The 119,002-nt window shown below is 42.6% G+C and overlaps 7 protein-coding genes and 1 long non-coding RNA gene across 11 annotated transcripts; 2 read left to right on the forward strand and 6 right to left on the reverse strand.

Moving 5' to 3' along the window:
- The first annotated feature begins 769 nt into the window (after positions 1-769).
- On the forward strand, positions 770-31,304 carry grid2ipa (glutamate receptor, ionotropic, delta 2 (Grid2) interacting protein, a). The gene is made up of 23 exons (XM_085405349.1): positions 770-851; positions 2,243-2,496; positions 2,587-2,919; positions 3,000-3,154; positions 11,912-12,187; positions 13,180-13,265; positions 13,345-13,414; positions 13,798-14,094; positions 20,481-20,632; positions 22,018-22,179; positions 22,632-22,738; positions 22,867-23,014; positions 23,888-24,219; positions 25,137-27,527; positions 27,661-27,748; positions 28,144-28,233; positions 28,370-28,566; positions 28,654-28,809; positions 29,102-29,188; positions 29,275-29,404; positions 29,575-29,693; positions 29,792-29,956; positions 31,172-31,304. The coding sequence occupies exons 1-23, from the start codon at positions 770-772 to the stop codon at positions 31,250-31,252; spliced, it is 5,958 nt and encodes a 1,985-aa protein (XP_085261475.1). The 3' UTR covers positions 31,253-31,304.
- Positions 18,204-19,055, reverse strand: LOC146671554 (uncharacterized). The gene is made up of 3 exons (XR_014911471.1): positions 18,672-19,055; positions 18,468-18,585; positions 18,204-18,336 (listed from the first exon to the last, which is right to left on the reverse strand). It is a non-coding gene; the product is annotated as an uncharacterized LOC146671554 (long non-coding RNA).
- Positions 31,305-34,556: 3,252 nt separating the features above from the next.
- Positions 34,557-40,971, forward strand: slc5a11 (solute carrier family 5 member 11). Its single transcript, XM_085403804.1, has 15 exons — positions 34,557-34,773; positions 35,536-35,607; positions 35,696-35,800; positions 35,889-35,948; positions 36,061-36,165; positions 36,265-36,370; positions 36,454-36,534; positions 36,623-36,828; positions 37,421-37,556; positions 37,730-37,837; positions 37,926-38,076; positions 38,753-38,921; positions 39,347-39,562; positions 39,891-40,065; positions 40,175-40,971. The coding sequence occupies exons 1-15, from the start codon at positions 34,627-34,629 to the stop codon at positions 40,402-40,404; spliced, it is 2,067 nt and encodes a 688-aa protein (XP_085259930.1). The 5' UTR covers positions 34,557-34,626; the 3' UTR covers positions 40,405-40,971.
- Positions 40,972-41,208: 237 nt separating this feature from the next.
- On the reverse strand, positions 41,209-66,117 carry arhgap17b (Rho GTPase activating protein 17b). 4 transcript variants are annotated; one of them, XM_085403803.1, is made up of 20 exons: positions 65,735-66,117; positions 61,194-61,233; positions 52,925-53,029; positions 52,009-52,085; positions 51,668-51,779; positions 51,303-51,379; positions 51,075-51,177; positions 50,776-50,844; positions 50,546-50,627; positions 49,673-49,800; positions 48,982-49,093; positions 48,815-48,896; positions 48,616-48,696; positions 47,077-47,190; positions 46,861-46,952; positions 45,747-45,882; positions 44,614-44,901; positions 43,871-43,995; positions 43,411-43,794; positions 41,209-41,830 (listed from the first exon to the last, which is right to left on the reverse strand). In XM_085403803.1, exons 1-20 carry the CDS (start codon positions 65,785-65,787, stop codon positions 41,658-41,660), a joined length of 2,433 nt encoding a protein of 810 aa, XP_085259929.1. In that variant the 5' UTR covers positions 65,788-66,117; the 3' UTR covers positions 41,209-41,657. The 4 variants fall into 4 exon arrangements, with proteins under 4 accessions (XP_085259929.1, XP_085259926.1, XP_085259927.1 ...); XM_085403801.1 differs by lacking the exon at positions 44,614-44,901 and adding an exon at positions 42,362-42,413 and having other exon boundaries at positions 41,691-41,830; positions 65,735-66,116; XM_085403802.1 differs by lacking the exon at positions 44,614-44,901 and adding an exon at positions 42,368-42,413 and having other exon boundaries at positions 41,695-41,830; positions 65,735-66,116.
- A 3,926-nt stretch (positions 66,118-70,043) lies between these two features.
- LOC146671557 (meteorin-like protein) lies at positions 70,044-74,148 on the reverse strand. The gene is made up of 4 exons (XM_085403805.1): positions 73,986-74,148; positions 73,142-73,548; positions 71,954-72,013; positions 70,044-71,186 (listed from the first exon to the last, which is right to left on the reverse strand). The coding sequence occupies exons 1-4, from the start codon at positions 74,060-74,062 to the stop codon at positions 70,858-70,860; spliced, it is 873 nt and encodes a 290-aa protein (XP_085259931.1). The 5' UTR covers positions 74,063-74,148; the 3' UTR covers positions 70,044-70,857.
- A 2,376-nt stretch (positions 74,149-76,524) lies between these two features.
- Positions 76,525-79,691, reverse strand: LOC146671558 (chromobox protein homolog 8-like). The gene is made up of 5 exons (XM_085403808.1): positions 79,326-79,691; positions 79,155-79,198; positions 78,649-78,714; positions 78,169-78,235; positions 76,525-77,741 (listed from the first exon to the last, which is right to left on the reverse strand). Exons 1-5 carry the CDS (start codon positions 79,392-79,394, stop codon positions 76,959-76,961), a joined length of 1,029 nt encoding a protein of 342 aa, XP_085259934.1. The 5' UTR covers positions 79,395-79,691; the 3' UTR covers positions 76,525-76,958.
- Positions 79,692-80,385: 694 nt separating this feature from the next.
- On the reverse strand, positions 80,386-84,852 carry LOC146671559 (uncharacterized). Its single transcript, XM_085405350.1, has 3 exons — positions 84,843-84,852; positions 84,606-84,725; positions 80,386-82,241 (listed from the first exon to the last, which is right to left on the reverse strand). Exons 1-3 carry the CDS (start codon positions 84,850-84,852, stop codon positions 81,547-81,549), a joined length of 825 nt encoding a protein of 274 aa, XP_085261476.1. The 3' UTR covers positions 80,386-81,546.
- Positions 84,853-87,323: 2,471 nt separating this feature from the next.
- cbx4 (chromobox homolog 4 (Pc class homolog, Drosophila)) lies at positions 87,324-94,879 on the reverse strand. The gene is made up of 5 exons (XM_085403806.1): positions 94,599-94,879; positions 94,447-94,490; positions 93,685-93,750; positions 91,708-91,774; positions 87,324-90,382 (listed from the first exon to the last, which is right to left on the reverse strand). The coding sequence occupies exons 1-5, from the start codon at positions 94,869-94,871 to the stop codon at positions 88,982-88,984; spliced, it is 1,851 nt and encodes a 616-aa protein (XP_085259932.1). The 5' UTR covers positions 94,872-94,879; the 3' UTR covers positions 87,324-88,981.
- Between the last annotated feature and the right edge of the window lie 24,123 nt (positions 94,880-119,002).

A 119,002-nucleotide genomic window follows, 5' to 3' on the forward strand; every position in this document is an offset into this window, starting at 1 on the left:
AACATGAAAGCACCGCTGTTCTGTCATAATTCCTACAGAGACAAACTGGATCTATTGATCCATTAGCCCTGTGGTCTTGTGGCAAATTCACTGTGGATGATTGGCTTAGCCAAAAAAAAAAACCCTCCAAAAAACCACTGTTGTATTTGATGTGTGTATAACCTTGAGCCTATCTGTAGGCTCCATCTCTGTAACCAGTGCTCCAGTAGCAAGGTTAGCACAGATGCTATAATCAGAGACGTGTCCCTGGCTCATACTCTACAGTTTCTGGGTCATCCCTCAGCCCTCTGAGAGGGCCTCATGCACATGAGCTACAGAGGGAGACAGAGAGAGGCTGGGAGTGAGAGAGAGAAAGGTATTTATAGAAAAATGGGGCTTTGCTGTACCTTTTCTCGCAAAGAACCATTTCAGGACCAAGTGTGCATGTCCCAGTTTCCTGATCGTCAGCCACAGGGTTTGGACTGAGGCTGCTTCACCCAGGATGGAGAACCTGACTTTCAGACACTCTCCCTTCTCCTCCAGCCTCCACCACCACTGCCTCAGATTGCTACTTCTCTGAGAACAGGGGGAGGCACTGGCCTACGTAATCTCCAAATGTGACCTCTCAGGTACACTTGATTTACTTACGTGGGTAGAAGCCTTTGGAGGTAGTGAGCTCAGGTGAGGAGCAGCGTGAGGGTGTCCTGGGACACTCTTTGGCTGCATCGGCCCCCAAGCTGGGGGTGAAGATAGGCTGGCTGGAACGTGCCCTGCCGCAAGCCGGGCAAGGATGAGGCGTTTCCTGAGCAGAAAGGGCCGCTTCTCCCTGCGCCAGAGCAAGTCGGGAACTCGGAGTGCCTCCAAAGATTTCTGTAAGTCTATTTCTCAGAATGATAATTATTTTTATGCTATTCCCGAGGTGTTTCATCTAGTGGAAGTCAGATAAAGAGGGAAGCTTTAAAAGGACCTGGAGCTCAGATGTGTATCTGTGTCACAAGCCGGAGAGAAGAGGACAAGAAAGTCTCGATAGTGCCGCTTATGTTCTTGCAGGGAGAGAAGATTACGATTCACATCTCAGTAGTAGCGATTTTCCAGTCTGTTTTAAAGCCTTAATCAGCTACTGTTTGTTTCTGAGATCAAACTCTGTGGGTTTTTGAGTCTGTATATATGTATTGTATTCACCGCCCTGAATATTCATCCCTGTGCTCTGGTAAGATCTGTTTTTTTATGTCTTGTTTTGAAGTAAAGTCTGACATTTTCAGATTACTTTACAAAGGCTTGCAGAGAATTTGAGCTTTTTAATTAGTCTTTTTTCTTTCTTTCTTTCTTTCTTTCTTTTCTTTTCTGTGTCTTTACAAGACGAATCATTTGCAAGAAGAAAAACAATTCTTTGGTGCTGGTTGTTGCGATTGGTAAATATTTTTTAATGTGTTTTCCTTTCCGGTTTTCTGCCTTGGGATCATGATGTCATAATTTATATTTTTCATGGAGTAGCGGCACTGGCTTGACTTGTTTGATCAAATAACTTGCATCTAAGTTTTCAATCTTGGCCACATACATGACAACTATGTACAAATTAGCTGGTTCTAATAAGCAACACTGTAATACAAATACAAATATGGATGCTGCAAAAGACAAGAACATAGACAGAGATTTTGGAACAAAATAAAAGCATCTACACGTAAAGTCAAAGTGCACTAAACAGTCCCAATAATGTCCTACATATATCTTCGATGCATTCGGATGGCTGTGGAAGACGAGTGATTCTACTGGGAGACCTACAGCAGCTTAATGAGGCCAGTGACCAGGGGAAGGTCGCTGGTTTGACATGTGGGCTAGATAGCAGCAGGCATAAATAACCTCCTTTGGTTTATTAAAAGTCAATCTTTCTAAAACAGAGAGAGTGCCTTGAAATTTTGCAGTTTCATTAAATAGACCAGTGCACCTGCTGCTACAGCTACAAGCAGCTCCATATCTCAGTTGGCCCATTTAAACAGTCGGTTTGACCTCTATTCTACAGCTCGCAACCACCTCCACTGTATTAGGAGCTTTGGACCAGATTAGCAATGCTCTTTTTATGCTTTCAGAACATGCGATAAGCAGCAAAGCAGAGATGGTTTCACCCCTTCGTAAAGTGCCTATTGATATAACCATCTTTGAGTCTGAGGCTTTGCTCTGTTAATACCTAATTCCGCCCAAGAAATGTATAAATGAGCTATTTCTTTGCGTCTCTCCAAGTTTTATTTCTCTCTCTGTTATCCAGACCTCGGCCTCCCAGCCACCAATCAGAACTGGCCAGAGGCATTTGGCTTCCGACTTGGAGGCACTGGGCCCAGCTATATCCTGTCTGTTGTAGAAGGCAGTAGTGCCTACCTGGCTGGCCTACAGCCCGGTGACCAGGTGGTGGACATAGAGGGCCAGGATGTGACCAACCTCAGCACACCGGCGCTGATCGCTTTGGCTCAGACCCTCAAGACGGTCCCACCGAGCATCGGGGTGGTGTCACGGATTGAACAGGTCAGCTGAAAGTCAATAACCCACATTCAGCTCTACAATGGTGAAGACGGTGCAAAGGTGGCAAACTTTATTCATTTTTTGCCCTCTCAGATCGACATCAACCCTGGCCCAGATGGCCGTTTTGGCTTCACCATTGTGGGAGACAGCCCCCTAATGGTTGAGGACTGCATGCCTAATGGTCCAGCTGGCCGCAGTGGCCTCAAGGCAGGGGACTATGTCATGGAGGTCAACGGCATTCCAGTGAAGCACCACGAAACAGCAGCCGCCATGATAAAAGCAGCTCAGGGACGACCTCTGCGTTTGGGTGTGCTCAGCATGGCTCGTCGACCCAAGCGGCTGAGCAGCAGCATGAGGGTGCTGTCACAGAGCGGTGATAGCGTCAGGGAGAGCCGGGCCCACAAGGCCATGGAGTTCAATAAAAAAGTAATTTTCTATCATTTTTCTGCATGTTTTGAATTGAAACTTAACATATTTAATGATGCCTTTTTTTCTTTCTCTGTCAGGTGGAGGAAGTGTTAGGAGAGGAGCCAGATGTGAAGGAACAGCTGTTTGAGGTGCTAAAGCAGTACGCTGCTGAGAGGGATGTGGAGAGCCTGGCTGAGGCCCTGCCTGATATTCTGATCACCGAGGAGCATCAGCAACTGATTGACAGTGTCAGGTAGCTATTCATTCACCCAGATATGCAATCAGAGAGAGACTTGGGGGTAAAACAAGCCTGACTAAATGCCATGTGCATCTTTCAAGAAGATTGGCTTCAATGATTTACTTCTTCTTATGCAGTGATTAACGACACTTTCTCAGAAAAACGGGAGTTTCTTAAAACTGTTCCTCCCGTACTTAGATGTCCCTGGAATACCAATGAGGGGGAGACTCACAGTGCAACACAGTTCTGATCATTTTTACATCTGGTTTCAGACCAAAGCCAAACCTGATATGATATTTAGTATTTAGACTTGGATTATAATCATCTCTTTCACTACTCCAAGCTGTATAAAATGCAAGCTCACGTACTCACATTTTATAGTCTTTACATTGGTTCCAATATGTTTCAGGAAATTCTTGTATTTACATACAGAGCACTAAACAGCCAGTTTTTTTTTCTTATCTCAGCTTCTTACAAAATACACTGCTGCTCGCTGTCTTTACAGGCTCAGAATTTGTTAGTTGTTCCCCAGTTTACGGGGAATTTTATTGAATCATTATTATTCAGTTATTTTTAAAAGACCTGTTTATTTCATCGTGTCTTACGGTGCCTTTTTATTGGCTATTATGGCACTTCATTTTCTTATTTATTTTATTGTTATTGTGAACAGTGCTGTGTGACTGCTGTACCCTGCCTCTTGCTTGCTCATTCAGCATTTTACTGTGTCAGGGGCACGTCAAAACCACACATAAATAAGTTTCTTTTATGTCTAACACTGCTCTTGGGTGCTTGAATGTCACTCTTCTGTTTCCCCCCCACCTCAGGTATAGTATGCAAAAAGCGTATGATTAGAAGTGTGACCGCCGAATATTGCATTTCTTCCTTCTCAGCAATCATTGGAAAATCAAAACCCAAACCACAACACAGCTGCACACGCTTGCATTTCCGCTCTCTCTGTCTTTTCTGCTCACTTCACTCTCACTCTGGTTTTTTCTCGCTTGGTCTCTTTCTTTCCCACATCTCCCTGTCAGCTGTGATGCACTCTTTGATACACGCACCAGTTTTTTGTGTGGATCACATTACTGGATGCTCTTTATTCCCTCCTCTGCATACAGCTCTTAGCTGCTACAGCCAGTTTGCTGCCGGTGGATGAGATTTTGCACACATAGTAACACACAGTGAAACATGCAGATGCTCAATCTCCATCCACACAGTCGTGGCTTTGAAGTTCCATACTGGGAGACATTATGAGTTGCTGTCTCAGGTGAGTACCGAACAATTTGTCACGATTAATTTTCAGAGCGTTTTCAGCATGTAACTGGTCATTGAGTTTGCCTTCTTTGGCATCTGTCGTGTGTGGTCATTTCTGATTGGTCATCAAGTAAACTGCACTGCTGTTAAAGCACTCTGTAACAAGTCGGCTGTCATAATCAATTAGTGATGAGTTTTCCCTGTGCCTCTTTTTTTTTTTTTTTGGTGACGAATCTGTTCTACCTGCAGCTAAAAAAACAAAGCTGCTGTCCAGCCGTCTCAGTTTCATTTGAACACAGATGTCTGTCTCACAGCACTGATGGCTCATTTCCATCCTTAGAAAGCTGCCTGGGAAAAACAAATGGTTTGCAATGTTTGTTGTCCACAGGAGAGCCATCAATTATGCATTAGCTGCACCCATAGAGGACTGAGGACTGTTGAGCTGTTTTTCTCACTTTCAGCAATAACTCTAACAATAATTGTTTGAGTCTGTCTTTAAAAAAATCAACTCTACCTTCTTTTACCCACAATTCCATACTGTGGTGCTGAATCAGGAATGCTATAACCTTGAAAGGATTTGATGTACATGTGCTACGTTCCACGCTTTTGTCTTTGTGTCTGCCTGTTATGTTGCCTACAGCTAAAAAAAAGATTTGGAAGGGTTTTTTTGAGTTTGTAGTCTCAAGAAAGGCTAAAAATAAACTTTATATTCCACATTTAGAAGAAATGTCTTTATGTTTCAGCTGAATCTTTAGTTTGTCTGTGGTGGGAGCCGTATGGAGTTGTGCTTCCAGGAGCTGTGCCTCAGGCGTTGTGTTGGTCGATGTAAACAGTTTCTGTGGACAATGAAATTTGTAATATGAATGCAATGTCTTCTTAGCTAATTTTGCTCAGACTTTCATGGTTCCCCATGAAAAAGCCCTCTGACTGCAGTTTATAGGCTTGACTTTCCAGTGAGCATCTTTTATTAAAACCATGAGGTTTACATTGCTCGTTTTGAGTGAAAAATCTCCAGATTAGAACAAGGTCCACAAAATTGAGTGCATGATCCCCTCACAATGAATTGTCATAATTTCAGCTATTTGCTTGTGACCTTTCTTAAAACTTCAGATGCATTTTGGTGCTAACTAGTAAACTGTGTTCCCCATTTATTGCATTTAACTTATCAGCATGACGGAGCTATTCAGAGCTGTTACCCTAGCCTGAATTTGCTGATACTGAATGCCTTTTTTGTCTCATTAAGTATACTGATTGTGCTATACCTCCTAATCGCAGTGATCTGAAAAGCTGTACTGGGAATCCAAGCCGCTGACTAAGGAATTAAGATGCCCGACAGCAAGATATACGATTATTAGTGTGCTCCGTCATGAGCCTGGTGCCTGTGTCGTCGTTCTGAGCGCGGAGAATCAAGTGTTTGCTCTCCTTCTGCCACCCAATCTGCCGGTCTGTGTCCCTCAATCACTGTTACTTACTACGACAGCCCTCACACACTCATGCACATGCATTTACACACGAATGTGAGAACACTCCACCCACCCTCTGATAATGAGGGGTCTGTGTAAGAGGATCTGAGGTGTGCTTAACAGCTCATGAAACTATTTCTTTTGTCCGCCTTGTGAAAACTTGACCAGCTGGGCCACACGCTGCTCAGTCTGCCTCTGTCCCCATCGCTGATTCGCCTCCCCTCCTCCCAAAGGATGTGTTCTATTTTTAAGCAGCCTACTTCTTTTAATAAAGTCTCTCTTAGGTTTCTGGCGCACTTGCTGGTGTCAATTCTTAAATGCTGTAAAGCCCAGGGGTCAGCAAGTGCTTAACAATTGAAATTAGCGACAAGCTGGGAGTACCTATTAGCTCTTTTGTTCATGTGGCTGTGCAATGTTTTGATAACTTGTGAGTATAGTGAAGTGTCAGCCTTTGTCTGACACTGCATCCATATATAGACTTCAAAGGTGTGAATTAATTAGACTTTCACATCCTTTTGTGTTTGAGTGCCAAAATGTTTTCAGCTTCTGCTTTATGAATCAGTCTTTTCTGGTAGTTTTTGCACCAGTTTGGATACATTTCCTACCTAGCATACATGTAATGAATAGGGATGAATCACACAGTCACAACTGCCAAACTTCCTGCATGTTCACTTATGCACATTACAGTTTCATTGTGCTGACCTGCCTATGAAATTCCACTGGGGCTCCACACTCTTCTCCACTTCTCTCCTCTCTCCCTCCTCACTTACTCCTCTGTTCTTGTCATTCTTTCTTTCCTCCACTGAGGGAAGAGAAGATTTGTCACTCACTACCTCTCACTGCTGAATGATGGACAAGTCAATACTGAGGATTATCCTTTAACCGAGACCAAGAAGACAACCTTGTGTTGACCTCGAGCCTTTGCTTCTGTCTTTTGGTGCCTGTGGAGGACGAGGATAAAGGATGGGAAGGCACAAAGAGTGCTCCCCCAAACATGAAGTTGGAGAAGAGCTAATGATGCTGCCTGAGGATGTTTTGGAGGTGTGGAAGGATTTAAACCACAGCCACTCTTATAGATTGCTCCCTCCCTCTCTCTCATTTGGTCTCGTTCTTCATCTGGCTGCTTTCCGAGCCTGCAGCAGGCACCTTTGAGATCCAGGGCACCTTTGCGTTTCTCATCTTTCTCTCCTTTCTCCTTTGTCCGGGAGAGTTGTTTGTTCAAAACTAGATGGGGACTAACTGAGACAGAGGGAAGGCATTTGCATTGCTTAACTGAGCTCAGACACTTCCTCAAAGCCCTGAAGAGCCATGGGAAGGGATAGGAGCCTTTCCAGACACTTTCGGTATGGCACTTTTTGTTTGATCTCAGAACAGTGTTCACTGTGCTTTGTGTTGTTGTGCTGAGCTGTATGTGAAGTTGCTGGAGCGCTGCTGCGCAACTATATCTGGTGGGCTTGTTATCAAGGTGTGTAATGATGATCAATTTTACACTTTGTGTTAGCATGTGAAAATGTCAAAACTAGAAATATCAGATTCCAGCTGGGATGAGAAAACCTCTAGATTTTAGCAAAACTCAGTTTGACATCTCCCAACAACCACTTTTGCATTTTCTTTTGGAGGCTTTTTAATTTCACTCTTTATTTTAACTTCACCGTGTCACATAGTGTGATTCCTATTTGCAGATTCATACTTGGCCCAGCTGTTAAATTAGCTGATCAGAAGTGGGTCTGATGATGATGATAATAATGGTTTTCTTGCACTGAGTTTCCCAGCTGATTGCAATTGTCACTCATCCCTCTGTGCATCATGTCCTTGATCCACCCCTCCCTCAGACCTAATTATAGATTTATCTCGCCCTCCTTATAATTGAGGGCATCCCAAGGCCTACATCCAGCTTCACTGGAGAGAAGCTTTGAAGTTTCTGCTCACTTGTTTTGGCTAAGCTAAACTTTTTTTCTTTTTTTTTTTACAAGTAGAAGTTTCTTTGACGTAGGTCGGATTGTTTCAGCGGAGTTACAGTACAGGGATGTAGAGAGGGAGTACAGGCGATGACAGCAAAAGAAACCAATAACTGACAGAATGAAATGTGATAAACGTGTAAAAACTGGCCCCATTCTGTTTTGTATTTCCCCCCAACTCCGTTTGTCCGGGGAACCATGGTGATGTATGACTGTTTTTCAGGAAAGTTGAATGGCCTACATAGGGTGTAAGCGCAGAACATACAACTTCATTCCCAATAGTTATATGACCCTGGCCTAGAAAGAGCTCTAGTTTTCTGCCTTCTTTCTTTCCTAGTCTCATGACACTATCAGATTTTACAGCTCATGTCTTCATATCAGTCTCTTTTCCGTTTTTTGCCGTTACTTCATCAGCTCCTGCTTGTCTGTCTTTCCTTTTCTTCCTACTTTTTCTTTCTTTGTCACTCACTCTGGCTTTCTGCTGGCTTGGATGGATACTGTTTTCTCTTATGTATTGCTGTTTATAACTGGAGCATGGTCCTTGGAATAGCAGTACCAAGCAATCTGGTGTTACAGAATAACACATTGCTGCCCTCCAGGGAAGAGTTGACTTTTTGCTGCATGAATACACAGTGCACTTAATCATTGTCACCCTCATACACACCTTTTTGGGTTCATAATTAACATGAATTTAGGTGGATGAAGCATTACCTATGGAAGAATTTTTGTCACTGATAACACTGAGGAGGTTGTCCCAACATGCTACAGAAAGCAGTAAAAGGGAAAGGGAAGGTTTAGAAGATGGTAGTGAGACCTGCTATGATGTATGGTTTGGAGGTGGTGGCACTAAAAGAAAACAGGTAGGGAGAGTTGAAGATGCTAGGAAATTTTATTGGGTCTGTCCAGGAGAGAACAGGAATAGAAATGAGTACATCAGAGGGACAGCTCAGGTAGTGTGACTTGGAGACAACGTTAAAGAAGCAAGGGTGAGATGGTTTGGACAAATACACAGGAGGGATAGTGAATATATTGGACAAATGATGTTGAATAGAGACCTGCCAGGCAGGAGGAAACAGGAAGACCTTATGGTTGTGGTGAAAGTGGACATGTATTTACTACAGTCTTTGAATCTTTTGTAAAGACTCTGTATTTCAGCTACATTTTCCAGATGAGCCTCAACACAAGTCTTCAACAATGTTCTGTGCATTAATAAACACTGTATCTGTGAAGTATGTGAAGAGAGCTTCTTTTGATAAAGTTAATGTGGGCCCGTGATTGCACCATGGGGAACGCCACTTGGCATACTACACTGTTTGGTTACATGAAAAACCAATTATCTGATAGTCACTGAAGCAACTTTACCACCTCAACTCACTCACTCACTCATGTTTCCATTTTTCCCTGATGATGGGTGTAACTGACAGTTATAAATCAGTTTTTGACATCAGTGAATAGAAAAAAAATGTACAGCATTGCTTTATCTAGTGTGTCTTTCTTCAGTGAAACAAAGGTGGTTTGCATAAGAGTGACTATAATTAAGTGCATTGTGTATTCATGGGTTTGGTCTTATGTCAGTGAGACTGCAAGCATCCAGACTGCTTTTCCATTATTCAAGTTAAGGGAAAATACCTGATGATGCTGCGAGTCTGTCCATGGCTGGGTTAGACCACGAGAGTCATTAAGTGTTAATGAGGTTGAAAAACATACAGCGAATCAGCAGTTAGTTCCCATATGTATTTGTGAGTGTGTTTGAGTCAAGGTGGAATAATTTCTGTACCAGGAGACACTGTGGAAAAGCAAACTGTAATTTTGCAGTGCTTCTGGCTTTGTGCTCTTTGAGTTATGCTTGTAATATACATACAAGTGTACTGCAGGTTTGTTCTTGTATAAATGTAATAAACCGTATGAAAGCTGCAGGTGCAACCAGTAAGCAAAATAAATGTCACAAGTCTTACCAACAGTACAAAAGTAGAGACTGTATTAAACTGAGTGTTTTGTTCTTGTGGATGATGAGCACTGGATGTTGGTAGTGGTTTAACATACAGCTTGGGAGTGCATGACCTCATTTATAGAAGTTTTAAAAGTCTCAGTCTGTATTTTTGGAACACCTGTGCATAGCTGGGTTTTGGATACCGATCAATGTGCAGTGTTCCAGGTTGGTTTTAATTAAAGCTATGGTCTGGTGTATATCAGTGTGCACTTGTAAAAACCTTTAAGTTTAAGTGAGTCATAACTTTGTGTTAATAATTCTCTAGAGAGTGAATATCTATATTCCCTCAGCTTTGCATCTTAAGATATTGATATGAAGGCAACACACTACATAAGCAAGGATTTTTAAGAAACTACAAAACTGAGAATAATCTAATCTTTGCCTCCTAACGATATTCCCAAATGTACCTCTAAAATCACTGTGACAGCTTTGAAATCCAAAGTGCGCCGCTGAGCCTTATTGCGATTTAAATCAGAATTTATGCTGTGTACATGGAGCCACACTGGAACTGGTGCACTCTGAAAAAAACAAAGCACTCTTTCCTGCTCTGCAACAGTGGAAGCACCCAGGAGATTCACGGTGAAGTTAGAGAGATAGAGAGAGTTGTGTTGAGAATCGAGGGAGCATCATTTTGTAGGCAGGATGGGGAGGAAGATATGCAAAAGAGAAAAGGTGGCGGGGAGGTGCACGCGTATGTGTAACAGAGGAGCGCCCTATATTTAAAGAAGGAGCACACGATAGAACACTTTCCAAAACAGTTATTGGCAATATTTCTTCCATTTCTAGGTCACTTCTGTTGCTTTGTTATGCATTTTTCTTGTTCTTGCAGATAATTGGCCAAATATAAACCAGCAGACAGCACTAAGACTGCAAGAGAGTTTAATGGGACCAGACATTTCAAGCAATCTAAAAAGATCAGTGGCAAATGTCAGGTTTGGGTGTGAGTAGAAACCGTAAGAAAATGGTTCTTTATCAGTGTTTAAAGCTGATGCTAAAGATCTTAACCCTTCAAAGCCTGAACCATGAAATAATTGTGAGAAAATTCAAATCTTTGGAAAATAGGGTGTTCTTCTGACAAATTAAGAAAATAATTTCCATATATCATAAATATATTTGCTATATTTGGCTAATTTTTTTAGCAGTGTATTGCTTAAAAATGTATTGTGCAGTTTGGAAAAAATCAGGTTCATGATGTAGGCATTAAAGGGAGAAATTTGTATCAAATAAATAGCAGCAAGTTTTTTGATGCACGCAAAGCTTCTGAGAGGTTGTGCATCTGAAATACGAGCTCTCTTTGGCTTGATTCATTATTTGAAAAAGAAATTACAACTCTGTTTTGTTATTTTTAATCTCTGTGCATGAAACATACAAAAGATCGGGGGGAACTGGGTGCACTACCCTCATAACACACCCTTTAACACACTAAATTTAATGGCAACTTGATGTGAGGGTTTGCTTTTCCTTTAAGAAGAAAAAAACCCACATTTGGAGTAGATGATGGGAGGGCAAAATACCAGTAGTAGGGGGGGAATGAAGTGCTTTCTCCCAGAGGTGGCTCTGGCACTGAGCTTCCTCACATTTCGTATATTAGCAGTGAGCTGTCACTGATACTGAACACTTTTACCTGCAGCCGCTAATGTGACAGGATCACACAACAAAGCTCGTCTCTCTCTTTCATTCTCTCACTCACATGCAAACTCTCACGAAAATCACACACACACACACTCAGATGTTGGACCAGTTCTTTCTGCTTGCCTCGACACTCCCATGAGATGATACGGATTGAACTATTTTTAAGCCAATTAAGTGGATCCTGCTGTTGGAGCAATACGTAATCAGAACAAGAATCCCTCTGCAGTTTTGATACCTCGGACAACAGATGTTTTGAGACATTAGTATAAAGAATATGATTTTTGTTTGGAAGGTATAGGGTGAAATACTGCTTGTTTTTATTATATATGATACTGATCTCTTGTACAAATGTAAAAAAAAAAAGATTGCTGGGTACTGACTGAACACAAGAGAAGCTGAACTGGAAACTGCTCCTCCTTTGCTGTAAAAGCTTATCCAGTCTCTCTGGGGTTTGTTCTGATCCCACAATGTTTGTCAGGATCTTCATTCCCAAGAAGCACCGGGAGCGTTTTGACGAAGTGGTTTCCCAAAGCCTGATGAGCCGGCTGAAGGGGCGCAGCTTTAGTGACCCCAGCCGCAGCCACCTTCGCCGTAGCCGAAGCGAAGATCACCCCGAACGCCTTCTTGTCTCCACCCGCGCCAGCTCAGTGCCACGCACCCACGCAGAGGAAGGTGTGGTACCCCCTGCCCGAGGCATGCGCAAGACCACGTCACTCATAGCTGGCCACTCCAGTGGCACCACCACAAACTGCAGGTCTGTGTTAAGTAACAATGATTTTGGTTTTCCTTAAAGTTTATTTAGAGCAAAAAGATAGAGGTGCACAAGTCCCACCTCTGCAAAAATAATGAGCAGTATAAGAAATTTGGATTTTTTTCTGCTAACATTTAATCAGTTCCAGAGTGTGCTGGCTTCAGCTACACAGTATATGTCATTTTTAGTCTTCAAGATGCCAGTTTCTTTAAATAACTGTCTATCCTCCTATGTTTGATCACTGCACCTTTCCAAAAAAATCCCCAAAACTGCCTGAACCGCCGTCTCTGTGTAAGCAGGGAATTTATTTAAACTGGAACATGTAGGATTTCAGTGAAAAATAGACCCTTAAGTGGTAAAACCAGTGGCGACATAAACCTATTAGGACAGTCACGCCTGCTCTCTTTTCCTGCAGTGATGCCGTTTTTCATCATGAATTGACGTCATTCGCTTTTCCACTCATATAAACTCATTTAAAGATTTAATGCTGAGAGGTTTTTGAAAAACACCTTTAAACATGATTTAAGCACCCTTTCACCTTCTGCTAAAGTTATGGGAGTAAACCGCCACAAGACACTCCCGATCTCCTCGTTATACAGCTCCCTGGGGACAGATTGTCCATATTTAAGTAGGCTTGTTCATGCAGGATGTGAATTTAAAGTAGTGTGCTGAATATGGAAGTCTGCTCAGCTTCTTTCAGAAAAGGCAGACGAACTATGTTTAACTATGTTATGTGACTCAAGGCTACATTCACTGAGCTTGACAATTAATGAACTTTACCCCATTTATTGTAACAGTTTCTGTCCACTGGATGTTATTTTAATGATGTTTAAAAGTTTAAGAGGGCTTTCTTGTAACCGGTTTTCTAATATTTACTACAGTCGTGCTGATTTAGCCCCTGAATGTGATAGATTATTTCAGGTGACCTGCTTTTCTTTTACAACAAAGGAGCTCTGAGTATGGTTGTTAACTGAAGCTTAAATTTGCTTCTTTAGGACAGTGAGAGTTTGCAAGGGCAACATGAGTTTTGGCTTCACTCTCAGAGGCCATGCTCCAGTGTGGATTGACTCCGTGATCCCTGGTAAGAATGAAGCAGATAATGGACTTCAATAAGAACTCCATATAGGTAAACTGTCTGTCATTCCTTCTCTGTTCTTCAGGAAGTCCTGCAGACAAAGCCGGTCTAAAACCAGGAGACCGCATCCTGTTTCTCAATGGACTGGACATGAGGTTGAACTGCATAAACTGCACATATTCTTTGCATGTTTTTGCATAAAACAGTGCAAATCCTAAAGCAATTTGCTTGTAAAGAAATAAAAAAGAAGAAAAGTGATAGGAAGTTAGCATAAACATGTTGTTATGGTCCCACTGTTAAAGATATTTTTTTCATTTGTAAAATTTGGAGCCTTTGAATATATTACAAGACTGAAGTAAGACAAAATATGACAAGAAAGTACCCCCCAAAGCAACTTTTCATTCATTGGTTACTGGTTATTTGGATGACATAAGTAGTAGTGACATCACTAAATATTAAGTTTTAGCTTTTCTACTAAATAACTGGTAGACTGGTAGAAATGCCTTTGACATCCTGGATACCATCTGTCCGCCTGCAGGACCTCCTCCCATGAAAAGGTAGTGTCCATGCTGCAGGGAAGCGGTGCCATGCCCACACTGGTAGTGGAGGATGGGCCGCCTACATTTACCCTTGCAGAGCAGGACCTTGCAGGAGGCGGCGTTCCTACAGAACAGGCCCGCTCTCCTGTGCTCAGCTCCCTCCAGTGGGTGGCAGAGATTCTGCCTCCCAGTATCAGGGTTCAGGGTCGCACCTTTGGGCAGCAGTTGGAGCACCTGCTGACCATTCAGGAGAGATACACAATCTGCAAAGCATTGGAGAACTTCTTCCAGCATAGGTAAGCAAAGCACAGGGAGAAAAGGAGAGTATGGATAGAGACTAGGGGTGCAACGATACACAAAATTCACGGTTCGGTTCGGTTCGATACTTTGGTGTCACGGTTCGATATTTTTTCGATACAAAAAAAATGTTCATGCCTTTTTAATTTGTCATTTATTAAAATTATAAATATATATTTTAACTCAAAAGTACAGTTTTTAAATTTAATGTTGCTGAAACAAAAGTAATTAAAAAAATAAATATATCTCAGGGCTCTCAAAATTTCAAAATCCCTGGTAGCCCAAAGTAAATTTAAGTAGCCTGAATAAAAAAGAGAGCAATTTTTTGATTGATGTTTTGTTTCCTGTTTTGTTTCCTTTACAATATTATACATTAAAGTATAATATTGTAAAGGAAACAAAACATTAATCAAAAAATTGTTGAAAAACAAATTACAACATTGTATAAAAATTACAATCATCAACTCAAATACTTGGTTCTAATTGAACAGAAATTTCTATGAACTTGTAAGAACTGTGTAGGACTTGAATCAGTCTGTGTCAGATCCTGAATTTGAAATTTCCGCTGAAGTCACGGGTAAGAGGCAAGTGGAACCAAGATCTAGGACATTTGCTTTTTGAAGTTTGCAAAGACTGCTAAATTTTGCCAGTGGTAGTTCACTCTTTGCAACATAGTACGCTGTTCTAAACAGATTTTTCAGGTTTATTTTTAGTATGTTATTTGCAATTGGTGTTTGTTCTGGGAAAGATATTGCAGACTGAGCAATAATGCATTTCTTGCATTTCTCATGGGTTCTAATGGGGGCCTTTCTTAAAATGACTGGTCCCAGTAACAAAGGCGCTTGTCGACTCAGAAATCGAGAGAAAACCAACAACACACCCGGCAGAACATTATGTTATTTACACGGGTGCACATAAGTGGTCCGCATGTGCGCATTCGCTGTCAAAATAAAAGACGCGCACCAGATAAGAAGTTGCAACGCAAGTTTGCATCCATATAAAAAGCACTGTTTTTGTCCGCTAGAGTGAGATTTTCACGGCACATTCCGCACCACATCTCTGTGCGTTCATCATTTGTTTGAAGCCAGCTCACCACCTGCAACCACTTTTCCGAGAATACGCGCTTCTTTTGTGACATTTCTTTGGAGGTGGAGGAACACCAAAGTAATTGCTTAAAGGAGCTTCTTCGACATCTTTAAGAGTTCTAAACAAATGTCTGTCCTCCTCCAGAAAATCTTATGTATGCAAACACGCGTTGCAACTTCTTATCTTGTGCGCGTTTTTTTATTTTATTTTGACAGCGAATGCGCACCTGCGGACCACTTATGTGCAGCCCTGGTTATTTAGCTCGTCATATTGCAGCCACAGAAATTATTTTGTCCATGAAACCATAAAGCTGCACTTTCTTTTTGCCTTATAGTCTGATTTGTCATAACTTTTCCGTTTTGTGGTAAGCTTTTCTTTGGCTGTCACTTCTTCACCCTGACCTGTCTTATTTGGCTCAGCAGAACTAAAATGTATATCCTGCTGCTTTTACACACACACACACACACACACACACACACACACACACACACACACACACACACACACACACACACACACACACACACACACACACACACACACACACACACACAGGTCAGCGATTCTCTGTGCGATCAACCTCTCATATGTTTAAGCTTGCTGCGGGAGATTTCACTTGTCATGTTTGCATAGTAAGCTAACGATTGATAAGACGATGTCAGAGGAATTGGTGCGCAAATTATCATCACTCACCAATCAGTGCTGTCGCTCTCTATACACAGTTCGCGCGATTGCAAAGTGAAAGCAAAAGACGAGCGCAAATTCAAACGCGATTTCAATATGTCACATATTGACAGTGGCTCATCGATGCCAATGACAATTACCCAGCTACATTTCCGAAAGAATGCAAAAGCATTGACATATATTTTTCCTTCCTACAATAGCCCAACGGGCAGGGCAGAGATAGATTTTGGTAGCCCGACGTCCCGGGGCTAGCGATTTTGCAAGCCCTGTATCTGATTGAGGAATCACTCATCTTTGGAAAAGAGAGTTTATTACAGAGAAATGGCTCTTTCCAAAATAAAAGCTATACTATCCGCTTCTTCTGGGCTATATTCTCAGCAGCATATTGTAGCGGGTCAGGGCTGTTCAGGGTTCTGTTTGTACAGTTATGTTTTGTTTATGTTGCCATAGTGACGGGTGACGCCCTCTCGCTGCGACGGTGTGTCCTTCCGGGGTCAGAGGGCGCCCTGTGTGTTGTTGTTGTTGTTGTTGCTGTGCGGTTGCCGCGCTGAGCAGTTAGCTAGCGGCAGTGTTCTTCTGCAGATGTCAATAAACGGCTGTGCTCCCTGGCTAGCTCACGGGAAGCAAGACCAAACGACAACTCCGTCTCCTCGTTGTCTGAGCTCGCCACATTGGTGTCAGAAGTGGGATGATGGTGGCACCCCATGTTCTGACCCGAGTGACTTTTCCCCCTCCGGTCGTGACCTGGACATTTGCAAAGTGAAAGCAAAAAACAAGCGCAAATTCAAACGCGATTTCAATATGTCACATATTGACAGTGGCTCACTGATGCCAATGACATAATTACCCAGCTACATTTCCTAAAGAATGCAAAAGCATTGACATATATTTTCTTCCTACAATAGCCCGACGGGCAGGGCAGAGATAGATTTTGGTAGCCCGACTGGAAAAATCGCTAGCCCCGGGACGTCGGGCTAGCGATTTTGCAAGCCCTGTGTTACAGGCATGGCCCTTTAAGGATGAAGCCTGATGGGAAATGTATTCGGGATGTGTGTAGCGGGACTGCCTGGTGTGTGTGTGTGTGAAGAGAGAGAGAGCGGAGAAGGGGAAAAGGTAACGGTTAGCTACAGAAGAGACGAAAAGAAAACAAATAAAAGGAATATAATAACTCCCTCAACAGCCAGAGTTGTGTCGGCGATGCTCGCGGTGAGTAAACTGTTTCAGCCCACTGTACGTGGTGTTCGTGCCTTAGAGAAGAAATAAAGTTCGGTGAAGCAGTTTCCTACGCCTCCTTCGATCTTTTTGCTAGCGGAGTTGACCTGTATAGTAAGCTGTTGCCGGTGTTGTGCCAAAAAGTGATTGGCACAACACCGGCTACGAGTCAGTTACGGAACCTTCAAGTAACTGCCAGAGGTTTCCTTACTATGGTTCGGGGCCGCGGATCTGGCGCGGTAACACCTGCATCTGATTGAGGAATCATTCATCTTTGGAAAAGAGAGTTTATTACAGAGAAATGGCTCTTTCCAAAATAAAAGCTATACTATACGCTTCTTCTGGGCTATATTCTCAGCAGCATATTGTAGCGGGTCAGGGCTGTTGGGGGTTCTGTTTGTACAGTTATGTTTTGTTTATGTTGCCATAGTGACGGGTGACGCCCTCTCGCTGCGACGGTGTGTCCTTCCGGGGTCAGAGGGCGCCCTGTGTGTTGTTGTTGTTGTTGCTGTGCGGTTGCCGCGCTGAGCAGTTAGCTAGCGGCAGTGTTCTTCTGCAGATGTCAATAAACGGCTGTGCTCCCTGGCTAGCTCACGGGAAGCAAGACCAAACGACACCTCCGTCTCCTCGTTGTCTGAGCTCGCCACATTGGTGTCAGAAGTGGGATGATGGTGGCACCTAGTGATGGGCAGATGAAGCCCCATGAAGCACTGAAGCTTTTCATCCAATTGGTTCACCCCAACGCGAAGCTTCATGAAGCTTCATTTGCTCTAGCAGGACACCTACTGGACGTAAAAATAATAGCTGGCATGAATTTGAAGAGTGTGGCATTTTGCACACAGCCTGTAAATGTCAACAACAAAAGGAGTGTGTAAAACATGTATATTGTAGTGATGGCAGTATACTGTGTATATTTATAGTGGCAGTATGGGAAATGATTATTTGGAAATGCTTGAAATGGAAATGATCATTTACTGTGAGGTGAGGTGTGGTTGGGGTGTGGACAGTGGTTGTGCTTTTGTAACGTTGAGGTATGGACAGCTACACACTGAGGCTTTGAGCCTCAGTCCTGCCTGTTCACATTTTATTCTGTAAAAACTAAATTTTCACTGCTTTTATGACCTTTTTAGTGGGGAGAACATAGCTAGGATTTAATGATTTAACAAATCTTTTGAATCCTTTGTCCTCCACAATGCTAAATGGCTGGGAGTCCTCAATCACCATGCTGACCAGGTCTTCATCTATTTGAGATTGTTCTCCTGAGGAAAGACAATAAAGACAAAGCACAAATATAAATATCACATACGTAACTTATAACAGTTGTATAATATTGTTATATCATTTAGTAACATTACTGCATGCTATATTATCATGGCATTTGATGGCTCACCTGGTCTTGCTCCACAATCGGTGTCCCCCTTATTCTCATGCAAAGCTCTGTAGTGCCTAAGCATGGATGAGGTGTTGTTGTTATATCCCAGCTCCCTGGCACATAGCAAACACTTCACCTTGTACAAAAGTCAAGACAGCTCAACATAAATTGTATTGCACCATCAGTATCATGAAAATACATCTTCTGTAGAAATTTACATACCTTGTTGGGAGGAATAAGATCAAAATGTTCCCACACAGGGGAGGACATCCTCCTCTTCTTAGCTGGCTCCATTCTCTCCTGACTTTCTCTCCTCACTCTCATAAACCTCCAAACGGTCTCCAAACTCTCACTAACCGCAACTCTCCATCAAACACCCACATTGTGAATGAAGTCTGAGGGGTTTATATCGCTGTCATATCTCGCGGCAAAGTTCGAACCACTTCATGAACCAGTCACGTGGTACAGCCGGGCAGCGAGGCTTCGGACGTCATCATTTTCAGCTCCTCCCATAAATGAAGCAAGCCTCGATACGCGCTTCGCGGAAACGCCCCCTCCATTACTCGACACACGCTCCGAAGCCTCGATACAGAACGTCCCATCACTAGTGGCACCCCATGTTCTGACCCGAGTGACTTTTCCCCCGCCGGTGGTGACCAGCCGGTGCGCCAAAAGAAGGCACCTGGACATTTGCAGGACTTTGTGTGGGGTAATGGGGTCGTCGGGGACGACTGACCCCTTAGGTGGGGGCTATGTAGCGGGTCAGGGCTGTTCGGGGTTCTGTTTGTACAGTTATGTTTTGTTTATGTTGCCATAGTGACGGGTGACGCCTTCTCGCTGCCACGGTGTGTCCTTCCGGGGTCAGAGGGCGCTCTGTGTGTTGTTGTTGCTGTGCGGTTGCGCTGAGCAGTTAGCTAGCGGCAGTGTTCTTCTGCAGATGTCAATAAACGGCTGTGCTCCCTGGCTAGCTCACGGGAAGCAAGACCAAACGACACCTCTGTCTCCTCCTTGTCTGAGCTCGCCACAATATTAAACATATCAGGTCCCCATAAGGAGAATCATGTGCTAACGGCTGTCTAAATGACTCGGGTAAAGTTTGTAGCATGCATGCTTGTTGTTTTTGTCTGCTTCCACTTGTCTTTGCACTAGGATGATGTCGGTGTAAATGTGCAGTCATATTCGTTGTGTTCCCACTAGTGCTGTCAGCGTTAATCTCGTTGAAATGACGTTAACGCCACAACATGGCAAATCTCCGTTAACGAGCTACCCCTGCATGGGGCTAGACAGCCAACACGTTAAGCTAACTGCGCTAACGCACTAGTTCCCACCCATGTAATTGAGCATTGCGTGGCACATCCAACATACTGTTTTACTTTAGTCCATGATGCGCTTACCTTCAGGGTCATACGTCACATGAAAACCAAAATAATTCCAAACGCCAGATCTGAATGAGGGTGGGGGAGGTTCAATTTGCCATGTTGCAAGGAGAGCTTAACTTCTGTCTCGCTAGCTTGCCCTGCACTCTTCCTTCTAACGATCCTGTCTGTGTTGAACGCTTAGTGGATCTGCGCTCGACAGTGCAGCCTAGGCAGTAGTCGAACGCAGATTCACTGAGCGCTCAACACAGACAGCATCGTCAGAAGGAAAGTTGATAAAATAAATTACAAATGTTGTATTGTTCGATACATATGCGTACCGAACCGAAAGCACTGTATCAAACGGTTCAATATCGATACGAGTATCGTCGCACCCCTAATAGAGACCATAGATTGTGTACTGTATAAGGGGGAGACAGAGAAAGCTAGTGACTCAATAATATTGCTAGTAATATATTAATATGGTTGTATTTTGCTCAGCTAGAAGCAAATTAAGTTGTGGGTTTGGATTTCAGTTCAGTTCAATAACTTGGGCCAACTACATAGATGATGGCCATACACCTGAGTTCAAATTTTCCTGTTACCCTCTAATTCCTTTGACCTCTAACTGGACAGCCAGGTGATCTCTGTCCCGTTGCCTGTGCTTCAATGACAGGAATGTTGACACTCTGATCGTGGATGTGTTCCCAGTGCTGGACACTCCAGCAAAACAGGTGATCTGGCAGTTTGTTTACCAGCTGCTTACGTATGAAGAGCAAGAGCACTGCCAGAGCAAGATTTCACGTTTTCTTGGATACAAATCCCCAGGTAAGTGCACAAATTTGTTGTAGTTTACATTTTTATGACACTTGGTATTACATATGGATTATGAAAATGTGTTTGTGTGTGAGATGGAGACTCTTCTAATGAAACGGCAGTGTCCTTTGATGTGGTCTCACTTTTCACATAACTTCAAATGAAGCAGTGGAGACTGCCAGCAAGACCCATTGCAGCCAACCTTTGCATGGAGGAAGTGGAAAGTAAAGCTCTTGGCTCTTTCACAGAGACAGCACCTAGCCACTGGTACAGATACATCAGTGACACCTGGGTCAAAATCAAAACTCAAGAACACAAAGCCTTCACAAGTCCCCCAGGGAAGATGCAAAGTTAATACAAAGATAATAATTTAATGTTTCTGGCTGTGCTGTTGTATTACGGAGGATGGAAGCCTCAACATTGAAGTTTACTGGAAGCCCACACAGACCAGTACCTACTCTTTGACTCCCACCACCCTCTGGAACACAAACTTGGGGTGATCGGGACGAATCGGGCAGAAAAAGTTCCCTTGAAGCACAACATCCCAGTGCACTTTAGACCCAACCACACACTCAGACAAAAACTGGTTCATCCCAAGGACAAAACTCCCAAACACAAGCTAAACAATGTAGTGTATGCTGTGCAGTGCAGCGAGGAGTGCTCAGACCTCTACATTGGAGAACCCAAGCAGCCGCTCCATAAACACATCGCACAGCATAGAAGAGCCACCTCGACAGGACAAGATTCATCTGTACATCTGCACCTAAAGGACAAAGGTCACTCTTTTGAGGATGCCAGTGCTCACATTTTGGACCGAGAAGAGGAGTAAAAGAGGTCATCTATGTCCGCTGTGAATCACCATCTTTGAACAGAGGTGATGCTTACGACACCAACTGTCAGCCACCTACAATGCATTTTTGAGATTCCATCTAAGGCAGCTCAACCCCCATTCACATCTTGTGTCAGGTGATCTCAACAGGTCATATGATAGGAAGGCTGAGAATCGATACGCCACTCACTGTGGTTTCATTCGAAGCCTCTGGTAGCAATGACTCATGGCTTGGCTTGGCTCATGTTACGATGCATAATGACCACCTCCTCAGAGACAGTTTCCCAATTTTTCCAATTTGTGGGACTCACCATCTTTTGGTTTAAGAACCGAAGAAGCTTCTTGAACATCTCCAAACAACTTAAAGAAGTCAGTCGACTTCGTTTCAAGCTCTTAGGACTACTATGACCAGGATGACTGAGAATCTGCAGAGACGTATGTCCTGACGATAATCACGGGTCATTTTTGGGGATCTTAAATAGAATCGCTAGTTCGGTGAAATGCAATCAACCCAGGTGCTGCAGCCCCTTACACTCCTGCATTGCAAATACATGTGTGTGTGTTCCAGTTCCACCTCCACCACCACCACCTCCCCCTCCTCCGGAGCCCGAGGTTGTCCCTGAGCCCCACCGCCGTAGCAGTTCCATGAGGGTGACAGGGACCACGTACAGGAGCAGTGTGAGGGGACGTAGCTCTGATGACCTGGTCATTGGTACACACTTGGGCATGGGTACTGAACTTTACTGTCTCTGTCATCATCAGCAGCAACATTAACACCCCGACCACCTCGGCACGCTTGACTCCTATCATGATCATGACGCCATTAGCACTGATATTGTTATCATTGTGCCTGTCCACACGGTCCTGTTTAAATTCACTTATTGATCAGAATTAAATTTTCTTCAAGCTTCTTTTATATGAACAGTTTTGTTGAAATCACTACATGCTTTTACATTTGCATATTTAATGTATTATTTAATGTATTTAACATGATCCCATGCAGTCATGTAGTAACATCAGTCTAAATCCAGTATATTTCTTTGCTGATCTCACTCACTCTGCTCACTAACTCACAAGCCACCCAAAGCCCAAATACTAACAACACATGCAAAGCTGGAATCTATATTTGGGTCTATCTCACTCATAAGAGTCTAAGTTCTTCCAATGGTTGTGTTATCATAGGCCACCGTGCAGAGCCATTACTGGAGACGGGGATGAGGCTAGCTCCAGGAGAGAGACAGTCAGGGGATGGTACCTCTCTCCCTGAAACTCCCAACAACCTCACTAATGTACGTAGCCATGCCCATTTTAATGAGACAAGATGCATATAATAATGGCAATTAAAGAGTTAGGATAAGAATTCTCAAACCAGTATATATATATTTATATATTCGTTTGCACATTTTCACCATGTAAGCTGTCAGCAGTGTACGCTGAACTGGAGAACATGTATTCAGCCAAGAGGTCCAAGTCTCTGAAGAGCCGCCCGCCTCCTGCCCCTGAGAGTTTGCTGGATCTGGACCCTCCGTCACGCACGGCATCCCCTACGATACACCTTAACACAGGTAGCTGATTGTAGACGTTTGCATTTGGAGCTGGAGTGGAATCTTACTCTAATACACAAAATCTCCATCTGTCTGTACATCATGAAAACCTCCTATATGATCAGGAGCTGAGCACCCAAACCTGACACACAGGTACATCTTAGAGCCCTGAAATTTCTTATCGGTGTCACATATTATTGGGGCGTTGTCACGTTACCTAGCAACCACCTAGGTAACGTTTGTGTGTGTGTGTGTGTGTGTGTGTGTGTGTGTGTGTGTGTGTGTGTGTGTGTGTGTGAGGGAGAGAGATTTTAGGGAAAACATAGAAGTGAAGGGGAATGACAAAAAAGGGCTGCAGAAAAAGAAATATATACAAAAATCCTGGGTTAAACGAACAGATTTGTTTTCCTGCTGTACATAAATACACAGCAGAGCAGAGGTTTGAGACAAATACAAAATTTAATCTCCTCAAAAAATTCTTTTCCCAAGGGCTAATTTATTTTTTTTTATGACCCACGTGGGAAGGATCAGAGCAGTCCTCACAAATTAAATCTGGATCACACTGGGTTAGGCTCTGACGATTTAAAAATTTTACATCAGTAACAAAGTGCTGTCATTGAACACTGAGCTGCATACATATTTGGTGATGGTGGATGTGGAACTAGAAAACACACCATTAAGTACACCTGTCAGTCAAAAATTAGATTTCTCTGATAGTAATGTAACTACTGTATGTAATATGAACACGAGAATCATTACTTGTATTTGTTCTCATAATTCACTGACTGCAAGGTATCATTAAAGAGACATTTCTTTTAACTGCTACATTTCAACATAATTAAGAAAGCCAAGATTCTGTTGTCATCATTACAATATATCATTTCCTTGTCCTAGGTAGCCGCAAAGGCCCTTCATCCCATACATCCTGGCCGGAGCCTCTCCCCAGCCCCCCACAATCCCAGTTCTACCCATCAGGGTTAACAAGCCAGACCAGTGGGGAGTCCAACCCTTACATCAGCCTTGACAGTCCCCCTCCCTCACCTCCAGAACCCCCTGACTACCCGTCTAGCCCCCCTGCTCACCGCAGCAGCAAGCGCCGTTACACCTTCTCCAAACCGCCTCGCTCTGAAGACACGGACCGCTTTCTGGATGCACTGAGCGAGCAGCTGGGACAGAGGGTGGCAATTGTCGATGACTTCTTGACTCCTGAAAACGACTATGAAGAGGTAGAATCACATTAACACTGCACCAATTTTGCAAAGCACTGAAATGAAATTATCATCGAGTAACTGTTTAGCTACTGGGAAAACTAATGTTTAACTTTTCACAGTAATCAAAACTCCTTTAATTTCTACAAGGTGCTTTATGCAGTAAAAAATAAAATGCCTGTTAAATCCTTTGTGGCCACAAAGCACAGGACACACAAAGACATTGTTCTGTGTTTGTAATAAAAGATGCTGGGACATGTTTCCCCAGTTTGTTTAATATAAGATTTCAACAGTTTACCAGTTTAGTCTCTCTTGTTGTATAGGTCAATCTGTCTCATGCCTCTGGCTCCTATTTTGGAGTAGGTTATCTGCTTATATTTTTATTTTTGCAGTACAACATGTCATATTTGCTCAATCCAGCATGAAAGATGAATAAAAATTGTCTTTTCTTTATTTTTGTGACTAAGAATTGCATGTTTTAAAGGGTTCTATGTGCTTTATTTTAAAGTATTATGAAATTATCTTTGACCAGAATAGTCTGTTACCCTCAGTGAATTTCTGTTGTTTCTGTGACTTCAAACAACATCATAAAGCATCATTAAAATTTACTGCCAATCTTAAGGTTTTCTCATAGGTGGACTGCCTTGACCTTGGTGTTTTTAAAATCAAAGACAATTTATAGAATAATATGTGTCATAGAGAGAGGTTCACAAGCTGTTGTTGACCTGACAAATAAATCTTCAAATGAAAGAGCATGTAAAGGATTTAAAAACTTAACTGCAGCATTTGCATTGAAATACATTGAGGAGGTTGTAGAGAACCTGCTTACACATTTATGTATTTTATTTCTGGTTAACTCTTGTAGTTTGACAAATGTACCAAAAAAATCCACTTTGGCATTAGGTCTAATGAAGTGTAATTGGTGTTAATGCCAGGATGTTGTGCAGATGGGCTTCCCAGATGAAGAGGATGATGATAATGAAGACGATTTGGTGGTGGATGAAGAAGAAAGTGGAGGATTTGTCGCTCCAGAGCTCAGCAGCCCGAGTGATGTCCAGAGCAGCAGTGGAGAAGAAAATGCCTCATCTCTGACCTACTCATCTTCCTCTGATCACATTCCCCCACCCCCCATGACCCCTCCTCCACCCCCACCAGTCCAGTTCAATGATCCACCTCCGCCTCCTCCGCCCCCAGCACCTGCACAGAGTCAACCGCAGCACCAACAGCAGCAACAGCAGCAGCAACTAAGCTACACTCCCGAACACTCCCCAAGAACATACGTGCCCATCCGCCGGAAATCCGGCCCTCCTCCCCCACCTCCTCCCCGCAGTAATCCACCACCTAAACGCCACTCCTTGCATAAAGTCCTCCCTACAAGGGAAGACCTACAGGTGCATGCTACCATACAAGAGCTAAAAGCCTACCAAGAGCAACAAGCCTACCAGGAAAGGCAAGCCTATGAGGAGCAACAGGCGTATAAGGAGAGGCAGGCATATGAAGAGCAAAAAGCCTTTGAAGAACAACAACTCCTGCAAGAGCAGCAGGCCTTGCAGGAACAACAAGCTTATCAAGAGAAACTTTTCAAAGAGAGACAGGCTTATGAAGAGCAGAAGGCATTCGAGGAGCAAAAAGCTTTTGAAGAGCAACAGTTGTACCAAGAGCAACAGGCCTACCAAGAAAGACAAGCGTACGAGCAGCGTCAAGCCTACCAGGAGCAAAAAGCATATGAACAGCGTCAAGCCTACAAGGAACAAAAAGCATTCGAGGAGCTTCAAGCCTACAAGGAGCAAAAAGCATTCGAGGAGCTTCAAGCCTACCAGGAACAAAAGGCCTATGAGGAGCGACAAGCCTATAAGGAGCAGCAAGCGTATCAAGAGCAACAGCTGCAGCAGATCTACCAGAGCCACCACTCGATGCCTGCCCAGCCAACGCAGCAGAAAGCCCATTCACCTCTTCCTCTTCAGTCCTTACCTCCTCTTCCCTCTCCAGACTCCGTCCATCACCACGCAAACCACCCTCTTTACATGATGCGCCAAGCACAGCAGCAGCAGGCCCACCAGACTCATCATCACCGACGTCTGTCCCGTTCTGCGCCTCCCCCACACCAGCCGTCACCCCAACCAACAGGCCATCCCAGCCAACAAGGTCAGTACGTAGAGGGCATCTACCAAAGTCATCAGAGTGTAAGACCCCAACCCCACCATTCCTCAACTGAGATGCTCCACCAGATGCACCAAGCCCCGGCTCATCATTCCTCAGCTGAGGTGCTGCACCAGTTGCAGCAATCCCAGGCCCACCACTCATCTGCTGAGATGCTTCAACAGATGCAGCAAGTCCATGCCCACTACTCATCATCAGAAGTGCTCCACCAAATGCACAAATCCAAGGCCCATCATTCGTCAACAGAGCTCCTGCACCAGGCTCAACAGATGCAGCAAATACAGCCTCTCCACTCCTCCACCGAACTTCTCCACCAAGCCCACCAGATGCATCGAGGACAGCCCCACCATTCCTCAACTGAGCTGCTCCATCAAATTCATAAACCCCAGGCGCACCACTCCTCTACAGAGCTTCTTCATCAGGCTCATCAAATGCACCAACCCAAGCCCCATCACTCCTCCACAGAGCTTCTGCATCAAACCCAGCAAGAGCCTGCATCCCTCCCAGTTCAGCTAAATCGGGATGGCCACTCCCATCAGAGCAGGAGAAGTCTAAAGGGCCATCATCAAACTGAAGTGTCGGTGCAGGGGAGGCACCAAGAGCAGCAGATCCACCAAACCCACCACCCCCAGCCCACAAAACCCTCCCCCCAGAGACCCCACTCTATCCAGCAGACGCACCACCATTCCAGCACTCCTCAGATCCACCACATCCATCACATGACCCCACAGCCACCTCCTCAGGACTACCAGCACCAGATTCAGGTCATCCACCCTCCCCAGCAGCCTCACAGGCCCCAGCCCCTTCTCTCCACGTTTCAACCCCTGCAGCCACACCAACCCACCCTCTCCACTTTTCAGCCACTGCCTCAACACCCCCAGTCCTCCACCCAAACTGCCCGCCCACAGTCACAGCCCTCGCATCATTTGCTGCAATCTCAACACCAGTCACAATCCCACAGCCAGAGCCAGCCCCAGTCCCTCCCCCACTCTCTTTCTGACCCCACGGAGCACCTAGAGCCCCCACCACCTCCTCCTCTTCCCCCACCCTGCTCCCCTCCACCTCTACCAAGACCTAGTCTGTCCAGAATGGACTCCAACCATATGAGTGTAAAGAGGCTGCGCTGGGAGCAGGTGGAAAACTCAGAAGGGACAATATGGGGACAGGTGAGTTCTGATTGGAAGCCAAAGCTTCTCAAAGTGCCACCGAGTTTAGATTTAGAATTCTAAATGTAAAATATTTTGCAAAACTATAACATTTAGACCTTTTTTAAACTAAAAAAAATTGTGTTTCTAACAGTTGGGAGCAAATTCTGACTATGAAAAACTGCATGACATGGTGAAGTATCTGGATCTGGAGCTGCACTTTGGAACACAGAAGAGCGCCAGTGAGTATAAGGGGCTGTGTGCCTAACTGGAGTGCTTTTATCTGTGTGCACAGCTAAATATTCATAAGAGATAGGGAAGCCCAGTATAAAGAGTGAAAAATACTTTGATTAGTGATTCATTTGATGGGAAGACAACATTATACGTCAACATATCAGGTTTTCAGATGTCTTTAATCACAGTCCAAGGATACAGAGATTTTTAAACAAAGAACGAGGCAGCTTCCTCTTTGGGTTGAAGGACCTTGGCTTGATCTGTCATTGTACTCTATATAATTTGCCTCTAAGAAATCAATGTAAGCTATGTAAAAGGAAAATTTAGACTAAATCTGTTTGTCCAGTCTCTCTCACCTACCTTTCTAAATTTTGACATTTAACTTCCCCGGTCTAATTTTCAGTGCCTGCCCCAGAACCATCCCCTCAGCTAGAAACCTTCAAGAAGAAAGATGTTATAGAAATTCTGTCCCATAAGAAAGCTTACAATGCCTGTGAGTATGACTGCCTTTAATACAATTTTTCAAATGTCATTTGTAATTAAGATGTCAAGATGAAAGTTAGAAACCATAGTTGTAGCTCTGTGAATCAGAGTTAAGTACTTTGATGATGATTATCTTCTGCCTCTAGCCATCCTGATAGCCCACCTGAAGCTGTCTCCAGGGGAACTGCGTCAGATTTTGATGAACATGGCCACAGACAGGCTGGAGCCAGCCCACATTAAACAGCTGCTACTGTATGCCCCCGATGCAGAGGAGGTCAAAAAATATGAAGAGTATAGACAGGACCCCAGCAAACTGAGCGAGCCAGATCAGTTTGTGCTGCAGGTACAGTTCTGGTTTACCGTTACCGGGCTACTTTTGAGTTTCATTGATCTTGCATTTATCTTGATCTGCCTGTTGTGCATATATCAGATGTTATCAGTACCGGAGTACCAGACCCGCCTCCAGTGCCTCCTCTTCAAGTGTTCTCTTCAGGAGAAGACAGAGGAGCTGAAAGGAGCATATGACTGTATTTACAACGCCTCCATGGAGCTGAAGACCAGCAAGAAGCTAGCTAAAATACTAGAGGTAGCCCTTATGTTCAGAAAGGTTATGTCACTGTAGATTAGAAACACATGAAAATACCACATACTTTTTTGACTAGTCTGTGAGATACTGATAAGAGACAGAGTCACTGTAGAAGCAAAGAAGGACATTCGCTAAATTATGTCTTTTTTGTGTGAAAGAAGAAGAAAAGAAGAAAAATTAAATTACTGGAGCAAAAAAATTACACTCATAAACTAGGGGTGAAAATTAACGATCAAGATAAATTACTGTTGATACAATAACAGATCTGCTTACTAATTTGTGCCCTGTTTAGTTTGTGTTGGCGATGGGGAACTACTTGAATAACAGCCAGCCTAAAACCAACAAAACTACAGGCTTTAAGATCAACTTCCTTACAGAGGTACACCGAATGATATTTAACATATTATGGAGTATTTATGTATGGGCTTGCATGTGTATTTTATGACTCCACAATATCGCGTGCAGCTGAGCACAACTAAAACAGTGGACGGGAAGTCAACATTTCTGCATATCCTGGTTAAATCGCTATGTCAACATTTCCCGGATGTGTTGGATTTTTCCAAAGATCTTACGATGGTTCCACTTGCAGCAAAAGGTAGATACATACATTTGCCTTTTAACATTCGTTGAGAGTGCCAAAAATGTACTGGCACGATTGTCAAATTTAAGTGGTTGTTTTCATTTTGGCTAGATCTGCTTTTTGTCTCTGAGCATCTTTTTCCTCTTGCCTCTGGTTTCCTATGTTGCACGCACACCTGCTTTTAGTAAACCAGAGGAACATCACCTCCGATCTGAATGACCTTCATACCACAATCCAGGACATTCGCTCAGCTTGTCAGAAGATGCCTGCGACCTCTGACGACCGCTTTGCTGTTGTCATGAGTGTATCCTTAAAACCCCCTCACTGGGGTCAGGGGACAAAGAAAACACTATGTAGTAAATAAGATTAAACATTTTTGTGCCTTAACTCTGTGGTGTTAAGAATTTCCTGGAAAACAGTCATCCTGCAATCCAGTCTCTGGAGTCTCTCCAACAGAGAGCCATGGAAGAATTCAGCAAGACTGCCTCCTACTTTGGAGAAGACGGCAAAGCCACAAATACCGAGGCCTTCTTTGGTATCTTTGCCGAATTCATAAACAAGTTTGAGGTGAGCAGGAAATATTGAGCCATTCTTCATTCAAATGATTATCTTTGTTGTGTCTGCAGCATATTTCCTTTGTAGTTCCCTCCCAGCCGTCTCAGTTGCTTTTGCTCAACCGCTTGTGATGCATAACCTAAAAGGTTGCAGATAAACAGTTGCACTGTGTTATCATCTGATGACTGCCTCATTACTTGCTATATTTTCTGCTTTGCCAGTGTTTTTATTTTTAGAGAGGGCCGTGCATTGTGTTTAGTAATGAGCACTGTCTGCATTAAATCAAAAAAGCACTCTGCTAGGTTACAGCACTGATAATGAGCTTCATGATGTAAACTAGCAGGGCCACTTTGTAAACACTCAGCATTCATTAACGTGTTCCAGCCCGCCAGATGTTTGATATTGGAGGTTTTAGATACTATACTTTAAATTTTAAAAAAGCAGAGTTTTGAAAAATGTAACACTGTTTTGCATATTTCTGTCATTTGCATTTAGTGTTCAGTATGTTAAGTGCAGCAGCTCTTTGCTTTTCCTTTTTCCTCTGCTGCTTTTTCTTTTTGAACTTTGCTGTGCTTGTGGTTTTCAAACTTATCAAACTTTTATTATTTTTTTGTTTTTTTACACCTGTTTATTAACATTTCTATGTAGTGAGTAGACCACATGAATAAAAGTACAGGGCTACACCTCTTTGTCTATGATTTCAGGTGTATAAAATCAAGTACCTGCCCGTACCTTCTGGTTTTTATAAACATCAGTGGGATAAGTCAGTTCATGAAGTTTCTCACCTCCCAGATATTCCACAATCAACTCTAAAAGGTGTTATTGAAAAGTGGAGGTGTTTAAGAACCACAGCAGCTCAGCTACAAAGGGGCAGACCACATAAAGTTAAGAGCAGAGTCAACCAGTGCAACCTACATCATTAACATCAGCGCAAAAACTGTGCACCTGGAGCTTCATGGCATAGGTTTCCATGGCTGAGCACCTCCTGCAGGTGTACTGTACACGTGGCCCAGTACTTTTGTCCATATAAGGCACGCACAACGACTGTCACAAAAAATACAAATATATATCTAGAAATATTACATATTTCAATAAGCAGGATGCATGCAACAAAGCAGTTGGTTAGAAAAACTAAAAATAATACTACATGGAAAAACAAAGGATGTATATAAAAGTAAATTAAAAGAAAATCCTGCATCATCTTTTTTCTGCATTTCTTTGCCACAGAGAGCTCTGAGTGATCAGCAAGTTGCTGAAATCCCAAAAAGCCCCAGGAGTCCACGAATGGCCTCCCCGCTGGCCTGGTAACACACATGCACGTGTGGAGATTACAACATGCAGTTGTTCATACAGAACAAAGTATACCCAAGTACACAAACATCCTATATACATATACCAGTATATAAATACACTAACATACAAGCACATAAACCACACATCACAATACCAAGCAAAAAAAACAAGTTAGATGAAGGGAAAAGCAGAAACATTGGCATCAAAGACAGATAATGTAGCTTTAGACCAGTGTTGTACTATATTATATGTATCTTCAATGATGAAGACCAGTCAGTAGACTGCAACCTTGTTTAACCTTCAGGATAACTCTGCTGTTTGATAGTTGCTCAGTAACATCGCATAGTTTAAGTAATATTTCTCTAAGCCCTCTAAGTTTAGGTCATTGAGCACCTGCATAGTGCGGTACGACAATGATTTAATAAAATCTTTGTGGCATAACCACGATTAAGACATAGATCCAAAAATAGATATTTAATTTAAATATATTCACACTCGTTGGTTCAGATGAAAGTACAAAAAGCAGTTTTTGAATTAGTTTGACCTTTTTAAGGTGCCCACCGCACTGAATGTAACCTAAATTCTTTACTAAGTGATGCTTGTTTTCTTAAGTAAGTCCTCAGCTTAGGATGCTTTCTTTGCAGCACTCCTTTAGTTTCAGTGGAATTTTCCATTTTCTACCATGCCAGCTGTGGTGGTAAGATTTTTTTTTTGTATTGCTGTTGTATAATGCTTAACTCCTGACCCTACCAACTTGTGTATATGAATCATTGGCTCAAAGTCACTGTTGGTGGAATTTTCCATCTCAAACCGTGCCAATATACCAGTAGGATTTATTTATTTTTTGGATTGTTCATTTTGTTTCTGCATTGCTCCTATATAATGCTTTACTTCTTATCCTACCAACATGTACGTATATAAAGGTGACACTGGCTCCAGTCTCGAAGACACTGATAACAGATTGCCGAAGTGGGATTATGTGGATCTTACAGCGGGCACTGTGCAATAAATGAATGTTTAACTGTAGTCCATTGTTTGGTGTTATATCTATTAAAGTGTAAATAGGGATTATATTGTGCGTGTGGACTGTACAGAATAAGCCAGAATATGAAGAAAACATACGCTACAATTTATAAAGCACTTTGTTACTTTAATGTATTACCCAAGTATTTCTTTTACTGAATGTGTGATATGATGGGACCATAGAGTTATACCACTGAGAGGGCGAAATATCATATCGTGTAGCAGCATTTGATATCATTTTCACACACAACTAATAACGCAGTATACCAGCTGTTCAGATATTCCAGTGCTTTGTAAAAACTGAAGCTTATAGCTAATATTTTTTGAAATCATAAGACAAATTATTACGGTAACAGTTATGTGTGCAGTCAGTAAAACCTTTGTTTTCTAATGGTATAAGTTGTAATGTTCTGGCTAAAGTACAGAATGTAAACCTCTAAGGCACTGGCGTTCATTTAAGGCCTACTAAGTGTTAAGTCTGTGTTTTGTATTGTAATCTAAATCTGACAAATATAAAGAGCTGTGTGAGATCCACATTTGGGTGAATGTCTTCTTCAGAACTTAAGCTGTCTTTATACAGGAATGCTGAATGGACTGTATTTATGCCAGGGCAAAATCAAACACCTCATATACCCGTGTCCTTACAACCTGATTACTGCTCCACATGGCATTGCTGCAACCAGTTAATCTCTGCTACTGAGGTGCAGTGTTAATGAGCCTTTGTCTTTGTAAGATAAGCCTGTATCTGCATTTTTCTCTCCTGGACGTGAACACACACACAATCTCAATGTTACTTTGATAGCATACTATCACTGCCCACATCTTTAGTGTATTTTACATGCATTTAACACATTCAGCAATCACAGTTATTTTACTGGCAACGGGACTCTGTTGTGAAAAGACTTCCCTGTGTGGAGTAATAAATCTCTTACATTTTAACTACACCGTGTCGTGGACGAGGTAAAAGTGGAGTTTGATCTTTTGGAATGGAAGTGGAAGAAGCTTTGATTCCCAAGTCATTCATGACACATTTGTGAATCGGTTGGCTTGCACGAGTTGACTTGCAGAGAGCCCAGCTGGAATGATACAAAGTGTGACGGTGTACTGAAAGGTAAGCTTGTTTTATTCAATTAATATCCAACAGAAAGCCTAAGAGGGTAAAATGGCGAGCTGCAGTTGTTGCCGTTATCTCAGATATAGCTGTTTTGTCATTTTTAATTCTACTATATTGGAGGAACTTTGACTAAGTCTTAAACAAGCCAGCAGATGTGTTTAAGAGTGAAGTACTTTTGGTGCTGTATAAAGCAGTCTGTCTGACATGGTGGTCAACTCAACTGCACACGCGTACATATACTCATTGGCCACTTTATTAGGTACACATTGGGTTGCACAACTGCTCATGAAGGCAAATCTTTAATCATATAATCACATGGCAGCAACTGTGCCAACTCAAGAGGACATGCTGAAGTTCTAACCAAGCATTGGAATGGAGGAGGTTTTTTTTTATTAAGGTTGTTTGTGCAAGATGAGCTCGTCTAAATATTTCAGAAATTTTTGATCTGCTGGGATTTTCCCACACAACCAGGGTTTCAGAGAATAGTCCAAGAAAAGAGAGGATATCTAGTGAGCAGCAGTTCTCTGGGAGAAAATGCCTCAGACTAGAATGGCCAGACTGCTTCAAGCTGACAAGAAGGCAAATACCCACTTGTTGCAACTAAGGTATGCAGAGGAGCTTCTCTGAACACACAACATGTCAAACGTTTAAAGTAGACATGCTACAGTAGCAGAAGACCACACCGAATACCACTGCTGTCAGCTAAGAACAGGATACAGTTCACATGGATTCACCAACGTTGGACAAAAGGAGACTGTAAAAATGTTGCCTGGATGATGAGTCTTGATTTCTGCTGCACATTTGGATAGTAGAGTCAAGGTCAAGGTAACTTTATTTATACCCATAGGCAAGGTAAATTTGCTTTACAGAAAAATTATAGCATTTGGCATCCCTTCAAAAAAATAAAATAAAAAAAAGATTTGGTGTAAACAACATGAAAGCATGGATCCACTCTGTCAACAGTTCAGACTGTGGTGGCACAGGAGATTCCTGTCACATACGGTCAGCTGAGAAATCTGCAGCAACCGTGTGATGCTTTTGTGTCGATCTGGATCAAAATCTCTGAGAAACGTTTGCTAAACTAACTGAATTTATGCCATGAAGAAAAAAGCCAGTCCAACCCAGTTCTAGCAATGTGTAAAAAAAAAAAAAGTCTGGTAATTGGATTTTATGTCTGTGTTTAAGGTGAAAAGAATTTTCTACTTCATTCATTGTTGGCTCCTGAGACTGACTTTAAATTCTTGGATTCCAGATGACCTTTGACCTTCCAGTAGAACGCCAGGGGACCAGCGTGCCCCCATCCACATCGCCATCTCCAGGGCATGGCAGTACGCTTGACACCGTGGATATAGTGGTGCTGGTAATCTATTTTCTACTGGTGCTGGGAGTCGGCCTATGGGTAAGCACAGAAAATGATACCAACATTTTTACATGGCAATCTGTATTCTTTGTCATACAAACTAAAACGAATTCAGATCTAATGCCTTTAAATATAAAACATATTGTGAAGACCTCTGTATAGTATCTGTATCAGTGCTTTTTTCTTACTTAATCTTTGCAATCGGCAAATGTCCTTCAATGAGAGCAGAGTGATCTGTATCAAGCTTTATCAGAATTTACATTCCACTTTTTTATATTGCCCCTTTTCTTGCCCTTCTCCTATAATTAACTTCCTTTGATAACCTGGATGCTCACAAATGGAGATTAAAGATCATATTACTGTCCAGCGACAGTAAGAATGCAGTGTTTTTTTGTTGATAACAACAAAGAAAACACCTCTAAATGTAAAAAGGTGGATTTGAGGTACCTGTGTTGACACATGAAGGCACATGAAGCTACAGAGTTCACCTACATGGGTGGATTTTGTAGCTCTACAAGCTAAAATAAGTGAGCCGGTGGGTCTGAAAGCCAGCCGGGATCTTTAGAAGCAGACGCATTGTGATAATTTATACACAGAAGATACGAGGGATGTTTAGATTTGGGATTGGGCAGCGAAATTTGGGTTTTGTGGTCCCTGAGATATGTTGTCTTAGAAGTTTTAGAAGCCTTTTAACTTAATCTCTATCTTACAAATAGATTCCATCTCAGCATTATGAATAAATAGGTCTTCTGTTACTGTTACCTTTAAGAGGTTCTATAACATTTCCCATGTTTTTTCCAGTCCATGTGGAGGACAAAGCGCAGCACGGTGGATGGATACTTCTTAGCCGGGAAGAACATGACCTGGTGGCCGGTGAGTTGTGCAGAAACTCTATCTAGAGCACACTTTAAAAGTCAGATGGAGGCAAAATGTTCTGATTCGGACTCTCATCTATATTTAGGTGGGTGCTTCGCTGTTCGCCAGTAACATTGGCAGTGGACATTTCATCGGCCTGGCAGGGTCAGGAGCCGCAGCGGGAATTGGTGCCATTGCATACGAGTGGAATGTAAGAAAATAATCTGTCAAAAATAACTTTGATATGAAATATTAATAGGTTTAAATTCTTGATGGTGCTGATATTTGTTAACTGACAGGGTATGATGATGGTACTGCTGCTGGGATGGCTCTTCCTGCCCATTTATATTGCCTCTGGTGTGAGTTTTCTACACACACTCTGAACAAAAGAAACAATAAGTTGTTGCATGCATGATTTTGGTCATTTATTCCCCCGTGATCTCATAGGGCTTGACCTTATTTCTTCTACAGGTGACAACGATGCCAGAGTATCTGCAGAGGCGGTTTGGTGGTAGAAGAACTCAGTTGTTTATAGCCATCCTTTCCTTATTTATTTACATCTTTACAAAAATATCGGTAGGCTATAATCCACAATAGTGATTTATTTTGTGAAGCTTTATCTGGGTTAATTTCTTTCTAGTTTCTTAGCATAAACCTATGTGTGTTTTTGGCCAGGTGGACATGTATGCAGGTGCCCTGTTCATTCAGCTTGCCTTACAATGGAACATCTACCTGGCTGTGGTGCTGCTGCTGTTAGTCACTGCTATCTATACTGTAGCAGGTGAGCTACAGTCCCGCTCATGTTGGCTGTTCTGTATTTTACCAGCTTCTAGAAGTGCATAATGTGCTGTTTGCTGTTCACAGGTGGTCTGGCTGCAGTTATCTATACAGATGCAGCTCAGACTGCTATCATGCTGGCAGGAGCTCTGACCCTCATGGGCTTCAGTAAGTGAGGATATGAGTGAAAATCACAGCTTCCAGTTTCCAACCCTTTATGATCCAGCTGATCTGACTATTTTGTCTCTATGTGTAGGTTTTGTGGAGGTTGGAGGCTGGAATGCTTTCATGGAGGGTTACGGCAAAGCCATCCCATCAATTCGTGTACCCAACTCGACCTGTGGCATCCCCCGAGAAGATGCTTTCCACATATTCAGAGATCCAGTGACTTCTGACCTCCCCTGGCCTGGTGTTATTGTCGGCATGTCCATCCCCTCCATGTGGTACTGGTGCTCTGATCAGGTCAGTGATTTTCAAAGCTAAAGTTATGAAAGTTAAAGTTATGAAAGGAAGCTTTCCCCTCAGAGAGTGTTTAATCGGTAGAGTTCAAATCAAAGGCTTCATAGGCAAACCTCGTTTCTACAGTGAAGGCAGTTCAGAGCTCGTGAGCCCTGATTTACCAACATGAGCATTAAAAATGAATTTAAGATGTAAGATGTCAAGAGATCTTTCATCTATAAAATATAAAAGTACAACTTAGAGCTTTTACATCTTGTTGACGCCGATTAAAAATTTTCTCTGGAGTACTCAGAGAGTTTTAATCTGAAAATCCTCATCTTGAGAATTACTCCGTAAAGAAGCTGGCATGTTTCAAAGGTCCAACTGAAGTGAGATAAGAAAAAGCACGGTTAGTTTTAATTAGCATTTACAGTCTTTCCAGATACACAGCAGCATCTGTTTAGCCCCTGATATCTTACAAATTCCTGAGTGATAGCAGTAAGCTTTGTGGTTCCATTCTGCCTTACATTACACAGATATGTAGTTACCTGCTTTACATATATATATTTATATATATATATTTATTGGTCAGCTTTTAATTCGGGACTCTCTGCAGGTCATTGTGCAGCGCTCTCTGGCTGCCAAGACCCTGACCCATGCAAAAGGAGGCTCCCTGCTGGCTGCGTACCTCAAAGTTCTGCCCTTCTTTGCCATCATGATCCCCGGCATGATCAGCAGGATACTTTACACAGGTACAGTGAGAACTGTAGGCTGCAGCTGGAATACTGTGTTTGACCTTACTGCATATTATAACATTAGCCTCCATAATGGTGCTGAAAGTGTGTGAGGTATTTAGGTAACACTAAACAAAAATATTGTGGATATTTGAGTTTGACTGACGCGGGTGTGTTTCTACTGTGCATAGACGAAGTGGCTTGTGCAGAACCTGAGGTGTGCAGAGAGATTTGTGGCAATCCAGTGGGGTGTTCAGACATCGCTTATGCCAAACTGGTCATGGAGCTTCTTCCTGCAGGTGAGAGACTCTTTCTGCTGCACCTCGTTTCCTGCTTCATGCTTTACATGACGAGTCTTTTATGGTAACTGTGCGTCTTTCCTCCCAGGACTGCGGGGCTTGATGATGGCTGTGATGATTGCTGCTCTCATGTCTTCGCTGACCTCCATCTTTAACAGTGCCAGCACCATTTTTACCATGGACCTGTGGAAGAGTTTCAGATCCCGTGCTTCTGAATGGGAGCTCATGATTGTGGGCAGGTATGTGACCGCGTCAGGGCATTCTGATATAAAACATGCAGCATGTATATCGTATGCTGAGACTGAAGTTTGAGCAGAAAAGCATTTCTGCACTTTATTCTCACTTAGAGCATCTACATTTGGAAAACTGAGCATAGTATTAGTTCAGTAAGTCGATCTTGTTAATGCCAACCTGCATAAACTTTTATGATTCAATCAACAAATCTCACACAGGGGACACTGTTTAAGTTGCTGCTGCTGCCTCTGCAAGCTATTTTGAATCCCACCCCCACCTCAGCTCCTTCTTTTTATGTTGTCTGACTTAATGAATGTAATGTTTGTGGTCTTTGATGCCTGCTCTGTTCCGTAAGAGGCGTTTTGATGCTGCTCTCCCCGCCTCCAGCTTTGCATGCATGCAAAATGAAAGAGTGGGGTGATCCCATAAGAGAGCTCATATATGAATTACTGCAGATGGAAATAACAACCTACTTTAATTAAAGTGGTCCTGTCTGAGAAAGCTTTGTATAAGGCCCTTTATGTGAGCTCATCCACCAAACTTTACTCAATAATGGCTAAATGCATTGTGTCGTTTAGATTCCAGCGCCTTTAGTTTTCTGCTCTTTGTCAAATCTGTGCATTGCAGAACCTCATTATTATTGCATAACGCCCGTTTTATGGTTTGATGTGTGTGCTGCAGAGTGTTTGTGCTTGTGTTGGTTGTGGTGTCTGTTTTGTGGATTCCAGTCGTCCAGGCCAGTCAGGGTGGCCAGCTCTTCATCTACATCCAGTCCATCAGCACTTACCTCCAGCCCCCCGTCTCCATCATCTTCCTCATGGGCTGCTTGTGGAAGAGGACCAATGAGAAGGCAAGATGTTTTTTCTTCTTCTTCAGAATGTTCTTGCGATTGATCAAGTAATTCATGGAAAATACACCCGCTGGTCACTTTATTAGGCACACCTGTTCAACTTCTCGCTACTGCAAATATCTAAACAGCCATTCACATGGCAACAACTAAATGCTGCTATGTGACTGACAGACGTGTTCAAAACGACTTGCTGAACTTGAATGTGACAATAAGGAAATTTAAGTGACTTGGCACAGTTGCTGTTTGGTGTGGCATGCTTCCAGCAACTTGTTGAATCTATGCCCTAAAGAAGTTAAGTTCTGAAGGCAAAAAGCAGGTCCAACCCAGCATTAGTGAGGTGTAGCTAATAAAGTGGCCGTTGAGTGTATATTCATGTTCCATTACACTGTGTATAATGCTGATGTTTGACTCCCTCCCTGGTGCAGGGTGCTTTCTGGGGCCTGGCTATTGGCCTTGTGGTCGGGTGTATTCGTATGTTACTGGACTTCATCTACCCTGCTCCACTGTGCTATGAAGAGGACGACAGACCTGCAGTGTTAAAATATGTTCATTACCTCTACTTCTCCATGTTGCTGTCCTTCATTACCCTCGTTGTGGTGGTTGTAGTGAGCTTGGCTACAGAGGAACCAAAACCAGAGCAGGTGAAGCCACTGTTAACTTTCAAGAAAATGCCGACTGTCTTTAAACACACTTTTGCTAAGACATGAGCAATGGATGGATGGAAACATTACAAGGATCAGCTCATAACATCACTCTGTAGCACCACTAGGTGTCAATAATACCACAGGGTACATTTATAATGAGACTGTCTTGTTAATTACCTTTTAAAGTCTGAAGAGAACATTTCAACATATGTAGTGTAAGTCGCACCTCTCTACAATACATAGATTTCTTTAACTCTCAGAAAGTTTGACTGTCACTTTTGTTTCTTTAAAAAAAAACAAAAAAAAAAACAAAAAAAAAAAACAGATTAGTCGACTCACATGGTTCACAAGACTCGACCCAGTGAAGCCTCGAGAGCAGGTGTTTGCATCAGAGCAAAGCAGCACAACATTAGATGTAATTGCTATTCAGACTGATGATGTGGGAGCCACTGGGAGAGAGGTGGGAAGCAGCAATGGAAACGCGTGTCATCACAGGAAAGGTGGGTCTCTGTCCTGCTCTCTTTTCCATTTGGCAACTCTTCAGCTCAACGCATCTATGAGACAATTCCAAGTTATTTTTCCCCTCCCTCTCTCCTTTTAACCCTTTAGATTCAGCATCGTCTGCCAGCAGTGTACGCAGTCAGTCCAAGCTGATGTCTGCCCTCTACTGGCTGTGTGGGATGGAGAGACGGAACAAGGAAGATGATCCCGCTCCGCTTCCTGCACCTGAACAAACGATCTGTTCTCTGGAGGAAAAGCCCCGTCTACAACTCATTGTTAATGCAAACCTCATCATTTGCCTCTCTGTAACCGCCTTTATCATTGGTTACTGGGCTTGATGGGCAGTAAATGGACAAAGAATGGGCTGCATGAAAGACTGTAGAGATTTGAATGTTTTATTTTTTCACTCTTTGTAAAGTTTTATCTTAAAAATTATAAAAATGTGGTTGACTTTTTGTAATACGAATCATATAAAAATGTCATGTCAATTGTTGCTTAAAAAACAACAACAAAAAACCCCTCAAGTAATGGACAGAGTGCAGGCAACTTGTTTTTTTCTTTTCCCAAAGAAGAGACCATTTATGAGCAATAATATTTGGCATAAAAAAATCATTCAAGATAAAAACTGTTGAACAATCTTTATTTAGATCAAAAACGCATTGCGCAGTGCATTTTGTGCAGAAGAACCACCATAAAAATGCTTAAACAACCAAAACAAGAAAAGAAAAAAAAAAGCTGAAAATAAGGCAAAGCTAATGAGCCATAGTAAAAAAAAATTCTACAAATTTTAATCACATGCTGGAGTTTGGTCATAGCTTTTGAGTGTGATAGAAAAATCAGTTATATTTTTGTCAGCTTTGTGAATCAGGTCCATGGAAATCAAAGAAAATTCAAACTGAAAACTGCCCTGAATAACTAAAATGGCAGTGTGTGCACGCTGGGATGGGACAGCAGTGGAAGAGAAACTGTTATATTGCACTCACACTAAAATATTTGGTCATTAGCAACCATAACAATGGCTCAACATTTGAACTCAGTTTGCTTTGACTAACAGTCATTTCCTTTGGTCCTTCATAGTATTGCTGTGGACATGAGGGAATTATTTACTCACTGAAAATTTTTCTTTATTTGGGTTTATGTGGTAAAACCAGATTCACATTTTAAAGAAGTGTTTGCATAATTGAAGATTTAATAGTAATAGTTTTAAAAAAATAAAAAGATTAACTTTACCAGCATTCTGAAGCCAGCTGCGATATTCAGCTGCGATATTGCTGAGGTTTTATGTTAAAGCCCCGCTAGCCTTGTTCCTCACAAGGCCCTGCAGTCCAATCAGAGAATACCCAAGCAGTATGTGGAGCAAACCGTTTAATGTGCAGTCTAATGTGGAAAGTGATAGCTGGACAGGGCCCTTGTGGTCTGAACGACTAACTTAAGATGAGGTTTCTGGTGTGAGTCAGTATAGCAGAGGAAAAGGCAGCCATTCGTTTCCAGCGACACTCCGACATCATGTGAGCGGTACTTGAAGAGCCGGAGTGATTTCATTTTGAGTTACCCCGTCTTATGTTTGATCATAAACAGTCAAGCCCAGACTTTAAAAAGCGGTGCTCTCTGTCTGGATGCTGGGGTCTGGGTTCAGGGCTGGGGGGGTGTTAGTGGTAGTAGTGGCGGTGGCAGGCTCTTGACCAGCAGAGCTTTCCCGTTCTTCGTCCTCAATCACCTCAGGAATGATGGCTCTTCCAATCCCCTTTAGAACCAGGCCTCCTTCTGGAAAGGATGTTGAAGGGAACCAATCAGCAAACAAATCAATAAACCAAACCATATATAGACACACAGTTTTAGACCGGGGAGCTCACACTCACACATACAAACACGCACACACAGCAAGACACCAAGGATTGCTCTCATAAATAAATCTATTCTAACCAGCACTACTTGAGTAACTCTTTTTAGTTGGTGTGGCAGTCATGAGAGTTTCCTTGGTGTGTTAATCTTTAAATGCAATGCAAATTATTTAAAAAAAATAAATAAATAAAAATCTGTTCACACACACACACACACACTCTCTCTCTCTCTCTCTCTCTCTCTCTCTCTGTGTGTGTTAGTAACCACAAATACAAAAAATTGCAAGCATGTTAGTGTTGTTGCAAAGCATAGCTAAAGCCTAGGACAAAAGCACCAAGCCTACATATAAATGTATATGTGCACGCCCACACACGCCACTTTTCTCTCCCCCAGACAGATGCACATGCAGTAGACACAGACCGAGGTTAATGCATCAGCCAATCAGATCCTTACCATTACCTGCCTTACAAAGCTCATCTTACAGGCAGGCCCGCAGCTCAGACATCTGCAATATTTACACATATGCCGTCATGCATCAGATCACCACAGCTCTTTTGTAAGTGTGTGAGCCAAAAATGAGACAGTGAAACCAAAAGCCACTGAGCTAAATATAGCACTGCTCCGAGAAGAAGCTGAAATCACTCAATAACAGAAGTGAATATAGTACCAGCAGACGGCCAGCAAGTGAGTGAGTTCAATAATGGGAATGTCTGCACAAAGAAAATCATTTGAACAAAACCCACACCAAAGAAAGCTTCTATTCTTCAGTAGATCTGGTAACTTCCTTCAAAAACTTGTCTGAATAAACAACAATTGCCTTTTATCTATATTGTTTTCAAAGGTGGAGTGTAACCATGGTGGAAGTGGTCAGATGTTAAGTTAAAATGATACTTCACCATTACTCGGAGGTCATTTTAGCAGATATACATTTCAATATTTGTACTGCACTGTAGTTTTACTTCCCACTTTCACACCATTATAATTCATGATCCCATTGAAATCCATTTTACAACTGCATTACAGTTATTTACATGATCATTTCAGATTAATGATTTATTATGTGGTTTATTATCTGGGGTCGCATCAAATTTATCACCGTACTGTTATTTAATTTGCATATTCTTCTGTACTCTTGTATTTTTTTCTTGGTAGCTCTTCGAATGCACGACCCTTAAGTAGAGTTTTTAAAGTTAACAAAAAATAAATTAATAAATTTAAAAAAATATATATAAAAAAAAAAAAATCACATCTTTGCAACCACTGCACTGCAAAAGTGGCCAAATCAACGATTACTCTGTTTAGAGGTTAAAGCTTTGTATGTACACATACAACTTATTTTAGCAATGTTTTTGTTGCAGTAGTTGATTTCTGCCACATTGTATTGCTGACACCATTTAAGTCGATGATGCAAACCTTTGTATTTGTATTTTAGTATAAAATATTTTTAGTATAGTATATTAATTTTATACAAAAAAAAGAAACTGAGACACAGACTGGTTTACCTGTTATGATCTTTGAGGCCGAGTTGCACATGCCATTGCCGCTGTCATTTGCTGCCGGTTGCGGAGGCGGTGGCATGCTGGGACGGGGTTTCGGTTTTGGAGCTGGCCTCGAGGGTCGAGGGAGAGATCCGGAGTGGAAGAGCGGCGGAGTGTCAGGAGGGGTGGGACTGCTAGGGGGAGAGTGCTCTGACTCTCCCTGGGCTTGTTGGGGTGTAGGCGGCTGTGGGGGTGGATGGCTCGGAGCTTGGATTAGGGCATCTTTGCTGTGGACACGACGGGGCGTGATGGGTGGGTGCTGCGGGGAACCGGGTGCTTGGGTGTTACTGAGCTGAGAGGCGAACGGGCTGGCCTGTTTGGGTGGGGCTGGGGCTTGCTTCTTGGTGCCTTCAGAGGAAAACGTACTTATTAAATCTCATTTGCTATATTAAACCACTAAAATAACAGATTTAGATTTCCTCACCTCTGCGGACCATGTGTGGACTAGGCCCTTTGGAGCTTCCCTGAGGGTGTGGGGTTCCTACAGCAAGATGGACCGCTGAACCATTCCTCTGCGGAGGCGGGGTGGACATGTGCTCACGGGCCGGGCTGTGAAAACACCACAGTTCCAATTATTAATCCATTTCCGTGTCATACACCCTTAACATTCAAGGATCAAGTGCGGCACCAGTGCTCATGCATAAAACCAACTGCACACCTTTCCATTCAAAGAATAATTATACTTGATTAGGTTATTACAGAAAGAATGACTCAAAAGGATCGATAAACGCACGAAGAAAGCACGGGATGCAAAAATCATGAAAGAAGTCCATTCAGCGGACGGAACAAGTGTTCAGTAATGAGACACATGCATAAAAACAAAGTCTTCAAAGCTTCAAAGTTGTTAAACCACCAAACAGACGAGCAGACAGGAAGGAAAGACAGCTTCTCTTTATAAACAGAAACCGAGAGTTCTGTTGATCATCACAAACAGAGGGCAGGGGGAAAGTTGTGCAAAGCATAACAGTGTTTTTCATTTATTTACATTATTAATTAATGAAGCAGATTTAATACTTGCAGACATTATAGACATTTTTATGCTCATGATTTTTTTGTGACGTCCAGTAAATCAAATTAATCAAATACATGGCAAACAAAGGGTGGCGAGCTCCGGATCGGATGATTGGCTGCAGTGGAGTACCGGTGCTACCTCAGCTCACTCCTTACCTGCTCTCCTCTGTGCTGAGCTGGGTTACAACCTGATGTTGCACTGTGGCTACCTGGACCCCACCAACCAGACCACCACCACCACCACCACCACCACTGCCAGCAACACTCAAGCCAGGCTGCTCAGCCTCTGAAGGAGGAGGAGGAGGATGGGGTTCGAGCTGTGTAGGAGTCCCGGCTTCCAGAGGGGGTAATGGGGGTTGGAAGGTGGGTGAGGTTAGTGGTGACTGCTTTCTATTTAAGACGCTGGTTCTGCGAGGAGCGGGCTCCGGCTGTTTGTTAACAGGGCTAGGGAGGGGGGGAGAGGGGAGAGTGTTCAGGAGGGCAAACCACAGGCCATCAGACAAGAGTGAAGGAGCAAGAGACTCAGAGACAGAAGTAAACAAAAACGACAAACAAAAACAAAAACCCCCTCGAAAGAACCCAGCGAGAGCAGTGAGAGATGTTGTGATGTCGAGACAGAAAGAGACGCCACTTCCTGAGTGGAATGAAACCGGTTCAGAAAGAAGAACCCAAAGAGGACATAAAACCACATGAGTGACCTTTAAAATAGAACAACTTTGAACTGCAACATTAATGCGGCGACAGGTGAAATAGAGGAAAAAAAAAAAAAAAAAAAAAAAGATGACAAAAATGCAAGCCCACGCAAAACATAAAACCAGCAACCTACAGTGCAACCTAAGCTTTAATTGGAAATTAAGGAGATAACACAAGAGTACACAACAGTAACACAAGAGAAATAAAAACTTGAGACATAAATGGATTCCCAAACATTATTAAAAAGGCTTTGTGTTTCATAAATGTTATGGTCATGTTACGGACGAATCTCAGCAAAATATAACTGATTAGCTTAAAACACAACAAATGTAGTGCACAAATCACACAAAGCATCATTTCCCTTATTTCACTTATTAGTAACTGGATTCGTGGGATCTACGTTAGACTGCGGCACAGCCTTGAAGTCTGGACTGGGCAGATCTTCAGTGGGCGTTTCAGTGACCGTGATGGACTCGTTGGCCACGACATAAAGGGCCGACACCGCTGGGCCCCTCGACTCCTGCCTGCTCAGTGTCTTGGGACGGGACGGCAGGGTGAGGGGCAGGCTGAGGCTGAGGTTGGGACGAGACAGGTACCTGTCTTTACGAGGGGTGTGACTGTCCCCGTCCTGCCCCATGCTGCCGGGGCGTTTCCTGTCCAGGATAGGTTCGGGGTCCGGGGTGGGTGGATGGCTGGGCAAGGAGAACATGCCTGACACGTTGAAGTCCACCTCTGGAGGACAGAAGCAAATTAAGAAAATTAAAAATGACCTACAGCTTGCAAGAAGACTGTATACAAAAGATGCACAAAGCCTCTGTGACATCACTCACTGGCCACTTGGAGCCATGATATTTTCAAGAGACGGTAGAGTGTGCTATAATCAGCTGACTCTAGGAGACCGTACAGGTGTATAACTTATACACCTACCAGCTAATAAGTGCCAACCAACACACAAACAGAATACTACAATTTCCCTCACTGAAACTAGAGTAACACACAATAAGCCTTTTTTCTCCAGATAATTTAATTAAAAATACTCAAAACTAGAGTCAAAAGGTCCAGATTAGTCACTCAAGTTAGCAAAATTGAGGACTAGCAGATACCTACAGACTCTGCATCCTTTTCTTTAAGGCTCAGTAAAGTTATTTTAAAAATGCACCCTCTGCTCAGCTGTTACAGAGTAAATTCATTATAGAAACCACAACTGAATAATAGTTGTGGATTTCATCATCATAACAACTTAAAGCTGAGCTTTGATAGTGAACTGGGTAAAATTATCATCGCAAAATCAGCACAAGCATGCTAATTTTAGAATTTGGTTAACAATGTGCTCTGAGCTTCAGCCACATCCTACAGAGCCACTAGCATGGCTACAGACTCTTAGCCTTGCTGGCTAATGTGGAGAGAAACCGTTTCAGCTACTATTCATCAATTTAATGAGCTTCAACATTTTTCAAAGTACCCACTGTCAACCCACAGAGGATGAGCCTGCGCGTTAACATTGTTGCATGAAAACTAAGTGCTGGCAAACTCCACAAATCAACAATGGAAATTTATGCAAATGTTATCTTTTGCAGCAGCACTCAACGGACGCATTACCACACGCTGCAAAGGTTCAGGTAGATTATATCATCGAGAATAAGCACGCCAAACAGCAGACAACAGACAGAGAGAAGGAGAATTATTGCAAATACAACAACAGTGTTTCACCTTCAGGGAAGAACCAGTCAGCGTGTTGGATAATAGGCTCAATGATGGCAAGTACATGCACAGATGTAGCTGCTGCCATCTCTGCCAGCGTCCTGAGTACGAGCACAGAGACGGAGATAAGAACGGGAGGAAGGTCAGTCAGCCTAAGAGAACGACACGCTTTGCATTTCAGAATGATGACATAAAAGTGAGGTGAACCGTCCACGACATGCTCACCCTTCGGTCTTCGACCACAGCAGGTTAGGCCCCAGGACTATTGCGATGTTGCTGGGAGTCATTTTATTAACATCACTGTCCTGAGCCAGTTTAGCCAAGAACTTCACCAGATACCTGCAACGGAGACACAAACTGCCTTAAAAAACAAAAATATCTCCAAAATATTTTTCCCACCTTTAATCATACACTGTCCCCAACCTAGTGGGTTTCTGACTCCTCGAGAAAGTTACGGCCTTGCTGTGAATGTGGCCTGAGAGGCTCAACCAGTAAACTGGTTTACTAGAGCATCAAAGTAACATCTGGTACAGTGGTGAAATACACACCTATTTTTCCATCTACAGTGCTGTGCAAAAGTCTTGAGCCAACCCTCATTTCTAAGTATTTTGCTCTCAAGGAGCCAGATGTTCTTGTCATTTTTTAAATTAATGTTGCGATTTTTTCCACTCATTTTTTTGTTAAGCGTATTAAACCACTTAACTCTGACTCCTGAACCAGTCTGACATAGAAAAAAGGGGAAATAAAGAAGGTGTTTAACTCACAGAAACAACCACTTTTGTGTTTGCACCTAACAAAGAAGCTGTAACTGTAGAGCCAATTTGTTACCAGCAGCCTTTTGAAAAGGCAATTTATTCCCATTGTTTAACCAAAAAGATGATTCTCAAAGAGCTATTTACTTAAAAAAAAAATCCAGCAGAGTTTTTAGACCTGATGCAGCATCTGAGTGATGCATCTGTCCCATTCATTTGATTCACCTTCTGTCCATTAAAGTCTCATCAGAAATGGTCTCAGTGGAAGTGGGGTGGGTTTCAAGAAGCTTAAAGAAGGCAAACTGGAGGAATATGTGGAGGTATGCCAAATTATACAAGAAATTCACTTAAAAATCCACTGCAAAATCTGTTGTGGTTTGGGGCCCCGCATTTTAGCCTGTGGTGTTTGAGATCTTGCCAAAATTGAATTATGATTACAAAAAAAAAAAAAAAAAAAAAAAAGCACTGTCAGATTTGATCCAACATGCAATACCATCTGAAAAGTGCCCAAATGCCAACGGCTTCATTTTTCCGTATAACAATCATCTCAAACCTGCTGCCAATGCAGGAAAACCACACCTGGATAGAACAAACACAGTGTAACTATGGACTGATCTCTCCAGAGCCTGGACCTCAACACAGACATCATGTTGACAGAACAGAACAAAAGGCAGCCAGCATCAAAAGAAGAGCTTTGAATGTCCTTCAAGAAGTATTCCTGAAGACTACTTAATGGCAAAAAAAAGAACTCTCAGAGAGCACAGACTGAACTGTTCAAGAATAATGATGATATCTTTATCTTTTGCTAATTACAGCTCCAATTTTCCATTTTTCTGGCAATATATAAAGAAATGAGGGATGGCTCAAAATCTGGTGAATTCCTCACATGAATAAACATGTACAAAAAAGGTTACATTTAAAAAACAAACCAAAAAAAACAGCGTTATTTAAAAAAAAATAATAATAAGGCTGGCATAAATGATAGTAATTAAAAGAGAGTAATATAGAGTACCTGAAGTTGGCTTTGTGGGCCTTTGGCAAATGGTCACATGTCACCCACAAGGCCTGAAGTCTTTTGTCAGAGTCTAAGGTACTGAAACATTAACAACATTTACTGCAAACATACCTCACATGTATCTAAAGTTTATTAGTGCTGCACAAGTGTTTTACAGGACATTACAGGAGTCGTGTCTTTGTGTGCAGTGTCTTACTTGGAGGCCTGTATCCACTCATCATAAAGGCTAAATGTCATTAGAGGTTCAGGAAGTTCCCTGAGGTAGGACTTGAGAGCTCCTGTGTATCAAAAACAAAATATATGCCATGAGACAAAAACCTGGAGCTGATGTTTTTACTTTCTGTGGATTTGTAGAAGTAGTACCAGCCACGGCATGGGGATCAGAGTAGAAGCCCTCGAGCTGTGAGGTGGAGCAGTCCAGCGCTGCTTTCAACTTTTTCAATTTTGAAGCTCCAGCAGCAATTCTAAATAGACCCTGAAAAGAAAATAAGGGAGAGCAAGGTCACAGCAGTGCCTGGTTACAGGAGGCTGTTTCTCTCCTAAAATTAAAGAAGTGAGTCTGGGTTGGTAACACAAAAGAAGAAGTAATGCAATCGAGTACTGAATGTCTGCAAAAGTAAAGAGAAATGCTTTTGCTACCAACAGAGATGTGACTCTTTCAGGATGAGCACCAGACGGATGCACAGCAAGAAGAGGTTTGTTTCCATTTAGAAATGTCTTGAATCGTACTTCATGGGGAGTCTAGTGATACCGTTTCATTTCAAGAGTGCAACAGCGATCATACTAATGGGTAACAGATGCCTGTGTGCACACACACAGAGGTTTTATTCCCACAGGACAAAGACTGGCTAACCTCAAGTTGGCTGCAGATGTTTCCAGACTTTACATGCCATCATTTTTAAAACGCAGTCCACATGACCCACATGTCCTTCCAGTTCAAACACACAGGAGGTTTATGGGTACAAATTTAATCCAAATTCTGGTCAATTAACCCTCAACTTTGCCCTACTTTAGCAAAGTCTCCAATTTTCTTCTTCCATCTCTCCATCCGTACCTCCTCCTTCATGCCGGTCTCAAGCAGCATCATGACGCAGGCCTCAATCGGCAGAGCGATCTCACGGTTGGTCCTTTTCAGATGCTCCTCCAGCGCCGTGCCAAATGCCGGCTTCTCTATCCAGGAGTCTAGGTGAGACAAGCATCGGCAATGTTCTGCGTTGGCACTCGTTTCACTAACTGTCTGCAGTTAACTTCATGGCTTTCAACAATTTTTATATAGTTCTACAGCTGACAACAGAAATACCACATTCTTTATTTAGACTTTTAAATGAAGTCTTTGCAGGTATGTTTGTGTGATACGATTGCTCTTTTGTCATGTGCATGAAAACATGTAAAAAGCCAACTTGAAATCCAGTTATCCTGGCTTTCATCTGGATAAATCTGGGCCAAACAAATAAATCTATAATCAGATTACATCAGAAAGCTGATTCTAAGGTTCATATAAACACACTTAAAAAAACAACCCCAAAAAACCCTCTAATGTGACGATGTAATTGTAGTGAGTCGTTTTCACTATGTTGCAATAAGCAGTGCACTTCGCAAATGAGATAAAAGCTTCTTGTCATAAACAAATTCAACAGTTTGGGCCCCCCCCCCCCCCACACACACACACACACACACGTCGTCTGTGATATATACCAGCCAATAAGACAGAAAACCTGCAAAATTTATAACAGCACACCCTGCTAAGGGACCACAAAATAAACAATTATAATGTGAAGTCCTTTGTGAGAACTGTTAAGCAGGATGACAAGCCACTCTTTATTTCTCTAACCCTAAACCAGCAGATCAGCAACAAAAAGAAGAAGCAAAGTTTAAGTGTTTATGTTATTTACATGTTTAATAATATGTTTTGTGTCTTATTGTTCACCTTGCTGTGTCTGGATGGTGGGTATAACTACTTCCAGAGCTGCCAGAGACCTCCTGTGGTACTCTGCCTGGGTCTCTAATAACTGTTATACAGAAACACACACACAAAATCACATACACCAAATCTAATGTGAACATAGTACTTGGTTATCACACATCGCCTAGTAACTGTGTTACAGTGGAACGTTCCATATTTGCATTTCCATTACCAGTAAACTGAGGTGCACTCACCATCACATAATAGCGTGCATAGTCTCCCTCTTTAGAAGCAAAGTTGTACAAGTCTGCAGAGAGCTGGTCCTGCATGAAATGACAAAAGAATGACGTGTATGGTAAACAATGAGAAACTGTTCACGAAGACATGGATATGACAAAGCTATGAGCTTTAATTACTCGGTCCAAAAATGTGCATAGCATCAGTGTCCTGATTTAGTCCCCCTTATAAAGCCTTCTTTGTTCAGCCAGTTCATCAAATATGATCCTAACCTTATGCAGCAAGGCTCATGGGAAAGAGTCGACATGAAATCTACCTTGCATATTTCTACTTTATTGAGTGCCTCATCCATCTCGTCTTTGAGCGAGTCAACTTTAGCTGCCATGGCTGGATTGGTGGACTTGGTCGCCTGTAACCACCTGCAGAACAAAGGATTATTTAAGTAACCATGTTAGTGGAAACATTTGAAAGATTGGAGCCATACAAAGACTATTAATTAAAAAAAAAATTTTAAAAATTGTTATCAGGCTGTGTGGAAATGTACCGTGTTTTAGCAGAGTCATAATCGAGAACCAGCTTAGCAAGCTGCTTTCTCTGTTTCAGTATGTTGGGAATCTCTACCTGTGAGAGAAACAAGAGGAACCATGAGAACGACATGACTACACATGCACTGCAAAAGGTATAATGAGCACTTTTGAGCAATTTTCCTGTGAGAACCTTGTGTCAATTTTAAAGATACAGAATAGCAATGAACCCAAAACAGTGCTAAAGGCATCGTTGAATTTGGTACAAACACAAAGTTCAGCTTGATGTCTCTGCTGCTGGGTCTTTGTTTTTAAAATATAGCGCATGATTTTAAAGGGATTAAAAGGAAGAAGCCAATCAATGGTTGTATGCATGAGCTTTTACCTCTGCCAGCTGGTTGAGAGGATCCAGAATGTCTTTCTCCATCTGCATTTCATGCTGCAGCAGCTCAAAAGCCAACTTGCCCTCGGCTTCGCCACACACATCCATCATCTTGCTGTTCACGTGCACAGAGACATATATGCAAATATCCCAGTTATCACTACTTTTCCTCACAGCGAGTAAAACATATGTAAAGAGCTTCAGCTAGATCCCACATCCCATTTTTATTTAAATACTTTTACACTGATCTTGATAAACACTTACTTGTTCACCAATTTTTCCCATTTAAAGGTCATATTTTCAACTTAAACGATGCTGAAACTGGTCTTTCGATGGAAACTCACCCAATCATACTCTCTTCTCCAAGCTGACTGCCGCCCTCCTGCATGGTCTGGGACAGCCCGGTCAAGGGCAGCTTTTTCTACGAGAGAGAGAGAGAAAGAGAGAAGAGAGAGAGAGAGAGAGAGAGAGAGAGAGAGAGAGAGAGAGAGAGAGAGAGAGAGAGAGAGAGAGAGAGAGAGAGAGAGAGAGAGAGAGAGAGAGAGAGAGAGAGAGAAAGAAAGCAGCTCAGTCTACTTAATAACGTTCACTTCATTGACATGTTTTCTTTTCTGATTTGGATCAGACTCAAATTAGTTGCACAAACACCAAAATACCAAATACGTCATATATTTAACTTAAATATGAATTTGCGAAAAGGGGGATATAAAGGCAGGTCTTATAGCATCAAGGAAACATGTAGACAACCCCCTCCCCAATTCAGCTTAGCTTCAGCTCATTTTTTTTCTCCCCTTCATTATCTATACCCTGCCTGCTGTGGCTCTACCCAACAGTTTAAGGACAACTGATCCAACCACGTTGGCTTATCTGTTAATTTCACTTTGCCTGCAGGAGTGCCAAACACTGCACCATCAAGATGACTTAATTTAGAAAAGTAATCAAAGTATGACAACGTAACAGGGATTCCTTCAGAGTTGCGTCAGTTTTATTGGCCTTTGGGCTGGGTCTGCTAAATGGTGATAGTGAAGCTGGAAGGAGAGTCTCTGTCATATCTATGTGTTACATAAGAAAAACACATGATAGCAGGGCCCTAGTTCAGAATGGCTGTCACAGTGATTCATCCTAATTATGCTCTTGTAAATGAAGCCATATCCAAAGTGTGGCATGTTGCTAACATGATGGGATGAAAAAGTGAAAATGAAAAAGCTAAATGATGGAATGAATCTGACAGAGAAAAAAAAAAGAAAAGGTGCCTCTTACATGTCTCTTCTCTGTGTCTGTGCCCAGCTGACCTTGCAGACAGGAAACCAGCCTCTTGTGCGTGTTGTGAGACACCAAACGAACCAGCTCCAGCCGCCTCTCGATCTGTGGGCACACACAAAAAAAAGAAGAAAAAAAACAAAAAACAAAAGATAAAATGCAGTGTTATCAAATTAGAACAAGCAAAACAGGTCTACCGTGGAAGAGATCAGCTAACTGATTTAAACAAGGATGAAGGAAATAAGTGTAATGGACCGTTTAACCTTCCTGTTCAGCAGAAACAACACAGGTGAGGGCTACAAATCAAAATACAGATGCTGCACATGCACACATTCATCTCGCATATTTCCCACCCTACTAGTGTTTTTGAAATATGACGGCAGTTGTAGGTTGTTTGTCCAATTCTGTTACATGGCGTGCAGCTCTGACAGCCAGATGGAAGGAATCAGAGTCAAGAGCAAGTCTTTACCGACAACAGGAAGCGAGAGATGCTATCAAAGAAAGCAGATGCATCAGTCTAACTGCAGGCCTGAGCTACTGGTAATGGAGGGCATCAAGCACACTTTCCCAGTGGTTTTCGATGTCTTTGTTTCTCTTTCACTCACATTTCCATGACCCCCTATAGCATGCTATACGTTTTGTAGCTTGACAAAACAGTTTAATTTTAAGAGGCTTGAAGCCAGCAACAACAATTCCACATTCTGCCCTCGTTTGCTGTCTGCTCCCAACTGATTTGACTAATTTTCTCTACGGTGGCCCTGAGTGCACAGGACACAAGTGAGCCAAGAAAAACACAATCACCAAATACGACAGCATGTGCAACATTTGGATAAAAATGCTGAAAATTAAGACAACAGTGATCTGCAACTACAAAGAACATAGCAGGATAACCAACACATATTTACACTTTGAGTTGACAGTAATCTTGTATTTTATTGCTTCATTTTTCCAGCACCAGGGTGGGACTGTGGCCTTTGGTAACTGAGTCACCAAGAAAAAACTATCATGTCCCACAAATCAGGTTGAGAGTTCCTCTGTAGCCAGACACTTTATATCGATGGGCTGATGGAGACTGTGGTTTGTGGGTATCGAGGCTGTCAGGTCACTTGGTGAAGACCTTACAAAAAAAAAAATACACTTTTGAAGTTGTATTTGGGCGTGGCAAGACCCAAATATGATACGCTAGATTTTCTTATGCTGTATATTTTCTTATGCTGTATATTTTCTTGTGCCTTTTTCCTATTAGTATTTGGTTTTGGTCTTGTCAGCGTTACTGAGCGATGACCTCGAGTCTAAAAATGGGGCGGCCTGTGATCGAGTGTGAACCAGATGGGATGCAAATTAGCGCCTCCAAGTCTGTTGGTTCTCAGCTGGCAAAGGATAGAGTGATCGCTCCAAGTGGAGGAGTTTATTTATCTTGGGGTCTTGTTAAGACTTGTTCAGTTGCAGTGATACAGATGCCGTACCTGTCTGTTGTGGTGAAGAGAGAGTCCAAGCTGATTTATTGGTCGATCAATGTTCACACCTTCACCTATTGTCACATACTCTGGGAAATGACCAAGAATCTTACTTGATTGTGGATACAAGTGGCGGAAATGAGTTTCCACTGAAGGGTGGCCGGGCTCACTCCAACTTGCGAATTATATTTCTGCGCCAGATCTATGTCGAAACTTACACCACAACCAGAACCCCATTTTAGCCCTACGCCACAACCTTCTAAGTAACCTTATGTGCCCATCCCGAGAACTGTGACTACGCATCGGCTCGACACACTCCACAAAACACTTGGGTTGCGTGGAATGTTGCCGTGTGGGGATAAAAGGAGTTTTTTGTTACTACACAAGTTAGGACGCAAATTTCCCACAGAAGTCTAAATAAAGCTTTATAGATGAGGTGAGAAGTTCAGAGTAGAAAAGGAGACAGCTAAAGTAGTTCAGGCATCTGACCAGGATGTCTCCTGGGTGAGGTGTTCCAGGCATGTCCCACTGGGAAGAACCAGGACACAGCGGAGAGATTACATCTCTCGGTTGGCTTGGGAACGCCTTGGTATCCCCCGTGTAGAGGTTAGGACGTAAATCTCCCACAGACAAATACACATTTGCATTCAATACATTTTCTGGAAAATCTGCTTAGAAACTTGTAGTGGATACAATTTTATTATTACAGTTACTATTACAATTACTATTATTAGTGATTAACAAACATAAAAGGAGAACTTTACAAATCTTGGTATAGATAACTGGCCCAATAACTCTCTGTCAGACTGTCCTCAAATGCACCACCAGTGCAGAGTTTCAGGTACCTATAGTGACGTTGTGAGAATTACTGTGCTCTGCTGAGTTTTTAGTTCCTGACTCTTCCAGATGTGGGTTTGAAAAGTCTGCTAAAGATGGCAATTATAGAGAGAATTTACTCTGTAAATGATCAGCAGTTATGTGAAGTAAAAAAAAAAAAAAAATCTGCTGAAGCTTGCATAATCACCAACATGGTCTGCCATAAGTATCCACTTCCTCTTCCTGTTTCAGTATAAACATTTAACTGCAGCGCTAGATCTGAGAGCTGCTCATTTGCTGTCTGATCCCATCTTCTTCCTTCGTTTTCATCCTCCCAAATTCACTGATCTCCTTGCCCTGTTTGAGTCTCTCCCATACACTCGTACAGCTTTACTCCACCCTCCCTTTACTCTGCTCCTCCTTTCCTGCAGCTGTTGCAGCATGCCAAACCACATCTGGACTTGGCTTCCTTGCCTGGATCCAATTGATTCACTCACTATTCAGCTGATTCCAGTTCAATTGCATCCAGACTTCCAACACTTTTGGCCAGAAAGGAAGAAAAAGACCTGAGTGACTGCAAAGTGGGCGGTATTGTGGACTGAAAAGACTGGATAATCACAGTACTAGTGTTATTAGAGCATTTGGTTCTATTTATTGACTTCTTTTTTGTGAGAGCACACCAAAATAAACTGGGGACAGACTTCAAGATATTCTACAAGCTTGTCTATAAAATACTTTGTCATAAACTGCAAAGTGTTTTTTCACAAAAACCCCACAAACTTTTCTTTTGCTTGATCAGAACTAGAGATGGCAGAATACCACTTTTTTTTTATGTCCGATACCGATATGAATCCGATATAGTGTGTTTTTTAATCACTAAAACTGTGTTTTTTAATATCTTGCTGCTTTTTGTATAAGTTCATACTCAAGTTAAACAAAACCCCCAAAAAACACTAAAGCTATTCTGTTATACCTGTATGCAAAAAATACACTGCACCCAAAATATTTCATAGTTCAGCAATACTGATCAATCTAATAAACTTAAACCTACTCAATCCTTCCTATTCTGGTATTTTAAAGAGTAAGCAACCTAACCAATAGGGTTCTAAAACTCCTAGCAAAGAAAAAAATAAAATAAAATAATAATATAGGGAACCACCCACCCTCCACCTCATGTTGCTTAATTGACGTAATCAACTTTAATTTGATGCAGGTTGGGGGGAAAAATGCACAGAAATTAATTATTTTTCAAGAATAATTAAATAGATTCAATATCTTTCTTCAACAGAATTGCAGACTGCACAGATCGTACCTTCCCAAAGGATAAAGTACTATAGCTTACTAGGGTATATTAGACTTAATAGTTACTATATACAGTAATGGACTTCTATACATTTTACATCAGATTAAAACTTTGGGTGTAAGATTCGGCTAAACTTTGCTAGATCCGCCCCTGCACAGTTACCAGCCGTGAGCTACGTAGAAAAGGATCCTGCTGTAGAAAGTAATATTAAATAAATTCTAACAAGGTTATCAAGGTTAAACGTGCTGATGTTGTTAAGCCGCTGGTTTCCTTTTTCTGGCGCGAAGTGGGCAATAAACAAACAAGAGAGACGGACTCGCGACAGAAAAGCCGATCAGCTGATCATTGATCAGTTTCATGATTGAAGTAGCAGCAGGAGAGGGAGGGAGAAGAGGCACTCCTCCATATATCGGTTGTTAAGCTTAACGTGGGAATGCTTTACAAACATTCAGAGATGAACTTACACACTTGCTTTACTTCTCTCTGGGATAACTTCCTCGGAGATGAAATGCCGCATTGCTAGAGAGGCTACAAATACACACAGCCGCTCTATCACGTGACGCATACTGCTGCAACGTGCTACGGTTATGAGCCGAGTTATGCCATGTCGCAAGTTTTGTGAGGTGCTTTTTGATATTTAATGGATTGGATTACATTTTTTATTTCTCTCCGATATCCGATCCAGTAATTTACGTCAGTATCGGACCGATACCGATACGTAATATTGGATTGGTCCATCTCTAATCAGAACTGAGAGAATATGAGAGGAAGTTGCTAAGATTCCCTACAGCACAGAAAAGGCATCAAGGACAGCAGATATGGGATTTATTAATTCAGATATGATGGTGGTGGGTTGCAAATTGACTTACACAGTATATTGGAATTAAATGGAGGTTTCAGTAGCATGCCTAAGTCATCAAGTGGTAAAGTTGGAATTGTTGGAATTACAAAGGGGGACAAAGTGTTTTCATACAGCCCTCTGAAGTCTTTTTATAAATAAATGAGATGTGCATATCTAACTCTTTATAGTGGTAATACAGCAGAGACAAGCTATGTGCGGGCTGGAACCGTATTAAAATAATAAATGGTGTGGTAACAAAATCTAATAAGTTTGTCTCAGGGTTTAAACTTGTAGGATCATCAGGAAGAGCCACCATTAAGGAAACAGAGAGATTCCAAGTATAAGAGTTGGGAAAAAAAGAAAAAAAAAAGATAGGAACACTCCCTGATCATAGGCAGAAACAAGCCCACACACAGACAATTAACACAACAGAAATGAGCACTTCCACTCTCCAGTTACTTGCTGTCCAAAGGTTTACAGTCCTACAGTCTACTTGCCAACTTTTCCCCCCTAAACAGCAATGAAATCAGAATAGAGAGAGCTGACAACCTCTGACCTTCCATAACAAAACAAACAAAAAAAAAAAACATGGAACATTTAGTGAGTCACACAGGATGCAGTCATGTTTTCTGGATTGGACTGAATGGCTGGTTAACTGCCGGCTGGCAGGTGACGCTGTGGCTGACCTTGTTGGCAGGCCGGTTTACTATTCGACGGGCCGATGACTGAGCCGAATTGAGACTTTAATGCAAAAACAAAACAAAGTGTCATGTTTGACTGAAAGGAGTAGTCTCACAAGTTATGTGAGAAAAACGTGTCTGTCCTTTAAATGTGTCTGTAAGTAACTGGTTTTGTTTACATTAGACTGGAAATATGACAAAGTGGTAAGACAGTTTTCCTCCAGCATTTAGCTTGTGATGAAATAGTAAAGGAGTTGTTTAAAATTTAGTTTTTTTTTTTATCCCAAGATAAGACAACCGGCTGGAGAACTCTCTACAGAGACTCCTGAGTTTTGTTTTTCCTCACCAGCCGTTTCACTGGTAGCCACTTGCTTGTTACACATTATCAATTATCAGTCCATCATGCCCTCATATCAATTTGAGTACTTAGGCATGGGTCCAGCTCTAGCCTTGCTCACTAGTATGAGATCAGGCAGCAGAGATACAATCCAGTCTGACAGCCGCCTCAACTCCCCCTCTGAAGCAGGACGTGTCCAAACAAGATGAATGCCTTAGCCAATGCAAACAACTATGGAAAAATGGAAAAGACTAGAAGTCATATAGAGTCAAATTTCAATTTGAACTTCTCAGGGAAGGCAATTGTGGAAGAGTGTGGGGAGGGGGAAAGGAAAACTTATTCTCTCTCTGTTCATGTTTGGAAAGAGGGGAAAAAAATAAAACTTTTCCAGGCAGTGTGATTAAATTACAATGGCGATACTGATTCACTGCTATGTGAATCAGTAGTGCAGCAGCTACACACTGTATGGAGATGACTAAACAGGCAGCAAATCTGAAAACAGATTCTTTGCGTGTATACGAGGTCTTCGTTATTTGCAAAAAAGAACAGATTCTGACATGAGTTTTCCACTATGCTCGTCGTTTGCCAATTACATTCCTTACTGAGAGCCGGAGCTTAAGGAATTCCCAACGCAGCAGAAAGCTCCTGTCACTCTGTTATTTGATGTCTTTGCCAATCATGGTTTATCCATAACAAAAACACCATCTTCCATCATAAGTGAGTTCTATGAGTGCACAGGGCACCCTAGGTCGCAGGTTGATGATCAATCAGAAATGCGTCTTATGCACTACTTTGTGTGAATGGGGTTCAGCGGTCAGCTGCTATCATAGAACTATGACTTCCTTGACTGAATGGGGGTTGGTGAGTCTTTTCCCCCATCAAGCCTTCATCTTTACCTTCTTCCACAAAAGTTGCTTTCTTCCCTGAACATGATTTACTCCTCTCAGTTTGTCATATTTATTCACACCATTTTCCCAACAGTGATCTCACAGTTTCACTAGCCAGAGCTTCCCCATCCCCCTCCGCCACACAGCGCTACAGTGGACATCAAGTATAATTTCAAGATAACAGAGAATCGCCAGAGCTTGCCTTGAGTGGAAAACCATAAGGCGCTTCTGCTGTGCCAAACCCTTGAGCTGGCTAGGCAATGCTGAATGAAAGACTAGCCAGTAAAGTTTTAATGGCAGCAGTTATACTCCGAGATTGCATACAGATTTGGCATCAACAAGGCGCAAAGGCACGATTGCTTTAACAGAACTTTTGCGAGGAGCTTGTAAGTCTTCTGATAACTTCCGTATTTTACTCTACCAGAAAATTATATCTAAACAAGCCGGTTTTACATGCAGACATAAAATAAGCTATGGTTAGGCAGTGAACAGGACATCTTTCATAGGTGGCAGATACCCAGTCCCAGTGTAAACATATTTTATCGTGTGCTGTGGGCAAAACCTGAACTGTTATAGGGGTTCAACAATAAAGTCCAGTGAGGCCCTGGAGTTTACTGGACTAACAGATTTGAGGAAAATTAAATGTGAAGTCATATTAAGAAACTGCCTTCAGAATGACATTTATTCTTCATGGTATACGTTTAACTAGGGGCTGGAAACATTTCTGAGAGATTTTGTTCCATATTTACATGATAGCATCACACAGTTTTGTCACATGTAAATCAATGATGCGAATCTCCTGTTTCACCACATCCCAAAGGTGCTTTATTGAATTGAGATCTGGTGACTGCATAATTCATTGTCATGTATAAGAAACTAGATGATTTAAGCTTTAAGATAAGATAAGATAAGATAACCTTTATTAGTCCCACACGTGGGAAATTTGTTTTGTCACAGCAGGAAGTGGACAGTGACACAGCTATCCTGCTGTTATCCTGCTGGAAGCAGCCAACAGGACATGGATACGCTATGGTGTTACGCATATGGACATTACTAAGGGACTCAAAGCGTGCCAAGAAAATATCCTCCACACCATTACACCATCACCAGGAGCCTGAACTGTTAATACAAGGCAGGATGGATAGAGCCTCAGTTTCAGTTAGCTCATAGGAGGAGCGGCACACAAGTGTGGTTTGCTGCTGTAGCCCATTTGTTTCAAGGTTTGACGTTTTGTGTGTTGAGATGATTTTCTGCATAGCTTGGGCGTAATGAGTGGTTGAGTTAATGTTGCCTATGAAACATCATGCAGACAAATTCACTGCATTTAAGCACTGTTACATTTTTTCTAAATAAAGAAGGTTGCATTGACTTTCAGGTAGGCTTGGCAGCAAGGTTACTATAGTTACATATAACTAAACTAAAAATTTAAACTAGATGTGAAAACATGTTCATTTAGACTCTGGATGTTTACAGTACTATAGCACATTATGGATCAACACTAAAACTAATAAAAATTAAAGTAAAACTAAACATTTTCAAACTGATGAAAATGAAAACTAGAAAAAAAACTAATAAGAAAATACAAAACTATTATAACTCTGCTTGGTAGCCATTTAACTGATGGACTAAAAAAAAAAAAGCATTCAGTCGTGTCACATCCTGAAGGTGTTTTTGTACATGTGCATAAACTTGAGTTTGCTGAAATAAGCAGCTGCACCAGTATATAGGTCTCTTAAACCACAGATGTGAGAAAACTTTCTATGACATTTAGACTTTGTATTTATTATTCTTCTACCCGGTTACCACCATTAAAAACAGCATTGTTCACATTTGAGGATAAATGCTTATCACCTGCCCACCCCTCATTAGACTGCCAAATGGAATTTTTTAAAGATAATAAAAACTATTGGACGTAAAGTCCCTTTAAATAAGAGAAGATAAGATTTACCTGCAGGAGGTCATCGCTCAGGACCTCAGTTTTTTCAGCCCTGTGAAGAGAAACAAAGGCCAGTGGTCAAAGACTGAGGACATACAGAACACACCCGTGTCCTACAGCAATACAGGTGAGACACGAAAAGCTTGCACAAGAGAGTTATTATTGCATTTTACGACTATCCGGCATTGCCTTCATTTTTTCCTCAGGCTTCACTGTAGTAAAAACAGGTGTACCTCCTTCACGCAGTGTCATTGCAGGCATGTTAACCTGACTGGCCTGTTATCAGCTGAGCTTGGGTTTTTCCTCTCCTTTTTCTCCTGGTGGTTTTGGTGAAATATGAGACTAGTGATGCTGACATTATATGCACTTGTACTTATTTATGTATAGTGCATTTATTGCTTTTTGTGTACAGCTCTCTATTGCTAAATAAACTCTGGGACTCTACAGACCACCAAAGTTGAGCACAATCTCCAGCACAACCAGTCTGCAGTTTGCACTCTGTGCTGTATGCCTGCAGTAAGTGAACAGAATAAGCTGAAATCTACAATCAGTTGTTATAATGATATACTTATTTGCTACTATTGGTACCCCCAGGCAGTGGATGGCAGCCCCTCCCCGAGCCTGGTTCTGCTGGAGGTTTCTTCTAGTTAAAAGAGAGTTCTTCCTTCCCACTGTCACCAAGAGTTTGTTCATAGAAGGTTGTGTGATTGTAGGGTCTTTACGTTGCACTATAAAACCACCTTGACTGGATTGTTTTTGTAAATTAGCACTATACAAATTAAAACTGAACTGGATTTGTACAACCATGTTGAACATCGATGCATAAATGTAATGCTGATCCCCCTCCTGGTCTAAAAAACACACTTCCCCAGGTGTCATCTGCACCGTGTTTGTTATGGCAACACGTAAAGGTGTGCCTTTTTCTATGAAGTGAGGAGGAAGTTGCCAGGTGGCCTGTTGATTTCTGAAACACACCAAATACATGCTGAACTGTCGTAGAGTCTGTGGAAAATATTATGGCACAACAGCTCTCCCACATTTCTAGGAAATGCTGACAAAAAGCCAAACCCTTTAAACATCAGCAACTGTTCTTTAGCCATTTGATTTACATCTCGCTCAGCTGGTGAGATTGTCAAAGGAGTGATTGGTTTCCCCGTCAATAAATCCATCAACACATACACAGATGTTGTGTATTTATGCACAAATCTCTGAAGGCCTGTCCCCACCCTCTAACAGCACCAGCCAAGAAACACACAGTAGATTTACACCTTGCAGGGGATAAAATAATCCGCTCACATGCAAGAATTATTACCCAATACTGACGTGGGACACAAAAATAAGATTTTCACATTACACTCTCAAAATGCAGTACAAGCTTACCTCACTCATGCCTGAAATACTCTCACTGTTTAGCGAAACTGCTTGTGGTGGCTGTCTGCTGTCTCGAGCTCAGATCACAAATAAGACCAATTCACATTGGTAAAACTTTGCAAAGCATAAAATGAATAAGTAATTTTTTGAATGATTCTGAAGACAACTTTTACTCTGAGCTGCTAATTATGCTGTTCAGTACTCCATATGCAGTCTCTCAGATATTAGTGCGAGAGTCTGTGGAAGATTAAAATGTGAGGCATTACAGTGGATCACAGCAGAAGAGTCCTGAGTTCAAACCCGAGTAAGCCCTTCTTGTGAGAAGTTTGCACGTTCTCCCTGTGCTTGTGTAGGAAGATTAGTCTATGGTAATGCCCAGGACCGTCTTGCAAAGCAGTGACTCTAGAATGAAGCTGTGTGAGTGAATGTGCTCAATAAGACCAGAAAAAGTACCTGATATATGCCTCTCCATTTTCCATTTAATTAAATATCTCTAGGGTCTGGATGATGGGACACACCTCAAGGTGTACTTGTCAAAGCATCCTAATGAGGACCAGTCTGAGATTTAAAACCAATGCAGTCAGGACATTTTGAAAAAGTGGGGACCTTTTGGTTAGTCCTTACATCTCATCTCTTTAAAGGCCTGCTTGAGGGTGAAGAACTGGTTTTAATGTTATATTTATGTTACGATTAGCGTGAGGGTCAGTCAGTGTCTTCACAAAGATATTTACGCAAATGTGTGCATTTTTCTTGCCAATTTATTCCACATAGTCAGCATCAGATGTCCTAGCTACAAAATGGTTTTACCCAAACAAAGAAGAAACTGATTTAAAATAGAATATAGACAAATGGATACAAGTCAGTGACTCCAATGTATTAAGTAAACAGAAACTGAAAACAAGCCATTTATTAACATAATGCAGCTAGAATACCTCCACATGGATCCATATGACGTCATTAAACATTAGGCTTTACAGGCTTGTCTCTGAAGGAAAAAGCTGCATGAGCAATCTTTAGATTCCTATCAACACGGAATTAGAATCGATTGAACTGGAGTGGAGTGCAGCTTGGCTCTAGCCAGAAGCTACTGTTCTTAAAAAAACCGACAGCTGGAGCCGGACCTTGGAGAAAAAAAAAAAAAAAAAAAAAGAAAGGTGAAGGACAACTGTAACTGTAAAACATGCACCTGTAGGAAAACTGACCAAAACAAACACACAAAATCTTAAAAGCTGCTCGCAAAGATGGATCATATCATGTTTCACTGACTCAGTTTTGGTAAAGGACACTGTGTAAGCATGTCCTATAAAAACACGCTACCCTGCCATCTTCTACCGCAATGCAACTACATCTAAATTGAATCGCTTCCTCTTATTATTCACATGCAAATGAAATCTGGCTTCCTCTTTTATAAAAAACGACTTTGTGGCTGCATGGCGGCCCGAACCCTGCCATGCCTCTGCTGTCAACAGCTACATAAATGCTTACTCCACAAAAACTAAAAACCTGTGTGTGTGTGTGTGTGTGTGTGTGTGTGTGTGTGTGTGTGTGTGTGTGTGTCCAGCCTTTCCTGGGCCAAACAGAAAACCACAAATCATCACAAACTCTCACGCGGGTGGACACAGATTTACTGGTTTATGATCTAGATCTTCACAGCCAGCTTAATTTCAATTCTGTCAAATTGTATTTGGAGCATTTATTAGCAGGAAAACCTTTTTTTGTTTTACCCCCGAGCTCGAGACAGAGATCTAATCTAGACCTTTATAACTTCACTTGATGGATTATGATGTGTGATCATGTGTAGCATAAAGATTGGGGGGGGGGGGGGGGGGGGTGTAACATTTAACCTTAATTTAACTTGAGTGCTTTCTGTGATTTTTTTTTTTTTTGTTTATTTTCTAGCTCCCACCCACTCTTACTTAAGCTGTGGTATTAATGGCACCCGAGGATTTCTTGCATGTTAAACTCGCCCAGCAGTAATCCAGAGTGGGTGTGGGCAAGCAAACTATTTTGCCTTTCAGTATGCAAGCTGTCATCCTGCCTTCTCAGTTGAGTTTTACTGCTCTTACACAACAACATGTGGAGTCATGTATGCAAGGAATCCAAGGCCAGCACCTGCAGGGTATCACTTGGAAACTAATCGACAGCAGTCTGGTTAATTAATACAGCAACAAATGGAGACACTGAATCAGAGACGCAGGAAGAAGGATGGTATACGTAGTTTGCCCTATCAACACCCATCAGGTAACATGCGTGTGAGCACATCCTACCCTGTAACTGAACATATACCTGCACATGTGAGTACATAGTGCAGTAAAAGGTGGGGTCATTCTTGGGTCCACAGAAGGGCAAGGGGGACTGTTGACAGACTTAATTAAATAGGTGTTGATGACAAAAGTGAATTCAGAATCGAGGCCTCCTTCAAGTACACTAAAAGAGTGCAATATAGAGAGCAAATAGAAATATTTGTATTTATCTATTTAGCATATATTTAAGTCTCTCCATCCCTTACAGTGATGCCTCTTTATTAATATTTGCCACTGTTGTTTTATTGTTTGCGGTTTGTATGTTTTGATAGTATCACATGCATCCTAAGCAGGGCTTCTCTATTTAAAGAAAGACATACTTTCATTGCCTCCATTTGAGCCATTAATTTATTAAAGGCAATAGCTGTGATAGTACATGAACTGTTACAGCAGATTAGATGAGAGCAGTTTGTTCTCATCTAAAATTGGTTTTATGTTCAATAGATTATACAATCTAAAAGAACATTTGATTATAAGGTTATTAATAAGGATTTTAAAAAAATCTGTTGTAGCCATTTATCCATTGAATCCACTTACTTAATGCTAGTAAATTTAAATGTTTTCCCAAAGTTACAGCCACATACTTTTAAACCAAATCTGGAAAATCTACTTTTCAAACTTCTTGTATTTTTTGAAACAAACAAACAAAACATTGTTCTGGTATCTGGACAAGCTTTGTGTGCTTCTGACACAATTTCACTGCAATCTAAACCTTTAGAAATTCTCCAGATTTTTTTAATCACACAAAATCGTGGTCAGCCCCTCCGACACCGCCCACAATAAAAATCAGCCAGATGACAACAGGGAGACATAAATTAGAAGCGCTGGCCTAACACAATAATGTATGACATCACGTTGCAACAATGTTATGTAGCCTACCTTCCAACAGTCTGGTTGGCAAGTTGCTTCATACGATTAAATTGCTTCTTCATGTTGCAAGTCTCGTGAGCTTCTTCCTACAAGTCCGTAAAAAGTTTGCGGCACCAACGAACGCTGTCGATCATCCACCAAAAAAAAAAAGAAAAAAAAGTTGCGCTACGTCGCAGCCATTGTGCTACCAAGACCTGACTTCCGACCGCTTTTAGTCACAAAAACTGAACAGTTTTCCTGGTTGAACCCGGTGACATCGGCCGTTACCGTTAAGACGCGCAGGGAAGTGAGCAGAAACAGCGGCGGACGACCTTCAGGGTCCCCATTGCCAAGAATGTCAGCGCTCCTGTTAGACTGGCTGATTTCTCTACTACAGCTGTGATAGGAAGGAGGAAGTGCTTTTACTTCCCGCACTGGAAGCCGCATGGGCCCCGTGGTGACATGTGATACCTTAACATGAAAAAAAAAGACTTTGGTCATTGCAAAGTCACATGTTTTAACGTGGGGATGAATTCTTCAGAATAAATATCAGAGTTTTAAATCGGGGGTGATTGTCAAGTAATGACAAATCAGAGAAACGTGACAGAAACTCATAAATGCAGTAGTATGTATTGTAGTGTGGTGCCAAAATATATTTTTTTAAAAACGTGGTTGTGATGCACGTGAAAGCCATTAAGAATTAATTAACAATAGCAGAAAATTATACAACTTTAACCGCTGCTTCTGGATCAGTCCGGGTCACTGCTCACCCGGATTGTGACTAACTGTCTGATTTCAGATCAGTTCGTCACCAACCAGCACAGAGTTTTCCGGAGTGATCTGCCGCCACCTTGTGCCTGTCACGCAAAGGCTTTGTTCAGCAGTTCTTCACCGATCAGTTTCATTATTAGACTCATATGGGCACGACTGCCTGTCTGGGTGTTGGGGGATTAATGTGAATGAATGGTAGTCAAGGCGGTTGTAATTCTCCCAGGTATAACCTTGTTAAAGAGCTCATAACTCTCTTAGCACCACCCCACCTTGATTATATTAGAAGGGCTGTTGATGGTCATTCCTGCTTGAGGAGCAATCATTTTACGGGAACTGTAGACCCTGTTTGTCACAGCAATGACTGGTAGGGACTATATGATCCCAATAAATTACAGCAAGCACGCAATCATTCCTGTGTGCCCTGAGCTGAAAACTTGTCAAACTCTGTTAAAGGTACTTTAAATGTGGTCATCTGCTGTTAAAGAACAACTAGTGCCATAAATAGTTTCTATGTATAAACTGTGATGTACTGCTGTGGGGAAAATGACCTTTTTTAAAATCAGTTACTGGACTAAATTATCTTTAATTAATTATTCTGTGGGGTTTATTCTTGTAAACCTGCCCTTTCACTTTTGCTACTATCCTTCTACCACAATTCATCCTCACAAATCATCACCATCCTACCTGCACTCTTTTCTTCTGTCTTTGCTTTGGATGGTTGATTCCAGGTATTTAAACTCATTTACCTTCACTGTCTGCCTTTCACGCACACACACACACACACGCACACATGTATTCTTTCCATCTCACTTTTGCTGACATGCAGGCTGACACCTATCCTATAAATACAAATAGTTCTAATAATTGTAATAAACTATAAGAAACCTTAAGAAACTGCAAACTACTCAGCATTACTGTTTGAGTTGCTTTTCCTGTTGCCATGTGCACAATAGCTTCAGTTCTCCTCTGTGACACAGGAACTTTTTCATCTTAATGAATGACTGAGCTGTGCCGTGTCATGAAATTTAAGTGAACTTAAGTGATCCAAGGTAAACACTGTGCTCTGAGAAGACACGTAAGAAATTTGACCTTCAGGGGGAAAGAAAAACAGACAAGTCTGAACTTTTCATTTTCAGGTAATACGTCATCTCTGCATTCAGTGCCCTTACACCCTGCTTTGTCCTAATCTTCCCCGGTCATGAAAAAAAGGTAATAAAGAAACCTAATCAGCAAATACATTACACATTTACCTTAGCGAGTGCTCTCTCGCAATGTCAGGGCATGTTGTAAATATGCCTTCTTGCCGACATATTTATAGAAAAAAAAGTCAGTTAAGCATCATTGCCAGATAATCTGACAAAGACAAAAGGAAAAGAACAAAAAAGGACACAAGAAAAAAAAAAAGTAGAAAGTTCATTATGAGTAAAAAAAAAAGCCAAACAAGTAACACTGGTAGTTTTATGACTAACACTAAATGTGATGACAGAGACTGGGCAAAACAACTTTTCTTTCCTATACAATAAAATTAGACGTCTTTCACATTAGTAAAGGTGTGTGTGTTTGTGTAAAGTTTTTGCATTCTCTCACTGGCAGTGTTGGAGACAAAACAGTACAACGCTTCACACTGCAGTAGGTTTAATTTCAAATCAGAGTTACAGCTGATGATGGAACTCAGTTCACCAGCCTCTTCTTCAAATACAAAGAAAAACATGTTGTTTATCTGGAGATTAGGTTGGTATTTGTGTGTTAGACTGTATCTGCAATTTTATTTCAGCTTCAAATTACCAAGAGCGCGATAGAAAGTAATGTTCAACCAGATGCTGGAATGATGGCAATAAGACACAACTTTATAAAAGCTCTCAGACTGATGCCCTTTGTATATTTTTTATTAAAGCTTTGGTCAGAATTGGATTATTTCAAACACAAATGCTGCCCATTTTCAAAAGGAGACCAAATAGCGATCTTTTCAGAGCGAAGAAACATCTCTGCTTCAGCTTTGTGTTGCTGCTACCCATGTCCCAGGTCTCTATAGCGGGAGCGGTGAATGCCTGCTCGGCATTGGAGGGTATCATGCTGTTTCCATATTGTACCCCTGGGCCTCCCCACAGCAGTGGCCCACATGGGAAAGCAGACCAGGCGGTGGGATAAACCAATTACCCCCCAGTCTGGGTGGACTCCTGCCGGCGCACCATGCAGCAGCTCCGGGCCGAGCCCTCCTAGGCTCGATCCCCATGAGAGCCTGCTGGAATTCCCAGAGATGAGAATAGTGTGGTCTCAAAGGCCTGCAGAGAGACTATATTTTGCTTGGAAATTTGACATGGTGGCCTCCTGGGACAAAGCTGAAGGAGGAGACTTCAAACTGTGCTTCCGTAGGATTAAAAAAAAACATTTGTGGAAGCCTTCATTTTTGTGGACCATTCATCAACATTAGGCACTTTTAGACCTTTATCCACTTCTTATACTCACAGATATCTCTGCAGAGACACATGCGAAGAAAATGGGCTTTTTTCTAAAACTCTGATCTCCAGAAATATTACCCATCTGCTAGAACTATAATAAAATATGCACATAACAAATTATATTTTCTACAGGTAATTACAAATTAACTTTTACTAAATGAGCACATTTTGGGTCTATATGCTGCTGTGCCTTGGCAGAAGCAAATATGAATACTAACAGGAATGATGGAGAAAAATCTAAACTAGAATATGAAACTGAGCCTAAATGTGCAAGAAGAGAAAATATTTATGGAGTTAAAGAAAACAGAGGGCTCTCCTCTCCTCTGACTTCTTGCATTCATGAGCCCTGATGGTTTCTAGATGACAGCAGCCGTGACAATGGTCATTATGTCTGCCAGAGGCCTAGTCGCCGCAGGGCCATTGTGTGTGCCCCATTCACCACACAGTCATTTACACTTTCATTGGCAGCTATTTAGTCCTCATAAAACGTTCAACACACCAATTTGTGAGCCCTGCTCAGCCAAGGAGAAGTGTGGAATAGGCTCAGAAAGCAGTTGCTTTAAAAGTCAATTAATTGTTCCCTTCTCCTGGGAGGGGCTGAAGGGGAGGATCCCCGGGCTTCAGGGGGCCTCACATCTGTCTATTCATCTTCTTGGGCCATGATGCACAGGCCACACGGCTCAAAAGAAACGCCCGATTCAGTCTGCTCAGAGTTGTGGCCAGCTAAGATTCTGTAATTCACTTCGAGGAAGGGTTATCCTATTATCATAAGAATCTGATTCCTGGGCGAAAAGATGTATTAAAGAGTGAAAGAAAACAAAAATGAGCTTGAAGGGAAGTTTGGCACTAAATCCTCTTCTGTGCAGACAGATATAAAAAAAAAAACACAGATTATGCTGCATGCAATGAGAAAGTGGGTGGGAAGTCATTTAAGTCATCACAAAGGCACCTTTTAAGAGGCCAAAGCATATTCTGTCTAAACAGAGGGCCTCATGAAATGTCTGTTTTATTCATTGATCATGAGCTCATTGCACTTCTCAACACTTCATCAGACACAGTTATGAGCTGACCACAACATCTGTGCAAACTGTTTAAAAGAGTGTGTAAAAAAAAAACCCCATCTGTGGATTGATTGTGTAAATAATGAAATGTTGATTTATCTGTTACAAAAAAACATTCTTCTGAATAACATTATTTATGTTATTTATTTTAAAATGGCAAAATGAGCACATGAGAGCGACGGAGACGTGTAGACATATTTGATTTATTTAAAGCTCAGCAATCCGGAGTCTCAGTTGTTTCTAGATTTCATCCACTCTCCAACCGAAAAAAAAGAAAGGAAATAAAGTAAAATATCTACGGCAAACATCTCCAGCTGCAAGAAAAAAGATCACTGCACTGCGATCCTGAATCAGAAAGAAAAGAACTGCCTCGTGCAGGATCCAACAGACAGGAGTAAACACAAAACAGATGATTTCACAATGCTGTAAGTGATAAAACGTCGTATATATGTACACTCCTATTCAGTAAAACAAACTGGCAATAATAAATGGCTGTGCACCCTCCTGCCTCAGTTCATAGGGCAATTGTCACAGAGAGGCAGCAAAATGAACAACAGTTAATGCAGGGAGAGGCACAAAAAGAGAGCAGCAACTCAACCCCTCCTTATTCTCCCAGGACTGAGGGCATTGATGGAAGAGAGACAAAGGCCGGCCCTCTCTGAGCTGCAGTGCAGGAGGCCCTGCTGGTTAACTCTATTCTCCTCCTCCAAATTAGTTTTTATCACCAGCATTTCAGCGGCTTTTCCCTGCTGGTGCCACCTTGGTGGAACGTGACAGCAAGGATCTGAAGTGCGCCAGTGCAGAGGTGGTTAGACTTCTCAGCTCAGTATTGCTAAGATGACTCGCGCACACACACCCCTCCTCAGTCTAAAGGAAAGTCGCAGGAATTCTGGCGTGCCGTTCGGGCATTGTGGTAGACAGACAGGAAGTCTTTGTATCGCGGGGCACACCCTAACCAAGCTTCCCCAAAGTGTTCCGACCCAGTGAAAAGAAACTCTCCGTCTCCGGGCTTGACGTGGCACTGCAGGAGTGTGTGGATGTGTCCACGCCAGGACTGACATGACACCAGTGGATCCAGATGTTGCTCAAACACTCCACTGCGCTGCCAGTACACCCTCGGCGCTGATACCTCCACTGAGGACATTTGACGCCGAGAGTCATGGGTGACCTTTTTGATGTAGCCTCGAACAACTTAAAAAGACAGGAAAGCAGAACCACGTGTTTACGCCGCATCCAGTGGATGTTTCAGATAAAGTGGTCACTTAATTAGGGGAAAAAGCTGGCTTGATGGGGGCTAAACAAAGGTTAAGTGTAACAAGACAGAGGACTATTTTTGAACTGGGACATATGAAGAACTACTCAAGCAGAGTTTAGTCTCCCTTTAAAATGAACAAACAAAAGCACAGACAAAAAATGTCACAGCCTCACTCAGCAGATCATCAACATCTGTTTGCGTTTGTCTGCACTGCTGTTGTCCCATTATGCAGCCTAACATGAGATGGGTTTTGAAGTGTTGCCAGGTGGAGAGTGCATTCAGCTGTAATTCAATTAAATTTTGTTTATATAGAGCCAAATCACAACAACAACAGTCACATAAAGGCATTTTATATTGTAAGATAATGACCCTATAATAATAGAGAGAAAAAGCTCAGCAATTCCCTAGAAAGCATTGGTGACAATAGGAAGGAAAAACTCCCTTTTAACAGGAAGAAACCTCCAGCAGAACCAGGTTCAGGGAAAGGCAGCCATCTGCCTCGACCAGTTCAGGATGAGGGAGTCAGGAAAAAGGAGATCCTTTAGACAGTGGTGTGATGTACAAGATTATATTTCAAGGAAAATCTTACTGTTGCTGAGTCATTAAGATAAATTCAATGATGCAGCTGCAGGAAAAGCCAGAGGGAACAAGAACAATAGCAAGAGACGTGTCATCTTGTCATCTCGCTGAGTAAGATACCCACCAAAGTCGCTGCTGCAGATAGCCATGAGAAGTTCTGTGTCATTGCAGGGTCGACAGGATGCTGTGGGTGGAGAAAATCATTTCACAAAATTAGAAATGTGCTCTTTGCTGGGCAGCTTTGTGACTATCGAGTCATCTGCATCGAGTAATCTTCCGCTTGTTCTGCTATGTTGTTTCTCGCCTTACCCACTTCTCTCTGTCAGTCACGTCCTCGCTCGGCCTGCTTAGCTCTCTTTTCTCTCCTAACCGTCATGATTCAAAGCTCTATAGCTGACAGTGACTGACAGAAAGGTGTCACTTCTCCTCGCCAACACTTCACTGACCTAAAATCTGACCCACATACCGGCTCCATTCATCCCCCTTCTCACATCACACACTGAAGAAACCATGGCTTGGCCAGAGGAATGCTGCTTCTAGCCTCTGCCCATCGCACCACCAGATCAAAAACCCACGCTAGTCTCGACCCCACGTTTGACTCCTTTTGTATCTGCCTAATTGACTGACCCCGTGCCAATGCAGGAGCCTGCAGGAGTCAAACACTCCACCAGACTGGCAATACAGAAAAGATAAACCTGCAGCTGTCTATTATCGGCACAGAATGACATCACCACACTGAAACCAGCCTGCACACATGGATAAATGCTAATAAACAGACAAGCACAATGATAAGGCATTTGTGGAATCTGCAAAGTATTTGCAGTCTCAATTCAGGCCCTTGGCCCGGTGCCCTCCAGCCACTATGCAGTCTGCTCGGTCCCATCTGCTTTGTCCCTTGATGGAAACCAGACAACTAGACTGACCAGCAGCTGCATGCTGCAGTCCACAAGGCAAGACTATAATTCAATAACCACTTTTTTTTTCAAATTGGGAATTATGACTGGTAGGCAAGTCTCCCTCGAAGATCCAAATCTGCCTTTTGAAGTCACTATAGCAGTACATACCTCTGAAACCATGAGAAAGGTTTATATATATATATATATATATATATATATATATATATATATATATATATATACGTGCAAACGTGACTTTAAAGCAGAGCCTTTACATTAATACTGCGATATTGACTGAAATTATTTTGCTTTAGCAAATAAGAAATATTAATACGTTCATAATGGTGCTTTATCGGGACCTAAAGCCAAATTTTGATTTAGGTTCAATGTCCTCGAACCAAAAGATTACTACTCACTCTCCAGCCCGCTGGGGCCGAGGTTTGGCGCAGCACTCCTGTTGGTGAGCAGCTCGTATTTGAAGCCCACCGTGCGTCTGTTCCGCGGTCCATCACTCTGAGGGCTGGCCTGGAGGTAGATTACGGGCTTGTGAGGTCCGTCTGCCCGGAAGCAGAACACCTGATACTCTGGCCGCCCGCTGTCCGTCACCAGCAGCTCCAGCTGCCCGGCACGCTCAATGAACACGCTGGCTCCGCCGAAGGAGGGAGACGGTTTGATGCAGATGGAGGTGTGCCGGGCGGAGGACAGATTGGGCTCGAGGACCACTCTGAGGGCCTGACCCGGGTAGACCCACCTCACCGAGCCCTTTGTACAGCGTAATCGCACCTGGAGTACAATCCTGGAATCCACGCCAGCTGCAAAACCGCTGGATTCGGGGGGAAATGCCAAATCAAATACTGCATGGATGTCATCACTACTAATAAAAACTAAATGGTTCGATCCTTAATAAATTATTCAACCATATTAATCTAACAAAAAACTCAAATGGACCAGATTCCAACTTATTTGTTTATCCCTTCTGCATTAAATTTAAAAAGTCTGTTCATAAATTCCGACCATCAGATCCGCAGATTTAAATATGAATTATTCATTAATGTTCTTTCATCTACCAAGCCTCCTGTTTTAATCCTCTTAACGGATTGTAAATGTTCTACAAAGCGAACGGTTTGAAAAAATATAAGTTACATAAGAAAAGTATCAAAGCTTCTCCCCAATCTTTACCCGAGGAGCAACATTGCACTCAGTATTTTCAAAAAATCGTTTAAAGAAAAGAAAAATCCCATCTGAAATCAGAGTTCTTACCTTCCAGTCCAGTTACACAAATCAGCTGCACAGCGGAGAGCCAGAAAACACGTCAAAATAATCAGATTTGGCAACATCTCACCCACACAAAGATAAAAAACCCCAGAGAGGCTGGTAGCAGTGCATGGCTGGAGAGTTTGTCAGTGAATAAACAGAGTGAGGGCTTTCTGCTGCTGCTCTCTGGGGACTGGGGCGGGGGGGCATCGCTCCTGTGCTCTCTCTCTCTTTCTCTCCCTCTTTCTCTCTCGCTACACAGCAGTTAGCACACTCTCCCCTCTCTTTGTCAACCTCTAATTAGGAGCGATCCAGTTGTTGGGTACTGTCGGCCAGCTCTTTGTCTTTGCTCTATAAAGACACAATCGGTTTGAAGGCCCTCAGCCATCTGTTAACATCTTTGCGCTTTTCTGCACTGTAATTCATTCACTCCCGAAGTGTTCAGGGTGTATTATTAAGTTTTACTGGAGTTCTTAAGTTGTATTTTGTATCTGATTCATTCAACTTTCAAAAATGTTGCTTGCCATAAAATTGCTTTCATTTTCAAAAAAAAGTTACAGTTCCTGGGAGGGGAAAAACGTCTGATTTCAAATCCCCGACTGCGTTAAGAGAAGCCTGATCTCTGTATAGACATTCTTTTAGAGGCAGGCCATCTACAAACAGAAAGAGCAGGCAAAGGAGGAGGGAAACATGCATCCGAACTTGAGCTTCATCTAGTGGCGGGATGATGCACCGCAAGGTCTCCCCACATCTGGAAGGCAAAGTAAAGCCTGCTGCGGGCTTCTTCTGCAAAAGAGAGCGAGTGCAGGAGCAGGCTGCTCCCCTCCTGCCTCTAATTCTGCAGCTGGGTACAAAGTGGAGTGAGTCACTGAGTTGTCATCAAAAATTCATCCACTGAGGAGCTCTTCTGAATTTTTAACCTGCGGGGTCTTTGTGTTTAAGTAGGTTGGCATCCCTTTAAAGTCCCGCTGGTAGCGACATCTCGTGGACGTGTGCGGAACGTAACAGTAACGTAACTGATCCGAGAGCTGGCGCTTCGTGTTTGTCGAAAACGCCCTGACAGGAGGGGATTTTGACAATGAGTAGAAGCAGTCACGGGGACAGTCCCCCCCATCAGATGTCGCCTCAGCTGCTTGTAAGCCGCAAATATGGAGGAATCAAATCATACCCGACATTACAAGTGTGAAAATAGGCTTGGTAGTTTTTAGTCCCTGTTTACTATACGCCTTTTTAAAATCGTGAAGTTCTTTTTCTGTTATTTTAAATACGATTATAGAAGTGTTCGCCGCACTTCCGTTTCCCATTTAAATATGACCTTGTTTGCAGCTTCAGTTCAACATTAGAAAACGTTAAAGAGGTTAAAAATAAACAAACAAATTTAAAAAAAAGAAAAAAAAAGAAAAGCAAGAGTCAATTTCCAGGATCGGCTCACAGAGAGACAAAGCTAACAAAAAAAACAAAAACAAAAACAAAAATGAATGGAGGCTTTGTGTGTGAAGCGTGACCTCTTACAGTGCAGACTGGATCCGGAGGCCAAACGAACCAAGGTGCTGCATATCATTAATAATAATATAAAAACTACAATATCTACACGATCAATCCATCGCTTTAAATTCGTGCATTTTGTATTTTTTTTATTTAACTTTTAATGAAATGTATTCATCGCTCATGTGCATTCGGGGCACGGGGTCACGGTGTCTGTGGTCATGTCTGCAGGCTTTATGTCCAAACCACAAATCACTCAAACTAATTACAGATGTGTGTCATTTACTGCGTTTATTTCTTTATTTATTTGACTAAATAAATTCAAACTGTTAACGCTAACACTCAATGCCTGACTGACAGTGGCGTTAAGGCCTCTCTGTGTCCATAACGTAAACGCGATCTCATCTACTGAGATAATTAATTACAAAAAAGAAAGAAACAGATTCAAAGATTATAACTTTGATTTTTTTTTTAAATTTATTTTATTTTTTCGGTCTTAGGTTTTAAAGCTCCACAGTTCATTTTTTACTCTCGAGTTAAAACCCTTTTCTATTTTTTTTTCTATTGAATTAAATGTAAAAACTAATGATGAAGTTCATGATTTCTTCGGCGTGACCTCAGGCCTTCACAGTATGAAGTGAAGTTCTTGGGAACGTAAGCTCCACCGTTTGGCTGCCTTGACAAAATTTCCAATCAAAATGTTTATTTTTAAACGATAAAAAGATTTTATCTGCTAACAACATTTTCCATGCCCGCACAGGTCAGTGCTTACAAAGACTTTGTCAGCTTTCACATGTTTAAATAAGCGTTTTAAGGTCAGGACTTGACGCAAAATATAAAGTCGCGATAAACAATTTTCTGGAGACACTTCTAAATATGAATCTGTGCATTTCCTCTTTGTCAGGAATGATAAAACATTACACATTATATTTACATTATTTTTGGATAATAATACACTCCCACGAATTAATATGAGCAAATTAATAAAAAAAAAAAACCCAATTACAATAACCTCTGATCTTAATTAAAATCGCGGTGTTTTGTTGAAGGATGGTGCAAACCTAAAGCTAGAAATTGGGCTGAATCACGTACAAAACTTCATCACAATTCAACCAAAACCACCTGTCAGCCAGCGAGAAATCGTATTTGGCATCGCTGTCAAAGAATGTTCCAACTGAATGAATTTTAGCCAGCAAAGATTGTTCCACAAAGATCGCGATCAGATAACTCTACAGAAACTCTGCAAGTATAAACAAACAGTGCAAAAAGAAATAGTGAGAGCGGACAGTCAAAGAGCAACAACAGCAACAACAACAACACTCCTTAAACTTCAGTTTGATTTTAATTTCATCAGCAGCGTATTAAATATCGGTATGTACACGTTTGAAAGTTACATAGAAAAAATATAGTATTACAGTAGGCCTGTTTGTTAGTAGCTTGTTACACAGTTACCTCCTTGGCAGGTATTGGCCTCCTCTGAACTACATGAAATACTCATCTTTTATCTTTGAAGAAGCCTTTGTCCGTGCTGCTCTCTCTGACGGTGACTGTCAGGAAGTTCAAGGTGACATCGGTTACGGTCACAGTGTCCAGGTGAGCGAAACAGGGGGTCCAGGATGAGGCTGGATGCTCGGAGGATTCGTGGATGGAATCGGTGTGTGAAGGTGAAGCTTGTTCCCGGGGCAGAGAGTTCTCGTTCGCTGCAGGCCGCTTCATGCTCAAACAGTGAATCCTGTGCCTCCCCTGCTCGCTTTTGCGCAAATCCGAAGCTAATGCGCACGGGTAAGAGAAGCCCGCGCCCCCCAAATGTCTCTGCTCGCTGTGGGATTTGGGTGTTATCGTGGTTTCCTCCTGAAACCTCTTGGTCAACTGCATGAGGCAGTGATCTGACGTCTCCCCGTGATGATGCGGGCGTCGGCTGTGGTGAGACGTGGGCTCATTCGTGAACTTGCTACGTTTGGCGTCTGGCTCTGCTGAGCTGCTGCCGTCGTCTTTATCATAATGCATGTGCATTTTGGGTTTGCGTCCTCTCTTTTTGGGGAACTGCTGAGCAGCTGCTGGAGTTGTTCTGGGTCTTCTCTCCAACTCTGGTGGGCGAATGTGGACACTTTCCCCTCTGTTGACCGCGCTGGGCGGGAAGATTGTGGGAACCACGGTGCGCAAACCCTCCCTGGCCCTCGGTGTTATGATAGGCTCGGGGATGGGATAGGAAACCTGGATCCCTCTGGGAGCCTCTCTTCTAAATTCATACGTCTTTTCTTTGGCTTTGGCTTTGGCCTGAGGAAGCAAAAAAAAGAGAAGAAAAAAAACCCAATTACATTTATGACGAAAAGTTTCCCAGAATTGAAAATTTTAAGTCTCTTGAGCAAATGTAAAGTTTTAGAGGCCTTGACCTAAAGTTTCTGTGATTTAAAGGGAATGAAAGGCTGTAAGAATGAAAATACTGTTAATATTCACATGTAAAGTCATGTAAAGTTCTTTGTCCAACATTACATGACCAGAAACCTTTGAGAAAAGAGATCTTTGGAGACATTTTTTCAAACTTACAATTGTTTTCAAAAAACTGAAACCACAGCACAGTGGCATCAAAGTTTATAGGAGTGCACACATCACTGAAATGATTCAGCCTGTGTACACATGAAGCCACGCCTCGGAAAGACAAGCGAATAAAACGGAATACCCAGAAATAAATACAAACACTCACCTTTAAAAGAAATGTCTCAGGCTTGGGTCCCCTCTTTTTCGGCCCGAACATCTCCCTTTCTCGCTCCCTGAAGAATTTTTATAAATCGTTAAAAGAGTCCGCACGACACAATAAACAATTATTTTTCATTAAGTCAATGATTAAATTGGAACATCTCATTTTACTGGACTATGGGCTGAAATTCAACCAGCTTCCATCAGCTTTCACTTGTAAGCTAAATACAAATCGAATAAAGCGAAATATATATGCATCTGTTTGGGATTTATTTATTTATTTTAAATGGGCGACATCACATCTTGCAGCTACTTAAAGTGGCTCTGCTGACACTTTCCTGTCAGGAATGGGGATGTGGGGCTCATAGATTTAAACCCAGACTAAATGTTTTATTTAAAGTGACACTTTTGCAAAATGCGCGGTGCCAACTCGATTCTGCAGGGAGAGGGAGAGAGAGGCCTACTTGTTTCACTGTCAAACCCTCACCTCTCTTCGAAGGCAGAGAAGAGACGTGCATCCAGAATGTTTTCCTCCGGCTCCCAAGTGCTGTACCTACGTCACAACAACCGAGAGGAGAGGTGTTTGGCGACACACAGACACACACTGAGAAACGCTCATTTGTCAATGCGCAAAAACACGCGCTCCTGACACTTTTATCAAAGCAATCTCGCTTTGCTCGCTCTGCAATTACAGACTACGTAGCAGGACAGTGACGCATGGTGAACTCAGCCATTGCTAAAGCTAGTGTAGACTTCAACACATCTCAGCGGGCTGAAAGCGAGATGTGTTCAAACACCTGCCAGGTGCACACGAGCCAGCAGGCGCACGGCACACGGCACCGCCGTACACCGAGTGCGTGAAATGCATTTTTTTTTTTTAAAAAACAAACCACACATCCACAAAGCTGAGTAACGCCACACTGTGTGATGGTGCAGTTGTGCAAGCGGCCAGGATGGAGCGCTGTCCTTCACAGCTTCGGTTATTATACTCACTTCTGAGACCAACCCTTCCATTTCACGAGATATTCCCAACGACCCTGCAAAAACAGACCCACAACAGAGTCAGGTTATCAAATGTCTACGTGTCGACACTGCAAACGCACATGTTTGCGTTAGAGACGCAGAGACACAGCCTGCGGGTGGAGGAAAAAAAACAGCGAATACCCGTCTGATTCGCCGTTTAATGATGGACTCGGCTGCGAAGACGCTCTCACCGACAGCCGAGAGCTCCATGGTTCACCATGCACCTCGTTTATTTCTGTGTTTTTTATTATTTTTGGCTTCCCCTCGTCCTCTTCGGGTTGTTTAATTCCGCACATCCCATAATACGCAATCTGGGGAGGACGTCATCACGTCTTTTTCTGTTGCCAGGCGCCGCGGTCGGTAGGACGGATCGTGGCGGAGCGCATTGGCTCAGTTGTTGCTACGTGCTCCGGATTTCTGAGTGAAGGGGCGGAGTCTTGTGCTGTGGCTGCTGTACAGGAATGTCTGGCACAGTGGACTAACCAAAGTCAGAGGGTCTCGGAGCGGGTCTACTGACCCCCCCAGAGGTCCATGAGGGGGTACAAAGAGCCCTCCCCTACACGGCGAGAAGAAAACGCTGAATTCCACTAGAATAAAAAAGAAACGCGAACAAAGATGGAAGACTAACTCCTTTATTTAATGAAAGATTGTATACTTAAAAAGCTCAAATAAAGGTGTAAAAAATCCACAAAATATAAGTCTATAAAAAGCAGAAGCATGAACTACTCAGCGCTAAAATAACAGGCTAATAATTATTATGATAATAATGACATGCAGATGCAAATGTATTAAATGAAACCGTATCAAGCTTGTACTGAGTAACCCCGGGTTACTGTTTTAACTGATCTACAGATCTAAATAATTTTTTTTAATGACCTGTTTATTATAAAAACATAATTTAATGTTAGATGTAAGCAGTGTCGTGTTCACACGCCGAGTCTCTAAAGAAGGTTGTTCCCACTTGTTCCCATTGCTCCGTCCTTGAAACACTTTCACTGTCTGTGTCCATAATTCAGCCAGCATGGCTCAAATTACATAATAGATAATAGAAATATTATTTAAAAATACGAATTTTAAAATTGTCTGTTTTTAGCGGCAATTCCGGGACCTACTGGTGTAAATCTTTATGGCAGAAGAGAAATCTCTGGCACATAAAACAAAGTCGGTTTGTTTTAATTTGCTATTTCAAAGGCAACAGTTATGGAAACGATTGTTACAAGAAGATCTAAAGAGTATGAAGAGCAAATGTACGCTTTAATTTTAAGTTCTGCAAATTAACGCACAAGCAGCAGCATCCTGTCAGAGTTTATCCTGGGAAGATGTGAGAGGAAACAACATGTCAGGGACTTTGAAACTTTGAGGAGAAAAAACTGTCCAAGTGAAATTTCCAATCAAAATTGTTAAATTTAAAGGATAATCAGATTTTATCTGCTAACATTTTCCACGCCCATACAGATCAGTGCTTACAAAGACTTTGTCAGCTTTCACATGTTTAAATAAGCGTTTTAAGATCAGGACTTGACGCAAAATATAAAGTCACGATAAACAATTTTCTGGAGACACTTCTAAATATGAATCTGTGCATTTCCTCTTTGTCAGGAATGATATAACATTACACATTATATTTACATTATTTTTGGATAAAAATACACTCCCACCAATTAGCATAGAATAGAATCGAATAATCCTTTAACTGTCCCACAAGGGGAAATTTGGTTGTAACAGCAACCAGAAAGACACATATACAAACAAACAGTACACAGGACACAGAGCAGAAACATACACAATGTTTTACTTACATATTTACATCAAGGACAATGGTTACTATAAACAGAGTACTGTATGGGCAAACTAATTAAGAAAAAAACAATTACAATAACCTCTGATCTTAATTAAAATCGCGGTGTTTTGTTGAAGGATGGTGCAAAGCTAACGCTAGAAATTGGGCTGAATCACGTACAAAACTTCATCACAATTCAAACAAAACCACCTGTCAGCCAGCGAGAAATCGTATTTGGCATCGCTGTCAAAGAATGTTCCAGCAGAATGAATTTTAGCCAGCAAAGATTGTTCCACAAAGATCGCAATCAGATAACTCTACAGAAACTCTGCAAGTATAAACAAACAGTGCAAAAAGAAATAGTGAGAGCGGACAGTCAAAGAGCAACAACAGCAACAACAACAACACTCCTTAAACTTCAGTTTGATTTTAATTTCATCAGCAGCGTATTAAATATCGGTATGTACACGTTTGAAAGTTACATAGAAAAAATATAGTATTACAGTAGGCCTGTTTGTTAGTAGCTTGTTACACAGTTACCTCCTTGGCAGGTATTGGCCTCCTCTGAACTACATGAAATACTCATCTTTTATCTTTGAAGAAGCCTTTGTCCGTGCTGCTCTCTCTGACGGTGACTGTCAGGAAGTTCAAGGTGACATCGGTTACGGTCACAGTGTCCAGGTGAGCGAAACAGGGGGTCCAGGATGAGGCTGGATGCTCGGAGGATTCGTGGATGGAATCGGTGTGTGAAGGTGAAGCTTGTTCCCGGGGTAGAGAGTTCTCGTTCGCTGCAGGCCGCTTCATGCTCAAACAGTGAGTCATGTGCCTCCCCTGCTCGCTTTTGCGCAAATCCGAAGCTAATGCGCACGGGTAAGAGAAGCCCACGCCCCCCAAATGTCTCTGCTCGCTGTGGGATTTGGGTGTTATCGTGGTTTCCTCCTGAAACCTCTTGGTCAGCTGCATGAGGCAGTGATCTGATGTCTCCCCGTGATGATGCGGGCGTCGGCTGTGGTGAGACGTGGGCTCCCTCATGAGCTTGCTATGTTTGGCGTCTGGCTCTGCTGAGCTGCTGCCGTCGTCTTTATCATAATGCATGTGCATATTGGGTTTGCGTCCTCTCTTTCTTTCTAGAACTGCTGGGACACTTGGAATGTCAGAGCAGCTGCTGGAGTTGTGTTGGGTCCTCTCTCTCTCCCCCTCTGTTGACCGCGCTGGGCGGGCAGATTGCTGGATCCACTGTGCGCAAACTCTCCCTGGCCCTTTTCTTTGGCTTTGGCCTAAGGAAGCAAAAAAAAAAAAAAAAAAAAAAAAAGAGAAGAGAAGAGAAGAGAAGAGAAGAGAAGAGAAGAGAAGAGAAGAGAAGAGAAGAAAAACAATTACATTTGTGACGAAAAGTTTCCCAGAAATGAAAATCTTAAGTCTCTTGAGCAAATGTAAAGTTTTAGAGGCCTTGACCTAAAGTTTCTGTGATTTAAAGGGAATGAAAGGCTGTAAGAATGAAAATACTGTTAATATTCACATGTAAAGTCATGTAAAGTTCTTTGTCCAACATTACATGACCAGAAACCTTTGAGAAAAGAGATCTTTGGAGACATTTTTTTAAACTTACAATTGTTTTCAAAAAAGTGAAACCACAACACAGTGGCATCAAAGTTTATAGGAGTGCACACATCACTGAAATGGTTCAGCCTGTGCACATGAAGCCACGCCTCGGAAAGACAAGCGAATAAAACGGAATACCCAGAAATAAATACAAACACTCACCTTTAAAAGAAATGTCTCAGGCTTGGGTCCCCTCTTTTTCGGCCCGAACATCTCCCTTTCTCCCTGAAGAATTTTTATAAATCGTTAAAAGAGTCCGCACGACACAATAAACAATTATTTTTCATTAAGTCAATGATTAAATTGGAACATCTCATTTTACTGGACTATGGGCTGAAATTTAACCAGCTTTCATCAGCTTTCACTTGTAAGCTAAATAAAAATCGAATAAAGCGAAATATATATGCATCTGTTTGGGATTTATTTATTTATTTTAAATGGGCGACATCACATCTTGCAGCACAGCATCCTATCAGAGTTTATCCTGGGAAGATATGAGAGAAAACAACATGTCAGGAACTTTGAAACTTTGAGTTGCTATAGAGTTATTTAAAATAATGCACACAAACGCTTACATACTCTGTCTATAATAATAATAACAATAATATTAATAATGAAATATTTTTTTAAATGGCTTTCTTTCTGCTTGGACAGATCAGCCATTTATTTATTCATTTATTTAATTTTAAATAATTACTTATTGAGAACATAAAATCATTTCCAGTTATTAAAGAAATTATCAGAAAAAAATGCAGAAATTGTTGGCTTCATCATCATCATTATTATTATTATTATTATTATTATTATTATTATTATTATTATTACATTTTCTGGAATATCTTTGATATTTTTTAATGCGATTGTAACATTTATTCTGAGTATTGATTACTGGGGCAGTGCTGTGCCTTCCAGTTGTATTTTCTGTGGGGCTCATGTTCGTTAAAATAATGCATGAAAATAAAATTAGATAAAAATAATATTAATAATAATGCATTTGGGCTTCTCTTGAATGAGTGGGTTTTTATTCTTAAACAGTCCTTATCACAGTGAATTGTTAGGCCATCCACGCGTGTCTTTCTGATGTCAGTCAGAAAGGTTTCCAGGTTTGAAATGTATTCCGCGCAGTTTATTTCACGTTGCTCTGAACAGCAAAAACACGAGGACGGTGCTTGAAATGCGCAATTTTCGTTCCAAGATTCTGCGACTTTTTTCCTCCTAAAGTTTATCTATTGACATGACAAACAGGCAAAGCTGCACGACCAGCTCAGAGTGCGAGAGTGTATCAGTTGGATAAATAAAGCAAGTCTCTGCACGGATTATTTGACATTAAACCTTCATGCTGATGTTGCGTTTGGCTGTGTGCGCGCTGCTGATCTGTTTTGATTGATAGTTTTTGGTCCATTGGCAATTTGTTTTGTCTTAAAGACTCTGCTTCGTCCACAGATGGATTGATCATGAAATTTTAAGATGATTAAAAATATTATCTGTAGAGGCAAAATCTCTCTCTATATATATATGTATATGTATGTGTATTTGTGTATATATTTCGCCCCTGATCTCTGATCTTGAATTTTCACATGAGCGCCTCAAACAACACCTCAAGTGAAACTCTTGGAAACAGGAGGACAGAGGCGGACAGATGCTGAATTTAATTGAATTTATGTGAATCACTTAAACGTTTAATCTCATGTTTGGGACCTACTGAATAAAATGACTCCCCCCCCCCTCCCTCTAAAAAAAAAAAAGAAAACAGGAAGGAGGCACTCAGTCTGCTCTGAGGAGAGGCGCAGAACCAATTTGTCCGTCTTTACTCTCGATCGTCTGAGAGATCGTGGATAATTGGCTGATAAACTTGTGCTGCTGTCTGTTTTTTCTCTTCTTCTTTTTTTTTAATTTCCCAGCAGTGGAGCAGACAAAGGCGGGAGCGCAGCGGACAAAAGATGCGTTGTGGCTGCCGTCGAAATATGAACCACCATTTTGATAGTCATAGCCTGTAGACCGACATTTCCTGTCGGTACTAGAATGGCTGTACAGCCTACACGGCTTCTGCAGAGGCAGAGAGCGGACTGGTGCGTGCTGACAGGAGGCAGCCGCACATACAGACACGTTGCTGCTTCTGCGGCTCTCCATATTTGGCTGCGAGTCGGTGAAAAGTGGGTCTGCAGGAGCCGCAATGGCGACAGCCGTACATGAATAAACAGAGCTGGCTCTGTGAGAACATTATTGGCTCTCTGGTTTCTGGGCAACTGCTGCGCACAGCTCGCTGTCCTACTTACCGGGCGACATTTTCTGCTCAAGGTGGCTGCTCAGATGTTTTAAAAACAACAACAAAAAAACCCACAAGCGAGAAGATGTGAAGCCGTGTGGCTTTGACCTGCAGCCTGAATCAGACATGAGCGCATGATTTGAATTAGAAAGCATTATCTACAACAGCAAACGCAACCGCAGCTCCATGTCTAATTTCTCACCAGAACCTCTTTCAGGTTTCTTTAAGGCGCGGGGGGGCTATATGTGTTTTAATTGCTCTTTTGAAAGGAATGAGCTCCATTAAAAAAAAAAAAAAGATGCTTAAGGAAATTTTTAAAAAGGGAGAAAATGAAGAGCCTTCGCTTCTATTTTGAATCCCTTCATATTTCTGTCGTTTCTGGGGTGTCGCAGGCCTCCAGCGGTCCACGCGCAGGGATTTAAATTAGAGAAGTGATCCCTGCTGCTCGCGCACTCCTGCGAGGCTGCACTGCTGAGATGAAACCGACACTGTGTGCAGGCTGCTGCTGGGTACGATGATAAAGGGGGTATGTGAAACATCACACTTGGTCTATAAATATGTTCCCCTGTTAAAACATGTTTCGGTTTCCTATAGCTGCTGATGCATGACTGGCTCACAGGTTCAAAGCCACGGAAGGCCTGTAGAGAGAGCCTCACGCATAGAGAGAGCGAGAGAGATTTCAAAAGCCAGGGTGGAAAAAAGCTGCATGAAATATATAAGATATAGGAAAATATCGACTAAGCTTCACCACTCTGAAAACAGAGTATGCGTTTATTTGCCAGTTTCAGTCGACCGCACACCTTCCGGTGGGCCTGTTAGGATTCATCGAGCATTTGAGACTTCAGCAGGTCACCTCAGCTCCCCAAAATGGCCACAAATACATTTCCAGTTCATCCACAAATAAATGATTCCTGGATAAATAAATAGTAACTCATAATCTATTGCCCGCTTTAGCTGAAAGTCTGGTTAATTAAGTCTATATTACAAGATTATTAAGGGGCCATTTCCAAAACGAAATCTCAGAGAAAGAGGGGGAATGGCCTGAAATGTTCGATAAAGGTTTATGTGAGAGTGTCATTTAGACCGGAAGTGAGCTCATTCTTGTAAAAATGCCAGCAGATGACCTCCTCATTATATGCGTCACCTATTGTGCCTGCAGTCTTCCACCTACGTAGGTGGAAAAATGCATTTGTTTATCAAAGAGGTTGATTTTTTTTCCTCTCTGAAAATCAAGAAACTGATATAGTTGGTCTCCTAAAAACTAACTCTAAGTTGGCATTAATGTCAAGATTACAGGGCAGCTAGTTCGCCCCCCCACGCCCCCACCCAAAAAATAATAATAAAAAAAAAATAGAAGAAAGCGACGTTAAATGGTTCACTTTGCTCCGGGATCACTTTTAATTAAACCTGGCAATAATATATTAATTATTAAAGTAATTAAAGGACTTCACATGACTCGTTCTGTAACGATAGAGCACCATTGTGGCCCTCTTTTGTAGGTTTTCATTTCCTTATATGGTTGTTTGATTTTGATCAGTCAGCTGTCACTGACAGACAATGACTTGACTAAAGAAACAACCAAAATACACCTCACACATTTCTCCGGGCCTTTCTGTTTGTCACACCATGCAAATGTTATGCCTCTAATCAGTTTGTAATCCTCTTATAACAGAGTAGATTGTTTCTCCGTACAGTTTCAGACCTGGCTCCAGGCTCCCCGGGCCTTCATAAAGCCTGGAAGAGGCCCACAGAGTTTGAAGGTGTCAAGAAAGGTCAGTGTTTAGAGATGATTCACAAAAAGTCGTGCACTCGAGTATCACTCGCGCTTTGCATGCACAGCCCTTTCTGTATGATGACAGTGCAGAAAAACTTGCTGTGTCATTGTGCCGCAGGCCACACAGACCTGTTTTACAGCAAGCTGGAAACACAATAAAGCCTCCTAGCAGACTGGATTTTTTTTCAAACCTCTTATTGTTGACGTCCTTTCCTTTCTGCATTGTGCTGGACGGCACAATGCAAAACAGCATCAGGCCAAACACCCTCCATGAAGACTTTCTTCTTGATAAAATCTAAGAATTACATAACCTCCTTCCTTCAGCAGATTTTAGATTCCTGCTCTGGATCAAGCTGCTATAGAAAAATAATTCTTGGGTAAGGTTTTAATAATACAAGTGACCGGTGCAGTTGTGCAATACAGAGCGCTCTTTGTGCGGGGTCATTAGTGATTATGCAACATGATCTGTTTTCCTATTTTGTTTTTGCTTAACAGCCAAGTTAATGTTTCTAAAGTTTAACGCTTCATTCTGTCCAAGCGTGAGCCAGGAGGCTTCAGACAAACTGCAGGGTGAGAGCATTGATACGCACGGCGGTTTTTACTGGAACTCTAAAGGGCGGCCGTGAAACGTTAGCCCATAAAAGGAAGCCAGTTCAAATTATAAACTGACAGCGCTCCCAGTTTGCCCCCAGCAGATATCAGTGCCACACATCAGAGGTCAAATCTCTTTCTTTATTGTGAAACATACCAGTCAGTAAGCTGCGCCAACAGCTGTAAGTCAGCCAACTCCGGGTATAACATACTTTATAACAATCATTTTGACTTTTGAAATGAGTGCAAGAAGGAATGAACAGAGTAAGGTGAAAGGAGGGGACGGGAAGAAGTAGCAAACAGACTCAAAATCATCCGAGAGGGTGAAACTCTTCAGTGGATTCACGCAACTTCTGATGCAGCAGACATCTGGGAAATGCTTCTCGAACGACATGCTCAGTGTCAATAAATATGCACTCTTCATTTTTAACATTATAGCATTTTTAGCATTCTCACTGGCTTTAAATGTGCATAAGACAGCCGTTTAGACTCAAATGTAGGGTACATCCAACAGCTTTGACATTTGAATTCTCAGCAGCATAGTCGAAACAGCTCGCACTCATCGGATTGCATGTAACAGTATACAAGTCAGTCTCGTAACTCACATTTAATCTCTGTAGCATACTCATTTATGACCCTGGCAGCTTCCTTTTTTCCTTGTACAACAAATAGTCCTCACTTGTACTCCTCAGATCATAGGATGAGCTTTGAAAGAAAAATGAGATGAATGTTGTAAAGCAGTGTGACGTTAAGCCTTCTAACAAGACTAGCAGTGTTTTAAACTCCAGCAATATATCAGCAGTATGGTAATAAACCCCAATCTAATCAAGGGAGGGGGTGATCTTGACGGGAAGACACGTTTGATAAATGACACCATCTTCTTCATGTGCAACGGGCCTTTAAAAGTCTACATGTTATTTATTTATTTTCCTAAAATGATTCTTAAGTGGGAGAATGTGCAATATATTAGCAGATTGTGCAGGTTGCATCGGCTGCTGACTGCTTTTGCAGCGTCCCAGTAAAAAGAAAAGGCTGGGAACGTCACTTAAAAGCCGTCGTTGCAGCTGAGTGTGTCCCACTGTTGCCACTGTGTTTACACAGTTTTCAGACGCACCTGCTTTCCAAATTTGCATTTCATGGGCAATCATAATCCTTAAACCAAGCTGCAAACAAAACAGGCCATTTCAGTGTCAGGGTATTTGTCTGGGATTTAAAACCCCCCCACAAAAAACAAAGAAAAATCAAAGAGACTAGCTGTTTCTCTGGTAGTAATGACACAAGTAAACGTGTGGAAAATGTAATTAAGTGCTTTCGAATTGATCTTTGATCAGCATATACTCAACAACGTCCTCTCTAGCTTCTATCAGGACCAAAATAAGAGATACCGTTAATACAAAAGACATATAAACCTTCATACATCTCGGGTTATAAGTTTGGTACAGGTATGAAACAACAGCAAAAGTTTCCCATCAAGCTCCGTATGACAAATTAACAGATTTTAAACCAGAAATTATTTTCTTTTCTCGGTGAATATTTCCACCTGAATGTATTCGCTCAAATCCTCGAGGGCACTTTCTTGGCTATGACGTCACAGAGAGGAGTTACAGTATAAAACATTATAAGAAACATATTGAATTTTCATGATAAATTATAAATTTCCATATATACAAAATTCTGGTGTTTTTCTTCTTTTCTTTCTTTCTTCTTTTTTTTTTTTAAACATATGCACATATGAACAGGATCGTCCAATTGGTAAACACTAGTCCCGTTTTATCAATAGTTTCTTAGAAAGAAACGTATTCCTTGAAGGTTACAGTGAGACTGTTTGTTGTGATGTCAGTGATGATGATATTTCCCATAAAAGGGGAGGTTTTTTTAACAGGCGCTTCTTTAGATGCCTCTGTGGATATCTGCGTGTCCTCTGTCACAGGAGGTGCATCTTTGACAGCAGGCTCTGGCTCCGGCGGCGTTTCTGCTGGAGCTTGCTTCTTAGTCTTTGGGCAGCTGAGGTCCATCGGCTCCTCTTGACTACCCAAATCCTCGTACGTACATACACCGCTCTGGCGTGGGCCGTTGCAGTGGAGGTCCATAGGTTTATCCTGAGGTGGCGTGACCACAGTGCTGGGCACGCTGAAGCTCCTCGAACTCAGGTAGATTTTGGATACACTCCTATCCTCCACGGGATCGGAGAGCTTTCTCTTGCGGTCAGCGGGAAAAGAAGGGATCCGGATCTGGTCGACAGCTGTTGGCGTTGGAATGTTGGTGTCAACAGCCCAAGAAGTCATAGGAGAGCTAGCGGTCAGCTGTAAGGGTAAATCGTCCGGTAAATCAGCTTGACCACGAGCCACTTCGGTGTTGTATTCCTCTGCTGTGCTTGGTGAAGGTTTGGAGAAATGCCTGTCCTTTGGGGAACACTTTATAGGATGCTCCGCTACAGAGAGGGAACTTCCATTACAAATCTCTTTGGGGATACCGTTCTCCAGGTGCTCCTCCAATTTGGTTGCATGTGCTGGGTTGTTTTCTGACGTCTTCATGTTTTGGGGTTTGTCTTCCCTTGATGATTCCCCGTGTTTACCCTTTGCACCGTGAACCTTGTTACTGTCCATATATTTGCTCATGACAATAACAATACGTCCGTTCTTGTTTTTATTCTTGATTATCTTCATTTTGCTGCTAATAGCACTCGGCAGGGTTGCATCCTTGGGATTGGGCTTAAGGGCGTGCTCACTCTCCGCCTCTTTAACAGCCGGTTTCCTCACTTCCACGGCCAGCTCCTTGACTTTGCTCAGGCAGCCTGTGTCTTTGTCACGGATCCACTTCTGCTGCAGGGCCAGAGGTAAGTTCCAGCCTGGATTTGCAGGTTTACTCGCTGCCTCCTGAACTTTAACCACCTCTTTGAGCCTAGAGGCCTGCGTGTCGTACATATTTGGGTCGGGCTCATAGTGGTGGTGCTTCTTGCTGTTTAGCTGATAGATGAACTTCTTCTTGTTGCTGGCCAGCTGGTCACCGGGGACCTCCTGGCTGCTGGGCTGGTACTGATGGTGCTTCTTGCTGTTCAGCTGGTATTGCTGAGGCTGGGAGCGCTGCTGTGCCTGAATGGGATCAGACTTCAGGTTGCCTTCTGCATCCTGAGATGTTTCTTCAAAACCAGCAGGAATGCTTGATCTTCGGGCAAACGAGGGCACCTTCAATAAGAGATGAGACTCAATTCAGCAATTTACCCACATTTAGACAAAGCTTGCACTGTACTCCACAATACGGTAACAAAATAAAGAAAATGTGAGAAAACTGACTGAAATTCTGGGATTGTTTAAAGTAAAATTAAAGCTCTTAACCAGAGAAGGGTTAGGGTTAAGTAACATACCGACCTTATTATGGAATCTCTGCTTATTTGGCAACACTAAAGGGAAGTGCTTATAACAGCCAAAATGCTTGTGCAAGATTTGTTTTCAGAAGTAGTAGTTTTTCTAAACTGCTCCACCGAATTTGTCATGCATATTTTTTAAAACTGAAAACTGAACTGAGTACACTAAGATAGCTTCATTAAGACATTAGTCATAACAGAATTGTGTGGTCAGGCTTGACAAAGGGGTGACTGTACCTCAGGAGGTGCAGCAGGTCATCTAATAATAGGAAGGTTGGTGGTTTGAAGTATACTGAAACCCAAGTTACTCACCAATGCTTTCACTGGAGTATGAATGTGTGTGTGGAAGTACAGCAGCAAAGCGCTGCATAAGAACCAGTCCATTTACAAAGCCGTTTGTTCTTTTATGGGTTGGGCATAAAAAATAATAAACTAACATTTGTTGCTTGAAGACCTAATATAAAAAATTATAAAACCTATCAGCGATCGAATAAAACTATCCAACGAGCTCTCAGCTCGCCGCCACCCTCCCACCATGTTGCCCCCTCCTGCTTTACCAGTACAGGCCGACCACGCTGACGTCAGAGACGCGGTAGCCGAACGATTTGACTATGACCTCAGGTCAGTGAAGTGCCACCTGACGTGTCACGCTCCATCTCAGATTGTCGGCCACGTGTGACTCTGGCAGGATGGTATGCCTCTTAAGGAGTGACAATCCATAACAATCAGCTCCGAGTCGCTCAAAATATATAATCACACTTGGCTCAGGTCATGTAAGCTCAGGCCTTTAAATGCCTGAGCTGAGGAAATTAAAGCGGAATGCTGCTTTGAACCATATATTTTCGTCTTGGGATAACAAATGGCAACATGAAAGAAAACATTTCCACTGGTACTGATTCACTTGGTTCAAAAAACAATGAAAAAAAAAACCCCTCAGGCATAAGACCCAGTTTCAGAATGAGTGAGGAGTGAAATTCAGCTGCACCCCCCCCCCCCCCCCCCTTAAAAAAACCAAAGAAAGAAAGCAACACACGATAACAAGACAGCAGCTCTAGCACACCTGACAGTATCCCTCCTGTTTAAGCCTTTGACAGATTCAGTGGAAATGTTTCTACGGAAACCGTGTTGTGATGACTCATACAATACCTGGAGAAAAAGATGTTTTGGTTTCGGCCCACGTTTTCGATATCCCATCAGCTGCTCTTGCCTCTCTCTGTGAAAACAAAGAATAATGGCATTAAATCTCATGCAACATGCTCGTCTCCCATAAACATATAAAATGCTTCATTTCCCAGACATCTTTAGAAACCTACACGTCTGACGCTTGAATTATTCAAGGTCAAAAGTGGAATTTTGATTTAGAGGACTAATGAATGCCCGCATGTGACCCACTGCAAAGCATTATGGTCCTTATTTGCATAGCTCTCCATGGTAATCGGTCCATTCCTTATTCTCATTATACTGAAGAAATTCAATTAAGGCTAAAGCAGGGAGAATCTCAAACATCCTCCCTCCTACAGCACACCCTTCCCTCTTCTTACATTCAATCTCTAATTAGGGTCATGAGGTACAAATGAAAAGGGATAAATACTACATTGTGGAGTACATCTGGGATACACCCTAATGCCAGGCCTTGTGCAAGACAACGCCTACACTTTGAAAGTGCAGGGTGAAGAGTATCAGATTAATAACAAACATCTACTGGAGCTGTTTTTATTGAGGGAGGAGATGCAGACGTGTGTTTTTGTAGTTGCACTGGCTAGACCAGGCCCGGTCTTTGAAATATTGCTCCCTGATATAAACCTCTACTCATCACTTGGCTCATAAATAACAGCAGTGGGCGAAGGCCGGCTGTACACAGGCGTCACCAGGCGCGAGTAAAGCCAGCCTATTGTTGCTACAGATGTTCAAACTATCGGCGCTGCCAGAAGATTGCCACAATAAACAGTCGACGCTGTTATAATGTGTATGATTTCAAAAAGGCGACTAACGGGGTGACCCCTATTCACAGAAGATTTGGCAATTACAGACTCCCTCGTCGAATCCCATCCCCCATCCACTGGGAGCAGAGAGGAATCCACACACACACAGTGCAGAGGCAGCACTCCATGACCATCAGCACACAGCCACACACACACAGAACCAGGCAGGCGGGCAAGCAGGCTGTGGGGGAATATGAGAGCGGTACACTGGAAACGTTGAAGAGCGCTTGCGTGTCAATTAGCCTTTTCAGAGAAGCAAATTCCTTTCCCCAGCCATCATGTCTTTACCCAGTCCCATGAGCTGCTGCCTCCTGGTCTACAGAGAGAGAAAAGATCTCAGGGGCTGCATGGGTCCAGCAACCCAGACAAGATGTAGTTGTTTGTGCGCTGTAGAGTTTGAATGAACTAACATCTCCACCTCTTAGGTAGACATTGACCCGTTCTTGATTGTTTTACGGGCCTCTGGGTAAACCCAGATTGATAGCAGGCTGTCAACACAAGCATCCAAGGTCCAAAATGAAGATAATTTCATAGGATGTGTCAAAACTGAATGCTGAGCAGAAGCCAGCCTAGCCTTTTGGCAAACTAATAGTGAGGAGAATCCCATCAGGCAGCAGCGTGGCCCTCCTCACATCGAAACCCACAACAAACCTGCTGTGCTCATGTCCTGAACACTAGTCACACTCTCCACAGTGCAGCTTATCCTCTGGCTCCTGACTGCACAGCAAATTAACGCGTCAAACATTATCACGCACAGATTACACTGCCTTTTAACTGTCCTTCATGCATTTTGTGGCAAATGCACCTTCTCCTTTTTTCTCTGTTAGATTGGCCAATGGCCATCCTTGTAGCTCTCCAGGCCAAAAATAACAACAACAAAAAAAAAATCACATTTATTATGATAGATTTTTATAAAGAGAAAATGGAGGTCCTCGTGCAGATCCCTTCAGTCCATTAGCACATTGGGGAATTCTCAATATCATATCCCTAGAGTTTTTACACCAGGGAGAAAAGGAGGGGGGGTGGGGGGGGGGGGGGGTTAGCGCTAGAGTTACTAGCGCGCCCCTCCTCCCATGCCCTTATATGGCCATGGCTGCACTGGAGGCTGAGCGGCCTCGTCCGAAGTCCACGTCTCTCTCACCTGTGTTGAAACGCGACGAGGAGGCGCGGGTCAAGGATGTTTTCCTCTGGCTCCCATGTGTTGTATCTGCAGAGAGGAGCAAACAACTGTCAGAAAGCTGGCACGTGCAGCCTGGCTTTTCCACCCCCAGCTGACAGGCGCACAGGGCTTTGCCTATGACACACACACACACTCCCACGTCTTCACAACTAATGTGCAGTTAGAAAGGAAAGCTGTATCCAGATCTCCAGTGTAATGTAAAAACAAATGGTTCCTGCTTTGTTTTTTTTATTTTACTGTTATTAAATCAAGATGATCGAATCTGCAAGGAACCCCGCTAAGTCGCAGTGCCCGCAGCAGGTTACCAGTCATGGGGACATCCACTGGCAGAGGGGGGAAATGTCAAACAGAAAGCGTCTGTGTGAGCTCTCCAAACGCTTCTCCAGCACCAACATGCAGTCGGCCATTTTAGCACTCCTGTCTCGTAAAATTCGCTGGCAGAGCAGAAATAATTAAAACGGGATTACATGGCTGTGCCTAGCCCCCCCTTCCCTCGCATAAATTAGTGAAGGCATCCGCGGATACACTGAAACGCATACCGACCGCGCTCTTCCAGCTTCTACACACACTCACGTGCGCGCGTACAAGTCACTGTGCACGCTCGCCCTTCATGGTTTGCGTTTTTTTAAGTAACAACACTTGATCTTGTGACATAATATTGAAATGCATCGTTTCGATGCAGAATCGCTGGAAATGCATTAGAAAGCGTGCAGTAAGACTTACTTGGGAGACCAGCCTCGCCACTTGACCAGGTACTCTATCTTGCCCTGTGATGGTGGAGAAGGAGAACATTTTTTTAAACCCGACATTTTCATCGTCCGCGCTTTTTTTTAACCCCCATTTCTTTCCTACAAAGACGCTTCGTGTCTCTTTACCTTTCGTATGCGCTTCTTTTCGATCCCCTCCACCGCAAAGACGTGCTCTCCAGCGGCAGGGAGCTCCATTCTCGGCTCAATCTGATCGAAAGCGGACGGGGAGTAGATGTACTGCTGGCTACGCACAGTCGATGTGCCGTCCGCTCGGTGCTTGCTGTGCGCGCTTGGTAGTTTTCCAGTTGTATCCGAATTCAACTGTATCCCCCCCACCCCACCGCTCTCCCTCTCTCTCCTTTGCACACTCCACGGTCTTGGTACTGAGCGTACAGACATTCACAGTAGTGCGGCTGCGAGCAGCTCTGTTCGTGCAATAGCTTCAGCTCGCCGTGTGACGTCAGGAGGGGAGGGGGGCAGTGTGGATTGGGGGACCTTGCAGAAAGGTTTTTTTTTTTTTTTTATCCCGAGCGTACCGGACGGCGGGACGAATGTTTGGGAATTCAAATCAATCCCAACTTTATCGTCACGAGCACGAAACCCGCCCCTGTAATGGTGCTAATGTAATGCTTTGCTGTCAAACGTAAAAGTGGAGACGCTCGTGAACACCCCAGAAGCCACTGAAATCACTCTGAATGACTTTTATTCAACTACACTTCACGCACAGGTGTAGGTAAAAGGCAGACTCGTTTGCATCAGCCATGCAAATTAAAATGAGCGCGATACTCCAGCAGAAGTTAAGGTGATCTGTTTCCAGCAGTATCGGAGCAGTCGTGTAATACTGCGAGTGATTGGGGCTGAAATTCCGTTTAGTCACCTGTTTTCTGCTGTGGAGCAAACACTGGTTTATCAAGAGACCAGTCTATAAGCGCGGGAACAAAGGTGGGCCCCGACCTTTTACGCGAGAGCCCAGTGTCACCAAAGCTCGGGCCATCACCCCACATCAGACTAGCTGACTAAGTTATTTAAAAGTAGAAGTTCTCTTTTTGTTTGCTATCCCTCTCCGTGAATCAGCACAGTTGTAGATGTGCACAGTGGAGCTTTCTAACGGCGCTGTGCAAATATAGGTCACACACGCTGAGATAGTCAAACCAGTGCCATGTTCCCTGGGCTCGGTGCTGTTAATTTGACAAACGAGAAAGGGGTTGCTGTGCAGCTTTTACTCTACCTGTGACAACTTTAAAGCAGTCGAATCAGCCACCCCCCCCAGAAAACACCACGATAGCCTTTTATATCTTGAAATATTGGCCGTATCTACATAAAGACAATTTAAATCAAGCGGCATAAACCACATGAGCAGTGAGCATGTTTTCTGGGCTGTAAATGTCATCCACGTTTAGTCAGCTGATTTATATGGACTTTATTAGTGCACAAAAGTACAGTTTTTGTGCGTAAATTGTGATCGCCACAAACCGTAATCAGCAAAAACGGCAAATTTCGTTTGTGTGCGATGAGCCGATGCTGCCATAAAGAAACTAACAAGCCAAAAAAGCCCAAGCTTTTCTCGCTTCAAAAAAAAAAAAAATTCAGCACCACAAGGGTTAAAATGAAGCCTCTAAGCAGAGCGGCAGCGGACAGCCTATTAAATACAGGCACGATATATCTCTGCCCTGCCATATAAGGTAATGGCGCAAAAGCGCCGAAATATCGCATTTTACACTCTTTAATTCCCGAGTTTGAGCCCTGAAATGTGTGCTGGAGGGGGTTAAGAGCCAACCCGTCACAAACAAGCTCGATTAAAGCCAACTATTTATGCGCTATTCCCGTTTTTTCTCCATGCCCTTCATCCGCGGCCAGGGAGCGTATACGCCCTGCTTCCCTAGCAACAGCACGAAAGGGGAGAGAGAGGCAGAGACACAGAGGGGGGGAGAGAGAGTGAGAATTTAAGTTTGTGACAAACAAACAAAGGTCGTGACAAGAAGAATACGTTGTTAATCTTTTCTGTCGAATCGAAAAGCGCCTTCAAAATCGTCGAGCTCCAAACTGCACAGACCAAAGGGGGAAAAAAAACACAAATCTGGGAACTGTACAGTCTTCACAGTCAGCTCTGTTTACTCAACAGAAACCCAAAATACAAATTATCTATCATTTTATGTTTGTACCGGCGGGAGGGACGCCTGATGTCTGCGTCAAGACAAAGACATTCATTTAGAAAATCCTCTGACTCTGCTTGTCGGGGAGATCTGATCACAGCGCAACATCATGTAACCTGAATATATTTCACAATGAGTCTGCAATCAGTGGGCTTCATCTCAGTGGGATTTAATAATCGCGCATTATTCTGAATTAAAACACTGTTGCCAACACCAGGAATGACACTTTTATTATTTTTACAGATGTGTGAGGATTCTTTTCTTTCTTTTAGATTTTTTCCCCTCCCACACGAGCTTGAGCTCACTTTATGTGGACCGGTGTGAATGTTTTATTACACCTGCGATTTCCATTTGTCCCGAAGCACTGTGGTAATTTTTCTGATCACTTTGGAAAGTCATCACATGTAGATCGAATCGTTTACAGCGCCACAGCTGCATGTTCTTGTTTGGAAATGAGAAGGTTTCTGGTGTTCCATTCGCTCCCCGTGCCCTCTCAGGAATGCGCTCAGGTGAGCTCATGCCCTGTTGCACTTGTTCACCTGTGACTTTTCAGAACGAGATAAACGTCGCTCCGTGGAAATCGACCAGATTTCGAGGGCAGATTCGATTGCCGACAGTGAGAAAAAGAGAGAGACACAGAGATCGAGACTAAAAAACACACACACACAAAATACACAAAAAAGTGAGCGAGTATTTTATCAAAGGAAGGGCAATCAAAATCTACCGATGCCGATTCAGAGAAAAAAATTACAGGTGGGATAAGTTTGTGTTGTGAGTCTTTGCATTTTATCCAGGAAAATGCGTCATAATAAACACCAAACGCGCCCAAGCAGACTGCACAGTCAACGCTGTTCTTATACATTTTTTATTAATTAAATAATTTCATTGTCAATAGTTCAAATTTTATGGACTTGTTTTTTCCTTTTTCTTTCCTTTTTTCTCCTTTCTTCTTATTTTCCCTAAGCACCAGAGTGTTTGCAGAAACCCCTCTCCACGTTTATTTTGTCCTTCCTGTGGCCCGTCAAGGTCAATCGAGCCGTTATCTAAAACACGAGGATAAACTCAGGGTCAACCAGTCTGTTTGAAGGGACTCTTTTCAAACAACCTATGGCGTCATCCGCAACAAGGCTCTTCGTGCCACTGGTTCAGATTATTACTCAGCAGTGAGAGAAAAGAAACATTTTAGGAAACGTGTTTAGGTTGGCTACTTTTATATCAAAACTACAAACTTTTTTCTTTTTTTTAAATTAGAGGAGGTGTTGTGATAATCCTGAGTGGGAATTCTACAGAGGGGGGAAAACAGGCAAGATGCAGAAACTACATGGCTGTGTGTGTGTGTGTGTGTGTGTGTGTGTGTGTGTGTGTGTGTGTGTGTGTGTGTGTGTGTGTGTGTGGGGGCCAGGGTCAGGTAAAGTCGTGATCTATGATCTTTAGTCCAGCCTCAGCAGGAAGCATAGAAAGCTGAGTCTTCTGACCTTTTTTCTATTGCAACACCAATTCTTTCATCATTCTCCCTTTCCCCCCTCTTTCACACACACACACACACTCTGCATACACACAGCTGGCTCACTCGAGGTGCAATCCACAAAATGGTGGCTCTGGGTAAGCCAGGAGGCCTTCCCTCCTTGGCACCTGCCACCCGCTGCATCAGGGCTGCCAGCTGAGGGAATCGAGAGAAGCGAGAGGAGGGAAGGAGGTAGCAGGGAACTTGTGACTGTTGCAGTGTTCAGGAAAAAGGAAAAAAAAACGTTGCAAAAAGATGGAGGATGGAGACAGCAGAGAGGGACGAAGAACCGTGGCCAAGCATCTGATTCATTCCTCCACAGAGGAAAAGAGAAAAGGGTTGACTGGTTTAAGGACAGAATACAAGGACAGAGTGGAGAGGAGGAGAAGGAGGATGAGGGGTGGGGGGTATTGCAAAAATGTTTAGAGGGCCCTGAGCCATTCTCAGAGTGCTCAGCAGGCAGTCATTAAGCTCCGCTATCAAACAGGCTGATGTGGCAAGGACATGCAGATGAAACAAGAATGGCGAAGACAGAAGAATCAGGGTCGCGCTGTTGCCGAAAACAGATTATGAAACCTCCGAATGACTGAAACAAAGGCTCTTTAATTGGCTACTGTAAATATGTGCTGTGATTCCCAAACGCGAGTCTGTTCGGGGATAATTACGCTGTTACAAAAGCTTTCTCCTTTCCAGTACCTGCATCCCCTTCTGCTTCAAGTGCTAACACAGAAATCTCTCCTTTCCTTTGTCTGCCCCTGACATATGTTTAATTATGATAATTGTAACAAATGAAAGCTATTAGGAAGTCATTCATCTTGCAGATTTTAATGCGCTATGAGGAACGGGTGGGGAGATTTGTGTGTGTGTGTGTCTGTGGTAGCTGGTGAAGGGTGGGGGGGCAACGGAAATTCCTCCTCCAGTGTCATTGTCACGGCCATTGTTGCGCCGAGGGGTGCTCCTCTGCCAGGGTGGCCCCACCACCACCAACACCCAGCGACCACCCTCCTTTCCTCCCTCCATCTCCATCACTTCTTTTCCTCTCTGCCCCCCCCCCCCACTGGCCTCCTTGCCTGCGAGGCTGCCGTCGTGTGGGGTTCACACCCTCCCCTCAACTCCACCGCCATACACTTTCCCCATTGATCCCCCGCCTCCTCCCTACCCAGGAGCCTGAGCAATAGGTGGGGGAAAGGGAGCCTGGGAGAGATAGGAAGGGGGGCATAGAGAGGAGTAGGCTTCCAGGGGGTTGGTAGGGGTGAGGGCCAAGGCCAGTGGAGGAGTAAGAAAACGAGGAGGAAGGGGGTGGTGCAGTGGAATTCTAGCAGACTGTAGCTGAATACAGGACTTGTCGATACTGTATTGAGCTGCAGCCATAGGCGAGGAGCGAGGACATCAGGCCGCTAACAGGGACGCATCTTTGTGTTCTAGCACATTGCCACAAATGTGCATTCAGAATGCTGCGGCATGCTGGAATCTCTTGTTCACTACCATCGGCGACAGATACTCTGCAGCTCCATGCAGCAAGACACAATAGTAAGCTTGTTCACGCAGCACAATAGTAAAGCACACAATAGCATGCTTTCAGACAACAATAGCTGAATAATCCACTGAGTAACTGCGTGGATTTTATTTTTTGTTTGATCTAAGGCAGAAATGAATCTTACTGGATGGGATGGTGCAGTTATTTTCACTGGTGCGAAGACCTCACAGTGGCAGGAACAGCTCTCTCCAAATGTGCCTTTGACCCAGTGTTCAGATTTAGCTCCCTTCACTCTAATGCCATGCTAATTATGAGTGACACAGGCCCTTATCCTGAGAGCTCCTTTTCCTCACTTTTCCTCCTCTCCCCTCCCCTTCTTCCTCCCCCCAACCCATCTCCCGGGAACAGCTTATTTGCCTGTTTTTAATTGCGTTTTAATTTACATGTAAGCCTGCAAGCACCGTGATGAGAAGCTGGTTTTTTTCTTCTTTCTTTTTCCCCCCTTCTTCTTCTGCTTCCCCATTTCTTTCCATCTCTCTCACCGCTGAGGAATCATTAACCGCAGCTTTAAAGAAGAGGAAGGGCAGGCACGATGGAGCAATAAGACTCTACACTGCACAAACGGGCACAACAAACCACGGCAGGGGAAAAAAAACCAAAAAAAAACAAGCGCAGGTTCCTCTTTATGGGGTCAACACCGGTTCAGGAACAATCAAGTGTCCAGGGCAGAGAGAAACATGGCAGAGAGCGAGAGATGGGAGGGGTAAATGGGAGGGGAAGGGTGGGGGGTGTTGCGAGCTGATGATGTAGATGAAGCGAGCATCTCTCCATCAAAATGCAATAAGAGGCAGAGTGGACAGAGAGCTCGCAGGTAGACAAGTTTAATGTGCTCGACTATCTATATGGAAATTCAGCCACACAGTGGGCTGTTCACTCTGCTGCTTCATTTTTCATAATTCACTTTGGCTTTTTTCTTTCCTTTTCTTTTTTTATTGGCTGCTCGGGGGGAGAGGAGCAGAGAGATAACGCAAGCTTTCTTTACTTGACAAAGAGCATGACAGGGATTTAAGATTTGTATAATATTTAGAGAGATAATCAAGCCGCCACGGAGCGTCTGCCATTTCTCACAATAAGGTAACTCACAAACTGCCGTCCACAGCAGTTCTAAAGTCACAGTATAAACAAAGACTTTGCTGCACAATGTTATCTATTGTTTTCATTCTTTGTATTTCACTCTCTGTTTTTTTTTATTTTACATTCTTGAGCTACACTTTCAGAACCTCAATTTAAAATCTCTCCAACTTGGAGCTGTGCATGCATCCTCTCTGTATTCACATTAGCATAAATCTGTTTTACATTATAGAAAACTTTTCCGACAATAAGCCGGAATACCCACACGGCTGTATAATCAACCCTCACACCCACTCTGATGGCCTAAGGCAAGCCTGTCAGGACTCATAAAAGCAGGGCTGGCAGTATGTGCGCCTGTCAGTCATCGCCCTGTCGCTCGAACTGCTGCACCAGACATCATACACTCAACACAGGAACCCGTTGTGTGTCACAGGTACTGCAGCTTACCACATCAGAACAGAAAGGCCTCTTCCTGAACACAACAGCACAGACAGCCTTTTGTCTGTTGCATGTCCTGTATTATCCCCCTCTGCTGTTCGTGAGGTCCTGTTGTCACTGCGACTTGTTGCAAATACGTCAATTCAGTGTAGCACATAGCACACCCATATGTACATAGCACGTGTGTCAGCTGAATCCCTTTAAAAACATTTTTTGTCTTGTTTCATGTTCTTCCGTGAGAAGAAAATAATCACTATTTGGGGGACTTTACTAATAATAATACAGTTATAGACAACGGGAAAACTGACCTGCACGACTGCCTGATGAAAGCTGAGGTCAATACACTTGGTTAATAAGAAAATTAGAAAAAGACGCCTATTTAAACTTGCTCATGCTGTTTGATTTGAGTTTATGACTTTTAATTCTTTTGTGTCTCTTTACTGTTATTTTATCTATGCTGTGGATTTGTTGCTTAATTGCTTCCAAGGTGTCATTGAGTGTTTTGAAAGGTGACTATAAATAAAATGTATTCTTCTTATTATTATTAACATTTCATTTCAGTGTGTTGGATCTTTGTTAGGTATGTAGAAACAATATTTCATAGATATAATACTAACCTTTCATGCGCATAGATCACTCCTTTCAATCAAAGACAGAAAATCAAGGCATAATTTAATGCTCTGTGGGATAAAACACATGGGTCTAGGATTAAACTAGGATTGCTGCACTGAAACTGTATCACTTCCAATGTAAGCGATGGAGGGAAAGAAAACCTGTAAAAAAATGCTTTACAGCTCAGCCAGAGTTAAGGTGATGCCTCCAAACCAGACGTGTTTTTAGTGCAGAAAGGTGCACCGGCGACCAAAAACTCCTCCACCGAATATGTCGCATAAAATAGACTTAAATAATTATACAGACTCTAATGTTGCTGAAACAGTACTTGTATTGGACAAAGTATGTCACCGTGAACCAAATGTGAGCCACTCTGTTCTCCAGAAACAGAAAGCCTATATTCTTTTTGGCGTTTCTAAAGTCAGGAAGGAACCTTTGAGCGTGCCAACACTGTGATTCCTCTGTGATTTAAATACATTCAGATTTATTGGTGGAACTCAATGTCGAGAGAAATCCCTCGCAACAATAAGCGCCATCAGGCTCTCTAGTAACGCCTGAATCAGCAAAGCTTAAGATAATACACCAGCTTCTTCTTTGTTGGCCGTAAGATGCCGAGAAAATATTGCCTTGCTTACACTGGGCGTCCTGTGTGTTCCAATTCGATATGGTTTCTCCGTGATATATCTCTCTTGTCTTCTTGTGATGGTTATTTAAAGGGAGGCCCATGGATTTTCTCCCCCGCATAACATAATGGCAAATCAATAGCACAAGCCATACAGGGAAGAGTGGGCTTTTCATAGAGCAGCCTAAAGGATGGGAGGCTAAATTGAACTGGAGTTTTGGCAAAAAAAGGGGGGAGGAGGGGTAGATGGATTTTAAAACTGCATTAAAAATAAATGTGTAATCATTCTTGTCTTTTGTGGGTCTGAATGAGAAATTTCTCCTCTTCCTCATCATCATCATCATCATCGCTGTTAAGCTGCGTGATTGTTTCTGAAAGTTCAAATGTGCAACAATTTTAAATTTGGGGATTTTGTTAATGTGCAGGTCAGCTAGCGTGTCTGAACATGTGACAGGCGTGTGGAGGAGTGTGTTGTGCCTGAAAGGTCTCAGGTGTGTGTGTGTTTTTGTTGTGTTTGTGTGTGTGTGTGTGTATGTGTGCACACCTACTTATGCATGTTTTTCCCATGGTGAGGCCTGTCAGCCAGGAGATGTCTGACATCATCCACTGAGCGAGTAGGTTTTCCACTGCCTGAGTTATAATATATGTGTGTGTGTGTGTGTGGTGGGGCGGGTGTAGGAGGAGGAAGATGGTTGTTATCATGACTTATGGATTGGAAAGCAGTTCCTACTGAGCAGAGAGAACACAGGAGTGGTTACACAGAGGAATGCTGGGTTTTTTTCTTTCCTTTCTTCCCGTGGTCAGAGTGGAAGCGGTCAGGACAGAAGGATGAGGAGAAGACTGAAATCAAAGAAAAACAAGGAAATGAATCTCCGTGAACCACCAGCAGTGACGACAAACACCAGGGGAGAGAAGAGACAGCTGTCAAAATGCCTGGAGGTCTTCTTGTGTTTACACTTTCCATTTTGTCAGTCAGTGCCTCCTCCATAGTCTTTATCTCTGACACAGCTCGCAAGCCCTCCGTGACTCACTGCGCTCTGAAGTGCTGCGAACCTGTCTTTGCGGGAGGAGGAGGGAAGGGCTGAGGATCACCAGCAAATCCTGCTTAATCATTCCCGCCACCGCTGCTGCTGATAGCCTTTGGGTACGATTTAAGGATGGGGATAGTGGGGGTGGGAAATAAGGGAGTTTCACCACACATCCAGATATCATGACAGCTGAGGCAACAGTTTGTGACTGTTCAGCTTCACTCCCACACTGACCAAACTGAAGGTTGTCTTCTTTAATTGTGTGGCGAGTTGGAGCGCCCTCGTTGTGGTGAAGCTTGCCAAAATCTTGGTTCCTTAGTTGGAAATTTGTTGTAAAGAGCATTTATTGTCTTTTTCTTTTGGCTGAGAAGCGCTGATGACTAACAGGCTGTCAGGTTGATCCCACTTCTCTCCACGTGGGCGCAATCAGATCAAACACACTAAACTTCTAATTCATGCTTTCATTGGCAATGAAAGCATGAATTAGAAGTTTAGAAGTTTAGTGGCCAACACAAAGCATTTTAGGCAGTGTGCTGAAAAGAAATTTTTTTCTACCTAATGCACACAACACAGTAGATGATGAAGAGCTCTGGTGTAATTTTTTTTATAGATGATATTGTGTCACTTTATCATATCGCAGATCTTGGGGTGTGCCTCGCACCTTTGCAAAAACTCCACAAATAAACAGTGTGTGCCCTGTGCACGCTCAGAGGTTAGACTGATATTACTAAAAGTGGATTATGGGCAACATCACAGTTTCACAGGTTTTTCTTAAACACAAGGCTGGTGAGGTTTATTTACACGCACACACACATTTTCTGCATATACTGGATTGCCTGGTTTGAGTCTAGTCAGAGTAATAGAAGACAGAGCCAGGAGGAGAGCTGGGATGTGCAACATTAAACTAATGCTGAACTCTCACTTTTCCAACTTCCAGCTGAATCTGACTTATCGTGTGCATTATCTCGCTCACAGAGTCATGCATACGTGTAGAAATGTGCACACAGGGCTTGTTTGTCACCTTTTTTATTACTTCGGATGGCTTTGTTCTCAAACACTTGAAGCTAAAGAAGGCTGAATTGAATCTTCTAATTTCAGCAATAACAGATCATTTAGACAAAAATATACACCCTCAAAATTCTGCAGATTGCTCTGTCGAATGCAACTTACTGATTGGATAAAGTGCTATCTTGTGAAAGTACCCAACTCTCAAAGACAAACCCTTGTGGTCTAGGCAGAATCACACCACAATGTTCACACATCCTGCTAGAGGATGGATGCAGCTACAGAAACACAACCTAACAAGCTATGCAAAAAAACAACAACAAAAAAAGCTTTATGCTTGGTTGGACTCCTTCTCACACACACCGCAGACACTAACAAAATCTTTCTAGTTATCAATCATACATGTGAAAACACGCACAGCAGCCACTTGATCATCTGCTCTGTCCTATTTCTGCAAAACTGCCAAATCATGTTGTTTCTAGCAACGCGGCTCAGTGTGCATACCACAATGAGCACATGTTGCAAGGTGAACAAAAGATCAAGTGCCACATTCACAAGTCCACTCATTTTCTCTACTGCAAAGGTTCTAAAATCAGGAAAACCAGAGGGACCTTCCACACTTAATTGCGTCTTGAGGACATGTAGTCTCCTTAAAGTTTAGTACTGTGACTGGATAGTGTAATTTGAGCCACAGCTCTGGGAGTTTGCCGTACAGGCTGTGAGCTCAGAGCTCCAAACACATATATTACGAACAGAATTTGGGGAGTGATGAGTTAGGATTATCTCCCCAGTCTATGGGTGGATGCTGGGGTGGTGAAGGGGTTGAAACAGCAGCCAGATGACATGTTGGATGGATGTGAAATTCTCCAGCTTAAATAGACTGCCGAATTGGGAGGGAAATAGAAAATGACTGAGAGTTGACTTCTCGAGCTATCTTAAAGGCTTCGCTCCCTCAGTAGTGGTTGGAAATGAGGAGTGCAAAAATGTGTTCACTGGACTTGAAAACCAGACTAAAATGAACTGAGCAAATGTGACTCTTTTAGTATTTTTATTTTTAACTAAACATTATCTATGAGGTAGGGGAAAAGATGCAAGAGTGTCCTGTAACACACAAAATAAGCTCTAATAAAATACATCCTGAAGTTCCAGTCGATAAAAGGACCAGCCAGTGTCCCGAACAGGGGCAGAAATGTTCAGGCACAACATCTGCAGCCTGAAGTTACTGCCTGCACGTCATTTACAAATCACCTCCAGTTTATTTAGTGCAACAAACTCCATGAGACTTAATTCGTTTTGCACCTGATTCCAGGCAAAAGGAGCTTCAAATTTAAACTTAGTGCCAGCTTTAGGGGCAGATAGAAGGACTTGAAACCAAAGATCATAACTTCCTGTATTTTTCTGATGGATGCAGGCCAGTAAGTTAGGTGGGAGCAGAACAAGAAGGGGCTTGTTAAGGAGAATATACCAGCTGTTGAGTCGCCACAATAAAAAAGCAACCACAACCTTTCTTATAAAACTCATTATTGCATTATTATTAATCTTTGGCTCGCTCTACAGTGTGTCTTTTGTCCTGTCTCCCTCCTGCTTCCTCAGCCTGGTTCTGCCGGAGGTTTCCTGTTAAAAGGGAGTTTTTCCTCCCCCCGTGACCAGGCGCTTGCTCAAAGGGGATCATTGGACTGTTGGGGTTTCTCTGCGTTAGTGTGGAGTCTTTACCTTACAATATTAAGCGCCTTGAGGCAGCTGCTGTTGTAATTTGGTGCTATATAAATAAAATTCAATTCAATTCAATTGAATATAAACATTGCAAAGATGCATGTGTATAACATCAAAATACTCCGAAACTGGCAAAAAACAGAGTGTAAGCAAAGTCTCTTTCTTGGCTCAAAGGAAAAGCAGAACTTAGCTTTAAAGTAAAAGGCAAGTTTTAACTTCATTTGTTTTCACCTGTTGCTGAATGTGAGGTGCAAAATGTTAACAGCGATAAAAACGTCCCCTGATATCTGCTAATCACCCATCAGCAAACATTTTTTGTGAAATAAATAAACTGCTTCCTGTTCATGTTATTGCAATAAAACACAAATTTTCTGCAATATTTAATTTTGACTCACGTTTCTAAAGCTGCTTATATTTGTGAATCCTCCATAAGAAAGTGAAGTCATTCCACGGGGACTAATGAGGGGCCCATTTAAATAACACACTGTCAGTCACAGGCAGGCAAACTCTGGACAGATGAATTAACTAGTGCTGCCTCTGCCCTATGACCCACAATTTGACTGCAGTTCTCATGAAAGTATTGATAAAAATGGCCACATGAATGATTGCATCAGTTTCGTTATTGATGGGCACGCGGAGAAAGCGTGTAATTAAATAGTCCCCGGTGTGCACTCAGGTCATCCTGATCGCTATCAGCAATAAACAGGAGGTGGACAGCGAGGGGCTGGAGATCAATGCGAGTGTATCGGATTTCAAACCCGGAAACACAGATTTACCCGCCCCCTCCCCCAATGCAATTTTGTGGCATTTAACAACAAAATTTACAAGTGCAACCAGAAATCTGAACATCACCATCAAATATGCGTAATTCTTCCTCACACGATCTAATTTTGTGTCATGTTTCCTTGTCACACGTATATCTAAATCCTTCTCCCTCTGGGCTCGTGCGCGGTGACCTCTTCCATCATCTGCAGCGGAGAATGACTTTGATTCCTGTTTCGGCGCCTCGTCTCATCCATCTCTCGCTTCTCTCCATTGTCTGAAGCCGCATTTAAATGACAGTGATACATATGGCGCATTACAAAGACAAAAGGTGGACAAGGCCCAGTTTTTGCTCGCATAAAAACCGTGACAAGACCACGGCGCGACTCGACCTCACAGCGCCGCATAAAACATTCACGCGAGCTGCGAATTTAACGGCAGTGTCTTTAAAGGCAGCATCCAGGGACTTAGCCGGGCTGAGGTGTGCGCTGGGATCCCATTAAAATGCACTACAGAAAATGAGATTTGGGAGAGCCCTGTGAAAAACCATGCGTGTAATCATCTCTCTTTCTCTCTCAGTTTATCTGCGAAGGATTTGGAGGAGGCTTTGATTCCCCACCCGCCCTGCCCCCCCCAACCTCCTCCATACCACACATTAATATTCATAGAGAAGATTTCTCTTTGCTGTCTGTTGTTGTAGCCCACAGACTTGGCTTATTAGGAATCTAAAATATGGTTTGCAGACTCTCTGATGGGAAAGGCTATTGTGATTTGTGTGTGTGTGTGTGTGTGTGTGTGTGTGTGTGTGTGTGTGTGTGTGTGTGTGTGTGTGTGTGTGTGTGTGTGTGTGAGAGAGAGAGAGAGAGGGTGATACTTGGCATCAGTCATGTTATGAATACTGCAGACTATTTATATTGATGCAGTAACTCTCATTATGTGCATATGCTTATTTAGTTTTTTCAGTAAAACCATTTTGGACTTGTTTTTTTTTTTTGTTTTGTTTTGTTTCGTTTTGTTTTTTTGCCGCTCAGTCTTTTGTTAATTTGTTGCCTTGTACTGAGAAACAGATTCAAAGGTCTGTGCTGCTCAGTCAGGGCTGACTGGTTGATCTTGCGGCTTGTTTTGGCCACTGTGGTGGAGTGAGTCAGAGTGAAAAAGATCGCTCTACTTTGCCTTTTCTGCATTGGTTCACGATGTGCAGAGAGAGAGAGAGAGAGAGAAAGAGGAAGGTGACTCATGTCTCCCATGAACAGCCTCATTAATTACATGCTTACACTCATTAAATCACCTTGCAGATCTCAGAACAACAAGCTCCACAATGGCAAAAACATTACGGCTCTTCTTCTTCCCGCAGTCTGACTATAACGTTTGCTTCTCCAAACCTTAAAACTGGAATAAATTTCCAGATCTTGTCTCTTTTACTTAAATATGCATTTCTCTTCCTATTACTTCTTGTTTTTTAGAGGATCAGGTGTGGCAGATGCCAGATGTTGGCCTACATGCAATATGCAAAACTTCCAGCTGTCTCTCTCTCTCCCTCTCTCTCTCTCACACACACACCCTATACCAAGTAGCCAAGTTTATATATTGAGTCTAATGCAACTAAATCTCATAATATTACGGTAAAATCAGCATCATGCTGGCAGTAGACTGTGCTACAGTGTTTAATAAAGTGGCTACTGGGTGGATATTAAGGTCAGGAAGCTGCATAACACAGGGGATTTATGTCATTAGAGAGATTACATTACAGATTTATGTCATCATTATAATCCAGTGTGTACAGATAATTTGAAATACATCTAACCATTTTTTTAAGCATTTGTGCCTTCATTCGATGGTAAAGATCAACAGGAAACACAAGGAGAAGGCAGCATAGTTCCCATGGTGCGTGTGTCAAACCACAGGCCACAGAGCGCTCAGTCATCAACGTTTTTAAGTGGTTAGATGCTCGAACATCTTTATCTGCATTAAAGCTAATAAAGAAAAAAACAGCAAGCACATTAACATGATACGTAAAAAAAAAATGCAAAAATCCCCCAAACGCATACTTAACATGCATGGGTAAAGCATGGCCTCGTGTCCCATCTGAACCTCTTCTCCAGATTACACTCATGTGAGAAGAGCGCAGTTAGTTCCTGCTCTCTCTCCCTCTCTCACCACTCTCCTCTTTCACATGTAAATGAGTCTTTAATCTCTGCTGCTCTAATAGACAACCATGGCAACGGAAGGCAGGCCTAATGAGGCAGGTTAAAATATGCCTGCATACAAGCACCACTCACACAATCAACAGTTTAAACAAACACCTACACACACACACACAACCACGCATTCGCTTGCATCCATGTAGTGTAGTCGTCGCCTATTGCTCCGCTGCTGCTGAAGTTGCTACTGTTGGAGAGAAATCTCTGAGAGCTTCTTCAGTTTCTAATTTTGGAGGCGGTTAATTGAGAGACACACTATTGCAATTCAAATTCAAAGCCTTTAAAAGATATTGTGCATATATGTGTGTGTGTGTGTGTGTGTGTGTGTGTGTGTGTGTGTGTGTGTGTGTGTGTGTGTGTGTGTGTGTGTGTGTGTGTGTGTGTGTGTGTGTGATCAGTTGCCTGACTAATTAGGGAATCGGTTTAAACGAAGCATTAAATTAATGATCCAGCCAGTCTGCTCCAGTGCATGAAAACCAGCATGAAATTTATGATCGTAAGTGGAAGTGATCTTTACAAAAAGAATAACCAAACACATAACTGACCTCAAACACAGTCAGCTCAACCAGCTGAAAGATGCATGGAACTCAAGATGCAGCGCTCACACACACACTTGCAGACACATGCACACACACACAGCTGATAAAGCTCTGAATACACCATTAAAAGGCACTCAAGTAGTTCTCATTTCCATGTGAGTGGTACTGATGCTACAGCACTCAGTTGACTGTGATTTACAGCCATATTAAATACATTAGACCAACATGTGTTTTCAGCAAAGGGTTACCCGCAGAAAAGCTTTTCAGCATGCTGCAGCACCAAACCTCAAACACACACACACACACACACACACACACACACACACACACACACACACACACACACACACACATACACACAGTGAGTAAAGGACAACGGGGGGGATGCATGTTTGTTGCATGAGAGCTACAGTATAAGAGCGGCACACTGTAATTATTGCATTAAGAGGATCTTTGACAGCACCAACCTTTCAGTCCTGTTTTACTGGTTACTTACAGAACATTTTGTTCTTAATCTTTACAATTTAGCTGGCTCACATTCAAATTTGTATGGCTGTCTTTGTGATGATAATTCATTGTCTGGTTGACCTAAAACTAAACGGAACCCTCAAACAGCTCATTGATTCATCAAGTCTTCACTTCCAAGGTCTCAAACTGGTGCTAGGCCTCACAAAGACAGCCATCCGATTACCCACGCATGTAGGCTTACATCACATCAAACTTATCTCTTGAACAAGAAACTGCCACAGCAGCATTGGTAGATTTAACCAGAGATGTCATCATGAGATAATCATACTAATACTGGTGCTCTTTGGTCTTTTCATTGGTTTCCATTGTGCAATCACCAACTGTAACGGCACAATAGAAATAAAAAATGACAGCCATTTGTTAAAATCTAAATAGAAAATTGCAAATTACAGTAATGCTGCCCAAATAATTATTAGAAAAGCTCATTTATTCTATTCTACTTCTCCACGTCAGCTGTTCTGCAGCAAATGACCCGCAAAATGTTCCAAATCCCCCCAAAAACACAGCGCAGATGAAAAGAACCCGTCAGTCTGTGAGAGCTTCTCTCATCAATCTTTTTTTTTTTGTTTCATACATCCTCGCAGGGAGCAGAAGCTGACACGTTCCCACAACACCTTTCATTGTAATTATTCTGTGTACACCGACACAGTGCTATCACCTCACACTGAGGTCTGTTGCTACCCCAGCCTAATTAGCAATTAACAGTCCTATAGTGATGAAAACACCGTCCACCGGGATTCACTGCGGGATAACGGCTGTAAATAAGAAAAGAAAGAGCATTTGAAACAAGACTCGTACTTGTATCCTTTCATGACGTGTAATGAATCTAATGAGTGATTGTTTCGGGATATTAATAAATAAGCTACTGCTTGCTTTATGATTCCAGCATGAACATGTTGTTTAGTCTTGAGGATAAAGGCGTAGGCTGATGAGTGAAAAAACACACTTTGTCTTTCTATCTTTGGTGCAATGTTATTTTTGCCCTGAGGCCCAACACAATTAACACCCACTGCCAACTGGTAGGCTGTGTGTGTGTGTGTGTGTGTGTGTGCGTGTGTGTGCAAGCTGCAAACATCTCAGTGCACACATAAACAGCTTTAATTTATTTTTTCTATTAATTTAGGAAAAATACAGTTTTTCCTGACAGAATGAGCGCCCTGTCTCGATTATTAATTTTACATATCTAAACACGCATCATGAGGGAAATTTCTGTTTGACTGATTTATGTTTTCATCATTTCCGACTCCTAATTAATTGCTCTTCAGAAGTTAATTTCTCAGTAAATCTGATATAAGTGTGCAGTAAAGCTGTGTTTGATTTGGCTCGCAAACAAGGCAAATTAGGGCAACACACACAAACTTGGAGTTAAAAAGAACACGCACGCACGCACACACACACACACACACACACACACTCCTCAGATTGATCACTAAAAAGCAAATCAATGGCATTTGGACGTTTAGGAACGTATCAGTAAATCAGTTTAACTGGTTACAATACGAAACAATAAACCTTCCTTCAGAGGTAATGAAAGAGTAAAGTCCCTTCCATTAATTTATTGCCTCTGTGTGGGTGTGGGTGTGTATAAATGAAATACGAGTGGATAATCGCAGGCCAGGAATTTTTCTGGCAGTGTGACTGGGCAGGTTGGTATGCTGTCCAGAGGAATGCGGAACCTGGAAAGTCAAAACAATGTTCGACAAAGGAATGTGGGGGAAAAGTGACGAAGGACCCAAGAAGGGCCGCGGATGACAGGACCAGGGTAAGGGATGCAAAATAGAACCAGCCAAAAAGTAGAGAAGGAGGAAGAAAAGATCAAATGAGGGTTTTTTTTAAGTCATGCTGGAATAAAAATAGTGCCATCCAGATATGTCAAAGTAATGGGAAAACTATTAAGTATAGTTGGAATTTATAGCCTCTTCTCAGCCACCCCCAAAAAAACCACTGTGTGGAGCATGCTTTTAAGGAAGAAAAAAAAACAAGCATACGCACACTGCTTAGGTGCTCGGTTTATTATGAGGCTCTGAAATCCCTCCATAAAGGTGGTTTTGCCACAACAACCGTCTTCATTCTCCACCTTCTCCCTGCCTCGAGCCTCATCCATGTTCCAGCCTCCAGTTGGGACACTGGAGGCTGGAACATGGATTGGGACATCCAGAATCCATGTTCCAGCCTCCAGTTGGGACACTGGATGCTGGAACATGGATTGGGACATCCAGAATCGCTCTAAATCTGTGTAAATAAGGAAACGCTCCCATTTCGATGCAAACCGCAAAAAAAAAGATGCATGAAAAGATGTGTGAGCCCTGTAACACAATACAATTCAGAGGTGTGGAAATCTCCCCTCCTTAATCCAGAAATCAGTGCTGTGGAAAGAGGGATTTGGGGGCTGTCACTGCTAAGCTCCTTGTCCCTAGTGTATTATTGAAGCTGTGGCATAGAAGAGAAACACTAGGAGGATGATACCACCTCTCGTTCAGCATAAACAGGTTCTAGGAAAATAAGCAACTTCCCATACCCAAATTTTCAGGCGCGACATAGAGGAAGAGTGATATGGATGCTTATCTCTGTCCTGCATCTGGGTATACACAGCCAGCCTTAAATGCTGAGCCACAATCTTTACATGATTATATGGTGTAAGCTGGTGTCTGGAGGAGGAAAAGCTGGGTGAATATCAAGAATGCAAAGGTGTGTAATTGTTTATTAGCAGTTTCACACGTAGTTTTCTTCGTTTTTTAAGCTCCACAGCTTTTTAAAGATTACATGCAGACACCTGAGACACCTGCATTCAGACAGACAGAATGAATTCACTGAGAGATCTGTTCACACATATTTGAACACTGTAAAATAATTCCCTTAAACTGCAATGAATTACTGAATGTATTATAAGGTGTGTAATTCTCTCACACCTTCAGGTAATTGGAGGGGGAAAAAGCAGTACTGGAGCTGCAGTAATGCTAGAAATGGAGCTTAAGTGATTCTGGCACGCTGGAGCCATACATAAGGCACAAGCAATGGTGGGGAGGTGAGTGGGTCGCAACTCCAACCCTGTTCTATTCATAGACCCTGCCGATAACAGGTTGACTACTCTGGGAGAGCAGCGGGGACAGAGAGGGAGAGGGGGAGGGGGAGAGGAAGGTGATGGTGCGGAGACTAAGGGAAAGGTGCAGCAAAAATTCACCTGTGGAAAGGAAACAGAACGGAGCCGGAGGAAGGAAGCATGTTTTAGGGTTAAAGTGGGAGGATAAAACAGGGGATAACGAGGCATCTGGCGCAGAGAAAACACCACCCACACACCTGCAAGGCAGGAACCTCACACTTTCAAATAAGACTGCTGATGACAGTTGTGAAGAAAAGAGGGATTTCCATTGAAATAAGGTGGAGTGGGAGGCAAAACAATGCAAGGGGGAAACTGGAGGATTTCCAAAGTTGCAAACATGAAGAATCATGTCCCCCGACTCCATCTCCCCCTGTTACATAAAAATAAGCCTAACCCAACCTTATGAAGTGAGGCGACGGTGAGGCAGACTAGAGACAGACACAAGAAGCAGCTGCTGGGATGGGCCTATCAAACCAGACTCTTTTGGCATGCCCAAGTACAGTTCAGTTACTCACATTTTTAAAATAGCTTATTACAGCAGCAGAATACGGTGGTTACGGAGTCTAGGAGCTCACCACACCCCACAAATACGTTCCATTCAATTCAATTTATAAAGCGCTAAATCACAGCAGCAGTCATCATGAGGCAGTTTATATTACAAGGTAAAAACTTTATAATAAAAACCTCAACAATCAGCAAGCACTTGTTGACATTGAGAAGGAAAACCTCCCTTTTAACAGGTAGAAACTTCAGGCAGAACTGGTAATAATTAATGATTAAATAGAGAGTGATGTATGAACACATGGTGAGTGTAATAGGGAGAGTGAAGACGATTCAATACATCATGACAAGCCTCGGCCAGCTGAGGTCTGTTTCAGCACAACTAAGAAAAGGTTCATGGTCACCTGATCCAGCCCTGCTGGTGTGGTGGAGGGGTCAGCGCTGCACTGGAGAAAGGAGTGAGAAATCTGCAGCTTAAAAAGATAAAGTTAATTTACGAATGTGTGTTTGGTAAATGACTCTGAGAAAAGTGACTCATTGTATGTGTGAATGATGCAATGCAGCTTAAGTTAACTATGTGAACTATCTCATAAGTTTGGCTCTGTTCAGGTCAGATATGTGTTAGCGCAGGAGACCACGTCCTGTCTGTCGGCAGCAGAGGAAGCTGATGCGCTTGAAGAGATTAGAGCAGTGTTTTAAATACAATACTGGCAAATCACATCCTGCAGCCATCAGCTTTTACTGTATACTGTCTTACGTCGTCATCAAAAAGTCTTATTTGCGTTTAGCAATTGTTGAATTGGATTCAGAATGGATGCAATAAAAATAAAAGGTCCAACATTTCTTCTGACAGCAGGGGCTGTGGCTCAGGTGGTAGAGCGGGTTTTCTACCAATCTGCAGGTCAGTGGATTAATCCCTGAATGCATGCTGGAATAACCTTGAGCTTGACACTAATGCCCAAGTTGCCCACGATGCATTCATGAGAGTGCATGTGTGTGAATGTTAGAAAGCACTTAGGCATAAATATCATGTATGTAGTAGTAGACCCAGCTGAGTTGAAAGGTGCTCTGTTTAAGTCCAGCTTATTTTACCACAAGCTCCTCCAGACTGCAGGTGGATCAGTAAACAAGAAGCAGCATTTTTTGAGAGACAGAAAGAAGAATAAAAAAACAAGATCTTATACTAAATACTAGTATTTCGTTCATGAGGTCAAGATTGTTATTGAAGACAGATTTTGTTGGCCCAAATAAGTTTGGCAACTCATGTCAGTACAGAGAGACCACACAGGAAAAGAGTTTGGATTGAGATTTCCTCCAGTGACAGACTAGTCACCAAAGCCATCTGGCGGAGGCACAGGCGGACTCTTTCAAGCAGGCCTTGAGACCAAAAACAGAGCTGATTAAACACAAAGGGCAGCATTGGTTGGGGTGGCTTGCTTTAGGCACCGCTGACATTCATGAAGCCCGGTTTCAGTAATAGATCTGTTCATTTCAAGGCTTATCACACACACACACACACACACACACACACACACACACACACACACACACACACACACACACACACACACACAGCATGGCAGTTTGTACTCTGAAAAGCTCTCACGGCATGAGCAATTTTATGCTTTCCTGTGATAAAAACAAGGTGAACTTTAGACATATTCTGTCAGGCTTTGAGCGTATTTCACCTGCGCTGCAGCTACTGTTAAGCTATGATCTTTTTCGCACAAGGCTTCTGTTGGTCTGTAGATAATTTCATTAATTATGGAGCCGTGAAACCAACAACAAGCATGTTCCAAAATACATAAATAAATATATAATCTGTTGATTTTATAGAAACGTTTCTGCCCACTTGACTTGATTCTCTCAGTTTCCTCTGACTGAGATTGGAGCTGCTTTTACTCCATGTCACATGGCCGCTCCATCGAGGAGCTCTGCCAACCTAGCCAAGCCCCCTATGCCAACGGAAATAGCCTCCTCTAATTTAGCTGGACCGGCTACATTCCTCGCCTAAAACAAAGCCATTGCTGTTCACCATATTAAGGCGATCTTGCAACAGATACCAGCTCCATGTTAAAACGGACTCTAATCCCCCTTTCATGCTGGCCTCTTGGTCCTCATCCAGTTGTACTAGTATTGACAATTGAACTCCCCCGGGCATGTGCACTCTCATTTTTTCTGGCTTTAGTAATAACAGTGATAATGCATTTTATAAATAACACATGTTTCATTACATGCAAATCTCGCAGGGGAAATGGGGAGAGTGGTGGGGGGTTAAGCTACGTGATAATTACAAGCAGGTAAAAACAGCATGGAAAAGAAAAAATGTGCAAGGGTTTAGAATTAGAGATCAGCTAGTGATAACTTGGAAATATTGTGATTATTAGTGGATCAGTGTTCTTAGGATTGCCTAAATGTGCTTGGAGGTGGACAGGGTGTGCATTCTAGATGGAGAAGACACCTCCTCCAAAATTCTAAGCCCCCTGTGCTTTATGTTACACCTTAGGCCCACAGGATGAGAAGGGATCCTAGACCTGATGATGCTTCAGATGTCATTTACACTTGGGTCAATCGAACTCTCCTTCCTCTTATCCACCCTGCTCATTTTCCTTCTCTTCTCCTCGCTCTCCCTTCACATGCTTCCTTCTTTCTGTTGCTCCCTTATTCTCCGTCGGAGCCCTGACCCAGACGTCTGTTCCCTGTCTGAGCTCCTGCCAGATTCCTGCAAGGGGAGGAATGCACAGGAGGGCCTCACCGAGTCGCAATTAACATTTCGTCATTGCCGTGCCTGCACCTATGCAGGGTGCTTAATGATGGCATATTCATGAAACGCAAATATTTGCACTGAAAAGCAGTCTCCCAGCGACCGGCGAGAGTAGAAGGGAAGATAATTGAAAGGAGCTTGCGGCACTTCTAAAAAAAAAAGAAGAAGAAGAAGAGCTGAGATAAATGGAGGGCTGTGCTTTAAAGGGACTGGTGGTAGCAAGAGGATGCCCTGTGAGGAGTGTGTAGTGACAGGAGAAAACCCTCTCTGTGGGGGACAGATGCGCATGCTGAGAGGACACCGGCATGAAAAAAAAAAAAAAAATCCTGGCACATCAATGTGAAGAGAGATGTAGAGAGAGCAGGAGAAGACAAGGAAGGGTGTCAGGTAGATTTTTTTTCTTTATTTTATAGAACAGTGCCAATTTAGATGGAGCATTTTAGAGGTATGCTTATTATACACAGAGAAGAAGAAATCAGAGGGAGAGAAAGACATGATGCACTGATTTTCCAAGAGGAGCAGACTGCATGCTGTCCTCCATTTCCCCAAAGAACATCCCTCCCTACTGCTGCCCCCAGCTGGGAGCGCACACACACATAGACACATACACACATGTGCGTACACACACACACACACAATCAAGCCTGGCTGTCTGGTTGGGGGAAGGGTATGCTGAGATTCAGAGAGATGGAGAGGGATAGTGATGGAGAGGGGGAAAAGGGATTGGTGAGGAGACAGTGAAGGAGAAGGATGCAACAAAAGGGAGGGGTTGATAAGATTGGGAGAAAAAGAAAGAAAGACGGAATTGAGGGGATGTCGAGAAAAAAAGGACCGCGAGCGAAGAGGCGAGGAGGTGGTGCGGCGGTAACAAAAGAAAAGGAAAAATCACGTTACATATGGCATCACTGCATTTGCGTCTCCATCTGCTCGCCAACAGTCAGACTATAAATCACCCACCTGACTCAGCATACCACTCTGTCCACACACACGCTCACAAACACGCCTCTCTTTTCATCATTCCTGTTCTGTCCGCCACCACACACAAACACAAAATTCCAGCAAAAATTCCCCCCTTCCAGAGAAGTCATTCAGGAGTCAATATCACAGCACACACACACCCACTCACACACACAACGCTCCTCTTCAAATCTGCACGCTTATACATGCACCCCAACCACCACCCCCAACCCCAAAGCACACGCATACATATACAGTATATGTGCACACTTGCACACACATGCAGTCCTAAACGAGACAGCTGGAGCTATCAGACCAAAGCCTGAGAGAGCCAGCTTTCTTCAGATGGATTTGAGATGTGGGCTTTACCGTATCATCTGCCAGCACTGCTGGGAATGAGACGTCACAATCATAAGAGCCTACTGCCTTATAAGGCAATTATCTCTCTCTCCCCCCCCACCGTGCCCTCACTCTCTCTCTCTCTCTCTCTCTCTCTCTCGCTCTTCTCCTCTTCAGTGGGGGGAGGGATGAGTGGTTTCAATTATGTGCGACAAAGACCAAATTAGGCACCTGGCAATTTCAATATGGCCTCTTTATCTGCATTAAGTTGATAGGATGTGGTTTTGATGGGGAGGTAATGTGGTTGCGTGCATCTCAGCCTCATGGATGAACATGCCTATTTGTTTGCACACAGGTAAACAACTTGCGTTTGTATTTTTTGTGTATTGCAAGAACAAGATACCTGCAAATCTTCTGGAAAATCTGAATAAGATGTTCTTTTATTTTATTTTCCCTTTCCTGACGAGGAAAAAAAAACACTGCACACTGTCGTGCACATTCCATTATGCCGGTCACACAAAAGCTCAGCAGCAGCAGCAGCAGGCCGTGATCGATCCGTCGGCAGCTTTGAGGGCGCATTGAGACTTTAGTCTCATTGACTACTTCACAATCAATAGTAGCTGATTACTGGCTGGTGAAACTAGCTAGAGTATCTGTTCTGCTGCTGTGGTTATGCACTGGGTTTTCACACATACAGACCACTGTGAGCACAGGATATAGACTTAAAAACCAGTAACTGCTCTTCAAAATTGCTCTCACACAAAGCACGCTGTAAAATGTGCAAATTGACAGACACTGAAGTATAGATAATGTGTCTGAAGGAGGATGGGAGGTTGCAGTTGTATGGAAGCTGTCATCGGTCCGTCTGGATGCTGCACACATGTCCGTGAGATACGACAACAATAGGATGAATGCAGCTTTTATTTAAATGACCTTTTCGGCTATTTAGTTTAGCACAGTCCACCTAAACCTATTATCTCCTGACACCATATTTGAGACTGGAAAAATCAACTCTTCGTGTTGTATGAGTGTGCACTCAACCATCCCCTTTTTTCCATCTCCATGTATGGTGCTCCTGAGTAAGCTGTGAGGGGACCGGCGAGGCTTGCTGCTCCTCTCCTTCTCTGCACCTCTCTGGCAGCTCGGCGTCTGCGCG

This window comes from Rhamphochromis longiceps, linkage group LG4 (assembly GCF_057381845.1).
Source record: "Rhamphochromis longiceps isolate RC_006_pf linkage group LG4, R_longiceps_female_GT1.1, whole genome shotgun sequence".
NCBI classification, from domain to species: Eukaryota; Metazoa; Chordata; class Actinopteri; order Cichliformes; family Cichlidae; genus Rhamphochromis; species Rhamphochromis longiceps.

Excerpts from the sequence above, each read along its gene's own strand:
- slc5a11 (XM_085403804.1), top strand. The coding sequence starts at position 34,627 with ATGACCTTTGACCTTCCAGTAGAACGCCAGGGGACCAGCGTGCCCCCA. Across the intron at positions 35,608-35,695 it reads AGAACATGACCTGGTGGCCG|GTGGGTGCTTCGCTGTTCGC; the intron begins GTGAGTTGTGCA and ends ATCTATATTTAG. Across the intron at positions 40,066-40,174 it reads CGCGTGTCATCACAGGAAAG|ATTCAGCATCGTCTGCCAGC; the intron begins GTGGGTCTCTGT and ends TTAACCCTTTAG.
- cbx4 (XM_085403806.1), bottom strand. The coding sequence starts at position 94,871 with ATGTCTGTACGCTCAGTACCAAGACCGTGGAGTGTGCAAAGGAGAGAG. Across the intron at positions 93,751-94,446 it reads TGGCGAGGCTGGTCTCCCAA|ATACAACACATGGGAGCCAG; the intron begins GTAAGTCTTACT and ends TCCTCTCTGCAG. Across the intron at positions 91,775-93,684 it reads CTCGTCGCGTTTCAACACAG|AGAGAGGCAAGAGCAGCTGA; the intron begins GTGAGAGAGACG and ends TTGTTTTCACAG.
- grid2ipa (XM_085405349.1), top strand. The coding sequence starts at position 770 with ATGAGGCGTTTCCTGAGCAGAAAGGGCCGCTTCTCCCTGCGCCAGAGC. Across the intron at positions 2,497-2,586 it reads TGGTGTCACGGATTGAACAG|ATCGACATCAACCCTGGCCC; the intron begins GTCAGCTGAAAG and ends TTGCCCTCTCAG. Across the intron at positions 29,405-29,574 it reads GGTTCCACTTGCAGCAAAAG|TAAACCAGAGGAACATCACC; the intron begins GTAGATACATAC and ends ACCTGCTTTTAG.
- LOC146671559 (XM_085405350.1), bottom strand. Across the intron at positions 82,242-84,605 it reads TCTGCCTCTGCAGAAGCCGT|GCCAAAGCCAAAGAAAAGGG; the intron begins GTAGGCTGTACA and ends TTGCTTCCTTAG.
- LOC146671558 (XM_085403808.1), bottom strand. The coding sequence starts at position 79,394 with ATGGAGCTCTCGGCTGTCGGTGAGAGCGTCTTCGCAGCCGAGTCCATC. Across the intron at positions 79,199-79,325 it reads TTAAACGGCGAATCAGACGG|GGTCGTTGGGAATATCTCGT; the intron begins GTATTCGCTGTT and ends CTGTTTTTGCAG. Across the intron at positions 77,742-78,168 it reads CTGAGACATTTCTTTTAAAG|GCCAAAGCCAAAGCCAAAGA; the intron begins GTGAGTGTTTGT and ends TTGCTTCCTCAG.
- LOC146671557 (XM_085403805.1), bottom strand. The coding sequence starts at position 74,062 with ATGTTGCCAAATCTGATTATTTTGACGTGTTTTCTGGCTCTCCGCTGT. Across the intron at positions 73,549-73,985 it reads TTGTGTAACTGGACTGGAAG|CGGTTTTGCAGCTGGCGTGG; the intron begins GTAAGAACTCTG and ends CCCCGAATCCAG. Across the intron at positions 71,187-71,953 it reads TATCTGCAGCAGCGACTTTG|TTGTTCGAGGCTACATCAAA; the intron begins GTGGGTATCTTA and ends TGTCTTTTTAAG.
- arhgap17b (XM_085403803.1), bottom strand. The coding sequence starts at position 65,787 with ATGAAGAAGCAATTTAATCGTATGAAGCAACTTGCCAACCAGACTGTT. Across the intron at positions 53,030-61,193 it reads TGAGCGATGACCTCCTGCAG|ATCGAGAGGCGGCTGGAGCT; the intron begins GTAAATCTTATC and ends GTGTGCCCACAG. Across the intron at positions 51,178-51,302 it reads TATGACTCTGCTAAAACACG|GTGGTTACAGGCGACCAAGT; the intron begins GTACATTTCCAC and ends TTTGTTCTGCAG.